This window comes from Myotis yumanensis, unplaced genomic scaffold, assembly GCF_028538775.1.
Source record: "Myotis yumanensis isolate MYYU_CA2020_CCGP unplaced genomic scaffold, mMyoYum1.0.hap1 SCAF_7, whole genome shotgun sequence".
NCBI classification, from domain to species: domain Eukaryota; kingdom Metazoa; phylum Chordata; class Mammalia; order Chiroptera; family Vespertilionidae; genus Myotis; species Myotis yumanensis.
This window is the reverse complement of record NW_027223758.1, coordinates 28,881,682-29,025,860: the sequence shown is the minus strand read 5'-3', so window position 1 is coordinate 29,025,860 and position 144,179 is coordinate 28,881,682. Positions and strand designations below refer to the sequence as shown.

Sequence of the window (144,179 nt, the reverse complement as noted above, 5' to 3'; positions counted from 1 at the left end):
TCGTATACAGAGTCCATTGTCAGAATAGAAGAATTTGCCTGCGGCTGTTCAGGTGTTTGGCCAGTAGGAGGCAATAACATGTAGATTAAGATACCCTGAGCTGTCTGGCAGCAAACAGTCATCCCTTTTCAGGTTTGGGGAAATGCCCTCAGCCATTCCCAACAGGTGACAACATATGTGACTCAGCCCTTGTTGAGTCCCCAAGTTCCATCAACTTTTGATGAAACTCTTAAAATTATGACATGCTAGAATTGGCTTCCGGCAGTACTCAATTACATTTATTTTTGTGTACATGGAGTCTTTTTCATAGCAGGTCCTCATAATATTTTTAACAATGAATAAAGTGATCTCAAAATCTCTGTCTTAAGCTCTTTCAGTACTAGGCTTATTGTTTTTTTTCTTGGAACCAGATTTAGGGTGAGAGAAACCAAAGTCCATGGGCATCCTTAAGTTTTGATTCCTATAGTTACCCTATCTACTCAATGATCTAATTATAGATGCCTACTCACTGACACTCCGCACCTTCCTATACCTCAACACATGGAACATCTCTCTTTCCATGCCTTTGCCAAGGCCCTTCCTTTTATCTGGAGTGCCCTTCAATCCCTTCCCAGCATAACTAAATTCTACGTGTCCTACAAGCATCTTCTTTCAAGCCATCCTGAAGGTGGTCTCTCTCTCCTCAGAATGTCAATGTTGCTGAATATAATTATAACTTCAGTGTGTGAATGTCTTGTCCATCCAATCAGATTGTAGCAGGCTCCATGAAGATGAAGAACATATCTGATCCTTCTTTGGAGCCTGCCTAGTGAGAATCACATACTCACATATGTGGAAATTATAAAATTCCCAGTTTCCAATGGACCTTCGTTGGCATATTTGGATAATCATAGGACGTCCAAGATAATTTTGCACAGATAATTTTTCAGATAAAAAGGAGTGATAAGCTGTATAAATCAGTGCAGTTGAACAAGTACCTCAAGGACATGGATAAGGTCCCCCAAAGAGTTGTCCAGCACCTTGACTGTCTGGGAGACTCAATGAGAACCCGGAGCTGTCCCTAGGCATGGTGCTGAAAGGTTAACTTTGAACTTGCACTAACAAGAGATTTTGGAAACAGAATCTGAACAATGAGTAAGAACCACTAAGTCCTGACAGCCCTGTTTCTTTCTTTTTTTAAAGTATATTTTTATTGATTTCAGAGAGGAAAGAAGAGGGAGAGAGATGAAAACATTAGTCATGAGAGAATCATTGATTGGCTGCCTCCTTCACGCCCCCTACTGGGGACCAAGCGCACAACCCAGACATGTGCCCTTGACCAGAATCGAACCTGGGACCCTTGAGTCTGATGGCCGGCGCTCTATCCACTGAGCCAAACCAGCTAGGGCCCCTGTTTCTTTTTTTTTTTTTTTTTTTTTTTTTAAATTAAATCTTTATTGTTCAGATTATTACATTTGTTCCTCTTTTTCCCCCCCATAACTCCCCTCCTTCCAGCTCCCACCCCACCCTCCACCCTCACTCCCCACCCACTGTGTTCATCCATAGGTGCATGATTTTTGTCCAGTCACTTCCCGCATCTCCCACACCCCTTTTTCCCCCAAGAATAGTCAGTCTATTCCCTTTCTATGTCCCTGATTCTATTATAATCACCAGTTCATTCTGTACATCAGGTTATTTATTCACTTGATTCTTAGATTCATTTGTTGATGCATGTTTGTTGTTCATAATTTGTATCTTTATCTTTTTCTTCTTCTTCCTCTTCTTAAAGGATACCTTTCAGCATTTCATATAATACTGGTTTGGCGGTGATGAACTCCTTTAGCTTTTCCTTATCTGTGAAGCTCTTTATCTGACCTTCAATTCTGAATGATAGCTTTGCTGGATAAAGTAATCTTGGTTGTAGGTTCTTGGTATTCAGCACTTTGAATATTTTTTGCCATTCCCTTCTGGCCTGCAAAGTTTCTGTTGAGAAATCAGCTGACAGTCGTATGGGTATTCCCTTGTAGGTAATTGAGCCTCTTTCTCTTGCTGCTTTTAAGATTTTCTCTTTGTCTTTTGCTCTTGGCATTTTAATGATGATGTGTCTTGGTGTGGTCCTCTTTGGATTCCTTTTGTTTGGGGTTCTCTGCGCTTCTTGGACCTGTAAGTCCATTTCTTTCACCAGGTGGGGGAAGTTTTCTGCCATTATTTCTTGAAATAGGTTTTCAATATCTTGCTGTCTCTCATCTTCTGGCACTCCAATGACTCTGATATTAGACCGCTTAAAGCTGTCCCAGAGGCTCCTTACACTATCTTCACACTTTCGGATTCTTTTTTCATTTTGCTTTTCCAATTGGGTGTTTTTTGTCGAATCTTTGGTTTGATTATTGTACTCCTCTGGTCTGCTATTGGGTATAATATTCTTTATTTCAGTCCGTGTATGCTTACTTTCTAATTTCTTTATCGTAGCATCGAGGGTCTCATTAGTTTTCGTGAGGCTCTGCACAAATTTATGGCAAGCCCTCAAAATTGCGATTCTTAGCTCCATATCCTCCATTTCTGTCATGTTTTTTTGTCTCCGCATCTTTTATGCTTTCTTGGTGCACCCCCTTGTGGTCTCTGTGCGCAGTCTTGTTCTAGCCAAGCCTTAATTGTTGTAGTTAACACTAGAGGGGTTTGACCACCAGGCCGGCTGGCTGTGGAAATCAGCTGTGTGGAAAACGTCTGCCTTCTGGGGAGGTGCTAATCCAGCCTTTGCCTGAGGCAATCGGCAAATGGCTGTGCGCAGGTTTTGGGCGGGGCGGGCTCAACAGGGCGGGCGGAGGGAGCAGTTATGGCCACGCTCAGTCCCGCTCCCAGAGGCTCTGCTTCTCAGAACCCCGGCAGCCGCTGCAAACCTCGGAGAGAAAGCTGCCCTCAGGTCCCAACTGATGCCGGATAATCCCGCTTCTCCCGTTTGAGTCTGGGTCCCTAGAGACTCGCCCGGATCTGGAGCCCAGAGTCTGAGACTCACTCCCGGCAGAAAACGACAACCGCGCCCTCAGCCACCAGCCCGCTTTGCGCGCGCACCTCGGTACCTTTGTATTTTCCACACTGCGCCGCCTCTGAGCCTCGATTTGCTGTTCTCTTTCCTTCTAGTTGTAGAGTCTCTCTTCAGCCAGCCTTCCTGTGGTTCTGGGTGATGTCCGTTCAGTCTTTTAGTTGTATTTTTGAAATGGTTGTTTGCGGCAGCGGTCTCCGGTGTTTACCTACGCCGCCATCTTGGTCTCTCTCCCCCTGTTTCTTAAATAGCTTTTAAAACCACCTTTCTCGCCAAACCTGTTTGGCTCAGTGGATAGAGTGTCGGCTTGCGGACTCAAGGGTCCCAGGTTCGATTCTGGTCAAGGGCATGTACCTTGGTTGCAGGCACATCCCCAGTAGGGAGTGTGCAGGAGGCAGCTGATCGATGTTTCTCTCTCATCAATGTTTCTAACTCTCTATCCCTCTCCCTTCCTCTCTGTAAAAAATCAATAAAATATATTAAAAACCAACAAACAAAAAAACCCACCTTTCTCTTTCCAGTTCCATCACCACTGCAATCATTTTCTAACTGGTTTCTCTCAAGTAACTTGCTACTGAGTGGCTGCCATTAACAGCTCCCATCCCCAATGCCTCTGTAATTTAATTCAAGGTCATTAGAGCGGGAGCAGGTGCAGCAAGGTACTCCAGAACTCTGACAGTTAAACAATAATCATCAACCCATAATGGATGAGAATGATATATATGAAAAGGTCTTTAAAGATAAAGTATTTTTCTAGGATCAGAAACAGCAAGAATAAACAAAACCTGTCTATATTAGCTAGACCAAACCCAGGCAGGTGAAGGTCATGTCCATGTTTAAAGAAAGTTTAGGAAGAAAACATGTTATTCACAAGGGGTAGGGAGGTACCATCTGCAGATGATAGGAAATTGAGTTTGTGACAAAGAACATTGCTCAGAATGCCTACTTGTCACAGATGCATCTCTGTGGGTAAATAGGATGTTCTGGTTATTTCCAGTTGGCTTCTCTACCCAGCTGTGGCCTTGGGAGGCTGGCCTGAATGGACCGGATCCATGGGTTCCCTTGCCCTCCGACTATACCTTGGGGTTAGATAATAGAGAATATAGTCAGGAGATCAGAGGGAGAGAGGAGAGTGAGGTTGGATTATTGATTCCTCCAGCTCCACCCCATGCTCACAGACCTGACGTAAGGCTACAGTTTCTGCACTGGCTCTGCCACTCCCCTCCCTCATTCCGTCTGGCCTGCAGGTAGCAGCCGTGGTACTGCTCTGTGCCCCAAGTTACCCAATTTGAGTGTGCCATCTGTTTCCTGCTGGGTCCCTGAACAGAGCCTGATGTCATTAAGCATTCCAATCACAACCCCCTCTCCCCAATCTCATCTTCACCAAAATTATTCTGTTTATAAATTGGCTTCACATGTGAATTCAACTATAAGGAGAGAATGTACTGGTCATGTTGAAGCATTCTGTTCCAACTGGCATTTATACTTCTTGTTGTTAATTAAGAAATTGGTATTCTGATTCTGTAACTTTTCATTAAATTAGTTTTGTTAGTGCGATTCAGCCTGCCTGGGATTAATCATTCTAAGGTGCTGCCAAAACCAAAGGTCTGGGCTCAGTCCACCCAGATGATAGTACCCACGGAAGCCTCTGGTGACCATCCACCTCCACCCCCACTCCCTTCCCCGCCCCCAAGCCACTGAGCACTTACAGCTCCTCAATCATGTCATGCTTCATGCCTCTGGGGTTTTCTCCAGGCTGTCCTCTCTTTCCCTGAAATTCACCATTTCATCTCCCACACCACTCCTACACATCCTCCAAAGCACTGTTCAGGCATCACTTCCTCTGTGGAGCCTTCTTCATCTTTTCTAGAAATAATCTGTTTAGCAGCTATTTACCGAGTTCCTTTGTACCGGGAACTCTGAGATGTCCTGGGGACATAGAAGTGACTCAGACAGTTTATACTTGTCAGTTTCATAGATGAGATGAAACGATGTAAAAAAAATCCTATCTAAATGACAGGTAAGACATCTGACAGCAACATGCATAGAATGCTGTGGAGACTTGAGGGGCGGGGGGCAATGGTGGGCAGGTATCAGGCGGAAAGGCTACCTGTAAGAGGTGGCATCTGGCTTTGTTCATGAGTGAATGGAACAGGAAAAGATCATAAGGAATACAAAGCCTTCAGGGATTTCAGAGCAAAGAGTCTGGGGTCTGTCAAGCTTATAACTGCTTTTTGAGTGGCCGCTTAAGTATAGATGCCACATCCAGGACATCAGCTCTCCCACTCCGATCTCAGTTGATTAGAGCAGCTCTGGGCACGAGACCAAAGGGTAACCATGCTACAGGCTGACCAGAGACATGGGAGAGGCCTGGCGTGAAAGCAGCTCTGTCATATAATGAGCCAGAGATGGCTTCTGTGTATTAACCCTCAGATTGTTTATGTCTTCACAGCAGGCTGAGATTCCTTAGCTCAAAAGCCCACAGGCACTAAACTCGAAATTTTACATATCCAATTATTTTTAAAATAGCCAAACAAGCAGATGTTTAGCTCTCCTGCTTTGCATACCCCGTGAAATCACAACCAGCAGCGGCTGGCCACTGATAAGACAGAGCCTTAGGCCTGTAAGACCCCAAGCTGCTCCTGCCCCTCAGAGCTCTCTGACTCAGAGACTCCCACTATGTGCTGAGTGACATCACCCAGACAAGTAAGGCCCCTCGACAATCCCCTCCCTCCCTTGAAACTTTCCTTACCCTCCTTTCTATTTAGATCAGTGGTTCTCAACCTTCTGGCCCTTTAAATACAGATCCTCAACCATAAAATTATTTTTGTTGCTACTTCATAACTGTAATGTTGCTACTGTTATGAATTGTAATGTAAATATCTGATATGCAGGATGGTCTTAGGCGACTCCTGTGAAAGGGTTGTTCGACCACCAAAGGGGTCGCGACCCACAGGTTGAGAACCGCTGATCTAGATGGTGGTCCCTGAGCCATAAGCCTCTGGAAGTCTCATGACATAAGGGACTTCTGCTCTTGTGCAAACATACCCATGACCTGCCAATAAAGCTCTACGTGTGTTACTGCCTCTTGTACTCATATCTTTTTCCTTTACCAGCCTCCAAATTTCTCAAACCCCCTGAAAGCCCACAGTAGATCCTGACTGGCTCAACTCATCAGAGCCTTTTTGGGGGGAATTTTAATCTGATGGGGAGAGGTAATGAGCAGTTGACAGCAGGGAGCAGAAGCAGAAAGTCATGCAGAGAAAAGGAGGCAGGAAGCAGGAGCCATGAGGCAGTAGGAACCATAAAGCAGAGGGAAGGGGCAGAGCATGTAGTGTCAGCAAAAGACAAAATGCAGACAGATTGGGATGGAATGATTGTAATGGTGAAACACCCAGGTAGAAAGCTATGGGTACGTATAGCCAGCTAGAGGGGAACAAAATAGTACAGGGGTATCCAAATGGCATTTCAGTCCCTGAACCACATTTTGGTCTCCACAAGGCCAGGCAGTGTCCCAGTTCCAGTCCTGCCACGGGGACATGCCATTCCATGTAAATTCCATTCTAATAGACAATAACACCTTTCCCAAGGCAAGCTAGTATGTCTTTATTCTTCATATCTAAAAAAGCCAGCTTCTACATAGACTATTGGAAGAACATGGACAAAGTCTGGAGTGGGGAACTGCATGATGTTTTGGGAAATCTCAAACAATTTGAAATTTCTAGATAAGACAGTGCAAATTGGAGAATTAATGGAAATGAGATTGGAGAGGTGAGTGAGTTCAGGTCATGGAGTCCTTGTGTGTGCTCTCTGAGGGTCCTTGGCATCTTCCTTCAAAGAGCCAGTGGACTTTTAAAGGCAGTAGTAATGGATCAGATTAGAGTTTTCATTGGGTCACTCTGGCAACAGTGTAGGAGGAGTTTGAGATAGGCAAAGCTGGAGGCAACTAATCATCTGGGCAGGAAATGACGAGAGAATGCATAGCAGGGATGGAGAGGAGGAACCATATTCAATAAATACTCAAGAGGTTAAAGCAGCTGAAACCGGTTTGGCTCAGTAGATAGAGTGTCGGCTTGCGGACTGAAAGGTCCCAGGTTCAATTCCGGTCAAGGGCATGTACCTCGGTTGCAGGCACATCCCCAGTAGGAGATGTGCAGGAGGCAGCTGATGGATGTTTCTCTCTCATCGATGTTTCTAACTCTCTATCTCTCTCCCTTCCTCTCTGTAAAAAATCAATAAAATATATTTTTTTTTTAAAAAAGAGGTTAAAGCAATAAGAGTTGGTGACCTATTAGGGTGAAAGAAAGATAAATCTGTGATGGATGATATCCATTTTTCAGATTTTGGTACTGGATGAATGGTATGCCATTGACTGAGATGGAAGAGCAAATTGGGGTGGGGAAGAGAGGAGGAAGAGGAAAAAGATGTGTTTGAGGATGTTCAGGTGTGCATAGGACATTCAGATGGAGGAACCTCAATGCATCCAGGCTTCAGGGCAAGTCCTAAGTCATATCTCAGCAGTACTACCATCACTCAGACTCATCCAGGTACTGTTTAGTCTGTTCCCTAATATGGACCAATCACCCAAACCTCCTCCCTCTCCCAAAGCCTTCCTCTGTCCTCTGGTATGCTGCCGGAAGCCAATTCCAGCATGTCATAATTGCAAGAGTTTCATCAAAAGGTTGATGGAACTTGGGGATTCAACAAGGGCTGAGTCACATATGTTATCGCCTGCTGGGAATGGCTGAGGGCATTTTCCAAAACCTGAAAGGCATGCATAAATTGATTGCTTGCTGCCAGACAGCTGGGCATCTTCATCTACATGTTATTGCCTCTTACTGGCCAAACACCTGAACAGCTGTAGGCAAATTCTTCCACTCACAATGGACTCTGTATATGAAACCTGACCCTTTGATGTGTATATCTCCCCCTTGCCTTAGGACAAATTGTGTTAATAAAAAGCAAGGGGTCCTGAGACAAGGAGATCTTAGTTTCTTTAGCTAGGCTCCTCTGACTCCCTATAATGCCTTTCAAAGTTATGTTTCATTTCTGGACTCTTTATTAAGTTACACACAGCCCTTCTCCAGATTGCTGAACCCGTCTAGATGCTGGAACAAGAACCCCGGCAGTATGTCAGCAAAGTTTTCTGTCATCAAGACCGTCTCAAACCATTACTTCTTTCTGGACTTAAATAGGCTCTCCCCCAAGGATTCTCTTTCCCTCTCCTCTCAAGTGGAGGCTGGGTTCTATTTCTTATTTTTCCCTCACACAGCACTAGTTCTTCAGGGCCAGGATGTGAAATTGTTGTTCTTCTCCATTCCCATTTCCACATACCAACAATTTATTCTGGAAAGTTCTTGTTTTTTTGAGGATCACTCATTTTTCTCTCACTTCTTCCTCATTGTTATAATTCACTCACATCCTTTCTACTTTCTCTCACTTGCCAAAGAAATTGAGTTTTGTTTTCATGGTCTCCCTTTATTATGGATGATTTCCACTCCCATATGAATCAATCATCTGCCACCCTGGATCCTCCTTTTCTTGACCTAATCACCCCAAAGACTTCTCCATTTCAACTTGAACATCCATTCCTAGGGTCAAACCCTGCATCATGACTTCTGGAATGACAACTTCAAACATTCTATTCTGTAACCACTGCCTTCTATCAAAGACTCCACTGAAACTATCTTTTGACCTTATTAAAAGCTTTCAACTTTTGGCCTTCACCTTTTATTACTATCCAGGGCTATTGCATAGGATGCTTGGTTAATTTGTGGGAAAAGCTAAAAGTGTTATGCCCAGATTTCAAGATTCCCAAGAAGCCACCAGGGAGCCATCCAATCCGATGCAAAAGCAAAGAGTCTTTTATTTTAAGCCCGGGCTTAGCTCCTCTACCTTCCTTACTGACGCAGCAGCAGGTGGCAAAGAGAAAGCAGTCTGCTCGAACCAGGGGTTTCATAGAGGGTTGGAGTAGGGGCGGGAGAGGGGGCTGTGCCCCCCGCCGATTGGCCAGGTGCGAGCTGGTGACCCATTACACAGGATGTGGTCATAGCGATGGCGTGCACTTCCCTTGATTACCATTGGTTAGTCCAGAGAAATGGTGGGTGTGGCTAGCAGAGGCTCCTTCCGAGGGGGAAGGAGCCTTCGCTGAGCACATGGTTCCATACAAAATGGAGGTCCCTTAATGGATGGGAAGCCAGCCACTCGGCTCCCATGCAAGGCCTGCCGCCGTGGGCGTCACCGGGAGGCGGGCTGCCCACCACCCCGCCTGGCCCTTGGGTCGCCCGCTGCTCGGCCCGAAAGTGACTCGGAGGCCGAGGAGGGCGGCCCGGGTCCTTCTGGGCGTCCGCGGGCCTGCGCCTATCTGGTCAGGCGCTGCCTCGGCCATGGCTGCCCGTCATCCTCCCTGCCGGATGCCTGCGGGGCCACGTGCCCCGCCGGCCCTTTCAAAAAGTATGGGGTTGTATTAATTTTAAAAAATGAATCCATATTCCAGAGTTCATCTTGGTTATTGGGAAAGGGAAGTGTGGGCACCGCAGGGAGATAGACATCACAAATAGGTGGTTTCCACCATAGCCATGGCAGGAAAGCAGAACAAATGGTGAAATCCCTCACCACTTGTTGTCAGCCTGCCTGCAATGTTTTTTGGCTCAATCACTTGGCACTTAACTATACACTCTTTAATTTTTTACATCTGTTTGTCTGGAGTCTGGTCATAGAAAGCCTCATAGGCTTATACTCTAAACAATGGATTCCGGATACAACCTCTTCCTGCAAGGTCTTGAGAGAATTATTTAACTGCACCTGAAAATATAAATAATAGTACTGACCTCGTCAAGTTGTTATAAAGATTAATGAGATAATAGATATAAAACATTTGGTAAACTTTAAAATGTTTTAAGAATGTATGGCTACTGTTTCCCAGTTATATTTGAGAATAGGAATTGTGTTTTGCTTATATGATTCATCAAGCATTGTGCTCAAATAATATTTGTTAAATGAATGAGTGACTGAATTAATGAATGGATGAGTGAGTGAATCAATAGATGTTTAAGAGCAAGCTGAGTCTCAAGCCTTTTGATTACAGTCCCACAAGGAGAATTGGCTGTCTTATCTGGTTAACACCATTAATACTATTCATTCATTCACTTATTTGACAAACACATTCACTGCGTATCACATGTCTGCTAGCATGTGTTCCTTGTTACTACCTCATTCATAACTGTGTTTGATTGAGGAAGTTCTTTTGAACTCCATCCTACAGATGTGGAATCTGAAGTACAGAGAAGTTAATAACTTGGCTCAAGGTCATATAAGTAAGGAGTGTTAGCACTTGATATACAGAAAGGGCTCCTAGACATATGCAGGAACCAACATTGAGGAGTGCCCTCCAGAGAGTATGAAAAGAGGGAACAACAGTTTCTAACAACAGTTTCTAAATGCACACATGCTGATCAAGTGAGGGCATAGAACAGTCAACTTATAGTCCATTAGGCTTGGAATCAGAATGACAGTTATCTTAGGTCATGTTTTTCAGGAAGCAGACACCAAGACAAGAATTTGTGTGCTGGAAGATTGACGCCTATCAAGGAGTGAAGAGGACAGGGTAGAGCAATTGGGTAGAAACACAGCTGTAATAAAGGCCTCAGCCAATCTCATGGCTGGCTCTGGAGCCAGAAGGCCCTTCAGTATGAGTTGAGATGCGGGGTAGGGCTTTTATACTTCTGCTTGGACCAGTCATTGGATGCTTGATGTCCCTAGGGAGGGAGTGTGACCTTGGGCAAAGCAGTTTCCCAGGGAGGGACCGAGCTGTGAGCCCTCAGCAGGTGACACTTCAGCAGCTTGGGGATTAAGTGCCTTGATTCTGTGGTGGATTCTGGGCAGTGAATCACAGCACCCACTGCAATATACAGATAGGGCTCCTGCATATGTCTAGATAGGGCCTTATTTGCCTATCGAGTGCTATCACTCCCTACTTATACGACCTTGGGCCAAGTTAAGAACCACAATGTTATTCACACTTCTAAAGCACAAGTGTATTAACCAGCCTGGGTTGAAGAATTTGGATAGAGATGGGAGCATGGAAAAAAGCAGAGCTCCAGGGACAAGGGCTGGCACTATCCATAGAAGACCTGTACCAGGCATTCCCAGGATTCTCTTCCAGAGACAGCTGCCAGGGCCCTCCCAGCTTTCCTGTTATCCAGACCAAGCTCCTTGCTCTAGGCCCAAGCTCCCCAGGAGGCATTTGGGCTTCCCATGTTGCTAGGCTGCAAAGACCAAGTGAATGTGGCGGTGTTCTGCCCTGAGAGGTCAGCTCCTCTGACTATGTAGGCATGATCCCATTCCTGAGTCTGAGACAATGAGAACAAATTTCTGAACTGGCAGCCGCATCAAGGAAATGACCCCCTTGTGGGGAGCTATGTGAGAGGTCAACACGCTTTTCCCGGGCCCTTAGCACAGACATGGTCACTCTTAAGTGACTCTGGACCCTGCAGAGCCTGGTGGCATTCTGGTGAAGCCAACCAGGCAGGTAACAGGGATTATAAGGAATTCATGGGAAAAAGGAGTCCAGATAAAGAGAGATACAGCTGAGCGGTGACCATGGACATCCACATGTGTGCCAGTGGTTGAGGTCAGCATGGAACCACTGAGTTTGTCAATGTGGGACTGAGCATTTAAAAAATGAAGGAGCTTGAGTCTTATTTATTTATTAATTATTTTTAAAAATTGATTTTACAGAGAGGAAGGGAGAGGGATAGAGAGTTAGAAACATTGATGAGAGAAACATCGATCAGCTGCCTCCTGCACAGCTCCTACTGGGGATGTGCCCGCAATCAAGGTACTTGCCCTTGACTGGAATCAAAACTGGGACCTTTCAGTCCACAGGCCGATGCTCTATCCACTGAGCCAAACCAGTTAGGGTGGAGCTTGAGTTTTAAATGGGCAGGACCAAATTACTTAAAGGATTAAGTAAGTTCACTTTGTCATAGGGACAATTTGGTGCAAAAACCCCAAACCTAGCCCAGCTCATTTAATTCCAGGGGTGTCCTTGCAAGGGACTGGGGCATCTCACAAAGTTCACAGCAAGAAAACAGTCCATGAGGACAGAGAAAGGGACATGAGATACCCTGACATGGGAGGAGGAAGGAGGCTCCATAAACACATCAAAGCCATTTCTTCTTCTTCTTTTTTTTTTTTAAATATATTTTATTGATTTTTCACAGAAAGGAAGGGAGAGGGATAGAGAGCCAGAAACATCGATGAGAGAGAAACACCGATCAGCTGCCTCCTGCACATCCCCCACTGGGGATGCGCCCGCAACCCAGGTACATGCCCCTCGACCGGAATCGAACCCGGGACCCTTCAGTCCGCAGGCCGACGCTCTATCCACCGAGCCAAACCGGTCCTGGCAAAGCCATTTCTTCTTAAGTGATTTGAGCTCAGTGCTTTTGCTAATACTTGTGGGAACGTGAAGAGGCAATAGAAATAACTCTTTGATAGTCAATGACTCCTTACTAAAGCTGAATCTTGTACACATTTTTGAAAGGATCTTGAACATTATTCAAAGACCTCTAGAGAGCAGATTAAGATATTAGGAAATGTAACAGAAAGCAGAAAAAAGTTTAACTGAAACATGCAAACTTCAGATGCATTAGTGTTATGGCAACCAGCCAGATTATCCCAATTACGTCCCTAATTGGGTCCATCAATAATTTATATCCCACCATTTGTGTCTGGGGCAAAGGATTTCTAACAGCAAATGCTTAAGTAGCTGTTAAAGTCTAATGATTTCCAACTCTGAGTTCATCCGAACTCCTGCAGCTATGATTCCAAGGCCCCTCTTGAAGTAATTTGGTGGGAATTAAGAATGGAGAGGAGCCGTTTTCAGTGTCTCATTGAAACAGATTGTTAGCGAAGAAATGAGCTCACCTCTCTTTGCTTTTAACTTTGCCGTTGGCTTCAATTAAGGTTGAAAACCAAATCCATGAAAATCAGAAATAAAACGGAAAGCAAGGCTTTGAGTCTCTCTGATTAGCACTCAGACTTCTGAAGCAGAAGGTAATATCCCCTTTCTGATAGTCTGCACTTGTTTCAGGTGTTTTTATGCAGCCTGGTGATTTTTCACAGCTTTTCTAGGTCTTTAAATTTTTTAGTTTGACTATATTAACATATGTATAGTACAGTGGATGAAGGGCACACTTCTTAAATACAGAGCTCAATAAATGATTTTGCAAATGGATTCACACATGTAATCACCATCCAGATTGAGAAATGGAACATCCCAGCTCCCCAAAGGCTCCCTTACTGCTTCCCAGGGTGCTTGGTGCCTCCGTGGAGTCAGTGGAGAATGAAACCCAGATGCCTGGATGTCATAGGATTCATGTGGAGTCCACTGCAAGGAGCCACTGAGGATCCTTCCTCCTTGAGATCAACAGCCCAGCAACTATGGGCAGACCGTTTTAGAATTCAGGTGCCCCACGGGGCATTTGATGGTGAGATGCGTGTTGGCCCAGCCATGGGGGAAAGGCCTTGTTTGCTTCCTGCCAAAAGCTATGGAGTCCCCTGTCCTGAGGCCCTGTCAAGGGAAGCCACAGCTCCTCTGTCCAGAAGCCTATTAAATGTCCTGTGATCCCGGAAGGCACTTGCATGACCACAAAGGAAAAGTGGCAGCCTAGATGTTTGGTTTGGCCAAGGGACACCTGGAGGCCTTCTGCCACTGGTCACTTCTAGGGAAGAACAAGGTTAGGGGTCCTACTTTGTCAAGACCTGTGATGCAAGATTTCAGTTCTATGAGTGAAGACCTGTGATGCAAGATTTCAGTTCTATGAATGAGTATTAGTGCAGGGTTGTGCCTGGCAGGGGGAACCTCCGTTTTCTCTTTTACACATGGCTTTTGACCCTCGGGGAAGGGGTGGCTAATAGCTCATATTTACTGTACATTTTTTAAGTGCCTGGCACTGTGATGAACACATCAATAATCTTATTACTCTATAACTGCATTTGACCAATATCTCCATTTTAGGAATAATGAAAGAGAGGGAAGACACAGCTACTAAAAAGGTTATTGGGGTTGTAAAGTCCGGGGTGCAAGCCGCTGTCACAAAGAACCAAGAGACGCTTTCTATGCAAACGCAAGGGGTTTATTTAGCTTCCAACATGTTGGGGCCCACAACAACTCACTCTGAACGCGGCAGAGCAGCGGCCGTGAGCCCCGACCAAGAGTTTAAACACAGGTTATATACCTTTCAGCAAACAGGGCAAGTAACCTGGGGTCATTCCATTGGAGATCTAGCGCCGTGTCAACATACCTATCTGCTTTTGGCGGGGAGGGAATGTAGTTTGGAATTTTTCACTAATGATCTGGCTTTCTAAGTGAGTTAATGCCTGTCTGGTTTCTTATCAGGCGTTTGCTTTTTAGTTCCCTCCCGGGCTGCAGCCATCTCCCGTAACCTCCCTGGCTGCAGCTATCCCCCATAAAAGTTGTTTGTTTCATCTGCCCCTTCTGACCTTTCCTAATTACCCTGGTGCCGTTTGCTCCGTCTGTCCCTTCTGACCCTCCTGATTATGTTGGCGCCTCTCAGGGTGATCACTTAGTAAGTTACATAACGTCTAATCACCGGGTTATTCACCTGAAACTAACACAATATTGTATGTCAACTGTAATAGAAAAATAAAAATTATTTAAAGTAAAAAAAAAAAGTGGCCTCAGACTCCAGAACTTGCAATCCGGCTCCAGGGCCCTGGCGTTTCCCCCGAATGGCCCACCGCTTCCCACAGGGTTCCCCGGGAGCACCATTCATCCTCAGCGCCTTCACTCCCACAGGGGCCCTGGCCCTGGGCAAGGAGAGGAAATCCAATTCACCCGACTTAGGAGTTAATGAAATTCCTGAACCTCGGCTGCAAACCAACACGTCGTAAATCAAACCTCTACTTCCCAGAGGCACAAAGCTTTATAAACGGGAGTTCTGTTTCTGGAAATCCATTGACTTCCTAAAAATATAAAAATTGATGATAAAAATAAAACTCAACACACACACACAACAAAGATTTATTTATTTTTTAAATATATTTTTATTGATTTCAGAGAGGAAGGGAAAGGGAGAGAGGGACAGAAACATCAATGATGAGAGAGAATCATTGATTGGCTGCCTCCTGCATGTCCCCTACTGGGAATTGAGCCTGCAACCTGGGCATGTGCCCTTGAGCGGAATCGAACCTGGGAGCCCTCAGTCCACAGGTCGACATTCTACCCTCTGAGCCAAACCAGCTAGGGCACGACAAAGATTTCTTAATTAGAATAAAGCAAATAATAGAAAACATGTTATAAACGTTAAATTGGGTGGCCTTTCCTGCAAGGGCTGGCTTAACTAGGGTAACTTAAACATGAGCTAAATGAGATTTAGAATAGAGATGTCTTCCACCTTTTCAAGTAGAATCTCCCTGTAGCAAAACTAGGCATTCTTTACTGTCCCAAGGACTTTTGAACTGAGCTCAAATCAAGGGCATCTTTCTTAAAACTTGCCAAGGCACCTGAATCTTTAGATAGTATTATTGCTGCTTTGGTCATCTCTTCTGCTTTGTTAGAAGTTGTTGGGTAACTGCCATGTGAGATTTCGCCATTACAGTGGCGGGGGCGGGGGTGGGGGCGGGGGGGGTGTTTTAGAATGAGAAAGGATATAATGATGGGAGTGCCAATTCCTGTGGTGGAGAGTCAGGGATCAGCCTGATGCTCACAAAGCCGCCAGGACAGCCCCTTCCCCTCTCCCCCCGCACCCCCCCACCCCCTCCCCAACCTGGTCTCTGTACCTCTGCCTGGCTGCCCGGGGGTCCAGGATCCTAGGCAATAGGGTTAGAGGTACAGTAAAAATACTTATAGGGTTAGGGGCAAGCGGGTGAGGGAAAGTGGAAGGAGTGGGTCCAGCCAATGGTTATCTTATTTTTACAGTCTGTCCAAGGCAGTCAGAGCTGAAAGACAAGTGCTTCAGAGGATTGACGGCAGCCCTGCTCATTTTATAAGTGTATGGAATCACTGTGGCTCTTGTTAGAGGGCTGATTCTGATTTGGCTGGTCTGAGGTGGGGCCTGAGACTCTGCATTTCTAATAGGCTCTCACCTGATCCAGTGCTGCGGGGCTGAGGCCTACACCTTGAGCAGCAAGATTCACAGATAGAACAATGGAGCAGTTGTTCATGTCTTGCCTTTACTTGGTGCAAAGGTGTCTCTGCCCCAGGCAATACTTCCCTGGGGTCCCCATCCAGAATCACTTAATCTCAGGTCATCGGTGCTTTTATTCTTGGTAGCTTTATATTTGGTCATAGTAATTAGCCCATTCAATATTTAAGCCTTCTCTGAGTCAAAATAAAATAAGGCTTTTTTAAGGGGCTCTGTTGAAATTCTTAGGCCTCCTCCTGCCGTATGCCCTTCTCCAGACTTGCCCCTCCCCCCCTTATCCCCAGAAATCTCACTCTGATCATTTTTATCCTCTGTTCTTTGACGAAAGGCCTGCCCCGTCTGATAAATCTGTGCTTCAATTTGCCTCTTCTCTGGTTGTTAATAAAAAGCTGATTCATGTTGGTGATTTTGTGTCATTTTGGGTGTATAGGAAATTTGAAATAAATGAATGAGGTACACAGCATATTTCAGATGAAATTCTGGGGTGGGAAAACCAGGCTTATACAAAGTAAATGAGGAAATATGATTCCGGCTGGACAAAGTACTAGAAGATTAATCACAAGCTGGCAGCTGGCTAAAATTCGACCCAGCGTTAACAAGCCAGATCTAAAATGCCCGCTGCTTTGGGAGATGCTCCTGTAATTTCTCATCACAGATGCCTGAGGGGACATCCAGGTGACACTGACCTTCTCCTCTGTGTCCCTAGCATAATTACAGGCCCACGTTGGACACTTGTGAGGGTTGGAGAAAGAATAAAAATAGAGGCCCTCAAACCATTAGTCTAAATATTTAAAATTATGAATCAAGCTAACATACTGTAAATAAAATGCTCTACCTTCTATGTATCTCTATAGTCACTGGAAAAGCCAAGTTTAATGTCAGAATTCTTGGATTCCTTGGATTTCTGAACCCAAACATGGTGGCGCCAAGGCAACTGACCCCTTGCTTGTAGCTCCCTCCTATTCCCTTTCTCTTCACTCTCAGCTGCATCCCACACAAAGGGGGACCTGCTCACATGTGTCTGGACATTCCCGCCTTTGGTCCAAGCTCCTTCCACACCCCTCCTAGCAGCAGCCCTTGGCTACTCCTCAAGCCCAGAGGAGTGTACACCTCGGGTGGGGTCTTCCCCTGGAAGGAGGCCCTCAGGACCCACTCAGCTCCCTGGGGGATCGGGTTATACTGGAAGGTGAAGGAGGAAGGAGTTGTCTTGTTCAGGGTCACTATGAAGGGACACATCTCCAAGGATTCGGGGCTGCGATGTGCTTCTCCTGGGACATCCACAGGCCCTGCTCTGTGCATTGGGTTCTGCTCTGTGAAGCAGGCCAGGCCCCATCTCTTGGGCAAATCCATACATAGATTTTCGTGTTTGCTCTGTTAAAATGGGCAATTAGCTCTTTAGAGAAATCACTGCTGCATTTCTGGCATGGATAACAGTGCAGGGCTGCGGGGCAGGAGCCTCCCCTGTAATTTGATTCATGTTCTGTTGGAGAGAAGCACAACCTTCTACAGTGGCTGATGGCTTAATTGCCACATGCATCTCGTGGGGAGCCCTTACTTGGCACCTCTAGGCTTGATTCCCTGGCCTTGGGAAGCAGCTGACACCTGCAGGGGCCAGAAGTGTTGGTGGCTGCCACCCAGCAGTGAAGGAGGAATTGGAAACATTCCTCTCTTGCTCCCATTTAAATCACCTCTTTGTTTTTAAGGACCAGGTGATTTGGTGATATTTTAGCCACCAGGGACTGCACCTTAATTGTTCATATATTGTATCCTTTGTACCAAGTGCAGTGTCTGGCACAGGCCAAGGGCTCAGCAATGTCTTTTTGGTAAAAACACACAGTTCTCCTGCTAGCTGATTTGGCTCAGTGGATAGAGCATTGGCCCGCTGACTGAAAGGTCCTGGCTTCAATTCTGGTCAAGGACATGTACCTTGGTTGCAGGCTTGATCCACAGCCCTGGTCGGGAGGCAACTAATTGATGTGTCTCTCTCACATTGATGTTTCTCTCTCTCTGTCTCTCCCTCTCCCTTCTACTGTCTCTGAAAATCAATGGAAAAATATCCTTGGGTGAGGATTAACAACAACAAAACAAACAAACAAACAAAAAAACAAAACACACGGCTCTGGGCTGGTTCTTTCAGAATGGCTTCATAATAGTCCTAGTCTCCACACTCTACACTTTTCCCTCTTGGTAGATTGCATTATTTGCCAACAAAGATTCCTCTTCCCCGCCCCTGTCTGAGGTGGAATGCATTTCTGCACCCCACGGATGTTGGGCTTGGCCTAGTGACTTGCTTTGGCTAATGGCCTGTGAACTGACGTGATGATGCAAGCAGAGGCTTTAGAAGTGATTATATGATCTCACTTATTACACTTTAAATGCAGTGATAAAAAAAGACAATGTTATGGTCTGTTAGTTTCCCTTTTTCATGGCCAAATAATTTTACAGAGATAGTGGAAATAGTGTCTGTTTATCGGCCATGTGTGCCGAGTGGAACATGCTATAAGAGCAATGCTTTGGAAATTGCCTGGTGAACCACTTGACCTTGATGCTATTAAGAAGATAGAACAGTGTGTGGTGAGGTGTATGGCTGGCGGCAGGAGGGGTTGGGAGGAAGCAGCATGATTGACATCATGAGCACTTTGAGGATGGGAAACAGATCATTTATCTGTACAAAGGGCTCTGTTTCAATCTACCCACGTGTGAAAGAAGAAACTTATTTCTCCTCATCTGGCCCATGTTTTCATGACCCATTTGGGGGCCCGTTTTTTTCACAGCCCATTTGGGTTCCCACTAAATTCCTCTGGCCACACTTATGCCATGGGCTTTTCAAGCTGGAAGGCTTTGAGAAAACACCACCCTTTCTAGACCAAAGGCTCCTGAAGGAACACATTTAACATTATTCCTCTTTGTTTCTCTAGCACCTGTATGGTTCAGTCTAAAAGAACATAGTCAAAGCAACCAAAAGCAATGTACAAATACTCAAGTTCATCCTAGGTACTTCTCACACACCAGAAAAGAAATCCAAGTCTTCAGCAATACTTTTTCCAACCCCTGTGTCCTTCTGCTGTCAGCTGCCCTCAGTACCCCATGGATGATGACTCCTCCTCTTTTCCATAGCTCTCCCCACAAAAGCTCATCCTCCCATCACCCCTATTAGTCACCTGTTTCTTCCTCTCCTTGCCCATTCCTCCCCAAGACAGTCTAGAAAACCCTTGAAAGATAGGGACCTACCTAGTGGACCACGACAGAATTCCATGGAGCAGACAAAAGCAAGGAGAAGCTGGGACACTCTCACATCATCACCTAAATTTGCCCAAATTAGGGCAGCTAAGACACAGTAGGAAGCTCAATAATTGTTAGTCGAATGAATGAATGATCCAATGAATCATGAATACTCCTAGTTCCAACATCTCCTTTTCAAATGAGGCCCAGAGAACTGAAGGGACTTGTCCAAAATCTCCCCAAGTTAGTGGCTGAGTTAGAGCAAGAACTCAATTTCCTGACATCGGCTCTTTCCACCATGGTTACTCTGAACTGTTATTAATGTTTCTTATAGATGGAGGTGAATGTACAATTTATCATCTGCACTTGGGCACTTTTAGAGGAAAAAGGGATATCTATATATATATAAAAGCCTAAGTGACTGTTATGACCAGTTGACTGAATGACCAGTCGACCAGGTTGCTATGATGCACACTGACCACCAGAGGACAGACACTCAATGCAGGAGCTGCCCCCTGGTTATCAGTGTGCTCCCACAGCCAACCTCCCACGGCTGGCCAACCTCCCGTGGTCCCTCCCCATGGCTGGCCCTGATCGACTCAGATCGGGACTGGGCAAGGTGGCCCCAATTGGCCCCGATCACTAGCCAGGCCGAGGGACCCCATCCGTGCACAAATTTGTGCACTGGGCCTCTAGTTGTTAATAATTATCCAACAATAATAGGTGAAAATTAGGGTGGTCCTGGGCAAACTGAGATGCATGGTCACCTCACCTGTAGGTCTTGGCTCATTGGATGACAATGACTTCGAAGACAGAACTCTTGTCCTGCACTTCTTCATGCTCCCCACAGCATGGAGGGCCGGTTTGTGGGCTCCACATTGCATTGCGCTGGAAAGAGTCCTGCACACAAAATGGTTGGAATTCCACTGTGGATCTTGGAGGGATGTTACAGAGCTCAGATGTGCAACATGTTTGCAATCAGAACATGTGTTTTTACTGAGTTTTACTCATATTGACACACTGCAAACATCAGGTCACAGGAGTAACAGGCTTTTGAAATTCTTCAACCCTTTAGCCTTAGACAGCACAGCATCTGAGGAAGAGAGAGGGAGAAGCAGAGAAGGGAGTGAGGGTGGGAGAAGGAGCTGGAGGGGAAAGCAGAAGGAGAGGGGTGAAAATAGAGAAAATGTAATAGGAAAATAAAGAGGGGAAAGAATGGAAGGAGAACAAGCAAAAGGGGAAGAATAAGTAGCAAGAGGGAATAGGAAGTCTTGAGTAAGAGAGAGAAAGAGAAGGGTAAAGAACAGGAGGGCCCCGTGGGAAGGCAGCAGGACAGAGTAAGCTGAGCTTCCCCCAACGAAGCTAGTGGGCGGGGGGGGGGGGGGGGGGGGGGGGGGGGGGGGGGAGGGCGGGTTTGGGGCCTGTTTATCAACAGGCTTTACACTCACTTCAGGTCAATCTGATAAATAAAAATCTGCACTTACAAATGAATTAGTTGCATCACCTGATGCTACAGAATGATGAGAGTAGTTGGCATCCCCTGTTTTTGCCTGCCCCTTGCCCATCCCCCTCCTCCATTAGCAGCACCCAGATTTTCCATGGGGAATGCGGGTTCCTCAGGCTCAGGATAGGTCCCAGGTGGCCACATGGCCCACGCCTTCCAAGTGGAATACTCTGGTCCCTGGTCTTTGTGAAAGGGTCAGGGCTTGTCCCCTCTCTTTTATCTTTCCCTCCTCCTCTCTTTTCTCTTCCCTTCCTTCCCTCTCTTTTCCCCTTCCTTCCTTCCTTCCTTCCTTCCTTCCTTCCTTCCTTCCTTCCTTCCTTCCCTCCCTCCCTTCTCAGTGTTGTACTATGTATCTTTGTCAAAATCTGTCCCTTGGGTCATTATTAGCACTTTAAAACATGAATCTTGCAAAGCACGATTAAGAGACAGAGGGGCGTCTCCATCAATGAGCTGGGTTGGAGATCAACCCTAGTGGTTGTCAAGGCTTTAGACAGATATTGGAGAGAATTCCGTCTTTCCAACTTCAAAACAACCCCTCAAACCTTCCCAAGAGGAGGAACTGAGGCCCTGCTTGTCCACTGCTCTTCATTTTGCACCCAGGAGGCCACAATCTCCACCAGCTTGTATAGTGTTTTATGGCCCTGCCTGGCCTCTTCTCACTTTCTGCTTGCTCCTAGGCCAAGCAGGCCCAGATTCCTCATCCTTCTCCATTTTGACCCTTCCTTCAGCTAGGGGTTGGTCCATAGGGAGCTGGGATGGAATGTCAGACTGCATGTAGCTTTCACTGAAACATGTTCAGGAAAAACTAGTTATATTGGTTTCCATCTGCTGCACCTGCAAGGGTCTAAGGTCAGACACTCATGCTGGGGCAGTGGTCCCTGAGGGTGGCAGTGGTGGTCCCAGTGGTGATGGGGCCCTGAAACTGACCATGAGGCCATGGCAAGCTTGGGGACTATGGCTCTTCTGAATTTTACAAATGAAACAATGCAGAGAAGGAGAAACTTAGAGCTGCAAAGGCCGTGATAGACCCTGTGATCTGGTTCTCTCCTTTGACCCTGTGGTTAAGGGAGTTTCCAGATCACGTAATCCCCTTAGCAGTGGAGAAAATGAGTGGATAAAAAAAAACACACAAAAAACAATTGGTGGCACATTTACACAATGAAATACTACTCAGCTGTAAAAAAGAAGGAACTCTTACCCTTTGCGACAGCTTGGATGGATGTGGAGATTATTATGCTGAGCAAAATAAGAGTCAAAGAAAGACAAACACCATATGATTTCACTTATATGTGGAATCTAATGAACTAAATAAACTGATGATGCCCAGCTGGCGTGACACAGTGGTTGAGGATCAACCTATGAACCAGGAAATCGAGGGTTTGATTCCCAGACAGGGCACATGCCAGGGCTGTGGGCCCCATCCCCAGTGTGGGGCGAGCAGGGGGTAGCCGATCAATGATTCTCTCTCATCATTGATGTTTCTATCTCTCTCTCCCTCTCCTTTCCTCTCTGAAATCAATAAAAAATATATTTTAAAAAATAATAAACTGATGAAGAAAATAGAACCAGATGCATGGATACATGGAACAGACTGACAGAGGTCAGACAGTAGGGGGTTGGGAGGAACTGGATAACAGAAAGTGAAGGGAATAGTCAAAGAACATAAGTACATAGCCCACGGACACAGACAGTGTGATGAAGGCCAGGAAAGGGGTGGCGGGGGCTTGGTGGAGGTGGACAAAAGGTGGGGGAAGAAGGGAACATCTGAAATAGTGTCAATAATAAAAAAAAATAACAGCAGGGTTTTTATTAAGCAAATTTCAGGGTGCCAAAGGGATATTGTACACTTTATTGCACTTTAAAAATAGGAACTGCAAGTATTAAAAGAGCAAAGTAGCACATTTAATAGTTACAGTTTGAGGCTTAAACATAAATTACTACATCTACATAATACATCATGTACTTATAAAAATAACTATTAGAGGAAAATTTATGGAAATATAAATGCTGAAGTATAATTAGTTTTATCTGCAACAGCTATCTGTTGTTTTTGTTTGTTAATCCTCACAGAGGATATTTTTCCCATTGATTATATATATATATATATATATATATATATATATATATATATATTGATTTCAGCAAGGAAGGGAGAGGGGAAGAGAGAAACAGAAACATCAATGATGAGAGAGAATCACTGATTGGCTGCTTCCTGCAGTTCCCACACTGGGGACTGAGCCCACAACCTGGGCATGTGCCCTGACCTGGAATCAAACCATGACCTTCTGATCCATAGGTCAATGCTCAACCACTGAACTATGCTGGCCCAGCCCTATTGATTTTTTTTTTAAAAATATATTTTATTGATTTTTTACAGAGAGGAAGGGAGAGAGATAGAGAGTTAGAAACATCGATGATCAGCTGCCTCCCGCACATCTCCCACTGGGGATGTGCCCGCAACCCAGGTACATGCCCTTGACCGGAATCGAACCTGGGACCTTTCAGTCCGCAGGCCGACGCTCTATCCACTGAGCCAAACCGGTTTTGGCAGCCCTATTGATTTTTAAAGAGAGAATGGAAGGGAGGAAGAAAGGGAGAGAGAGAGAGACAGACAAACATTGATGTGAATGAGATGTATTGATTGGTTGCCTCTGCCCATGCCTCAACCAGGGCCTAGGCTGGGGATCAAATCTGCAACCCAGGTACGTGCCCTTGACCAGGAATTGAACCCAAGACCCTTTCTTTGGTGCATGGGTCTATGCTCTAACCACTGAACACACTGGCCAGGGCACTACCTGTTCTTAATTATCTCTTAATCAACCTGGCTTTGCCTGAGTTCCCAGAGGAACAGGACATCATATTTATCTTAAATTCATTTAAATAAAAAACATTCAAGAACATATACCCAACACAAATGCTTTGGGGTTACTGAATAGCAAAAGCCATTTCAGAGCTGAATTCTATTTAGTGATCTTCTCCTTATTAAAAAAAAAGTTTTAAGAACCTGTTTCTAACATAATCAGAAAGTATTCCATGACTTTCTAAGACTCCAAGTTAGTTCTCAAATGCCCCTTTTGACTTCCTTAACTCTTCTTCACAAAGGAGAGAAAGGGTCGCAATGTAGCATGACCCCTCTGATAGGAGTAGGACCGTTTCCTTATTGACAGAAAGGTGTGGTCTCCTGCTTGCTCAGGAAACTCTCTCCAGTTGCATCTCTGGGAATCAGCCCACAATTAACCTGCAGCTTCCCATTTATTTCTGTACTCATGGCTTGACTTTGACACAGACTTCTTTTAAAGATTTCTGGAGTAAATCGTTCTAACCCTCATCTAGAATGGACTTTACATTTCTTTCCTTTACCAAAGAGGGAAGAAAAAAAATACAAGGATATTTGCAGGCCCAAAACAAAACCAAACCAAACAGGAGAGCTGTGAAAAGAAAGATGCTGTGAAAGTTGGCGATGCACTGAGCAGACGCGTGGAGGACAGAAGCTCTGACCACGCTGCTCCTCCAACACAGTGCTTTGCTGGTAAAATCTTCGAAAGCGCTTCCTGGAACAAAACTGTGTTAGGAATCTCGATTCTGTCCACAGACAAGACAGACACAAAGTCAGTTCCACCTCCGGGGCATTTCCTGAATATTTCTCTGCTGTTCTGTAACTGAATATATTAAGCATTCTCGATCTCAGCTTCTACACAGAAATTGGAGTTAAACCCAAAAGAAAAGCAATTCTCAGTTTGTTTGTGGGTCTGTTGGTTTTGCAGAATCTGAGGAGAAAAGGATAATTTGGTGGTAAATGAATACTCCCCCTTCCCACCTCCTGAAGAGAAAGTCCCAGGACACTCAGCCCCTCTGAGAGCCAGTCTCCCCACAGGGCATTGGGCACGTTTCCTCCTAGAAATACCCTGGATGCCCGCCTCACTCTGTCCCAGGCCCCAGGACTGTCCTCTTATCGCCCTATTTTTCTTCCCAATGAAGAGCCGCCCCCTCGTTATTTCTATTTTTTCTAGACAGATATGTGTGCTCTTGGCTAATCAACCATTCCATTATCAATGTAGTACTTTAATATAACATATGCTGTTGAATACACAAACCACCCTGCCCGAGGACATGTTACCATCTCTGAGGCTCAGAGTCTCCAGGACAACTCAGGTCACTCCAGTCCGGCAAGAACGGTCCTCAAATCAGTCTTCTGCCAACTTCATTATAGCCCAGAATAATTTTGACTGACTGTTTCATGACTTGGAAGAGCTCAGTTTTGAGACTGAGGCTGGGGACTTAACATCAGCAAATGCTCATACTGCTGTGGGGGAGCTGGGTCTCAGTGCTAGTCTCTTCCACAGTGTTCATCTCACAGTGGGAGGTATTACGGACTGAATGCTTGTCCCCCCCACCCCAAAAAAGTCATTCATTGAAGTTTATTTATTTAGTTAGTTGTTGTTAATCCTCACCCAAGTATATTTTTCCATTAATCTGTTAGAGAGAGTGGAAGAGAGAGGGAAAGACAGAGAGAAACATTGATGTGTCTTGGGGAGGAGCCTGCAACCAAGGTACATGCCCTTGACCGAAATGGAACTTGGGACACTTCTGTCCACAGGCACTCTATCTGCTGAGCCAAACCGGCTAGGGCCATCTGGTGAAATTTGATCCCCAATGTGATGATATTTAGAATTGGAGCCTTTAGGAAGTAATTGGATTAGTGCCCTTATAAAAGAAGACAACTCGATCATGCTAGCACCCTGGCCTCAAACTCCCAGCCTCCAGAACTGTGCAAAATACATTTCTGTTGTTTATAAGTCACCCAGTTAAAGGTATTTTGTCAGAGCAGCCTGAACGGATTAAGACAGGGATAAGGCTGAAACACTGCCGTTCTGAGAACTTAGGCCACTAGTGCCATGCAGGGTAGACCCCTTCTTCAAGGCAGCACTGTGAGCTGGACATCAGGCCCATTTTACAGATGGGAATTAGTGGCTCAGGGAACTTAAGGAAACAGCCAAGCTTCAGAGCCAGGGTTTGGATCCCACCTTCCCAAAGCCCACATTTCATCACTTTTTTTCATATTATTTCAGGGACCCGAAGAAAACAAGAAGCCCTGTGCAAAGCCACTGTCCCATTCCCTGAGCTGGCCCCTGACATTGCCCGTAGGCCAAAGGACCAAACTCTTAGCTTAAATAGAAGGTCCAAAGTTTGTCCCCATTCTCTGAGACATGCACAATGTACCTACCCTTCTGCCCAGAGCCCTTAACCCTCTCACCACTCAACTTGGGCAGCCACGACTTTGAGGGGGCAGCAGAGAAGCCTGTATATCTCTCACGTTTCTTTGGGTGGAAATGTACCATGAATTCCTACCATCCCACAATTATCTTATATCTGTGACTCTGACCTGAGACACCAATAGAAGCTATTGCCTGCCACACTGGCCCTTGGCTGGTACACCCAGAGTTGAACCATCTGCTGGGCAGTTTGCCCAAGCCATGTCTTGCTGTCGGCAGCACATATTTATCTACAATGGGCCCCTCTAATACAAAGAACGGCTTTGCTCGAGGCCAAGGAAACACAGAATAGGAATTCGGCTTGTGTCTCCTTCCCTGGTTTTCCAAGATGCCTTTACAGAATCCCCAACCTCCTGACACTTGCAGACTATCAAAGCCCTTTCCTTTCCCACAATTGTAGTTAAAAACATCGGACGAAGGTAGAGCAAGTTGGGAAACTTGAGGAAGTGTCCCTGAGAGCTGTGTGGGGAACAGGCCAAGGCCAGCCTCTGATCCTTTTCCCAGTCTCATGAGCAAGGCAGGACAGGGCTGTTATTCCCACTTGCTGGGACCAGGAGATGACACATCTTGCTGAAGGTAAAAGGAGCAAAGGCTTAGAATGAGCTTCCATGGGACTCTCGCTCTCCTCTCTTGCCACTCATCCTGCTGAGGATATGTACAATGAAACACTGGCGTGGGACAAAAATAGACCCTGTGCTAAGAGAATTACTGCTCTCACCTGGGTTGTCATGTTATGAATTGAAATGTTGGGTGCAGAGGCTTCAGGCAGTCTTCTCTCTGGGCCTTGCCAGGTACCCCTCCACATTCCTGCTTCAATCAGACCTCTCATCCTTACTGCACAACCCCAGTGGAACTATCCAGAGTGCTGAGCACAGCGCTTGGCACTCCTAGTGTGGAAGATGTCTTGGCGTCCTCATCCTCCATGGATGCACCTAACTTCTGTACTAGTGGCTTAGCGACCCACTGCCGACCATACACCTCATCTTCAACTGTCTGCCAAGAGGAATCTAAATAAGCATTCTCCCTCTAGACAAAGCGGAAAAGAGCAACAGCCAAATCCGGACTCAAAGAGGGGAGAGTAAAAGATAATGACCAGATATAACGACGTGGTAATGTTGGACCCAAGAAAATCCAGCACCAACCGTGCCCCCTCCTATGCCCAATGCTGAGGAATCAACACATGGAGCCCAGAGCTGGAGCCTAGAGATTCCTCCCCAATCACACCAGGAAGCCACAGGAGAAGGGCTTGTGTTTCTTCCATAATTGTATGATTTCAGGGGCAATTTATTGGGTGCTTTCATCTTCCGCAGGTCTTGCCATGCTCTAGTAAGCGTAGAAATTGTTGATGGTTTTACCTTGAAAAAGGTACATGAAATTTCTTTTTAATTAAGTTCTTAAGTTCCTTAAGCTAAATTGTTGATGAGACCATCTTGATCTGAAAGTCACATTCACACTGGAAAGGACCATTTGGTAGACTTTCTTTTTGGTCAAAGATGGTAGCAGCTTCTTTGAAATGTTATCACGTCTTCATCTGAATGGTGAGAAGTCCGTGTCCTTATGGGAAAAAAAAGCATTTTTCTCCAAATTCTTTTTATGAGAAGTTAGTGCCTTGGACATCATGTTCACTTCCATTGAAGAACATCTTTTGATAAGTAGGAATAGTTTGTCAAGCAAGAATCTGATGTTTTAAGTCCAATAACTTGTTCCAACAGTATGTCAAATTCTAGTATGGAGAGAATGTTTACAGATGTGGGAGTTTTTTTGCAAGTTTTATGAGTTTTTTAAAAATATATATATATATTTTTATTGATTTCAGAGAGGAAGGGAAAGGGAGAGAGAGAGAGAAACATCAATGATGAGAGAGAATCATTGATTGGCTGCACACCCCCTACTGGGGATCAAGCCTGCAACTCGGGCATGTGCCCTGACTGGGAATCAAACCATGACCTCCTGGTTCATAGTCCGATGCTCAACCACTGAGCAACACCAGCTGGGCAATACAAATATATATATATTTTAAAAAGATACCTTAAACATCAATTTCAAAACATCATCCCATTGGTTTCCTCGACTAAGCAGCATTTTTTTTTCTGAAAACACAGGAAATGTGAGGTTAAAGAAAGGTTTTCTTGAAAATAAAATCCTCCATTTCTAAAATGCAAACCAGGCAGGACAGATATGACTGACAGTTACCTGCATCGATTAAGGAGGCATTTCTGAGACAGTTTTCATGAAGTGGCAATTTTGCAGACACTGTGGAATTCAAAACCACTATGGCGAGTCAGACCCCGATGTGCCAAGCACATAAAACAGCACCTGGCAGCTCCTCCTTGCAGGCCTCCTGTGCCAGCATTTCACTTATAAGGAAAGTCTTCTTTCCAGCAATCTTCTGAAACACTTTAATTTGACACTATCTGAAAGTGATACTTAAGTTGTGGGAAATCACATTTAATTGCAGCAGTCTAGTTGCTATTATTTTACTGCTGCTCCGATTTCTCTCTAAGTTCTCACAGACCCCGGGGGAAAGAAAATATCTCTGAATGTGGTGTGCTCCCACGCTTAATGACTTTGTCCATCTAGGCCAATTAGTTGGACATACGCGAAAGCAGCAGTGGTCATATTATAAGGTCAAGGAAAACTAAACATCACAGCTCAGCACGAAGAGCTCAGTGTTTGATGCCCGTGTTTTTATCTCACTAGTTAGGATATAACTTCCTTAAGAGTCTAGATCAGTGATGGCGAACCTTTTGAGCTCGGCGTGTCAGCATTTTGAAAAACCCTAACTTAACTCTGGTGTCGTGTCACATATAGAAATTTTTCGATATTTGCAACTGCAGTGAAACAAAGACTTATATTTTTGATATTTATTTTATATATTTAAATGCCATTTAACAAAGAACAATCAACCAAAAAATGAGTTCGCGTGTCAGCTGACACGCGTGTCATAGGTTCGCCATCACTGCTCTAGATCTTGTGTGAGCCACTCTGTATCCGCAGCACCTGTTTCTCTACCTCAGTAATGTTTGAGTAATGAATTTATGGAGTGACCACGAGCCACGAGGCTCTGACCTGGGGTGAAGACACAGATAGAGAAGAAGTGAACCAGTGATCATAAGACAGGGTGGCCAGGCTGCTGAGCTTCTGTTCTGAGGAACTCTGTGCCGGGGACTGGGCTGGCCCTCAGCAGTCATGACCACTCTTCCCCACAGCAACTCCATGAGGCAGGGAGAGAGGAAGAGACTGAGGTGCAGAGGAGTTAGGGAATGTGCTCAGGTTTTCATAGCTGCTTGGCGGTCAAGTTGGGAATGAAAGCGAGGTCCCTTCACAAATACCGTATGATTTCACTTACATGTGGAATCTAAAGAACAGTATAAACAAACAAAATAGAAACAGGCTCATACACACAGAGAACAGACTGATGGTTGCCAGAGGGGAAGGGGACTTGGGGGAATGGGTGAGAGAGGTGAAGGGGGAAACAAAAAAGAGGTGAAGGGATTGAGAAATACAGATGGGTAGTTACAAAATGGTCATGGGAATATAAACTACAGACTAGGGCATATAGTCAATAATATTGTAATAACTGTGTATGATGCCAGGTGGTTACTAGAAATACCGGGGGGCACACTTTGTAAAGTATATGATTGACTAACCACTATGCTGTACACTTGAAACATAATAACATTGAAAATAAACTGCAGCCCTAGCTGGTTTGGCTCAGTGGATAGAGTGTTGGCCTCTGAACTGAAGGGTCCTGGGTTCGATTCTTGTCAAGGGCATATGCATGGGTTTCCAGCTCAATCCCCAGTAGGAGGTGTGCAGGAGGCAGCTGATTAATGATTGTCATTATTGATGTTTCTATCTCTCTTTCCCTCTCCCTTCCTCTCTGAAATCAATTAAAACACACACACACACACACACACACACACACACACACACATATTTAAAGAGGCATAAAAATAAACTGCAATAGAAAATTTTAAAAATTGGTCCAAAAAATAAAAATAAATAAAAAAGAAAGAAAGAAAGAAAGAAAGAAAGAAAGAAAGAAAGAAAGAAAGAAAGAAAAAAAGAAAGAAAGAAAGAAAGAAAGATCTCTCCAGACCATGATGGAGGTTGCGGTGCCATGGAGGTCAGAGAAGAAGGCAATGACAGTCACTGTGAATGTGGCAGAAGTAAGGCAGAGGAGGCACCCAGAAATGATGAGAAATAAAAAGGTTTTCTTTATAATGATTAAGGATGGAAGGAACCCTCAAAGCTATCTGGACCAACTTCAAAGGCACAGAGAAATAAGGTATTCTAGATGGTACTACTCAAAATACTCAAAACAGTATGCCGTGATGAATTGGCTGGGTCAGAAGAGGGACCTTTTGCGGGTCTGCCTAGATAAAGGAGTGGATGTTGGAATTTTGGTTGAGAAAGAACATAAGGGGATTCTAGAAATGATGTCATATTGAGGTTTTCCATTTGGGTGGGCCAATATTAGCTTGTTGGGAGAGAAATGCCAGATGGCCTGTTAACTTTAGGGCACCAATATCCCGAGTGTAAGGTAGAAATGGCATCTGACAACTTCCACCAGAGCAGAGGGATGTAGGGAAAGACCACACACAGCGTAGGTCAGCAGACCAGGGCTCACTTTCTAGTCCCTGGTTCTTAATTTCTTCATCTGTAAAAGGAGGGACTTGTCAAGATCTTGCTAATATCCTATAGTGGGTTTTAACTTTATTTTACATTACTTGATGCAAAAAAAATCACCATTACTTTTTTTCTAAACCTGTTCTAGCTTTTCCAAGTCTTCACCCTCCTGGATGGAGAATTTTTCTTCACTCGTGTTCTCTAGGAGGCCCTGGATCTCATGCAGTCTAGAACATTCAGGTATGTATGCCGTGGTCTTCTAAACATTTTGGTTTCTTTCATGGGTTCATGGTTTAGGCCACCTTTTCCATTCTCCAGCTGAACTTCGAGACAGCATTTTTGAGGTGTCTGAGGATATGAGCTCCCTGGATACCCCATTGAAAGTTCAGCCACCCTCTGAAAAACAGCAAGGAAAGGGGTTTGTTCTCTGCCATTCCCAGAGCTGTCCTCACCGTGGGAAGCAATGAAAGCCTGTTTCCCCCTTCATTAGATCCATTCCCACCCCTCCCACCTGTGGCTTCACTCTCCCCATCACACACTGAATCCATTACTACCATATGCTTAATTTTCCCAACACATAGGCCATGGATGAAGAATATCTTCTGGCCCTGGCTGGTTTGGCTCAGCGGTTAGAGTGTCGGCCTGCAGACTGAAGGGTTGCAGGCTTGATCCCTGGTCGGATACACAACCAATTGGTGTGTTTTCTCACATCGATGTTCTCTCTCTTGCCCCCCTTCTCTCCTTCCCTTCCACTCTCTCTCTCTCAAAAAAATCAATGGGAAAAAGTATCCTTGGGTGAAGATTAACAAACAAACAAACAAACAAACAAACAAAAAAAGAATGTCTTCTGGGTGCCTAAGAAATTCTGCTCTTTGGTTGTGTGCTGGACGTGGTACTTGTAAAATATTTGACAGAAATAAGTTGGGGCAAAGGCCTTTCTCTGAAGATTTTATTTGCCTTTGGAAAGGACTGTAGGAAACTAGCAATCCAAGATCACATTCATTCAAGTTCAGGTACTCTTTACAAAGTTAAATATTTTAACAATTGATATAGATGTACAGGTGTCTCCCAACTGAATATCAGTCTAAATACCGCCAATACTTAGGAAGGTTAAATTCTTATGAACATAGTTATGTAAGATATTGCCCCAGATTTTAAACAACAATCATTTATTGTCTCTCATGGTTCCAGTGAGTCAGGAACTCAGCAGCAGGTCCCCTGTGTGGCTCAAATTCAAGGTCTCTCAAGATGTTGCAAGTAAATGCCATCTGGGGCTGGAGGCCCCGCTGCCAAGACGGTTCACTTACACGGCTGGCAAGTTGGTGCTGGTTACTGGCAGGAGGCCTGGGTCCTTTTCCACGTGGTCTCTCTACAGAGCGACTTGTCTGTCCTCAGAGTGGTGGTTGGCTTCCTGGGGATGTAGAGGTCAAGGCAGAAACTGCAAAGCCTTTTGTAACCTAGCCGCGGAATTCACACACTGTCACTGTCACTTCCACCATATTGGCCACCCAGGGATTCGGTATCCAAGGGAACGGGGCAGAGCATGTATACCAGGAGGTGGGGTAAACGGTGGGCTATGATGGAGAATGACTGCACACGCAGAAATTAGGGCTCAAATCCAGGGCTGTGCCATGGGAAAGCCCTTGTACCTCACCGTGCTGCCCTTCCCAAGCAGCCTCTTTGAATTTGGGGTCCTTCTGAAAGAGTGTCACCGCCTTAAGCCTGCAGCAGCATGGTGTGGGTAAACTGATGATCGTCAGGATGTCCTGAGAGAGGCAGAGAAGCCTGGAGCACAGCATACGGTGAGAGAAATGGGACACTGAGCAGAGGAGAGGGCCAAGAACGAGAGTTGGGAGGGGCCAGATAACGGCCACTCACTGTATATTTTGCTTTTTGCTGGCCCTGGCGTCAACGATCAGAAGGTCTCTGTGCACCCTTTTAAACCATTAACAATCCTGCAAAGCGTCTTATCGGTAGGTTTGGGTTTTCTTAGGCAGTGCCAGGATTTTAGAACAGAAATGGACTTGTTCCTTCCCCAGAAAGTCTGCACCGACTGGGTTCACCGATTCTCAAGAAACTGTCCATGTCGAACCCCAGGGTCTGCCGAGCGGAGTCTCAGTAGGAAACTCTGCAGTGAGCGGCTCAGTGGTTTTTCTCCAGTTTATTTACTTAGTGCTTCTTTGGTGGTGTCTGTACTCATTATGTAAACCCTGAACATTGGAGCCCTGTGGCTTTCACAGGAAACACCATCGTTGACTCACTGTGGTGAGATATATAAATACTGCTCTTAATTCCAAGTATAGGGACCACTGGGATCATTTTTCTGAAGATGATTTTTACTATTTTAAAAGGTAGGCTTTGAGTTGGGACTTAGGAAAGGCAACGGTTTCCTTGGAGGTCTCAGCTCTCATCAGTAAGTTTTTCTTTACTTTTCTTTCCCCTTATACTGCTTTATTCATCCTCCCTGCGTTTCTTTTGTTGTTGATGATGCTAAAGTTACCAGTATATGAGACTTTTGGCAAGTAAATATTATTATTATTATTTTCAAGCATTTAGTTTAATGTGTGCTATAACTCAATAAAGCACATAGGACAAGCCCCCTCCCCTTTTTACAGATGTGAAAGCCAAAGCTCCAAGTATTTGAGGTGCTGTAGGGCTGGTTAGATCCAGAGCGAAGTCTGGCCTCCCACCTGGGCCTGGGAAACATAACGTATGTTATGAATACATGCCTTTGCCTATGGAAAGTTGCGGGGGGGGGGGGGGGGGGGCATTACCCCAGATTAAGATAGGCTCTGAGGGGCTGGTGGGCTCTCTGTTATTTTAGAAATTATTTTAAGTCATTTTTTTGGTGGTTTCCTTGGATTTATTTATTTATTTTAAATATATTTTTATTGTTGATAATATCACAGACTAAACTATTTTTTTCCTTTCAATTAAAGAAACGGGTCCAGCAAACAAATTAAGAACCTATTAGATTTATCAGAGCTGATGCTTTGCCATACGTGCCTGAAATTCATCCATCTGTCTCATGAAATAAAAGGTGACACAAACAGCTCATTCTCTTATCCCCTCCCCTCCTTTCCTTGTCTCCTCCCAAGGTGGCCTCCACCCTCCCCACCCCTCGCCACCCCTCACCAATGGTGCTGAATTCTGCTGTGCATCGCTCTCTCTCTCTCTCTCCACACACACACACACACACACACACACACACACACACACACGAATGAGTCCTACCTGCATCCTATACCATCATCCTTGTGGTTTAGAAGGACTGGCATGGATAGTTTCCTTCTGCCTAGACCCATTTAGGCTCCCTTCTGAATGACTGCAGGCCGCCTTTGCTTTTCTGAATGTCTCTCTCTCCTGGTTGTTTGTGGGAGTCTCAGGAAGACTGGGGAATGGCCAGAACATTGGCGGTTCCTCCTGCAGCAAGTGCTGCTTCCCCTTGACGACCGTGGTTCCCTAATTGAGGCAGAAGGCAGGGGACTGAGCTTCCACGTGGACTAAACTGCATGGCCATTAACAAGGAAGGTTAGAAGAGACGAGGACATCCCAGAACAGGCCGGAACTCGAGCCCAGCCGTTTCACAGACACCAGTGCCAGAGCAGAGAATGATTTTCTTAATGTCACACGTCCACAAGCTGGTAAAGCAGGGACCAGCTCAGGGCGCATGACGCCTTTGCACCAAGTCTCACTCCTCATCCAGCAAACAACGGGCCGTCGATTTGGTGATTTTCTCGCCTCCGCTTCCCCGGGGGAAGTGCCAGCAAACTGTAAACGCCCATGCCCTGACTGGCCAGCGGCTTGGGACTCACGTGCCCCTATCGGACAGCACTGATTGCGGCATTTGAGGGAGATTAAGTGAAAGGGGTGAAGAGCCTCCTCAGGATCCTTTTGCCCGGAGCGCCCTCTGGTGACTGAATGTGTGGCAACCCTTCTAATTCACCATCTGAAATGCAGAGCGCCCTTTTTACTGCTCCTCTGGGAACTTGCTCCTCCTCCCTAAGGTGCCCCGGTGTCCGGGTAACTGGCCCGCGGTCAGTATTTTGTGTGTGTGTTGTGACTGGAGCTGTGGGAACCCAGGAGGAGGCCTTGTTTGGACCCTTAAGGAATGGATGAGACAGGCAGGCAAGGTGACCAGACTCAGAGCCAGAGTGGCCAAGACTGGACGAAAGTGAGCCAAGGGCTGGGGGATGCAGAGGAGGAAAGGAAGTGTCGGCCACAGCGATCCAGGGGGTCTTCCTGGGGAAGCCTTGTCTGAGGTCTCAAGGAGAACAGGATTTCTGAAGGGACGTGGCCAACTCCTCCCTGTCTTCCCTTCTCTTGAGGCCTGGCTCTCCTTCCTCCCTCTTCAGTCACCACAGCCCCGGTCGCTCTCCAAAGCGGGATTTCCCCTAATGTCCACTTTCCGGGAGGGAGCTGGCCGGTCCTTGTGCCTCTTCCAATGGGAGAAGGCCAAAGCAGTGGTATTTGGGAAAGACTGTCACTAATCCCTCGTTCAATGGACTCACTAGCTCAGGAAACAGGTCACAGTCGTTAGCCACTGGCCTCTAGTTTCCAGCAGTCCTGAATCTCCTCTTGCCTCCAGATCTCTCCAGCCGGGTCCACTTGGGCAAATCACATCACCTCGCCTCTCTGGGGCTCAACTTCCTCATCTGCTAAGTGGGTACAGAAACACCTCACAGGGTGGTTGTAAAGATCCGGTGGGGCAATCCCTACTAACTCTTCACCCAGGGCCTCAGCAAGTCAGAGCCATTATTAAAAAATAAGTGTTCCCAAATTAATTGAAACAGCTTAAATCTATATGGACTAATTACTGAAATCCACAATGCCTGACCAAAACAAATTGGTTGCTCAATGTAAGAGTTAGAGTGCAATAGTATGTGTGTGTGTGTTGGGGGGGGGGGGAGTACAGTTCCCTAATTTTCAGCACATTAGGAAGAAAAGGTGTTTTAATCTGTTCAGGCTACTGTAAAACAAAACAAAACACAAAACCAAAGACTAGTTGGCTCAAACAACAGAAGTCTATTTCTGAAAGTTCAGGAGGCTGGAAAGTTCAAGATCAAGGTCAGGGAGGACTCAGTTTATGGTGCACACACTCTACTTGGCCTGTGGATGACCACTTTTCACTGTATCCTCATGTGAGGAAGATGGAGATAAAGCTGATGTCTCTTCTTAAAGGGAACCGATCCCGTTGTGAAGGCCCCACCCTCATGACCTCATCTGGGCTAATCCTCTTCCAAAGGCCCCAACTCCAAATACCATCATGTCGGGGGTAGGGCTTCAAAATATAAACTTTGAAGGACACAATTTATCCTAATCCTTGGCATTCCCTAAGGTGGCATTCTTCTAATACACCTTGGGCTTCTGGGACTAGTAGCAAAGTGAGATTGGTCTAGCTTTATTCTGACACATTCCGATCTTAAAGGGTCGTTTCGAAGAGGTGGCTCCTGACTTCTTGCTAGATAGCTACTGTGCGTCCTCTTTACGAGGTTGGACATATTTTCGGGCTCTGCAGTGTTAAGCCAGAAGGAGCCTTGAGTACAGATAGTGGCTGAGCCTGTGCACCTTGCCCCCAGGCATTCCCCATCCAGCCCTCCCTCTCTCCTGTCTGACATCCACCTGTCAGGCTCTCCTGGCTCCAAGGTCCTGTCTCTCTCACAAGCAGCTGGTGATTGGGCAGTTGGTCGCCAGTTGGTCAGGTGGGCCATGCTTCTCAGCCAATCAGAATCATCGGCAGTTGGTTCCTTGGAGACAGAATCCGTTAAACTGACAAAGCCTCCATCAGACGGCCCAGTGTCTCAGAGAGTCAGGACCATTTGTGGATCCCGGTCAGTCGGTCAGGAGGGCAGTTGCTGGAATGTTCCCAGTCAGGTAGGCGGCCAATGGTCAGCAGGCCAGGCCACACAGGGACAAGTGTGAGCCTGTGCTGGGCCCTGGAGAAGTGCAGACACCTGGTGGCTGGTGAGTGGGCAGAGGAGCTTGTGAGGATGGAGAGTCACCCTCCGCCTGGAACAGGGGACAGCACGCAACGGGCAGCCCCCTGAGTCAGGCGTCTTCCGGGGGCTGATGCCTCTTGGGAGCTGAGGGCAGGCCTCCTTCGGAGCCCACTGCTGACCTGGGAGGAGGAGCAGCAGCTCTGGGCACAGGGAAGAGGAGGGTGGGTCCTGGGGTCAGAGCTGTTGGGTGGAGAGGGGCTGCCTTTCCCCTGGGCAGTGAGAAGAGCACCCACATGGCTCACGTTGGAGATCATGGTCTGAACCTGGATTTAGGTTTGACCTCATTCCCACGGGGGTACAGATGGAGGGGCCATGGGAGCTGTGGCCCAGTAGGGAAGGACCCTGGTGCTGAGCTCCTTAGGACTCAAGTGCCCTCACCTGCTGACCTTCAGAGCCTGTCCTTGGAGGCTGTGCCACAGGGGCCTTCATACCAGTTCTGACGTGACGACAGAGCCACCCTCTGCAGGTGACATGCCTGCTTGTGCCTGTTTCCCTGCTTTTAATGCCAGGACCAGCCCTCCACGGGGGACCCTGTTGTGTTGTGTGCCAGCATCTCCCAATGGGAATAAGTCAGGATCGGGAGTGATTAGTGTAATAGGCTGAGAGCACTGCCTGGCCTCTAGGACCACCAGGCACAGTCAGAGGGTGGGAGGAATTGAGCAGCACAGGGGATCCCACCAGCAGGGCACACGTGCCCATCAGTGGTGACCAGGAGCCAGCCCGGGATGTGGAGACATTGGGCTCTGCCCTCTGTGCAGGGAGATCCCATTGGAAGTGTCTTTGGCAGAGTGGAGAGGGAAGGGACCACAGCCACAGCCAGGATGGCCAGGGGCCCCTCAGCCACTGGGCACGGTGGGAGCAGTGCTCAGGGCCACAACCTTATGGGGCCCATGAAAATAGTCTCCTGTGCTCATCAGAAGAATCACCAGGGCCCCTCAGGCCAAGGGGAGATTTGGAAAGTTTCCACAAACAGAGAAGAACAATCACAGGCAAAGCTGTACTGAGACGCCCACACTCAGACACAGCCGCACTCTCCTCCCTGCAGCCCAGAGGCGGCATGAGGTCCATTGCAGTGGCCGACAGCTGACATGCTCCCCAAGCACAGGGACCAGCATCCTCCTCAACACATCTCAGCTCAGCAAGGACAGGGTCCGAGGCCCAACCCCACCTGCTGCAGGGCCATGGCCACATGGAGAGCCACACACACACATCACTGGGCCTGTGGCTGAGCGGCTCAGGGGAGGTGACAGGAGTGAAGGATCTGGTCACCAGGCTCAACTCACTCAGAGGGGTGGCTAGGCTCCTCTGCACAGCCCACTCCCCCGAGGGTCTTCAGTGGACAGGTAAGGCCTGACTCTCTCACTTGAGCTCCCCATACTGCAGGCGGGTAGCCACTTCTGTGCTAGGCACCGATTTTCCCATATAAATACCTGATGTCTGCCAACCAGGCTGCCATCCAGGCTGCCATAGCATGCGCAGCCTCCCACCAGCACCCCTGGGCCAGACCCTGCCATGTAGATAACAGACTATGGTCACTTACTTTACTGCCTCCTAGGGCAGTGATGGCGAACCTTTTGAGCTCGGCATGTCAGCATTTTGAAAAACCCTAACTTAACTCTGGTGCCATGTCACACATAGAAATTTTTTGATATTTGCAACCATAGTAAAATAAAGATGTATATTTTTGATATTTATTTTATATATTTAAATGCCATTTAACAAAGAAAAATCAACCAAAAAAATGAATTCGCGTGTCACCTCTGACACAGTCATGGAAACAAAACTTCTATTAACCTGTTGGGTGTGATATTATTGTTTACTAGAAGCCCAGTGCATGACATTTGTGCACTGGGTGGTGGGGGGTGGTGGTAGTGGGGGGTGTTTCTCAGCCCAACCTGCGCCCTCTCACAGTCTGGGACCTCTCAGGGGATGTCTGCCTGTAGGCAGTCAGACATCCCCTGTGGGGTCCTTAGTGCTGCCTTGGAGGCGGGAGAGGCTCCCACCACTGCCACTGTGCTCACCAGCCATGAGCCCAGCTTCTGACTGAGTGGTGCTCCCCCTATGGGAGCGCACTGACCACCAGGGGACAGCTCCTGCATTGAGCATCTGCCCCCTGGTGGTCAGTGTGTGTCATAGTGACCAGTCATTCCCAGTCGTTCTGCTGTTAGGGTCAATTTGCATATTACCCTTTTATTATATAGGAGTGCTTGGCCAGCCTGGGTGAGGGGCTGGTGGTCAGTGCGTGTCATAGTGACCAGTCATTCTGCCATTCAGTTGATTTGAATATTAGGGTTATATTATATAGAAAGCCTCGTATGTTTGAAAAGCCCTATTCTAAGAAAAGAGCGAAGGAATTGCAAACATAAGCATTAGCAGGTAGTCCCCAGAGCTGAGCGAGTTCTTGCTGATTCTGCTGCAGCCAGTGCTGGGCTGGGCTGGGCTGGGCTGCAAGCATCAGGTGGTCAGACTCCCAGAAGGACTGTCAGGAAGCACCTGGACCCATGTGACTCTTCCCCGAGCCAGTGGCACTGGCCACTCTGCCAAGGGAGTGGGAGGAAACACAGGGCTGGCCCTGACACCTGCATCTCCCACCACCTGCACCTGGACAGATGTTAGCCTCTCATTTTGAACAGAAAATGAGCAATGCAGACAAAGGCCCAGAGAACCAACAGAGCCGATAGGGTTAAGGGAAGCCCTCAAACCTTTCACACACTCTTTTTGCCAATTAATAGGTGTTGATTGGTTTGGATGCTGATGGAGTTAAAGGTGGTGGAGGTATGGCTGGCTCCAGCCCTGAGGGAGGCCGTGGGTGCCCACACCACCTCCCACCTGGACCAGGTCAGGCCTTGGACACTCCAGGGAGATTCTGCCCCTTCCGGCTTCCCCTGGAAACTTCTGCCCAGCAGGGTGCTCTCTGCTGCCACCTGGTCTTTGCCCTCATTTCTGCCAAAAAAGGGCCTGGACTCAGAAGGGAATCTGGAATCTGCATGCAGCCCCTGCCGGTTAGGCTGGGTCCACTGTGAGCCCTCAGGCCTCGGCCTCTCCTCCTCCTCCCCCTGAGCAGGGAGGCCCAGGGGAGTGTGAGCTTGGCAGAGAGCAGAGCAAGAAGTCCAAAGAACCAGGACTGTGTCAGCTAATGCTCTTCAGATGCTGAGTTCAAAGGCCAGCTGGGCCGCCTGCTCGCTGAATGCTGTCGGGTGGAAGGTGATCACAATAATCGGAATCAGCATGTTCTCTCTCTCTCTCTCTCTCTCTCTCTCTCTCTCTCTCTCTCTCTCTCTTTCTCTCTCTCTCTCTGTGCTCCCAAGACAAACCCGACTTGGTGTAAGCCCCTAGCGGTGCAGTTCCTCAGAGTACATGATGGGATGGACGAAGGTACCCAGAACTCTTGCTGGATATATAAAAGGGCGAGGCGTGGGTGGGCCTGCCGGGCACCTGGACACCCTTGCACATATACACATAGGCCTCAGAGAGGCTTGAATCATAGGGAGCTGGACTCTTGGCAGAACCCGGTGATCCTCCTGCAACACGAGGATGGGAGCTGCGCTGGGGGCCTTTCCCCGCTCACCTTCCTGTGTTCCGGAGAGGCTGCCTCGGCCTCCAGGCTTCTGGTGAGGTGTGAGGCTTCCCCTGGAACCAGCTGCAGGGTATGGAACTGCTCAGCTGCAATCTAGAAGTGGCTGTCAGTTGGGGGCACCCCCAGCCTGTCAGTCACCTGGCCGCCCCTGTGTGTGTGTGTGTGTGTGTGTGTGTGTGTGTGTGTGTGTGACAAGGACTCGGAGAGCCAGCGCCATGGGCTATTCATTCTTCCTTTCACCGTCATGGACATAATAAACGGGTTGGTACTAAAAGTAGCTTTTGTATCTGGCAGCTCTCATTAGCCCAGTGCCCCAGCCCCACCCTGCCCACCGACTTGTCCGAGGGGATCTTGGGAGCCCTGGAGCCTGGCCCCAGAGACAGAGGAAAGGAAGTGGAAGTCCGTGTCAGAGGAGGATGTGAAGGGTCTGGGTGAAGGGGCCCGGAGGAAGAGGAGGAGGAGCCACAGCGCCCTCTCTCCGAGCCCACAGTCTCCCTTCCGGCTCAGGCCGTGGCAACCAAACCCTTCCCCTCTGCTCCCTCTGCCAGTCCCCGCTCCGCTAGGGGAGGGTCACAATGGGCCTGTGACAACCCTGCAGCCCAGCCCCCAGTCCTTTCCATGAAAGGCCCCTAGAGCTGTCCCTGCCCTGGTGACCCCCCCACCCAGCCGCAGCTCTTCATTCTAACGCTTATCTCCCTCTCACTCCATCCAACCTCCCTCTGTCCCGTGTCACTCAGGATGTGTTCCCTTTGAGCTCAGGAGAAAAATTGGGGGCTCAGAAAGGGTGACAGTCTCACTTCACACCACCAGGTCGAATCGAAGCCCGCAAGCCCTTGAGCCCTGAGCTCTGGGTCAGGTTGCCACCTGCGGGCGGGGAGAGGTGAGGAGCCTGCAGGGGCTCCCCCCACCCCCCACCCCCAAGTCCTGGGGGAGGAGTGGAGAGTTGCCCCGCCCCCTCAGCTGACCCGCCCCTTGAATATCTGACCGGCTGTTTATCGCTGATCGCTTGGGGTTTCCATGGTAATGGAAAACAAGGCTCTACTGCCGGATCCACCTCTGACAGGACGCCACAGGCTCCCAATTTGACTTGTCATGGAGAGTGATAACGCAGGTGTGATGAGCAGGGAGGCGGAGAAGTACCCCTGGAGGGAGGGAGCCCGGCCCAGGAGGGGAGAGGTGTGCATCTATGGTCCAGGACTCAGGGCTTGGGACCGCCGCGCCTGGGAGGAGAGGGGGTTGAGCGTTTGTTATTCAGCTCCCTGAGAAGCAGGTGCCAAGAACAGACTAAACATGCCAGGATTTTATTAGAGGAAATGCCGGTTTGAAAAGAACACGAGAGAGCTAGGAAAGGCTGGGAACGCCCTCAGACCTCCAGGCAGGCCTCCTCCTCAAGGGGGCGAGGAGGGGAGGATGGGTAGGAGCACCCTCATCTGTGGTTCAGTCTACGGAAGGTTCCAGAGCCCGCGGGGACTCTGAAACACAAATCATCAAGAAGTTTCCGATCTCCCAGCGAGCAGTCCGACTTGGATCTCACCACACTTGGTCACTGGAGGGGAGCTGTTGGCTTGGCCCAGGTGCCCACGTGGACACGAAACGCAGCAGCCGGCCTGGGTCAGTGCTGCTCTCAGAGGAGGAGGTGGGCCGCAGGGACTCGGGTGCAGAGGCTGGGATGGCAGAAGGAGTGGCTGAGAGAGCCCAGAGGTTCCTGTGCTCCAGTGTGCAAAGCTGGGGCCAGCCAGGGAACACCTGCTGGTGCTCTGGGAAGTTCTAGGGAGCGCGAGAATACTTTCTTGCTGGTGGGAGAGTTCTAGAATGGAGATAGGCAGGTGGGGCCGGAGCCTCCTCAGACCCAGGCATTGAGTCATAGTCAGGATAAAGGCTATTTCCTATTTATTTAAAAAATATTTTTATTGATGTTTAGAGAGGGAGAGAGGAACATGGATGTGAGAGGATAACATGGATCAGCCGCCTCTCGTGAGCCTCCCACCAAGGATCAAGCTAAAATCCGGGCATGTGCCCTGACTGGGAATCGAACTAGCAACCTTCTGTTGCAGGGGGCAATGCCCAACCAACGGAGCCACATGGGCCAGGGCTATTTATTATTTTAAAATCCAAGCTATACATTCACATTGAACCAATGAACCAACCACCAAATAACACAAAAAGCTCTATTTCAGAAAACAGCAACTCGGTCACTCCTTTCCTTGTTGCCTGGCAAATCTGAACACAATGCCAACTGCAAGAGAAAAATGGTACCTGGATGTCAGCTGGGTGATCAAAGTCCAAGCTGGAATGCCCTCTCTTTTCAATCAGGAAATGAATGGGAACTACTCCCAAAGAATCCTTTTTTTAAATAAGTTCTGACCATAACCACATTTTAAAAAATATATATATATTTTTTTATTGATTTCCGAGAGAAAGGGAGAGACAGAAACATCAATGATGAGAATCATTGATTGGCTGACTTCTGCACACCACCAACTGGGGATCAAGCTCACAACCAGAGCATGTGCCCTTGACGGGAATTGAACCTGGGACCCTTCAGTCCACAGGCCAACACTCTATCCACTGAGCCAAACCAGCTAGGGCCTAAAGCAGTGGTTCTCAACCTTCTGGCCCTTTAAATATAGTTCCTCATGTTGTGACCCAACCATAAAATTATTTTCGTTGCTACTTCATAACTGTAATGTTGCTACTGTTATGAATCGTAATGTAAATATCTGATATGCAGGCTGGTCTTAGGCCACCCCTGTGAAAGGGTTGTTCGACCGCCAAAGGGGTCGCGACCCACAGGTTGAGAACCGCTGGCCTAAAGCATCTTCTTTACCTACTGTCACACCAGTTCCATTCGTGCGCAGGCCCATGGATAAGAGATGGCATCACTTTCAGTGCTCAGAGAACCAGCACGGCCATGTGGGTGGAAGCAGGGTAAGGGCAGAAGGACTAGTGAGCAAAGGGAGACTGGGAATCGTCATCTTTTGGATTCAATTCCTCACTTCAACTTTTATTTGCCAACAGCAAGCATTTGAGAGCTGGTTTATACTGTAAAGGCAGGGGAGCCATAGATGGTGCTTGAGCTGGTGAGGGCCCAGGCAGACTGGAGGCCTGGAGGAAGGGGAGGTTGCACCAACTCTGAAGAGTGGGAGGTCGCTGAGGGCAGGACTCAGGGCTCACTCACTTCTAGAGTTTGGATGCTGCTCTGTAAATATCTGCTGACCTGTCTTGGGTAGAATAAATGGGAAAGGATAAGATGGGATAGACTGAACTCAAAATCTAAGGAAGAGGGTAGATACAGGAATGGAGAGGAGAGAGCTGGGAGATTCCAGAGGCAGAAATAGCACAAGTGAATCCAAGCCTCTTTCATTCTCTTCCCCCGAAACAGCTAGGCTGAGGGTGTGATGCTACCCCTTTTGTCACTGAGGATACCAGTGGAGGGATCTGTCTCACCTACTCCTCCATTCTTAAATAGTCCCCAGTTAAAACTGAAACGCCCAACCAAAGGGTCAGTGGGAGAGAGGCCAAAACTGTAGGGAATGAGCACAGAAGAGGCTCCAGGATGCAGAACTGCAAAAGGAGCTTGCAAAATGCATCTGTCCAAGAAGAGGGAGTTGCAAAGCCAAACCACACCCCTTCCTTGCAAGATGGCGCTGCGTGGGGTGCACAGGTCTGGTGGCCTCGTGTCCTCCTAAGGAAGAGGAAGGAGCCCAGTGAGGCTCCACAGGCTGGCCACATTGGCAGGACGCAATCTGTCTGATGGAGAAAAAGTAGAGGCCGCTTACTCTTGTGCCTGTCACTGTTGGCAAGGTCTGTCACTCTGGAATTGGGGGCATATATTGGCCTAGTAACTTTGGAAAAACAGTTTGACCTTACCCAGCAAGGTTAAACGTGGATCCCTCCTGTGAACCAGCAATTCTGCTCCTAGATATACAAAAGTGTTATTCTCAAGCTGCTAAAAACAATTGTCATAGAAATAAGTGGCATGTTGTGTTAAGATTTTATTTCTCATTAATGAAAATAGCAGCATAATTTCAAAATTAATTCAATGAGGACATGCGGCTTTTTATGTAATGTATGGAAAAATACTAAAATAAAATTGCTAAGTTCAATACAAAACGGATTACTATCCCATAGGACTTGGTGTTACCTTCTTTATAGAATACTCGAAAAAATCAACACACCTAACCAGTTTTCTACAAGTTAGCCTTTAACATTAGGGAGTTATAACTCCCAAACAGCGAGGCTGAAGGTGTGATGCTGCCCCCTTTTGTCACTGAGGATACCAGTGGAGGGATCTGTCTCACCTACTCCTCCATTTTCAGCAAAAGTAAGTCAACAAAATTTCATTCTAAGATAGTTGACCTTCAAGTAGACTTAATAAATGTCACACAACCATCTTTTCACTTTACTTCACATTTTTTAATAATTATGCTAAATAGGAGAAACCAAGATGGTGGCATAGGTTAACTCGGGAGTTTGCAGCCTCGAACAACCACTTCAAAAATACAACTAAAAGACAGAACGGACATCATCCAGAACCACAGGAAGGCTGGCTGAGTGGAAGTTCTACAACTAGGAGGAACCGAGAATCAGAGGAGGCGCAGTGCTGAAGTAAAATACTAAGGTGCGGAGTGCGCGCGGCGTGGGCTGGTGGCTGAGGGCGCGGTTGTCTGTTTCAATCTGGAGGGAGCCTCAGACTCTGAGCTCCAGATCTGGGCGAGTCTCTAGGGACCCAGACTCAAACGGGAGAAGCAGGACTGTCTGGCTACGGTCCCTCCGAGGTTTGCAGCGGTTGCTGGGACAGAGAGGCAGAGCCCCTGGGGACGGACTGAGAGCAGCCATAACTGCTCCCTCCACCCGCCCTGTTGATCCCGTGGGACCCGCCCCGCCCAAGCCCTGCACAGAGGCATTTGCCAGATGGCCTCAGGCAAAGGCTAGATTAGCACCTCCCTAGAGGACACAAGTTCTTCCACTGCAGACACAACTGATTATCACAGCCAGTTGGCCTGGAGGTCAAATCCCTCTAGTATTAACTACAACAATCAAGGCTTAACTACAACAAGACTGTGCACAAAGACCACGAGGGGGTGTACCAAGAAAGCGTAAAAAATGCGGAGACAAAGAAACAGGACAAAACTATCAAGGGAGGATATTGAGTTCAAAACCACACTTTTGAGGCCTCTCAAGAGGCTTCTAGAGTCTGTCGATAAACTTGATGAGATGTACAGGAAATCTAATGAGACCCTCGATGGTGTGATAAAGGACCATCTAGAAAGTAAGCATACACTGACTGAAATAAAGAATATTATACAGACTCCCAACAGCAGACCAGAGGAGCGCAAGAATCAAGTCAAAGATTTGAAATTCGAAGAAGCGAGAAACACCCAACCAGAAAAGCAAAATGAAAAAAGAACCCAAAAATACGAAGATAGTGTAAGGAGCCTCTGGGGCAGCTTCAAGCGCACTAATATCAGAATTATTGGGGTGCCAGAAGATGAGAGACACCAAGATATTGAAAACCTATTTGAAGAAATAATGGCAGAAAACTTCCCCCACCTGGTGAAAGAAATAGACTTACAGGTCCAGGAAGCACAGAGAACCCCAAACAAAAGGAATCCAAAGAGGACCACACCAAGACACATCATAATTAAAATGCCAAGAGCAAAAGACAAAGAGAGAATCTTAAAAGCAGCAAGAGAAAGAAACTCAGTTACCTACAAGGGAATACCCATACGACTGTCAGCTGATTTCTCAACAGAAACTTTGCAGGCCAGAAGGGAGTGGCAAGAAATATTCAAAGTGATGAATAGCAAGAACCTACAACCAAGATTACTTTATCCAGCAAAGCTATCATTCAGAATTGAAGGTCAGATAAAGAGCTTCACAGATAAGGAAAAGCTAAAGAAGTTCATCACCACCAAACCAGTATTATATGAAATGCTGAAAGGTATCCTTTAAGAAGAGGAAGAAGAAGAAAAAGGTAAAGATACAAATTATGAACAACAAATATGCATCTATCAACAAGTGAATCTAAGAATCAAGTGAATAAATAACCTGATGTTCAGAATGAACTGTTGATTATAATAGAATCAGGGACATAGAAAGGGAATGGACTGACTATTCTTGGGGGGAAAAGAGGTGTGGGAGATGCGGGAAGAGACCGGACAAAAATTGTGCACCTATGGATGAGGACTGTGGGTGGGGAGTGAGGGCGGAGGGTGGGGTGGGAGCTGGAAGGAGGGTAGTTATGGGGGGAAAAAAAGAGGAACAAATGTAATAATCTGAACAATAAAGATTTTAAAAAAATAATAATTATTATGCTAAATAGCTACATGATCTATAGCAATTCTTGCACACCTGTCCCCCCAGACACATTTCCAAGATTGTTCAAAACAGTATTATCTTCATTAGCAAAATTTAGAAACCACTCAAATGTTTATTAAGAAAGCAATAGCTCGACTGGTGTGGCTCAGAGGTTGAGCATTAACCCATGAACCAGGAGGTCAAGGTTCCTGGTCAGGGCACATGCCCAGGTTGCAGGCTCTATCTCCAGTAGGGAGTATGCAGGAGATGACCGATCAATAATTCTCTCTTATCATTGATGGTCCTATCTCTGTCTCTCTCCCTCTCTCTTCCTCTCTGAAATCAATAAAAATATATTAAAAAATAAAATAGAGAGCAATAGACAAATAGTCTTGACCAGGAAACACTATAGGAAAGTGAGTAAACTACAACTACATATGCCAACAATATGATTTTGACATTATTTGCCTTTTGGGTAGGCAATATGTCTTACTTTAGCCAATATAATTAGTGGATATGACCCAAACAAAAACTAAAATGAGCTTGCATGTTTTGTCTTGATCTCTTGTGCTTCTTTTGCCATCCAAAGAGCATGCCTCAAGGAGCCATAGGTCCAAACAGATCAGAGACATGTGGTCAGAGCCTAGATCCTGAATCCAATCCCAGCGAAGCGGCATTGGCCCGCAATCACACCACCATGCAATAAGTGCTTATTGTGACATCGCAATGAGATTTGGAATGGTTAGTTATGTTGCATTATTGAGCAATGGCTACATAAAAACAGACTAAAATCATTTATATAAAAGTTTTAGGACATGCAGATGCACATAATGAATTCTGTGAATTTATCCAAAAATTGTGGTAAAACTGTAAAGAAAAACAAGTGACTAATAAGCATAAAATTCAGGATAGTGGTTACTCTGGGTGTGTGGGAGACATGGTTGAAGGCACACAGCGACCTTAAGGATAATAGTGGTTTATGTCTCAAGCTGAGAGGCAGGCACACAGTTCATTTATTCGTACTCACTACCACTTACTATACATATTATGAAATCTCTTGTATACACTATATATTTTAGTTTCCTCCAGATAGGTAAAAATAATGACACACAAAATCTTGAATCACAAAAAAAATATATTAGAGCCTAGAATATAGCCCCCATGAAAATTTGTACAAAAACTTAGTACCAGTAAACTCATTTAAATAGGAGTTATCAAAAGATGATGATCACTCAATGTAATCAAAGATGGAACCAGAAAAGGGAGAACAGGAAACTCACCATCAAACATTTAAAAATGCTGCCACAAGACAAATGAAAAGTAGGACCAAACATTTCAGTCAACTTCGAGTTAATGAAGTAATCGCCTCTGCAAGCAAGAGGCAAATGTAGAGATACGAGAGACTACGGAAGAAATGTCAGGGGTAGAGGATGAGATGAAAAGAGAGCTGAAGGAGATGAAAAGCTCCAATTACTAACCATGCTTCGTTCTGAGAGCAGACAATGGGGGAGAAGGAGGAGGTTCTTTGGGTGCCACATAGAGCTGCTTGCCTCTTAAAAGCATGCAAATTTGTAGCTTGGATTTTGAGAAATGATCAAAAGCACCTTTTCCTACCCCCACCCCATGTCTGAGGCCCCTTGGCCCTATCCCTGCAGCAATGCTTGGGCCTCCAGTGCCCAGGAGACCCCCACGCTGATCCAGGTGTCTATTCTCAACAACTTTCCAGGACCCAGTCTTCCCTCCAGCCAGTCCCAGCTCTGCGTGCTGGGGCCACATGAGCATCAGGATTGTCTAACCTTGCCTGCACTTGTTGCTCAGCATAACTTTGATCCTCAGCCCCCCGCTCCCCTGGGCACTGCTGCTCTGCTCTCAACGGTTGAAGACCCTCAACTCAGAGCCCCCGGCCCATTGCGACTCCCATGCTGCCACTCCCAGGGTCTGGCCCCTCACCTCCAGGCTCCACTCCCTCTGATTCTGTTGGTCACATCTGGACATCCAACGTGAACGAGGATGAGAGGGGACGGGGCAGTCATGGGAGGTTTATTTACCATCACCATGAAAACCTCAGTTCCTCTACAATACGGGGAGGGGGCCTAGGAGGTGGCAGGTTCCCACAGCCCTCTGGGCGCCTCCTCATCCCAGCTCCTTGGGACTGTTGGGCATTAGGGAAGACAGCCCTATGTTACTGAGCCCTGGATTCAAGGGCTTACCATGCCGCCAGCTCCATGTGGCCTTGAGAAGACAGCCTTCTCTGAGCCCACTTTTTATTTTCACCTCTCGAGTGTGGACTCTTTTCTGGCTCCGTAAGGAATGGTGGGAAGGTAAAATGGAGAGAGGCAGCCCAGCTGAAGACAAGATGGTGGGATGGTTCCCCCTGCAGCAGGGATGCTGAGAGTAAGCAGACCCTGGGAGCTGTCTGTGGATGTCACAGAGGGAAGGAAGGGGAGCATAGGTCTCACTGAGATCCAATGGTCACTGAGAGGAGATCAGTCTTGTGCCAGGCCCTGGGGTAATCTTGGGCACAGAGAGACACTCTGAAGCTCCTGCACTTTTTCTGACGCATCTCATTCCAAATGCGAGTCCACTGGTGAGTCCCTCTGGAGTCACAGGGGCACTGGGAGACCTGGGTAGCCAGGGTGGGGGTGGCTGCTTCAAGAAGACAAGACGCCATGGGGGTGAGGCAGGCGGCAGGCAGAGTCTCAATGTAAAGCTCAACAATTCAGGTCTAAGCTCTCTTCAAAAAAGGGTCATGTCCCAGGGGCCACTTCTTCAACCTTGATGAAACCCACTTAGAGATACTTGGACACTCCCTAATCAGCAAGGCATTGAAAAGAATTGAAAAAGACAGCGAAATAAAGGAGGCTCATTACTCATGGAGAAATATGAGAGGACTTGAGAAAACGAGTCCTCAAACGGAAGTGCCTGGGCGCGTTTAGACTTGAACCCATTGGAGCTAAAAACTATCAAAGCTCACCATAAACGTGGTAGAACTACAGACGGAGAGGACAAGATTGGATTGATATTGGTGACACCCCCAGAGGTTCCCAGACCTGGCAAGTTTTGTTTCAAGTTTAAGGGAGCCTATAATCTTTTTTATTTTCTTCTGGCAAAGTCCGTAAAAAGACAATATCAGGGGGTCAACAGTGGATTTAGCAGCTCAAAACTGTCACCAAGGAATAAAGAGGAGCCAGCCAGCGTGGCTCAGTACTTGAGCGTCAACCTATGAACCAGGAGGTCATGGTTCGATTCCCGGTCAGGGCACATGCCCGGGTTGTAGGCTCCATCCCCAGTGTGGGGCATGCAGGAGGCAGCTGATCAATGATTCTCTATCTCATTGATGTTTCTCTCTCTCTCTTCCTCTCCCTTCCTCTCTAAAATAAATTTAAAAAAAAATTTTTTTAAAGAAACAAAGAGGGAAATATTGGAAATATCATCAGATTATGAAAAAAAGACAAACCAGCATGGCTCATCCAAAGAAGCAAATTCCAGAAAAGAGTGGGCGGAGGCGAGCTTCAGCTCTCCGGGGAGGTGAGCCCTGGAAAGGTAGTTACTCTGTAAAGCCCTGTGAGCAACCAGCAAAGGAGCCTCAGGGAAAGTAAGAATGGAAGAGAACCGAGTGAGTGGAAGGGAAGTCAGGGCCCAGCAAGAGAAACACTCCAGGCATTAAAACCTGTGATACTGTCTCCAGGATGATCTGGTCATGAAACCTTCCAGAGACAGGCCCTCAAACCCAAATTCGCTGTTTGGGCGGAGACCGACACCGGCCCGGGGCCCATCACCCCAGCCATGTTCCAGGCGCCAAGAACCTTCTCCCCTTTCAATGAGAGAGACTGGCTGACACTGAGTTTGGGCCTGAAGAGGGGCCTTCACCTCACTTCTAGGGGATATTGACTTGATTACATAAATGACACACATTCCCATACTTCTGTTTCCTGTCATTCAAATCGAACAGGCACACCAATACCCTCTCCTGGCGAGTCTCCCGTGGGAGCTGGACCCGCTGGCCATGTCTAAAGGACTCGGACTTGGCGAGTCTGGAGGGAGAGAGACACGCCCCGCAGGCTGGCTCCTGAGGAGAGCCCTGGGCCTTTACCTCATTTCACGCCAGAGGCTGAGCATGAGGTACGCATGCCGGAAGGGCAGCCTCTCAGAGGTCAGCCTCTCCAGGTCTCTCCCGACAGCTGGTTGTGAGCTGTGCACTAGGCCAGTTGAGACCCCCAACTTCTCAGCAGAGTTCATTCTCTTGTTGAGGACAACACAGGCACAGAGAGGTTAATAAACTTGCCCAAGAGCACACAGCAAGCAGGCGGCCCAGCTGGCCTTTGAACTCAGCATCTGAAGAGCATTAGCTGACACAGTCCTGGTTCTTTGGACTTCTTGCTCTGCTCTCTGCCAAGCTCACACTCCCCTGGGCCTCCCTGCTCAGGGGGAGGAGGAGGAGAGGCCAAGGCCTGAGGGCTCACAGTGGACCCAGCCTAACCGGCAGGGGCTGCATGCAGATTCCAGATTCCCTTCTGAGTCCAGGCCCTTTTTTGGCAGAAATGAGGGCAAAGACCAGGTGGCAGCAGAGAGCACCCTGCTGGGCAGAAGTTTCCAGGGAAAGTCAGAAGGGGCAGAATCTCCCCGGAGTGTCCAGGGCCTGACCTGGTCCAGGTGGGAAGTGGTGTGGGCACCCACGGCCTCCCGCACGGCTGGAGGCTGAACCTGAGGCCACAGAGGGGCCTGGTTCACTTCTGGGAGGAGGGAGCCAGCCATGCCTCCATCTCCTTTAGCTCCATCAGCTTCCAACCAATCAGCACCTGTTAACTGACAACGAGAGAGTGAAAGGTTTGAGGGCTTCCGTGACCCCTACTGACTCTGTTGGTTCTCTGGGCCCTTGTCTGCATTGCTCATTTTCTGTTCAAAATGAGAGGCTAACATCTGTCTAGATGTAGGTGGTGGGAGATGCAGGTGTTGGGAACAGCCCTGTGTTTCCTCCCTTGGCAGAGTGGCCAGTGCCACTGGCTCGGGCAGAGTCACATGGGTCCAGGTGCTTCCTGACAGTCCTTCTGGGAGTCTGACCACCTGATGCCTGCAGCCCAGCCCAGCCCAGCACCGGCTGCAGCAGAATCAGCAAGAACTCGCTCAGCTCTGGGGACTCCCTGCTCATGCTTACGTTTGCAATTCCTTCACTCTTTTCTTAGAATAGGGCTTTTCAAATATATGAGGGTTATAAAAAATATCAACCCAACAAGCTAGCAGAAGTTTCAATTTTTTCCTATGACTGCTGTCCTCTGAGAGGCAGTGAAGTACGGGACTGTATTCCTGTTATCTAAACTGGACGGGGAGCATGCAGGAGGCAACCAATCGGTGTGTGTCTCTCACATCGATATTTCTGTCTCTCCTTCTCCCACTCTAAAAACCAGTGGGAAAATATCCTCAAGTGAGCATTAACCAAAAAAAAAAGTAAAAAAGTAAGAAAGTTTAATAAACTGCAGGGTCCGACCCAGGTATGCTGGTGGGAGGCTGTGGCAGCCTGGATGGCAGCCTGCCTGGCAGACATCATGTATTTATATAAGAAAATTGGTGCCTAATGGAGTGGCTGCCTCTCCATACTATGGGGAGCCCAAGTGAGAGAGTCAGGCCTTACCTGTCCACTGAAGACCCTCGGGGCAGTGGGCTGTGTCAGGGAGCCCGGTGAACGCTCTTGAGTGAGTTGAGCCTGATGACCCGCTCCTTCACTCCTGTCACCTCCCCTGAGCCGCTCAGCCCCAGGCCGAGTGATGTGTGTGTGGCTCTCCGTGTGGCCATGGCCCTGCAGCAGGTGGGGTTGGGCCTCAGACCCTGTCCTTGCTGAGCTGAGATGTGTTGAGGAGGATGCTGGTCCCTGTGCTCGGGAGCATCGCAACTGTCGGCCACTGCAATGGACCTCACGCCGCCTCTGGGCTGCAGGGAGGAGAGTGCGGCTGTGTCTGAGTGTGGAGTCTCAGTGCGGCCCTCGTCTGTGTGATTGTCCTTCTGTGTTTGTGGGTCCTTGCTCAGCCAAACCTCCCCTTGACCTGAGGGCCCAGGTGACTCTTCTGATGAGCACAGGAGACTATTTTCATGGGCCCCATAAGGTTGTGGCCCTGAGCACTGCTCGCACCGTGCCTAGTGGCTGAGGGGCCCCTGGCCATCCTGGCTGTGGCTGTGGTCCTTTCCCTCTCCCTCTCCACTCTGCCAAAGACACTTCCAATGGGATCTCCCTGCACAGAGGGCAGAGCCCAATGTCTCCACATCCCGGGCTGGCTCCTGGTCACCACTGATGGGCACGTGTGCCCTGCTGGTGGGATCCCCTGTGCTGCTCAATTCCTCCCACCCTCTGACTGTGCCTGGTGGTCCTAGAGGCCAGGCAGTGCTCTCAGCCTATTACACTAATCACTCCTGATCCTGACTTATTCCCATTGGGAGATGCTGGCACACAACACAACAGGGTCCCCCGTGGAGGGCTGGTCCTGACATTAAATGCAGGGAAACAGGCACAAGCAGGCATGTCACCTGCAGAGGGTGGCTCTGTCGTTCGTCAGAACTGGGCCCATGGGTATGAAGGCCCCTGTGGCACAGCCTCCAAAGACAGGCTCCGAAGGTCAGCAGGTGAGGGCACTTGAGTCCTGAGGAGCTCAGCACCAGGGTCCCTCCCTACTGGGCCACAGCTCCCATGGCCCCTCCATCTGTACCCCCGTGGGAATGAGGTCAAACCTAAATCCAGGTTCAGACCATGATCTCCAATGTGGGCCATGTGGGTGCTCTTCTTACTGCCCAGGGGAAAGGCACCCCCTCTCCACCCAACAGCTCTGACCCCAGGACCCTCTCTCCTCATCCCTGTGCTCTGAGCTGCTGCTCCTCCTCCCAGGTCAGCAGTGGGCTCCGAAGGAGGCCTGCCCTCAGCTCCCAAGAGGCATCAGCCCCCGGAAGACGCCTGACTCAGGGGGCTGCCCGTTGCGTGCTGTCCCCTGTTCCAGGCAGAGGGTGACTCTCCATCCTCACAAGCTCCTCTGCCCACTCACCAGCCACCAGGTGTCTGCACTTCTCCAGGGCCCAGCACAGGCTCACACTTGTCCCTGTGTGGCCTGGCCTGCTGACCATTGGCCGCCTACCTGACTGGGAACATTCCAGCAACTGCCCTCCTGACTGACTGACCGGGATCCACAAATGGTCCTGACTCCCTGAGACACTGGACCGTCTGATGGAGGCTTTGTCGGTTTAACGGATTCTGTCTCCAAGGAACCAACTGCCGATGATTCTGATTGGCTGGGAAGCATGGCCACCTGACCAACTGGCGACCAACTACCCAATCACCAGGTGCTTGTGAGACAGACAGGACCTGGGAGCCAGGAGAGCCTGACAGGCGGATGTCAGACAGGAGAGGGGAGGCTGGATGGGGAATGCCTGGGGGCTCATCCATAGGCTCTTGGGTGCATTTTCTATCTTCTCCTTTTTTAAAAAAGGGCTTTGTTGAGATATAAATCTCATGGTGTACAATTCCCCCATTTACAATGCACACTGGCTTTTAGTATATCACAGAGTTGTGTGTCCATCACCACAATCTAATTTTCGAACACTTTTATGACCCCCCAAAAAATCTGTACCCACTAATAGTCATCTCCATTTACCCCAACCCCCCAGTACTAATTGACTTTGTTTTTTACAGATTTGTCAATTTGGACATTTCATTTAAATGGAGCTTATATCCTATAGCTATTTTGTGACTATCTTCTTTCAGATAGTGTGTTTTCAAAGTTGATATTTGTTGAGTGGTGTCTCAGAACTTTCATTTCTTTGTTGCTAAAAGACATCCCATTGCATACACAAACCACATGTGTTTATCCATTCATCAGTGGACAGACTCTTGGACTGATTCCAATATATGTCCCTATGGATAAATCTGCTATGAACATTTGTGTAAAGTTGGGGGTAGATATCTATAAAACACTAATATGCAAAGAGAGTGAACAGCAGAACAACCAAACAACTGGTCGCTATGATGTTCGCTGACTACCAGGGGGTGCACGCAGAACATGGCGGGCGTTGACAGTAGGTGGCAGAGTGCGGAACATGGTGGGCGTTGGCTGTGGCAGGATGGTGGAGCAGGTGAGTGGGGATGCCAGACCAAGGCGGCAGGGCACCGGTTGCTGTCATTGGGGCCAGCCTCTGGTGGTTACTGAAAATTCTTTGCTCCCATGCACCAGCAAATTCTTTGCTGCCACTTGTACCTGCTGCTGGCCCTGATCGCCCCTCAGGGCTTCTCCACCTCCGCCTACTCCTGAGGGGCGATTGGGGCAGCACCCGCTGACGGTGCTGGTCCTGCTCGTGCCCGCTGCTGGCGCTGGCCCCAATCGCTCTGCACTATCAGTAGGTGTGAGCAGGGCCAGCCCCGTTAGTGTGTGGGAGTGGTGGTGATGGGAGTGGGGCTGCTGGCAGATAGGAGACTGGGGGCCGCAACGAGAGGGGCCAGGCAGGGGCTTGGAGGATAGGCCGAGACCTCCCCCTGTGCCCACTGCAGCCTCGTGGCCCACAGTTCCTTTCAAGGTGCACGAATTTGTGCATTGGGCCCCGAGTGTATAATAATAAAAGTGTAATATGCTAATTAGACTGGACATCTTTCCGGATGACCTTCCAAAGGAAGCTGGGGTGGGGTGGAGGCTGAGGCAGAGGCGGCTGCCGCAGCGGGCAGGGGCCGAGGCAGAGGTGGCCACTGCAGCAGGTGGGAGCTGAGCCCTTTGCATGAATTTCATGCATCGGGCCTCTAATATGTTTACATTATTCTTGGATACCTAGGACTGGAATCTGGGTCAATTGGAACTCTACAGTCAACCTTGTGAGGAACTGACAACCTGTTTTTCAAGTGCATTATCACTCTCACCAGCAATATGTGACCATTCCATTTTTCCCCATGCGGACAGAAAGACCTATTACTGTCTTTCTTATTATTGCCATCCTAATGGGTGTGAATTGGTATCTCACTGTGGTTTTGATTTACATTTCACTAGTGACTAATGGTGTTGAGCATCTTTTCATGAACTATTGGCCATTTGTATATCATCCTTTGAGAAGTGTCTATTCAAATCCTTTGCACATATTGTTTTTGTTGTTATTATTGTTGAGTTTAAAAAATCCTTTATGTAATATGGATGAAAGTCTCTTATCAGATACATAATTTTCAAATATTTACATTCATTCTGTGAGCTGTCCTTCCACTTTCTTGGTGGTGTTTTTGAAGCACAAAAATTTAAATGCTGATGAATGCCAATTTGATTTTTCTTTAGTCACTTGTGTTTTTGGTGTTTTATCTAATAAAATACTGCTTAATCCAAGGTCACAAGGATTTACTCTTATGTCTTCTAAGAGTTTTATAGTTTGTTTCTTACATTGAAGTCTTTGATGCATTTTAAATCAATTCTTGTGATTTAAAATGGTGTGAGGTAGGGGTCCAACTTTATTATTTTACCTGTGGCTGTCTAGTTGTTCAGCATCACTTGTCGAAAAGACTGCCCTTTCCCTATTGAATTGTTTGGCATCTTTCTTAAAAACCTCACCATAAATTCAAGGGTGTTTTTCTTTCTGTGCCCTCAATTCTACTCCATCGATCTATGTGTCTATCCTCACTGCCAGTACCACACTGTTTTCATGAGTGCAGCTTTGGGATAGGTTTTGAGAGCAGGAACTTTATTCTTCTATACCAAGTCTGTTTGGCTGTTATGTGTTCCTTGCATTTTGGCATACATTTTAGGATCAGCTTGTCAACTTCTGTAAAGAAGCCAGCAGGAATTTTGAAAGGTATGGAGTTGAACCTGTAGATTGATGGGGGCTATGGTGTTAGGGTTCTCCAGAAAAACAGAATAGGAATGTACATATATGTATATAAAAAGATTTGTGATTTTAAAAAAATTGGCTCCCGTGATTATAGAGGCTCTTGAATCTGAAGTCTGCAGTCTGGGCCAGCAGGCTCAAGACCAGGAGAGCCCATCTTGTAGCTCTAGTTTGAAGACCAAGGAGAGCTGATGGACAGTTCCAGCCCAAGGTCGCTGGCTGCAGAGCCAGGAGGGCCGATGGTGCAGCTGAAGTCCGCAGGCTGCCTTTGCCCAGCCACCCCTCCAGGGCAGGCCCTGTGTTGGAGAGCACAGCTGTAAAGGAAAGTCTCACTTCCCTCCAGGTCTGAAACACCCAGGACAGTGGAGAATTCTCACTTCTGTTCAGGCCCGAGGCTCCTTCTTCTGAACTGATACACCTACCTGCACCACTGCCTGGGGCAGCAGGGCCCACACACCTGTGTGCAGGCAGGGAGGTGGGGCCCAGAGGCGTCTGTGCCCAGGAGTGTCTCTGGACACCCACATGCACAACGTAGCCAACCATGTCCCCAGTGACCCTGTTTATCACTGAGAACCTGCGGGGTCTGCACCCTGACGCGGAGCCTTAGGCTGCCTGCGCAGCCCCCCCCCCCCCCCCGTCTCAAAGCTCCACGGGCTTTACCTGGCACGCTGCCAGTGGTCGTTACTGTGCCAGGAGGGGACAGGTGCCAGCAACCTGCTACCAAGCAGGCCCTTGAAGTCACACATGCTCTCCCCCAGATTCTCTCACAAGGCCACAGGGTGGGGCCCCACATGGGACCCCTCCAATGCACCGGAAAGGGGGTCCTTTCCTCAGGTCTCCGGGCTGGAATTGAAGGTGAGAGCCCTGCTGTAACCACATGGTTGTCATCCTGGCTGCACACAAGGCCCTCGTGGGAGCGTGCCCAAAGGTACTGCCGCCAGGACCTCACTTCCCCTGTCCCTGAGACAACGGTTTTGTGGTGCTGAGTGAATATCAGGAGGCTTAAGTCCCGCCCCCCCCCCCCCCCCATCATTGCAAAGGCTGTTCTGGGGTGAGGTGCACCAAAGCTGGGTCCCCTGTCTGGGGACAGGACAGGCCCTACAGTGATTCACACTCCACAGCAGCGGAGACTAGGTGTCACCACACCCCTGAGTGGGCAAACCCCCTGCCACTCCCTGGGAGCAGCCCCCATGAGTGCTCCTAAGTGCTGCACCTAGCTCTGCTTCCAGGATCCTAAACAAAACATTGCAGGGGCGGGAAGGGGCGGGGAGGGGAAATACAGTGTGTGTGTGTGTGTGTGTGTGTGTGTGTGTGTGTGTGTGTAGGGGAACGAAACGTGTTAAGATGGAGCTGTGGGAATGTGGTGCCAGCGAGGGCCAGGGTGGTCACCCTGGGGACCACATGCAGAAGTTCAGGGTCAAATGAGAAAAGGAGGCTGGTAGCCATGGGAAGAAGGTTGGGATGGACGGGGGTTCTGAGAGCAGGTAGGATTGAGCCACAATTGTTCCGAATTTGTTGTTGTCATCTCAAGAAATGTGCCCATGAATGGAACAGGGAATGGAAAGTGGGTAGACCTCGGGGCAGGATTAACAACAACAACAACAAAGTGTGAACAGAGGGATAAAAACAGAAATGACCAAAAGCAGGGCCCTGGGTAGAGAGGAGTCCGTAAGGGGAGAACTTAACCGCGCGCGGGGGAGGGACACAGACTGTCCAGGCAGCTCTGCGGGCTCCTTCGGATGCCGGCCCTCTTCACAAGCGTTTGTGTAATTTGAAGCTTGTACACATCTTAATGTTTCTACCTTAATTCTGATTTATTTTATGTTTTTTAAAAAATATTTTTTATTGATTTTTTACAGAGAGGAAGGGAGAGGGATAGCGTTAGAAACATCAATCAGCTGCCTCCTGCACACCTCCCACTGGGGGTGTGCCCGCAACCCAGGTACATGCCCTTGACCGGAATTGAACATGGGACCCTTCAGTCCGCAGGCCGACGCTCTATCCACTGAGCTAAACTGGTCAGGGCTTATTTTATGTTTTTATTCATTCAATGATTTAACAAACATGTATTGAGTGCCTAAGTGCCTCACATGGTTCTGGACCCCCAGGCACAGGTTTGAAAAGGCAGATGAAATCCCTGCCCATGCAACTGGCACCGTGAGAGGGAGGGAAAACCGGCAATAAAGACAGAGTGACAGCAGGTGGCGCAAATTACTACAACTGAAAACATGTGGAAGGCAGGACGGAGACATTCTTGTGAACCGTGGGACATTACCTGTCACTGTCAGCTGGGTAAAAAGTGAAGGGTGAATGTTAATGCAAATTTTAATATATTTGCAAAGAAGTAAAATAGAAGGGACTCATGTACACTGAGATGGGTGCAACCACTTTTGGAAGAGTTTGGCCTTATCCAACGAAGAGGAATGTGCAACTCTGGCCCTGGCACTCCGCTACTAGAGGAAGCGTTGCAAGTGCCCCGGAAGATCTTGTTCATGGAAGCAAAACTACAACAGCCCAGCTGTACGTGGACAGAAGAATGAATAAATGAGCCATCATAGAGCCATCACAGTGGACTACTTCACGGTGGTAAAAATGTGCAAACCAGCACTCTACGCTCCAATAGGCAAGAAAGTGCAAACAAGGTTACAGAGCAGCAGGGGGAGCCCATGCAAACCTCTCCACTGTATCTGGACAAATACAAACCATTGTAATGAAACTACACACAAAGGCAATTGACTGAGAACCTAACATTCCAAAGGGTGGTTCCAGGATGTGGCTGGTGACGTGCAGCGGCCTGCAGACAGCACCACGGGGCGGTTCTGGAGCGGAATAGCTACCTCGGGAGAGATTCTGAGATGAGTTCTCTTTTTGCCTCACATACACAATTGATATGGTTTTTCATGTTGGCAACTGCAGTTCATTTTTTAAGATGGGGAAAACACCCAGACACAGAAACCTTGGCTCCCACGATAATTTATGAAAACCTGGGCCACAGGGCTCCATCCTCCTCCAGACGAACATGCCGCTAAAAACGGATTTGAGAAAAACTACCCCATTCAAAAGAAGGTAAGGAAGTGCTGGAGAAAGTACAAAAATGCTACAAAAAGAAGAACGGGAGAGGAACGCAAGGCTCACTGAGAACACTCACCAGAAAACCATTGCCTTAGAGCAGAGACAACAATGACCCAAATTGCTGCAACAAATGACAACAAATGAGATCTCACCGCTCCCAGAACAGAAGGGGGACAGCAGGACACCTTGAACTGCAGCTGGCATTGCAGGATGGGACGTGGGGAGAGGGAGGGACTATGAGAGAAGAGGGTTGCAGCTTAGCTCAAAGAGGAGAAAACGGTTTTCTGAGGGGGAAAGGCCAGGGGAGGAGGTTGCTGTTTCCTGAAATAAAACCCTTTAGAAGTTAGTTGTTCAGTCCATGTGAATGAACGAATTGAATTTTAAAAATAGATACAAATAGAAGGGAGCCTCTTTCCTGACCACCACCTGGTGCTGGCCCACTGAGGGTGCTCCTGCCAGTCTCAGGCCTCTGCTCACACAGCACCAGGCTGGGAGAGCCACCTTCTCCCGCAACACCCCTCCCCACCTTCTCCCCCAACACTCCTCCCCACCTTCTCCCCCCAACACTCCCCCCAGCTCCCTCCCCACCCCCACTCCAGGTCCTTCCTACCTGCCCCAATGCGTCTTCCTCAGATGGTCCTAGCGCTGGCCACCAGAAAAGAGCCAGGAGCCTCCCTCAGCCTCACCTGCTTCCCAATTTAAACTGCTGAGACCCTGATTTCCTGTGATCCCGGTTGCTGCAAGGTCCAGAGACCTCCCCTTTCATTTTCTGACTTCCCAAGGCCTGGCCACTCACCTGGGGGTTCTCTGCCCTGCACATCTGGGCTGTCAGCTTCGGTTGTGTTACTCTCTGAACGTCAGTTCTTTCTTTCTGGTGCAAAGTTGGGGCGTGTGATTGACTTCACTCTTGACAGACAGGGAAGGGACAGGGATAGCGAGAAGCAGGAGCTGGAAGGCGGGAAGGACGGTAACTGGATGAGTCCCTCTGAGGGTGGGCGTTGGGCTGGGACAGGTTTGAGAGGCAATTCCCAGAATCAAGTAACCACGGGAGGGGCAGTGATGTCATAAGGGCCCCATTGTGACACCCACCCACGCATCAGGAGGGAGCGAGGATTGGCCAGGAGGACTCGGAAGGGTATACAAGGCCCTTTGCCCAGCAATCTACTAGAAATCCTGCTCTGGGTAGAACTCATCAGGGTCAGCTAACAGCTGCAGGATGCAGCAGAAGCATGTTCCCCAAAGTACCACCAGATGGCAGCACGTGCGCACGGTATTTAAAGCTCCTTCACCAGGAGAGAACGTTGCCCTTAAATTGTCTTCCAGTAACGCCCCAGCATCATGGGAAATCCTACACTTAAAGGCTCATGATGAAGCATGTTTTTATGAGAATGTTTTGCAAACACATCTTGAAGTAGATACATGGACTCAAAAGATGACAACAACCGAGTAGTTAGAATTCTTCCTTTTGGTATTGCACCTGAAACCAGAAATCATGATTCTTTTTTTTAAAAAATATATTTTAAAAAATACTTAATTGATTTCAGAGAGGTATAGAAACATCAATGATGAGAGAGACTCATTGATCGGCTGTCTCCTGCATGCCCCCCACTGGGGATCGAGCCCGCAACCCGGGCATGTGCCCTAGCTGGGAATCGAACCGTGACCTCCTGGTTCATAGGTCAATGCTCTACTGAGTTTCTATAGCTCCTTTCTTTGCACGCTTTGGAAGCTCTTCCCATGCCCAGATCTCACGCTTTGTTTTTTGTTTTGTTTTTCCTCTTAATATGACTGCGTCAGAGCCACATAGGCAGAAACAGAGGGAAAGGGGGAGACAGGACATTCTGGAGGACAGGAGGCAGATCTGAAATGTTACAGTGAGTGCCTGGCTCTGGTCTAAGCTGGCTCTGGACAGAGCTGGGGTTAAGCTCTGTCCTGGGGAGAAGGGTAGTAGAACTGAATTGTGTCTGCCCGCCCAATCTATATTTTGAAGCCCTAACCCTCAACATGACATATTAGGAGGCGGAACCTTTGGGTAATTAGGTTTAGATGAGGTCATGAGGGTGAGCCTTGCAATGGGACTAGTCTAGTGGCCTTATAAGAAGAAGTAAAAAGTAAGATCGCTCTCCTTCTCCGTGCATGCAATGAGGAAAGGCCACGTGGGACACAGCAAGGAGACCCTGTGCAAGCCAGGAAGAACCTTCACCAGGAACCGATCAGGTGGCACCCTGATCCCAGACTTTCCAGCCTCAGCTCGGTGAGAAATCCGTTCCTGTCGTTTCAGCCAGCAGGTTGGTGGTGTTTCATACAGCAGCACAAGCAGATAAGACAAAGGGCACGGAAATCAAAAGCACAAAGCACTGTGCTAAGAGCTACAGGTGGGGCGCTGATGCCAGTGGGTTCTAGATAAACCCTGCTCTTGTGCAGGCTGCCCGGTGCCCTGGGGCCCGGAAGTAGCTGGCCTGGAGGGAGTTGGCCTGAAAGGGCAGGTCACATGGTTCATGGAAGGCTGCCCAGGAACTGGCAGGGATGGGCAGAGGGGGGAGCTTTGCGTGTGGGGCTTTGCTCATTCTTGGCACCATCTGGCCTGATTTCATCGGCACAGATGCAATCTGGTTTGACAAAGACGTTGGTTTGGCTTAAGGTGACTTGTCTGAGTGATGTTAGGGTGACAGTAACATGATGCTATTATCCAGGGAGCCCCCTGCTTTTCCCCCGGGCATGCAGGCCCCAGGTGTGACCCGGCACCAGGTAGGCAGTGGCTGGAGTTTGAGCAGCATTGGCCTTGTGTACCCCACGGGAGTCCTCTATGGCAGGGCATCACGAGGGGTCCTCGGGAGCGTCCCAAGTCTCAGCCTTAAGCACTTCCCTCCCGCAGGTCATACAACAATGATCTCTGACAACCAAGCAAGCACCCATCTAGTGCTAGGCTAGGTGCTGTGTACATTTCTATAGCCCGCACCATGCTCTGCCAGTTTGGGACTCGTACCCATTTGCCAGACAAGGAGACTGAGGCTCAGACCGATAGAGTCACAGAGGTGGAGACAGGATTCCAATGTATTTGGTGTTGTTGATGTTAACCTTCATGAGCAGGTAACCACATCCTCACTGCGGAGGCTCGAGTGCCCCGCACAGCACCATCAATGACTTGGCCAAACTCAGGGTATCTTGTGGATGTCACTGGATTATGTGAAGTCATGAGCAGTCCCTGCACCCCAGTAGTACCCCACAGGGAAACTGAGGACTCAGCGATAGATGCTGCAGTGTTGAGCCCTGCCCATACTGGACCTACTCCATCCAGGACACATGGCAGGACCACAGCAGAGGGCTTGCTGTTTCCACTATATTTATTTATTTATTTATCATTTATTTATTTATTTATTTATTTATTTATTTTTGCTTCCACATTTTTAACATCACAAGCTGCCGGCTTCCTTATTTCCGAGTGCCTCCCAATTTAAAAATAATTGCAAGAGGTACAAACATTTTGGAGACTTCTCCTGAACTCAAACCTTATCAATGTGCCAATAAAAGTGCTGGATCCTGCCCTACCTGGTTTAGCTCAGTGGATAGAGTGTTGGCCTGCGGACTGAAGGGTCCCAGGTTTGATTCCAGGCAAGGGCACATGCCCGGGTTGTGGGCTCAATCCCCAGTGGGGGATGTGCAGGAGGCAGCCAATCAATGATTCTCTCTCATCATTGATGTTTCTATCTCTCTCCCTTTCCCTTCCTCTCTGAAATCAATCAAAAAAAGTTTTTTTTTTAGAAAGTGCTGGATCCTGCTCCAAACAGTTTTATGACCCAAGAGATGCCTTTGGAGAGAAAGAGGGTGCTGGTTCTTGGAGTTCACCCTGCTCCACTGGGATTTTGAAAATTCCAGACAATTATACCCAGCTGCCAATGGGACTTTCCTGTTGGGTGTCCCTCACCACCTACAGACAGGCCCGGAGGGGGATCACTCTATCGCTCCCATCAGCGCTTGGCAGGTCATCCACCCAGTTGCCCGAGCCAGAGACGTAGAGTCCCAACCAGCATGTCCCGTTCCCTGATCCCTCACACCATGTACCACATCCACCTGCAGATCCCCTGCCCCCTCACTCCAGCCAGGCTGGTGTTGAGGGCGCCATTCCTTCTGAGTGTCCAGCAGCCTCTTCTCTGGACAGTGGGAGAAAGGTGCCTGCCTTGCTGGGTGGCTGTGAGGAGCAAAACAAACACAAAGCAGCAACTTCCTCTTTCCTCGATTAAATATCCACCCATTCAGTAAATACTGGATGTGTGCGTCAGCTTCAATGATTATTAATGTTCTGCCCTTGTTTCCTATTACCCCCTCCCCAACATTCACTTTTTAATTTTTTGCTGAATTATTTTAAAGCAAATCCATAGCATCACTTTACTGGTAATTACATCGTTATCTATTTCTAACAGGCAAGAACTTTTTATTTATTTATTTATTTTTATTTATTTTTTTTAAATTAAATCTTTATTGTTCAGATTACATTTGTTCCTCTTTTTTTCCCCCCCATAACTCCCCTCCTGCCAGTTCCCGCCCCACCCTCCGCCCTCACTCCCCACCCACTGTCCTCATCCATAGGTGCGCGATTTTTGTCCAGTCTCTTCCCGAATCTCCCATTCCCCTTTCCCCCGCAAGAATAGTCTGTCCATTCCCTTTCTATGTCCCTGATTCATTATAATCACCAGTTCATTCTGTACATCAGATTATTTATTCACTTGATTCTTAGATTCACTTGTTGATAGATGCATGTTTGTTGTTCACAATTTGTATCTTTACCCTTTTCTTCTTCCTCTTCTTAAAGGATACCTTTCAGCATTTCGTATAATACTGGTTTAGTGGTGATGAACTCCTTTAGCTTTTCCTTATCTGTGAAGCTCTTTATCTGACCTTCAATTCTGAATGATAGCTTTGCTGGATAAAGTACTCTTGGTTGTAGGTTCTTGGTATTCAGCACTTTGAATATTTCTTGCCATTCCCTTCTGGCCTGCAAAGTTTCTGTTGAGAAATCAGCTGACAGTCGTATGGGTATTCCCTTGTAGGTAATTGAGTCTCTTTCTCTTGCTGCTTTTAGGATTCTCTCTTTGTCTTTTGCTCTTGGCATTTTAATTATGATGTGTCTTGGTGTGGTCCTCTTTGGATTCCTTTTGTTTGGGGTTCTCTGCGCTTCTTGGACCTGTAAGTCCATTTCTTTCACCAGGTGGGGGAAGTTTTCTGCCATTATTTCTTCAAATAGGTTTTCAATATCTTGGTGTCTCTCATCTTCTGGCACCCCAATAATTCTGATATTAGTGCGCTTGAAGCTGTCCCAGAGGCTCCTTACACTATCTTCGTATTTTCGGATTCTTTTTTTATTTTGCTTTTCCGGTTGGGTGTTTTTTGCTTCTTTGCATTTCAAATCTTTGGCTTGATTCTTGCGCTCCTCTGGTCTGCCATTGGGTATAATATTCTTTATTTCAGTCCGTGTATGCTTAATTTCTAGTTTCTTTATCGTAGCATCGACGGTCTCATTAGTTTTTGTGAGGCTCTCCACAAGTTTCTTGCAAGCCCTCAAAATTGCGTTTTTTAGCTCTATATCCTCCATTTCTGTCATGTTTTTTTGTCTCCGCATCTTTTATGCTTTCTTGGTGCACCCCCTTGTGGTCTTTGTGCGCAGTCTTGTTCTAGTTAAGCCTTGATAGTTGTAGTTAATACTAGAGGGATTTGCCCACCAGGCTGACTGGCTGTGAGAATCAGCTGTGTGGAAAACTTCTGTCCTCTGGGGAGGTGCTAATCTAGCCTTTGCCTGAGGCCATCTGGCAAATGGCTCTGTGCAGGGCTTGGGCGGGGCGGGCTCAACAGGGCGGGCAGAGGGAGCAGTTATGACTGCTCTCAGTCCCGTTCCCAGAGGCTCTGCTTCTCAGAACCCCGGCAGCCGCTGCAAACCTTGGAGAGAAAACTCCCCTCAGATTCCAACCGATGCCGGACAATCCTGCTTCTCCCGTCTGAGTCTGAGTCCCTAGAGACTCGCCCGGATCTGGAGCCCAGAGTCTGAGACTCCCTCCCGACTGAAAACAACAACCGCGCCCTCAGCCACCAGCCCGCTTTGCGCGCGCACCTCGGTACCTTTGTATTTTCCACACTGCGTCTCCTCTGAGCTTCGGTTTGCTGTTCTCTTTCCTTCTAGTTGAAGAGTCTCTCCTCAGCCAGCTTTCCTGTGGTTCTGGGTGATGTCCGTTCCGTCTTTTAGTTGTATTTTTGAAGTGGTTGTTTGCGGCAGCAAACTCCGGTGTTTACCTATGCCGCCATCTTGGTTCTCCAGGCAAGAACTTTTTGAACACAGTCAGTCTCCATGTGGCTTTTGACTAAAAATCCCATTTCTCGGGACTGATTGTGGGTACCCTTCACACGTGCTCCACTGGCCTTTGGGGAGGGAATGGCACCTGTGGTGGGGCTTGTTTGCAAGGTCCCGCCCCCCTTCACCTTATAGCAGGCCAGGCTTCTGCTGCGCCCAGCACCTTGCTATCTACTCACCAGTCAGCAGCTATCTACTAAAGCCCCCACTTCCACCAAGTCCCTTGGACTGGATGGAGATGTGCAATCTGCCCACCTCTATTTCCCTAAGAGTTTATTATTATTTTTTAATCCTCACCTGAGAATATTTTTCCATTGACTTTTAGAGAGAGTGGAAGAGAGAGGCAAAGACAGAGAGAAATATCAGTGAGAGAGATACATCGATTGGTTGCTTCCTGCATGAGCCACGACCAGGGCCTGGGCTGGGGAGAAGCCTGCAACCGAGGTACATGCCCTTGACCAGAATCAAACGTGGGACCTTTTAGTCCGCAGGTCAACGCTCTATCCACTGAGCCAAACCAGCTAGGGAAAGAGTTATTTATTCTATAATTGGAAGGTTGTACCTCTTAATCCCCTTCACCTATTTCATCTGCTGAAAGTAAGTTAATGGATTGGAAGACTCAATCTAAGTACTTCATGTATGCTATGTATGCTATAACCAAGGCATTCCTAGGCGCTACCCACAGGGCCAGATTGGTGACCTCAGATCCAGGCTCCATGGTTGAGGACACACAGGGCCTTGGTCTCTTTAATATGCAACTCCCAAGAAAGTTTCTGACAGTTTAAGAACTAGAACCAGCCACGGGGGGGGGGGGGGGGGGGGGGGGGGGGAGGCCATTGGTTGTCACCCACTGGCTAACCCAAGGTAGATGATGCTGTCTCCTCTCCAATTATCAGCCACGTGGAGGGGTAACAAAGATCCCCAGTGCCAGGGAGAGATGGGAAGACAAGGAAGATAGTCATAGAGGATTTAGGGGTTTCATGTCATGAGGGAGGAAGAGGTGTGAGATGTTGGGGAGACAGTTACATGCTACAACTGTCAGGAAGCAGGCTCTGAGGTGGAAGTGGAGTCAAATCCCTTTTTGGTCAGCTGGTTTCTTCACTGTCTTTGGGGCTGGGTTCTGAAATAAATTTCCTGTGTGAGTGTTGGATCTGCTAACTTACTGGATCAAACAGCATGAACATGCCATCATGGGCACTCAAAAGACAAGGCAAGTGTGTGGGTATCCAGCCTTGAGACAAGCCTCTATGACAGTGGTTCTCAACCTGTGGGTCGCGACCCCTTTGGCGGTCAAACGACCCTTTCACAGGGGTCGCCTAAGACCATCCTGCATATCAGATATTTACATTACGATTCATAACAGTAGCAACATTACAGTGATGAAGTAGCAACGAAAATAATTTTATGGTTGGGTCACAACATGAGGAACTGTATTTAAAGGGCAAGAAGGTTGAGAACCACTGCTCTATGACATGCCATCAAAGCAAGGTATCATTGTCCTTTACATCCTGGACTCAGACACATAGGTAACAAGGCAATAACTGTCAGGTCAGTAAGAGACAGTTACTTTGGGAATTCAGGGGGAAGCAAGGGCACCACCCTGTAGGCCGGGGTAGTCACAAAAGGCTTCAGGTCATTGAGCTGGTCTTGTAGAAAGGAGAAGTATAATAATAGAAAACATGGGAGAATCGAAGATGGCGGCATAGGTAAAACACCAGAGACTGCCGCCGTGGACAACCACTTCAAAAATACAACTAAAAGTCGGAGCGGACATCAACCAGAACCACGGGAAGGCTGGCTGAGGAGAGTCTCTTCAACTAGAAGCAAGAACAACAGCATTCCGACGCTCAGCGGAGGCGCAGTGTGGAAAATTTAAAGGTACAGCGGTGCGGTGGTGAGGGTGCGCGCGCAAAGCGGGCTGGCGGCTGAGGGCGCGATTGTCGTTTTCAATTAGGAGCGAATCTCAGACTCTGGGCTACAGATCCGGGCGAGTCTCTAGGGACCCAGACTCAAACGGGAGAAGCGGGACTGTCTGGCTACGGCCCCTCCGAGGTTTGCAGCGATTGCTGGGACAGAGAGGCAGAGCCCCTGGGGACGAACTGAGAGCGGCCATAGCTGCTCCCTCCCCCCGCCCTGTTGAGCCCGCCCCGCCCAAACCCTGCGCACAACCATTTGCCGACCGCCTCGGGCAAGGGCTGGACTAGCACCTCCCCTGAGGACTGAAGTTTTCCCACAGCTGATTTCCACCACCAGTCGGCCTGATGGTCAAATCCCTCTAGTGTTAACTACAACAATTAAGGCTTCGCTAGAACAAGACTGCGCACAGAGACCACAAGGGGGTGCACCAAGAAAGCATAAAAGATGCGGAGACAAAAAAACATGACAGAAATGGAGGATATGGAGCTAAGAATCGCAATTTTGAGGGCTTGCCATAAATTTGTGCAGAGCCTCACGAAAACTAATGAGACCCTCGATGCTACGATAAAGAAATTAGAAAGTAAGCATACACGGACTGAAATAAAGAATATTATACCCAATAGCAGACCAGAGGAGTGCAAGAATCAAACCAAAGATTCGACAAAAAACACCCAATTGGAAAAGCATAATGAAAAAAGAATCCAAAAGTGTGAAGACAGCGTAAGGAGCCTCTGGGACAGCTTTAAGCGGACTAATATCAGAGTCATTGGAGTGCCAGAAGATGAGAGACAGCAAGATATTGAAAACCTATTTCAAGAAATAATGGCAGAAAACTTCCCCCACCTAGTGAAAGAAATGGACTTACAGGTCCAAGAAGCGCAGAGAACCCCAAACAAAAGGAATCCAAAGAGGACCACACCAAGACACATCATCATTAAAATGCCAAGAGCAAAAGACAAAGAGAAAATCTTAAAAGCAGCAAGAGAAAGAGGCTCAATTACCTACAAGGGAATACCCATACGACTGTCAGCTGATTTCTCAACAGAAACTTTGCAGGCCAGAAGGGAATGGCAAGAAATATTCAAAGTGCTGAATACCAAGAACCTACAACCAAGATTACTTTATCCAGCAAAGCTATCATTCAGAATTGAAGGTCAGATAAAGAGCTTCACAGATAAGGAAAAACTAAAGGAGTTCATCACCGCCAAACCAGTATTATATGAAATGCTGAAAGGTATCCTTTAAGAAGAGGAAGAAGAAAAAGGTAAAGATACAAATTATGAACAACAAATATGCATCTATCAACAAATGAATCTAAGAATCAAGTGAATAAATAACCTGATGTACAGAATGAACTGGTGACTATAATGAATCAGGGACATAGAAAGGGAATGGACTGACTATTCTTGGGGGGGAAAGGGGAATGGGAGATTCGGGAAGAGACTGGACAAAAATCATGCACCTATGGATGAACTCAGTGGGTGGGGAGTGAGGGTGGAGGGTGGGGTGGGAGCTGGAAGGAGGGGAGTTATGGGGGGAAAAAAGAGGAACAAATGTAATAATCTGAACAATAAAGATTTAAAACAAAACAAAAAAACAAAACAAAACAAAAATAATAGAAAACATGATAAAACCAAGACTGGGCTCCTATCAATAAATGTTTTTTGTTTGATACTAAATACATGTGTAAGGAAAATGCAAGCTGCTGAGCTGTGAGCATAGTATATAAAAATTATACTTGAAAACTTATGCTTGTAGATGCACACACTTGTAAGGGTCCATATTCTATCAGTCAAGTTTTCCTGAGTGTAAGCAACAGAACTGCCTCTAAGGAATTTACCAGAAGAATGTAGGGGATCTCACAGAACTGAGAGGAAGGCCAAAAAGAGCAAGGTCAGAAAGAGCAAGGAGCAGGAAGATCCGATGGGCTTCACTGCAGAACCCACTGAAGTTGCCCCGCAATGTAAACACCGAGTCTAAACTGTTCTATCCTCTGGTTGCTCTGACTAATATACAACGATCCATGAGCAAGTCCAGAGTCCAGTTGGTTTGGCTTTGTTCATGTGCCCACAACTATTGGCTGGGGGAAATGAGTATATTTTATTTTTCATTCCCCGAAGATTATACCCAGCAGGGGAGAGAGAAGTCCCAAAAAGGCAATGCCACTCCCAAAAGTAGGAGGTGGACTGCTGGGCAGCTCAAGAACCACAAATCTCCACTACACACACCACATTAATTCTGGTTTCCTCTGGAGAGAAGGCACCTAGAACACAGTCCTCTGGGATAGTGGGATTTTTAACACAGTACAATGATTTGGTAAGTTTATGCTAAAAAATAAATCTTTGTTTCAAACACACAGGAAAAATGAGCAGGCTACAAAAAGAGAGGCTACATATATACAACCACACACACACACACACACACACACACACACACACACACACACAATCTCCTTGAACCAGAAATCAAAATGTTGCCACCAGGTGACTCTGGTTTGGGGTGCAATATCCCCAGTGTCCTTATGGGCATTTATTACCAGTTGTAACCATATACCTGGATTTATATTGAGGTCCTGAAGCTCATAAGGGAAGCAACCACAAGACCATCAGAGAGGTTGGAAGAGTGAAGGAAAGCAAACCATAATTTTACAGAATACATGAGGAAACTCAATGTTAAAATAGCCAATAAAATCAACAAAAGCAGAACAGGAATTCATTCCAGAATAGCCTAAAAGGGTCAAATTATGTTGAGAATATTTAGAGATAAATGAAAGTTATACTTTCATTAAGAAAGAATTATAAATTATTTAATAAAAATGAATGAAATAAAACCAGATGCACACAATCAATTAGAAATCATGGAAACAAAAATATAGTTTAATATTTAAAATGCAATGAACAAAGGTAGATATAATAAAGAGTGAATGAGTGAAACGAAGACAATACTGAAAAAAATCACCCAAAATGCAACACACACTCCCCTCCACTTACATGACTAATAGACACTTCAAATATTTTTAGCCAAGGCACCCCATCTTCAAATCACATCTTTATTAGGATAAGCAAAACAGGTCACAACATAGCCATTCCAGTTGAAGTGGAAGTGGTAGGACTGACCTGTGTTATTAAATGAGCATTAGGGTATAACTTGGTAATTCCATTGTTCTCTCGGAAATTGCTACAGTGATGCATTTTTAAAAAACATATATTAGCCCGACTAAATAATGATCATGTTGAAGACAGAAGCTGCTTTATCCTCCCATCCAAGCCCTCAACAAGTATTTTACCTTGGTTATGGTTTAATGAATTATAATGTAAGAAAATTCAGTTCACTCACACTAGCTAGCAACTAAAAAATAAGGTTTATGTTTAAATTGTGAGGGCACTCTAAGGTCAACTCTATTATTCCATTGTCACAGAACTGGAACTGTATTTAACCATGAGTTAGATTCAACTCAAGAAGCAAGAAAAGGTGCAAAAGAATCCAGATTATGTAGAACTTTAAAAACTAAATTTAAGAGCAGTAATTAATGAAACAGTAAAAAAATTTGCTCAATACTACTAGAACCCAGTGTATATATATAAAATGAAAGTGTAATATGATAATTAGACCAGACAGCTGAACGACCTTCCAGACGTCCTTGTGGACGACCTTTTGGATGAGGTTGGGGCTGTGAGGGCCGAGCCCCCTGCACGAATTTCATGCATCGGGCCTCTAGTGTGTGTGTGTGTGTGTGTGTGTGTGTGTGTGTGTGTGTGTGTGTGTGTGTGTGTGTATTTGGCAATCTAATCAAGAATGCAGCCCCTCACCCAAAGAAAATATTAACAAAAAAGTGGTCACACTTACGGAAGATTTTATGCACACACTCTTTCTCTCACTAAATACAACACATAGCTTTATATATGTGTTTGTTTTTTTTAAGTCTAGGAAAACTGGATGATTTTCCCAAGGAAATATAAATTCAATGAAAAAGTAGGGAACATGAACAGACTATAACTAAGGAAGAAATTTTAAGTGTAGTAAAAAATACTTAAAAATATGCATATCGTTTTACAGGAGAGTTTATCAAATCTTCAATGAACAGATGATTCTCATGTTATATAAACTATACCACTAGATAGAAGAATAGAAAGCTACTTATTTTATAAGGCTATCAAAAGGGTCTCTAAAACTACATATAGCATAAAAAACTAGTTCATCTCATTTATGAGTATAGATAATAAATCCAAAACAAATTAGCACATCAGTGTTAGTCATTCACAAATAGGTTTTATATAAATTATTAAAGGGTAATTCAATATTAGAAAATGTTAGCTTCAGTCACTCCATTAAAATTAATAGATAAATGAAAAACTATGATTGTTTTCTAAATCTTTGAGAACTCATTGGATAAATTCAAAACCTATCCCTTGGGAGTAGGGGAGGAGGGGGAGGAAACCAAGAAAAGGGAATTTCCTTAACTTAATAAAGGCTATCTAGAAGAAACTTCAGCAGCCATCACACTTATTTCCCAAGACACTCAGGAAAGAAACAAGGATGCCTACAATTAGCTAATGAATAAGGCATTATTAAAAAATCAGAAAAATGCATTTTCAGATAAAATGACTAGCTGCCTAGAAAATCCCAGACTTAACTATTTTGACTAACTGAATTCAACAAAGTTGCTACAGTAAACTAAATAAAAATTAACTGCGCATTATTGGTGAAGAATGTACCTAAGGAAATATAATAGGATTTTTTAAAAAAGCAATTCATAGAAGCATTTTTCTTCAATAAAGGAATAAACTTTAAGTATACAATACCAAAATGAAAAAAGGACATAAAAATTCTGAATAAATGGAGACACATATTCTGATTTGGATAGAAAAACTTCATATTTTTCAAAGTATTAATCCTTCCCACACATTAATCTAGAAAATCAATCCAACACTGATCAAAATCCCAAGGGAACTTTTCTGGCCCTTGATGAGTCTTATATTAAAGTTTAATATACAAACAAAGTGGGTGGAAGACAATTTTTTGAATCAAAAGAACAAATGGGCAATTGACCTACCACATATCATAATATAACACTGCATTAATCTCAGGTTTTCAGGAAGAGAAAAATCGTGGGAGACTTGTCAGCACCACTTCCTGAGACGTAAAACACTGGAGATGGGGTGGAAGCAGAGACGGAGGAAGAGCTTAGCTGAGGTACAGTAAACGTGACGCCCATTAAGCCTCTCAGTGGAGACGGAGAGACAGCTGGATGTGTGAATCTGGAGCTTGGGAGAGGTCTGGCTAGAGATACTCTTGAAATCATGCGATGCCACGCAGCTTTTACTAGGCTTTTAGTTTTCTTCCTGTGAAATTATGTAGCTTGGCTTTGCAAGTAAGTTTCAATTCACCCATTCCACCCACACTTCAGTTTGGATCAGTTTAGTAGAGGATTAGATAATTTAACCTCTGTTCTTTTATTATTGCTGTACTATACTTTCTTCACTATTTTAAAATACTTTTTAACGTCATTTCCTCTTAAAATCATTAGTATACTTCTATCTCCTACAAGGATGCAAAGCCTCTGGCATTCAAATGTCCTCTCCATTGTTGGAATGGCGTCTTCATCTTCCCTGAATACACCATGAACACTACCCTGGCCTCTGAGGTCACAAAGGCTATAACCCAAATTGGCTTCGCAGCAATTCTGACCTCTTCTCCACTCAGTAAGAGCTTGAGGTTCATGAAGTCTGTTCCATCCCAGGATCTCTCCTCACCTCCAACACATTCATATGATCTTAATCGTATGCTCTCTTGCATTTTAAACATTCAAATCTATTTCTCAGACTATATAAACCCACTAAGAGATTCTACTTGAATTTCCACTCATGAATACAAAATTAATGCAGTATTTCTAATATAATTTGTTTTCTACACCAGAAGTACATGAACCAAACCTAAAATGCTAGAGTAAATAAGTTATATCCAAATTAAATGAACAGGACTCCACTGTCACTCTAGAGTACCAAACCAGTAATAACGTGATCGACAACATGCAGGTAAGTTGTGAAGAGAAAGCGCCAAGATAAGAGGGCAATGATGGCCCATCAGCACTCATAAGAGAGCCACCCCACTGGGCACATGAGTCCTATTCAAGGCAGCACTTTCCAGAAAGGGCAACCAGGCAACTGGAAAGGAAACCATACCTTATTTCCACAATTGTCCTCACTTATTTCCATACATGTCCTCATTCAGCATGAGGTAGAAAACTAGCTTTTAGTAAAGCAAATATGTGAGCTCAACCAACCAGGGCAGAATAAGAACTCCATGTGTCAACATGCAAATATACATGAACACACATGCACATGTGAGCACACACTCAACAATATGGCCAAGCATGCCATATAAAATTGAATGTATACTGTGAAGCGATCTGAATTAAGAAACTAGGGTTGTTGCCACCGCCATTTATTTATCTAGTTCATAACTAAGTATAGAACACTACAGTAGTGTTGGAAATGCAAAGAAATCCCTGCCCTTAAGGGGCTTACAATCTTATCAGGAAAATAACAGGCACATAAAAAGTTGGACTTTAGAAAGCATATGCTAACAGATGCCACAAGAACTCAGAAGGCAGCATAGTTTATGAAGACAGCATAGTCCCAAAACCCAGTTCTAGTCCCAACATGGTCAGTTAACTTCTCTGGGTTTGTTACCTCAGCTGCAAAATGAAGTAGAGTTTGAGGCTGTCTGCATTTGTTTGCATCATGATTCTGATTAAAAGCTGAGGAAAGTTCTATGGAGCAGGTGGCACCTGAGCTGGACACAGAAGGAAAACAGAAGGCATTTCAAACAAGGACAGGGGGCTGAGGTAGGCGTAAACATGGGATTTGGAGGGGAAGACAAGTGTCAGAAGAAGAAGGGAGTGAGGTAAAGGGTGGCCATGGTAGCTCTCAGGCACTACTGACATTCCTCACACTTACATCCGTCGGTTACAGTACATAATTCCAGAGAGTAGGAAATACCAAAGAATGGCGGCATTTTATCAGACATTTCAATTTCCAGAAAATATAAATTAATTTAACATTATACCTCTATGACATCAATAAACGGTTCCAATTGTCAAAATGTAATTCAAAGTTTACATTCTTAGTGAACATAACTAAATCTCTTAATTCAAGAGGACATTTGCTATGAATTATATTATCTCAATAATTCCAACATTTGTTTTCTATGTTCCATTTACTGTGGAAATAAAAGTGAGTAGGATAAGCTTCCTGCCCTGGAAGAGTCCGCATCCTGGTAGGTGTGGCAAACATCAACTGTGCCTACCCACAATGTCCTGTGATGCACATGATCAAGGTACGACCACACGGCTAGAGTCCAGGAGACAGATTCATCCCTTCTGAAGGAGCTTCGCAAAGGCTCAGGGCAGAGAGTTCGATGGCTCAAGGAGAAATGAATCTGGCAAGGAGAGGTGTTTGTGGGCAGCAGAGGGCACAAGGCTTCCGACAGGGAGCATGATGTGGCCAGGGCCTAGCACGGGTACAGTGTGTGGCTGGAGCAGAGTCCACAGGGCAAAACAAGTGATAAAGCCTGGACTTAGTCCGAGAATAAAGGGGAGACACTGCTTGCTATGCTTTAATCATCTACAGGAAAGTGAGCAGTGAGGCTATAAGCTCTTCTCAGCATATGATACTGTTCAGCCCTAGCTGGTTTGGCTCATCAGCCTGCAGGCTGAAGGGTCCTGGGCTTGATTCCAGTCAAGGGCACATGCGAGGGTTGCAGGCTCGATCCCCAGTAGGGGGAGTGCAGGAGGCAGCCGAAAAATGATTTTTCTCTCATCATTGATGTTTCTCTCTCTCCCTCTCCCTTCCTCTCTGAAATCAATAAAAATATATATTTTTAAAAAATTACACTGTTCAGGAAACCCCCTAACCCACATCTCCTCTCCTCCTTCCCCCATTTTTGCCTTTTATGATCTGCAAGTTTTCAAAGTGGAGCTGGAACGTGAAAGGCACAGGGGAGGAGCCAACGAACAGGATTAGAAATGCACACATTCGGCTAATCAAGTTACCACAAGGTAATGGTAATTGTATTGTACAAGTATGCAGATGAGGAAAACAAAAAAAAATTGTTTTTTTTTCAGGAGTTTTCTAAAGGCACCTAATACACACCAAAATGTTGGAGAATCTCACTCAATGTAGGGGGAAAATATTTAGAGTCCTGGCAGAAGACTCCATTTCCGAAACTATTTTCCATTAAATATCAGTGTTAACAAACACAATACCATACAATTTCAAAGCCTATCTTCGCACAATTAAGATCTGACCAAAATTGCATTGCTTGGCTTAAAAAATAAAAAGATACAATGTGTAATTCCAAGTCTTAGGTTTGCAGCTACTACCAAAATATGTCAATACATGAATAAACTGCCTAGTGAAGAATATGCAGTAAAAGGTAGACGGAAATAAGACATCTCTTTAGGGTAGACTCTAAATTCCAATTTCTCATAATATTATAGAACCAATTCTACAAAAGTAACACCTTCTTGCAATTTCAATTTATATTGAAGAAAATAATTCTGTGCGTTTTATTTAACATTCACTCTTAAATTACAGTTATGCCATAAACAATCAGCTTCTAATGAAAGAATCCTTAGCATAACTCTCAAAACATGCCTATACATTTAGTCGGATCTCCTACATTTCTAAATAAATTACATGCATGATATACATTAATCAATAAAGAATACCAATATGAGAATTCAGGACATTTATTTTTTTGCATGGAGATTTAACTACTGTACAACACACACAGCACACACACACACACAAAACAAACCCATAAAGCAAAAGTGTGTAATAGGTAGTGAGAGAGACCTAAAATAAGCATATTTTAAATGCCTGCAAACAGGCCTTTTTTTAGGCAACAAAGTATTTATTTTCAGTCCTTGACACCTTCTCACACTTACCTAGCACCACAGATGCAAGGACTTACGGTAAACGTGTACAATCTCATGCTTAAAACCTAAAGCATGCATTGAGTAGAATTTACACATAATGATCTACTCTACTAAGTATGCAATACATACTTCTTCTAACATTTTATACATTAAATTACCCTGCAGCATTTAAAAAATTTTAACATTTATGCAAAACAATTTGTGAAACAAGTTTTCAAGGATCACCTCTAGGCTGTTTACACAGGCATTGGTTTGGTTAAATGGAAAAATGGCAGCAGCCTCAAGGTTCATACTGAATGAAAATGGTAGATGTGCATGTCAGTCCATGTAAAAAATACATATATACACAGATGGCACAAAGATATGTGCAGTTGGAATCACCAGTGCAAATGCATGCATTTGAGGTACTTATTTTTCCCATGGTCAGGTATAATTATGCAGTCATGTTCCTCAAGTGCTAAATATTTCAGGCCTGATTGAATGAAAAACTGTAAGAAGAGTAAATGAGATATTTATACAGTTAATTTCAAAGTGCTATGCTTTTAATGGACATTTGTTTAACATTATCCACTTACATATAAAGTTTAAATTATTTACCAACCAATACATTTTCTCGTTGTAAAGAGGCTGACTGGTAATTATACCTGGCCAAGTGATTTAAATAGCATACTTGAAATTCTAGCAAGAACTGTAGTGAAACAGTAAAATACTTCATTATTGCTTCATTGGACTGAGAAACTAAAAGGCATAGATAAACAATGCTCATGAAAAGTGAATACCCAGAACAGCAGTGCATGCCCCCAGATGGCCTCTGCCCCATAAAAACTAAGCACTGTCCATGCTATCAATGCCGTTGGCATCCACATGGATACCAGGCTCCTCACACAAAGATGAGGAAGCAAAGTGGCTAACAGTGGGACACAAACAGCTCTTAAGCTCTGGCAATTCTTGCTTCAGGCGTTCCAACTGCTCCACTTGGAATATATTTGGCTGTTCAGGCATCCAATCATATATCCTATGATGAAACAAACACAAAACACATAAAATAGGGTAATTTGTGTTTACTTAAGACCAGTCTGACTTAACCTTTTTAGAAGAATTTGTTTACAGAATGCCTAGCACATCCATATTACAAGAATCTTTTTTTAAAAAAGATGTATAAGCACTAGTTTGACAGGGTGTCCCCAAAAATGTATATACACTTTAACAACTGATAGCTCAAATTTTAAAATGAAATGTATTTTAATAAACACTGCTTTTTGTAATTATTCAAAATATGTGTATACATTTTTTTGGGGACACCCAATACTTGAAAGTATTTCTCTTCTCCCCTGTCTTTCTGATAATCCAGAATAGCAGCATTTCCTCTGTGCCCTGGGCGCAAAAGAGCTGATTAGAAAGCAACTGAATCAGAAAATGAAATCTGTAGCTTACTGGTGATTCTTCAAGTATCTTCTCTCCAAGTCAATTAATTGGCAATGTCTTATTTTACAGACGGGAAGCTATTTAGAGGCAGAGCTGGAGTTAATACCCAATTCTGACTTCAAATCACGAAGACCAAGATGAGAACTTCTCACCCGGTTGAGAACCATGCTAAAACTATGCAATATTGGCAGATATACCCAGTCACCAGGCACAGAAAAGCCCCAGGTGATGGTGGCAGCACTGTCACTGCAGATCAGCAGATAACATGGCCATGCATGCCTAACTATGAAAGACAGGAAACTTGTAAGAGTCACCACAAGGCAATCTTTATGATATCACAGTGGGGAAAAATTTCATAAACAAGATAAAAATATGCATTGACCCTATTAAATATGTGACTATTATAAAACAAAGACTTTCTGTTCATTAAAGACATATAAGAGAATGAAAAGTGACATCTGGGTCAAGGAATCATCTAACTTGAACAGAATCATCTAACTTGACTTTTCCCCATACTCCCCCCCAGCCCATTAAAAAATAAAGCAAAGGGATTTAAAAAAAATTTCATGAGTATGGGAAAAACCAGAGACACAGTAACTAACTTTTGAGAGCTGAAAAATAGATGGATCATAAAGTATAGTAAAGTGTTTCACTTTAACAGGATAGAAAAGGCCAAATCACAAGCTAGTAATGGGAAAAATGCAAAGGTTGAGTTAAAAGCAGCACCAAATTTCCCCAGAACTGGGAGTGAAAGGGAAAAGGGCTGAAACAGGGAGAGTGGAGTGAAGACTTCAAGCAGCAGCAAGTTAAATCCCTCCTAACTCCCTGCCCCAAGACTGCCCCTCCCCCACACTAACTGAAGTTATTTCAAGCATTAGGCAGGAAATCTCTTGGAATAGGGGACTCGACCAGGTGAGGGTTTGGACATTTTACAAAACCTCCAGCAGCACCAAGGAATTAGAGATGTAAATTTCTAAATCTAGTAATATCAGAGGTCTGATCAAACAGGCCACCTAGATCACCCATAGTGAAATCCAAGTTAACACACTCCGGCTTCCAACAAGCTTTGTAGATTCCAATCTCTTAGGAGAAGCAGCCAAAGATTTCCAAACATCTGAGGAAAACTTCTAACAGGTGCGTAAAAGAGAAGAAAATTCCAAAAGAACAAACAAAAACTTCTGCTTTCAGAGAAATAGCACTTTCATAAAATGAAAACAGGATGTTACACATACAGAAAAAAGAGCATTAGGGAAAAAAGACAGTCCTTGGAAATGAAAAACACAACAGCAGATGTGAAAACCTCAATAGAATGGGTAAAAGGTAAGGGTGCAGAAATCTTTCCAAGTGGAGCAAAAAGACAAAGATTTTTTAAAAAGTCAGAAAAATGGAAGGGACAAAAATCTAAGAAGCAACTCCTGAATCTTTTCACATTTTCAACAGACTAACAGGGCTAAAAGTGCCCGGCACAATGGGTGAAACCAGACCCATAAGACCCATCTCTGTGAAGTTTTAGAACACTGGTGACAAAGACTCTCCAAGCTTCCCGACAGGAAACAAAGAAACCATATGTGCGGGAACAGGAATGAACATGGTTTCTTGATCCTCAACAGCAACACTGGACTTATGAAGGTAACAGAGAACTATTTCTAAAATTCTAAGGAAATGATTTCTAACATGGAGTTTTATGCCCAGCCACAATGCTTGCAGAAACATTTAATCTCTGTGTGCACTGGGTTGCTACGTAATATGCATATCTAATTGGGTTGGGATCAAAAAGGTTTGAAAGTCATTGCCCTAGAGAAATTTTACAAATATATTCTAGACCTGGTTAACAATATTTACAGCAAACGCTGTAATAGCAAAAACTTGGCAACCACCAAAATGTTCTCAAATAGTAGAATAAACTGTAGTAGACACATAAAACCATAAATGTTCTACAGCCATGAAGAAGGGCAGATTATAGCTGCATGCAACAAAATACAAATAAAGATTAAAGCCATGCAAAACCAAATGGTATATTGTTTAGCGATAGAATTAAAAGAAATGTTAACGAGAATAATAATTTGATAAGCAGTTATATGTGAGGGAGGAGATAAGGGAACAGAGTTAGAAAGAGGCTCATGGGGGACTTCATAATTTAATGATAATGTTCTTTAAAAGTGTTAGTGTATTTTTTAAATTATTTGAGCAGACACAGTAATTTTTTTATAAAAAGAGGGACATTGCCCAATTTACTCTACGAAGCAAGTATTATCTCCACACCAAAAATCAAACCATTCAAGAAAGGTAAATAAAGGCCATCTCCGTTATTATCATAAATACAAAAATTCCAAATATCAGAAAATCAAACGTACCGGTTTATATGATAATATATCATAAAACCATGATGAAATGGGAATCTACTGTGTTAATTCCTTTGTAAAAGAAGAGAACAAATTAGTTCCTGATTAACTAAAATACCCATCCTCATCATAATTCTCCCCAATGTAAAATGAATGAAAGACTATGAATCAACAATCATTCAAAACCTATATAATGTCAAAATTTGATAATGAAAAAATTATAGCATAAGCACATTAAGTACCAGAAGAAACAGCTTAAAAAAATTAGAGCATAGGAACTCAGCTAGAGACAATGAAAGGGACAGGAGTAGGGGATTGCCTCTTTTATTGACAGATTAATTGATTTGAGAGAGAGAGAAACATCAATTTATTGTACCACTTATTTATGCATTCAATGGCTGATTCTTGTATGTGTGCAGACCAGGGATCAAACCAGAAACCTTGGAGTATCAGATGATACTCTAACCGACTGAGCTACCCGGCCAGGACCTGCTGTTTTTTATTATAAATTCTAAGTCTTACAAAACTATTTACATTTCTAAACAATATATACATATATAATGTAATTTTAAGCCATATACACACACACACACACACACACACACACACACAGACACACAAATAGTTATGCATACATATGTACTGCTTTGAGTAAAATTTTAAAAAAACTTTCGAGGGTAAAAACCAATTCTAACACAACCCACCTCACCTGTCATCAGACTCTAGCAGGAGCCCAGTGCTGGGTGTCTCCTCAAAATCCTCCACACCTTCAACACAGTCCTGCCCTGATTCATGTTCTAGCCTCTGCCTAAAATGCATATCCTGTCAAAACAAATTTAACCACACCCCCAAGTCCATCTCAATGCTTCCTCTTTAAAATGATTCTTATTGACCTCGGGCCAGGAAGAACTCATTTTCTTTAGGGCTATTTATATTGCATAGCATCTTCCTGTTCTCAATTACATGTCAGTATTTGGCTCCAAACAAGTAAGGCCCTTGAGATGATGGGTCTGCCTAAAATGTGTATACCCTACAAAGTTATACATGGTATAACCTCACAATACATTTTCTTGCCCCAAAATAATTACAATCATTCCTTCTTCTTCCTCAAAGAAACAAAAAAATCTTCAAATTTTTGCTAAAGCAAACACTTCCTTCAAATTGTTGATTTAAAATTTTATTTTTCCTTTAATTAGTTGGATATATTTATTAAAAGGACCTATGAAATCTGTTGCTTAAAGCAAAATTAACCAAGTAGTTAAAAGAAAGGCAAACATTATCTGAGCTGCAATTTTAAAACCAGACTCATTCAGACACAATGGTAAAAAAAAAAAAAAAAAGTTTTATTAAGAAAGTGATATAACTTTATAGGACAAGCAGTAATATGAACTAAATCCAAGGAAGGTGTTTTTTTTTTTAAAGCAGGACTGGTAAGAAGTTCATCACTTACTCTTTGCATGATGCTGCGCAAGTATTAGCAAGCAGAGTAAATAACATCCTTTCCAACCCCATGTCTTTATATTAAGCAACCTTTTCATTTCTCAGATTAGCGACTCAAACTTACATCTAAACACTTGGGGAACTTACAAAAAAAGAAAATAAAAAGATTTGTTCAACAAATATTTGAAGTCCACTCTGTATCAGATATTGTTCTAACCTCTGAAGATGCAGCAATGAACAAAACAGGCAGAGTCTTGCCCTCATGCAGCTTATGTTTGTGTTGGGTGTACTGGGGTGGGGGAGGCCAGGCAGAAAATAAACAAGTAAAATATTATGTCAGATGGTGGTAAATGCTAGGGAGAAAAGTCAGTTGTTCACTGTGAATGGCAGTTGTTATCTGAATTAGGATATTCAGGGAAGACTTTACTGAGACATTGACATTGGCGGGGAGAGGTGGGTGGGGAGGAAAGGACCCGGAATTTTACTCTTAGGTTTTAAGCAGTAACATGATCTGACCGAGATTTTAACAGGCACCCTCTGGCTGTTGTGCTGAAGACAGACAGCAGGGGGGCAGGGATGGAGGCAATGGTCAGTGAGAAGGCTCTTTCAATAATGCACCTTGGAAATGAGGTAGCTTGCGAGTGACAACAGTAAACATGGTGAGTTGATAGATTCAGGATATATTTGAAGATAGAATCAACATGATTTTGTTTGACTGGATTTGGGATATGAGATAAAGAACAGAATCATGAAGTACTTTAAGGATTTGGCCTGAGAAACTGGAAAGACAGAGTTGTCATTTATATTGGAATCGGTTAAATCTATAGCTAGATAAAAAAAAGTACAAAGAGCCAACCAACACGGCTCAGTGACTGAGTGTTGACTTATGAACCAGGAGGTCACAGTTCCATTCCCGGTCAGGGCACATGTCCAGGTTGCAGGCTAGATCTCCAGTGGGGGGCATGCAGGAGGCAGCCGATCAATAATTCTTTCTCATCATTAATGTTTGTATCTCTTTCTCCCTCTCCCTTCCTCTCTCAAATCAATAAAAATATATTTATATATAAAAAAAAGTTTAGACAGAGGTCAAGGGAAAGATCTGCGTTGGAGATATAAAAATTTAGGAATATATAAAGGTATGAAAAGCCACAGAACTGGGTAAGATCATTAAGAAAGTTGGTGCAGACTGAAGTGTTCTGGGGCACACGTCACCTCACCCTCAAGGTAACTTAGAGCCCAGTCACCAGAAAAAGCTTCCCATGTGATTTCCAAAGTATGAAAAATTCCACTGACAAATGTTAAGATAAACCTCAGGCTGAGCTACTGAATTTTAACTTAACTAAGTTTAATAGTATGTATGTTATAAAATGAAAGCTACTTTTTTGCTAACAGTTCATGAAAGTTTTTCATGAAAAACAAATACCTATCATAAATTAGACCATTAACGCCAAATTCCTTCAATTTCTTCCTGTTTTCCGGGTCGTTGGTATCATCACCCCAGCAGAATATGACTAGTCCCTTAGCTTTTGCCTCTTCAATGTAGGATGGGTTTCTGAGCAGATCTTCAGTATGTGCATTTATCCCCTAATGGGAGAAAAATAAATTACTCATGAAAAAGTAACTTATTGACTGCAAATGCTAAATGGTCATATTCTAAATCAGTGCTCTCCAAAGTTGAGTGGGCAGGAAAAGACAATGTATAATTTTTCTTACACAACTTACATTATTAAGCCATTTTAGACAAATCATAAAATCCACTCAACCACAAAACTTACTTAATGTAGGCATTCAAGGAAATATATATATTTTTTTATTCAAGTAATTGCTTTGATTCTGAGATCTAAAATTCTCATTTTTAAGTAGAACTATCTGCTTGCTATAAATAGGTCAAAACTAACCAATTAGATGTGTAATGGAACATGAAACTTTATTTCTTCTCTAAAACGCATTTTTAAAAAATGAAAATTAAGAAATTCAAACATAACTTACCAGTAGATTTTCAAACTGTGCAAAACTCATTGCAATAGCAGTTGTCCGAGATCTGAGGTCCATGAGTTCAGGGTAAATATCAGACTTTCCTTGAGTCAAAAATAATATGGGATATTTGTTCTGCTTGTGCCGAACCCTAAAAGAGACAATTTAAAAAATGCTTTTCATTGGCAAGATAATTATAATATATTGTTTTGAAGCTTTAGAAAATATATAAAGATCCCCCCAAGCATAATCCCATTACTGAGATATAATCACCATTAACATGTGTGTATTGCCTTTCAGACAAAAAATTAAAAAAAATTTAATTTTTCTATACAAGAGCTAAAGTATTCTCAGAAATGGGCAACAAGAAAGCCTTTAAGGGCCCTGACTGGTTTGGCTCAGTGGATAGAGCACTGACCTGCAGACTGAAGGGTCCCAGGTTCAATTCCAGTCAAGGGCATGTACCTTGGTTGTGGGCACATCCCCAACAGGGGCTGTGCAGGAGGCAGCTGATCGATGTTTCTCTCATCGATGTTTCTAACTCTCTATCCCTCTCCCTTCCTCTCTGTAAAAAATCAATAAAATATATTTTAAAAAAAAAGAAAGCCTTTAAGGGCTTATAATTTGGTAAGGAAGATGTTACATGCAATACAGGGTATGATGCATTAGGACCCAGTGGGTATGGAGTTTACAGGAGTGAAGGGCATCCCAGCAGGTAGTCCTGAAGGGAAGTGAGAATATATATAACTTTTCTGAGAGGATAAATCAAGGGTAAAGTCTGGGCACTTCCCCACCTCCAACCATAATCTTTGTACACTAAGTCCTATCTACAGTAAGAGAGTATATGAGGGAAAAATGACTATTACTCACATTGTGCAAATATCTGCATCAAATGAAGAAAACACTATTCTTCTCTTTCCAGAATTTTCTAAGACAGTTTTTAAAATGATATCCAAAAACAGATTCATGTCAAAATATGTTGATAAGTTACCATCCCACATTCCATCCTATGTAGAAGAAGCAAATAGGGAAAACAAAAGCCATTAACTACTCTGGAATCACAGTGCTAGGAAAAAAAATCTTGAGAACACCTAGTCCAACTCTTAGTTTACAGATGAGAAAAGCAAAGACCTGGAAGATGAGATGACGTGCCCATGAACACATTGCTACTTAGTGACGGTGCAGCTATCATAATTCAGGTATAGAGACACTTATATGCAAAGCAATTATACCATTAATAGACTTTTGTTTTAATAAGATAAATAAAAACGAAAACTGGAAATTTGCAATCTACTGTGACTTTTTAAATAGTTTTATATATTCTTCATAAACTTTAGGACAAAAGGGCTCCACTTCATTTGCTAACTCACTGCAAACAACAACAAAACCTGGTAAATAAGAATTACTAGTTAAATTTCTCATTCTTTGGATCTTAGGCCTATCAAGTAACCTCATCTGATAAATTCAATAGCTGTTCTCCTCGACCAGAATAAAGGTTCCAGGAAGGCAAGGCTTTATTCTTTCACTACTTGATCCCAGCACTCAGAAAATACCTGGCCTTTAACTGCTTTTCAATATATAATTATTGAACAAAACAATGAATAAATCTGGGAATGATTTAAAACACATTTGTAAAAATTTATTTTCCTGGTTAATTATTACTAGCTACTAGCACTTAATAGAAAACTGCTTAGGACATTATTATGTGTTTAGATGGAGAAGATAAAATAAAAACTAATCAAAGTTATAGAGTTCTGACTGCCAAGTGTTCTTATTGTTCACCTATGAGCATATCCAGAAACCACCCATATAAACGTGCACATGAGACACATGAATATGGAAATTTCTACTATAATACATTCATTACTACTTTTAAGTAGCCACAAATTAGTATAAGTATATACAATATGCTTTATGTGCCTGGCCAGTGTGGTTTAGTGATTGAGCATCAACCCATGAATGAGATCATCATGGTTCAGTTCCCAGTCATGGCACAAGCTCCAGTAAGGGGTGTGCAGGAAGCAGCCAATCAGTGATTATCATCATTAATATTTCCATTTATCTCTCCCTTCCTCTCTCTGAAATCAATAAAAACATTTAAAAATAAATAAATAAAATATGCTTTATTAAAAAGGTGCTTACTGGAAGAAACCACAGTAAGTTTTCAGTTTCACTTACTCCATTAAAGCAAAAAGATAAGAGTGAATGTATTTAAAACACAGAGGAAAAGGGAAAGACGAGAATACACAAAGAATCACTTACCCTTTGTTGGCAGATCCACTTTATTTCTATGTTATACCCTACATCTTCTGGCAAAGACTCTAAAACCTAGAGTTTTGTTTGTTGGTGGTGAATTTTGTTTTATTTTTGGTGAAATGAATGGTAGAATAAGGGGGGGGGGGGGGGGGGGAGAGAAAACAAAATTATTAAAAAAAGCAATCTGTAAGAAAACATATCACTACTAAGAATAAAATGCTTTCAGCATTAAATCACTAGCTTTTCTTATACTCAAATGACAATCTCATTAATTAAATTAAGAGAGTCAAAAGAAATTAAACAGCAAAAGCAACAGTCCTAGGTACTATCTGCGAAAACTGATCACTACTACCACAAAGATGGATCCTTAACCTAAAATTCTTCTCACCGTTACTACTGGATATCCAAAGTGAACCGCAATAAACTTATGCGACCTCAAGGATTTAAGAAGACATTTGTTGTGTTTTCTGAATTTTATTCAAGTATATCAATATACTAATACTAAGTCATGGTTATATGAAAAACTATGTTTCCTAACTTTTTTGAAGGTGGTGATGCTTAATAATATCATGCTGATAAATCCCTGAAAAGATGTTATCTCCAAATGAAAGATTATGCCAAGGCTCATAAATAAGGTTATGAGTATATAAATGAACAAATAATATGGTGTCAACTTATTTAAACTAAGTTATCTAGACATTTTGCAATAACACCATTTTGGCATCATAAGTAGAAAATAAAATTGAAATTATAAAGCCAGGCTATACCACTACAAAGAGCTGACTTGATTAGTCTTCAAACATGAAGGCCGGGCAAATACAGAAACATGTACAAGGCAAAATGAATTTGAAACAGATTGTGTTTTTAATTTCAATTTATTTCAAAAGTTTAGAAACCATTTAACATAGATAATACGTATGATGTTTGATTTTATAACAGCAAGTAAAGCACACTAAAAAGACAATGTAATAGTAAGAACATAGCTTGGTAGCCTGGTGACCTGGGATCTAGCCCTGGGTCTATACCAGTGATGGCGAACCTATGACACGCATGTCAGAGGTGACACGCGAACTCATTTTTTTTTAGTTTTTCTTTGTTAAATGGCATTTAAATATATAAAATAAATATCAAAAACATAAATCTTTGTTTTACTATGGTTGCAAATATCAAAAAATTTCTATATGTGACACGGCACCAGAGTTAAGCTAGGGTTTTTCAAAATGCTGACATGCTGAGCTCAAAAGGTTCGCTATCACTGGTCTATACTAACCAGCTGAAAAGTACAGTACCTAAAACAGGTTGTACTCAATTTTGTGAGAGGCTTTTAACTTTTTCCCCTGATATCTTTAACAATATTTATTTAACATACCTGTCACTATTTTTTTTAATATATTTTTATTGATTTCAGAGAGAAAAGGAGAAGGAGAGATAGAAACATCAATGATGAGAGAGAATCATTGATTGGCTGCCTCCTGCACGCCCTCCACTGGGGATCGAGCCTGCAACCTGGGCATGTGCCCTTGACCAGAATCGACCCAGGACCCTTCAGTCCACAGGTTGACCCTCTATCCATTGAGCCAAACCAGCTAGGGCACCTGTCACCTTTTTACGAGACCAAAATTAAAAAATAAGAACAATAGTATATACTAGTATATTAATAATTCTGAGATTGTTAAACATCAAATTTGCAGAAAGATCCTTCTTTAGCCCTAGCTGGTTTGGCTCAGTGGATAGAGGGTGGGACTGCGGACTGAAAGGTCCCTCCCAGGTTCGATTCTGGTCAGGGGCACATGCCTGGGTTGTGGGCTCAATTCCCAGTTGGGAGCGTGCAGTAGGCAGCCAATCAATGATTCTCTCTCATCATTGATGTTTCTATCTCTCTTCCCCTCTCCCTTCCTCTCTGAAATCAATAAAAAATATATTGTTTTTTAAAAAGATCCTATTTTATACTGAGAAGACTGTATTTGGCCTTTTTGGGGCTTTGAAATTTCTCTGTGATTCAATTGTTGTGATGTCAAAGTGAGTGAATAAATGAGTGTGTGTGTTGAACTTATTTGACTAAGCAAATATTGTCAAACCTTTCACAAACAATTTTTTTAAAAACTTTTTTCCATTCTATGAAGTCACAAGTTTAGGAATCACGAGATTTCTAAGAACTAAATGATTTCGGAATTTTGGAATAGAAAGAATGACTTTACTTAGCTGGGCTTCAGAAATATATGAAAAATTATTCAAATCATGTTTTAAATGCACTAAGACAAAAATAATAAATGCACCAATAAGACTGTGTCCATTTGAGGATTTCTCTTTTAGCATCCTTTCTGTAGGGTGAATAATTGTGATAAATTGAAATGATCTATTTTTGCCTTAAGAAATCTCCTATAGGTGACATCACCAAGAAAAGATAGTGGAGAAGAGTAGAAGTTAGGAAATGGAGCCAGTAGAATAAAAAGCAGACTTAGCATAGCTAAGGAGAGGGTCTGGTGTCCATATAGGCTTGTCCGATACTGTCAGATAGATTCCTGTATAAATTGTCTAGTTTCAAAATATTCATGCTAGTTTTTCTTATACTTTTTCAGAGTAAATTCTTTAAATCTGTGTCTCATTTTATGTAATGAGCGTCCTTATTTTCCTTGGAGGATCTAATTTCTCTCCAAAATGTTAAGGAACAGTTAAATGCCTCTCTTATCATCACATCTCCCCCAACTCCTTTTTCCCTGCCCTCTCCTTCCTTTTTATATACAGAAATATGTGAATTTCCTATTCTTATCAAATTAACCAATTGAGGTGGGAATTTGTATTAAGCAGGTAAATTACTATCTTTTTTTAAAGTAGCATAGGTACACCACATAAGAATATATCTTCTCTATAAAGCATCAATGATGACAAGTTTATATTGATACTAGAGGCCTGATGCACAAAAATCGTGCAAGAGTAGGCCCTTGCAGCCCCAGCTGCCTTGCCGCGTCCCCCCCCCCCCCCCCCCCCCCCCCCCCCCGGCTGTTCCGGAAGGTCATCTGGAAGATTGGAAGATTGTTCTGGAAGGTCGTTCTGCCATCCAGTCTAATTAAGCATATTAGCTCTTTATTATATTGGATTGACTTTGATACAACCATATTAGTATTCATTTAAGAGAATAAAATTATTCAGATATAACAGAATTAACGAGATAGCCTTGCCCTAGTTTTCCTAAGGAACTTACCATCTTAAGAGAAGGAAATGGCTGATTATCAGATAAAGAATTTTCTTCTTCAACCACAGATTCTGAAAAATTTAAATTATAAAAACTCAGTAGATTAAAAAAAAATACCATTTTATCACTAAGATCTCTTTCTAAATTTGTAGGCAAAAAAAGACATGCTAAAGTAATTATGAAATCCTTTCATATGCAGTGTTTGAAGGCTCTTATATTTATTATTTTTAACCATTAAACCCCTGATTTTTTAAATAAGCATCTTTTTTGAAGACTAGTATGCAACATTTAACAGAAACACCATAGTTTGTGGTCCTAACAATGATTGTTTTCTCATAAAAGTTGTAATACTTCTTTTAAAAAAGGTAGTCACAAGAGTGTTTTGTTATTTCTTAATGGAATTAAGAGCTATGTCATCTTGCTAAGACTATCTGAAATATCAAAATCGTCTCAGAAGTTAGAAATTAAGAGAATCTATAGACACTAATGTCCTTTGGTTACCATTACATTTAATCCAAAATAGATTCCATCTTGAGTCACAGAAGAAGTTTTTCCAAGAACAAAAAAAATTAATATCAAGTTTTTCTTTAAAAAAAAAAGGCCGCTTGGTGTGGCTGAGTGGTTGAGTGTCAACCTATAAACCAAGAGGTCATGGTTTGAATCCTGGTGAGGGCATTTGCCCAGATTGCAGGCTCGATTCCCAATGTGGGGTGTTTAGGAGGCACCCAATCAATGATTCTCTCTCATCGTAAATGTTTCTATCTCTCTCCCTTCCTCTCTGAAATCACTGGCTCGAAATACATAAAAACATTTTCCTCACCCTACAGAGGTTTACATTCTAGTTGAAGAGACAGGGCGTATATAAAAATAAAGAGTAACAACAACAACAACAAAGGATACACTAATCCTCAAATGAATGGCATAAACTATTATGTCCCATGGGAAGAGAAAGTAAAGTGGAATTACAAAGGGATTTTGTAGGCAGAACAAGCTTTGAGGAACCTGAGGCAAGTAAACTGCCCAAGGTCACAATTGGTAAATATTAGGTAGAGCTGCCTTCATTTTCCTGGCTTCTATCCTTGCTATAGTCTTCTCATTTTGTAATGTGAAGAATGTTGGAAATACTAAAAGGTACAAAATGATAAAGACCTCTGATCATCTATACAATGACATATATGCACTTGAAGATTACTATATGTAAAGCTTTCATGTTTATAAAATTACTTCTGGATAGCCCCGTATTATATTCATTAAATGACCAACAGTGTGTCAAAATGGATAAGGAAATATTGTATACATGCTAACTATGAAGTGAAAACAGTGTTTCCATATTTGTACATACCTTTTAGATCTTTAGATTTTAGTGCAGTCACATGAGTAAGCTAGAAAACACACACAAAATGCAATCATTAGAAAAAGCCTTAGTTTATGAAGAACTTTAACTTGAAGAGCTAGTAAGTTAGAGAAAACTATAAAATGTAGAATTATAAGTTTAATAAGTATATATACATATACATACATATATATATGTATATATTTATTTTCATACATACACATAAGATCATAATCAAATACCCAAGTAGGGAAGAAGAATATAAAGATTCTTAAGTTAGGAAACTTATACTCAATCAACCATTAATTTAGGTATCCAATGGGAATAGAAAGGGGGATCATATAAGATTGCATGTAATAACAAAATATACAAAGATCTTAGCGACATAAGTATAAAGCCAACAATAGCATAAAAGGCCAATTGTAAAGTAGTGAGTTATATAAAGAAAGGCTAAAGTAGAACAGAGGCAACCTAAAATTATGGATGAGAAGGGCTGACAAAGACTTATAGTATAGCCCCGTGGTCAGCAAACTGCGGCTTGTGAGCCACATGTGGCTCTTTGGCCCCTTGAGTGTGGCTCTTCCTAAGCCTTAGGAGTACCCTAATTAAGTTAATAACAATGTACCTACCTATATAGTTTAAGTTTAAAAAATTTGGCTCTCAAGAGAAATTTCAATCGCTGTACTGTTGATATTTGGCTCTGTTGACTAATGAGTTTGCTGACCATTGACCTAGCCCCTTGATGTATGCAAAAACCAAGGGGGTTCATGAAAACAGAGAAGACAGATAGATCGGCACAAACCCATTCTTCCTAATAGAACAGAAAACCAAAGCATATACTCTATGCATGCTGACTATATTATCTCCATGTGCAGAGAACATTACCATATACAGACAGGTACAAATAGTCTTAAAATAAATTATTTACATTTTATGCTATTATTACTACCTTCAACAACTGGAGTTGGTCAAATGTTAATTCCTTTACTGGAATTTCAAATAATTCAACCGGATCAGCCTCAAATTTCTAAATAGATAAGAAAAAGAAATATAGGTCTCAAATTATTACTGAATGTTTACCCCAGACAGGACTAATATCTTAATTTACTGAATGACAAGAACAATTATTTGATAACTACAGTGAGCCCATGTAGAGGAGCCCTTCTTATCTAACACTACACCTCAGCTCTTAAATTCTGGCTTTTGGTTTTAATGTAAGTGGCAGTTCCTGGAAGAAAGAAAACAGCTGGGAGGAGGTTATGGCACTGGAGACACACTGAAAACAAAGCCAGAGGTTCAGTGATTACCTCTATTTCCTGTCATCCTGTATATATTTTATTCGCCATATATCTATGCCACATGACTAGGCAATCAACATGCAAGTACTATGTAAGAATTAATTTCTGTTAATAAGCTTTTAACCTTTTCTAAACCTTTTAAACTTAAGTTTGGTTAAGAATAGCCGCAGAAATCAATTGTTATTAAAAATGTTATCCTATCTAATAATAGACAAACATGGTAATTGACCATACCTTCGCTATGCCTCCCAATTGGCTAATGAGCGAGACATGCAAATTAACCGCCAACAAAGATGGCGGTTAATTTGCATAGGTAGGTGCAAAGTGGCGGAGCAAAGACTGAAGGCGGCTCCGGCTGGAGCCAAGGCTTGGGTCCCGGGTGCCGGAGGAAAACCGGTGCCGGCAGCCAGGGGAAGGGAAGGCCTATTGCACGAATCTTTTCGTGCAACAGGCCTCTAGTTAACTATAAGTGTAATACTTAACAGAAACTCTATTATAAATGCTTTCCCCTTGAGCAAATCTGTTTTATTAGATTTTAATATCATATCAAATGGCACACTGTTTAGGCACCTTTATCTTAATAAAAGTTAATGTACCACCGATAAATCATCAATCCAACAAATACAGGGCTGGACAAAAGGTTTACAGTTGTAATAGAAATAAATAATAATACATAGTAAAATAATAAACTCTGTTTTGTGTACTCAAACTCACAACTATAAAACTACGTTTGCACTCCCCTATACATTAAAATTTATTACTTTTATACTCATTTATATACATATGGTATGAGTTTGTATATGCATACAGTTTTTCTGTGAGAACACATAAGAAATTATTAAGAGTAAGGGAATGTGGCCAAGGGAAAGGCAAATTTATATTCATAATCTTATGAACTATTGCTTTTATTGAAAAATACCAGCTTAAAAATTAAAACTAAAAATATACACAATTCATTACTCTCATTCCCCAATTAACTCATCCAGATTCAAATTAAGAGCAAAACAATGAAACTAGATTCATTAAGCGCTGTCTTGGTTAGTAGATCCTTTACCACTTCCTCCATTCCTTCTTGTTTCACTTTGCATTAGTTTCCTCAGAACAAAAACAACCTGCTCCATTTCTATTACGTTATCCTACTTCTGTCATCTAACAGGTGCATTTCCTTCCCTCCCTCTCCTAATATGTTTCACAGAAACAGAAAGGTCCTTTTCTATACATCATAGTAATCCCAACCCAAGTGACTGATTAGAATCCACTAGCAGGCAGAGCCAGGTGCCTTGTCATCTACTTACATAACATGCAGGGTCTGGTGCAGTGTTTTATATGTAAGCAAACTAGCCTTAACTTCAAACCAACTCAGTGGAAAATAATACTTAAAACCATTAAAAAAAAAAAGTTTTAAAGAAAATGCTAAATAAACCCCAGTAGTATAAGTCCCTAAGAAATCACTTGGTTAATTTGTATACTGAAGTTTAGGCAGTTGTGATATATATATTATCACAATTCTGTTTGCACAACAATTATAATTTTTAAGAAATTATATGCATTTTCAAATCTTTATCATGTCCTCCTCTCCACTCTCAAAAGTCTCAGGCTTACCTTATCTTTGGCCCACATAACTGTACCTCTTGCCTCTATTCTCTGTCCTCTTTACATTCCCCCTTATATCAGATATCAAATTATTAATCTGGAAGTTTAGTTCTGAACATTTCCCTTCTTGGCTCAAAACCCCTTCACAGAGGCCTCCACTATCTGGCTCCAAAGCACTTCTAATTGTAGTTTTCATTGTGGTCCTTCCCATTTCAGCCAAATCATACTAGCCTATTAATTTGAGAAAGACCTTGAAGAAAAAGAAGGGAGCCTGGAAAACAAACACGCCGGTAGCTTCCTCTCCTGCCTCAATATAGAGACAATGGCAGACTGATAAAGAAACCACCTAAAATGTTCTTTTGTTAGATAACTAGAGGCCCGGTACATGAATTTGTGCACAGGTGGGGTCCAGCCGACCTGCCCCAATGGGGGCCGATCAGGCTGGGCCGGTAAGGGAGGGGTTGCAGGAAGTTGGCTGTTGGCCTGGGGGAAGAAGGGGCCCTTGAGGGAAATTGGCCAGGGGGAGGGGCTGCAGGAGGTTGGGGGAGGGCAATTGGGGCCCTAATCAGGCCGTAGTGCACATCATAGCAACTGGTAATTCCGGCGTTCTGATTGCTTGGCTTTTATATATATATATATATAGATATAGATATAGATATAGATATAGATATAGATATAGATATAGATATAGATATAGATATAAAAAAGCCAATTCAGCAATATAAAGAACCTACTCTTGGAGATTAATATTCCTGTCTCTCAATGTTGTAGGAGCTTGAGAGAGACAGGGATTGGCAGTAACTCACCAAGGAAATTAATTGTCCAACTCTATTTAATAAATACTTATCTATATATCTTATAAATGAAAGAATTTCAACATACCTTTTTCATAGTCAAACAACAGGTGAGGTCATGATACACCACAGGCACAAAATCTTTTGAAAGATGTACATCAAATTCCACAAAGGCTGCACCCTGACAGAAATAAAGGAATCAAGTATTTTAAAAAATATTATCTAGCTCACAATACATATAAAACTATAAGGACATAAAAAATCTATTGTTCGCTATAAAATCATAGACTTGTACAAAAATAAACAAACAACAAAAAACTTTCACATAAATTTAATGCTACACTTTAAGCTTTATCCTAAAAAGTAATTTCTTCTCTTAAAACCATTGTAAGTATTTTCCTTTTTCAATAGCACAGCAATTTTTTCCTGGAATCAAAATAGGAAAGGAAAGGTCTTAATGAAATCCTCTCTCAAAAAGCAGACCCCTGCAAGTTCTCTAACAGGGATCTTCATGTGTGTGTGCCCTGAACAGGGATCGAAACCACAACCTTGGCTTATTGGGAAGAAGCTCTAACCAACTGAGCTACCCGGCCAGGGCTAATTCCATTGTTTTCATCTCAGTCTGCACCATAAATCTAAATACAAATGTCTACAGATGCTTCACTGTAGAAACATGTTCAGAAGAAGCATAAATACTCCCCCTTTTATAGCTATTAATGCAGACTGGAGATTTCCCAGACCCACATTTATCTACTTTTCTACCTTTGAACCACAACAGTTCAAAGTTGTTTGAAGAAAGAGAGGTTCACTTACATGACTAGCAGCATTTCTTAAAGAAGCAATAGTATTTTCTTGAACTTTAGCAAGCCTAAAAGAGAATACATAGAAATATAGTTATCATACATTATAGAGAAGATTAAGAAAACAAATATAATAAAGAAGCCAGCTATATATTAAACAATGGAAACAGTACTTATTCTCTACTTTGTGATTAATTTTGCCATCCCCAAAATAAGACTGTGATCATCACTTGGTTGGTGTGTACATTTATTCCATAAATTATAAGTGTTTACAAGCATATATCCTATGTCAACCCAACCTTCCCAAGTGAGGTGACCAATTAAGGAAAAGAACCCTTGCAATGGCATGAAGTAGTAGAGACACAGAAACTTGCTCCTTGTGATAAAGCCTCAGATGACTTAATACTGGCAGACGGGGGCAATGGGAAAAGGCTGACACACAACAGGGTGGAAGTATGGAAAGTATATTGAGAACAGGTGAGGAAACAGACCAAGAGAGGGCAACATGCCAAAAGTCAGGACCACAATACAGACACACTGATGTCATCTGGCTGACTCATTCGGCATTAAGCTTTTCCCCTAGCTTTCTAGTTTGTTTGTTTGTTAATTTAATAAAGTGTAGTTGGTATACAATATTACATTAGTTTCAGATATACAACAGTGATTATATTTATGTCTTGTGATATGATCACAATTAGTTATTATGATATTATTGACTCTTATTCCCTGTCCTGTACACATCCCCCAGGCTTATTCATTTTATAACTGGAAGTTTGTACCTGTTATCACCCTTCACTTTTTTCATCCTTTCCCTCACTCTCCTCCCCTGTGGGGGCTGGCTTTCTTACCATCGATCATCAATTCAGTAACATATTAAAAAAACACTTAACCAGAATCTTAGAAGAGAGTTAGTCTCTAGTTAATCTGAACTGGGAATCACAATCACAAATTAAATTTAAATTCCAGGGTAAAAATAAAAGAATCATTTGACCTTTGGTCAGTCGAATTAATTTAACATTATCAAATTTGAGCTACCAAATGCTAACACTGCTCAAATATGCAACCTACTTAGCAGTTGTTGTAGAATTCCCCGCACCTCGATGTCCAACATCCAATGGTGTTCTTGGCTTCCAATACTTGGAAAATGAAGATTTCATGTCACAACTGTATCCCGGTAATGGCTTAATAATTATATAGTCAACTTTTGTAGGGAAAAAAAGGGGGGAGGGACAAAAATAAAGACAAAAAGGCCATGATGAGCTCAATTACATTTAAATACCACTCAAACTAGCTTTATCAATCTCTATCAAATAGGAAAGAAATCAACAAGTCAAAACTGATTCAAAGTAAAGCTTCCAGAAAATTCAATAGATATATCCTGTTGTTATATTAATGTTCTAAGACAAATCATTAATTTAACCTTTAACATTTTCAAAAGCCCAATTTGAAACTAATAAAAATTTTAACTTAACCTCTGCTACTTTGTAAAGGGCCACCCTGCTTCTTCTGGCTTACCTCTTACTTTGCCTATTGTTTGTCTGGAATTTCTGCTCATGATAGGAAGCGTGAGGACTCCAGCACTTTTCCCACTCTCATCAATGGTAGATGATAAGAGACATGCTGTACCCACATGTCCAGGAAGAGTGTCACCCTGAACTACATGTTCACCGAGATCTTCCTGAAAAAATGAGGTTTAAAATAATCTGAATTCTTATACTTTAATATTTTCCATTTAAAGATCAAAACACTCTATGGAGGATCAATAGTATGATCAAATTTATATCCATGTAATTCTTAGAGCATTTTTTGGTAGTAAACAATACATTTTTTTTGGTATATAATATTTTAAGACTTTATGAAAGTGGTTCTCAACCTTCCTAATGCCGCGACCCTTTAATACAGTTCCTCATGTTGTGGTGACCCCCAACCATAAAATTATTTTCGTTGCTACTTCATAACTGTAATTTTGCTACTGTTATGAATCATAATGTAAATATCTGATAATGCAGGATATATTTTCATTGTTTGAGACCCACAGGTTGAAAACCGCATAAAGTTTATGCGTTACTTTATTAATCATTAACTCTGCTAATTTGCACTTCTGATCCTCTAATATGTATTAGGTGAATTTGAAGCACTAATTAAAGTTACTAAGTAGCACTAGCTGGTTTTGCTCAGTGGATAGAGCCTCGCACTGTGGACCAAAGAGTCCCAGGTTCAATTCCAGTCAAGGGCACATACCTCCTTTGCAGGCTCTTACCCAGCCTGGGCCCTGGTCAGGGCACATGCAGGAGGCAACCAATCGATGTGTTTCTCTCACATCGATATTTCTCTTTCTTTCCCTCTTTCTTCCACTCTCTCTAAAAATCAATGGAAAAATATCCTGGGTGAGTATTATTTTTATATTCAAAGACTAAGGTATACTGCCCTAGCCGATTTGGCTCAGTGGATAGAGCGTTGGCCTGAGGACTAAAGGGTCCCGGGTTAAATTCCAGTCAAGGACATATGCCTGGATTGCGTACTCAATCCCTAGTAGGGGCGTGCAGGAGGCAGCCAATCAATGATTCTCTTTCATCATTGATGATTCTATCTCTCCCTCTCTAAAATCAATAAAATATATCCTATATAATAAAGAGCTAATATGCTAATTAGACCGGACAGCTTCCAGATCGACTGTCCGAATGACTGTCCAGATGACCTTCCAGATAAAGCCGGGGCTATGAGAGCTGAGACATCCTGGGTTAGGAGTTGTGGTTAGGGGCGATCAGACAAGTGGTTAGGGGTGATCAGGCAGGCAGGCAGAGGGGTTAGGGGCGATCAGGCAGGCAGACGAGTGGTTAGGAGTCAGCACTCCCAGACTGTGGGAGGGATGTCCAACTGCCAATTTAGGCCTGATCCCACAGGAATCCCACAGGGCCTAAACCGGCAGTCAGACATCCCCTGAGGGGTCCCAGATTGTGAGAGAGCTCAGGCCGGGCCGAGGGACCCTCCTCCCCTCCCCACCCCCTGCATGAATTTCTTGCACTTGGCTTCTAGTCCTATATAATAAAAGGGTAATATGCAAATAGACCAAATGGCAGAACAACCAAACAACCCATCAAAGTGTAATATGCTAATGATACGCTAAGGCTGCTCAACTGCTCACTATGACATGCACTGACCATCAGGGGGCAGACAGTCAACTGGTCGACCCATTGCTATGATGTGCAATGACCACCAGGAGGCAGACGTTCCAACTGGTAGGTTAGCTTGCTGCTGAGGTCTGGATGATTGGTATTGAGTGAGATGGGCCGGACATGTCCTGGAGCCCTTCCACAGTCCCTCCCCGGCCCGACTGTGGACCGGTGGGGTCCCTCAGCCTGGCCTGCACTCTCTCACAATCCAGGACCCCTTGGGGGATGTCGGAGAGCTGGTCTCAGCCTGATCCCGCAGTCCACTCCCCTTGGGAGGGTGCCAGACGCAGGGCTCACGGCTGACAAGCACTGCTGCAGCAGCGCAAGCCTCTCCCAATGGGGACTGATTGGGCATGAGCCCGAGGCAGGCACAGCAGGGCCAGGATGAGTGGGAGTGGCAGGTAGGGATTTGGCCCAATCCCTGCAGGCCACCCAGAGGGATCCTACCCGTGCACAAATTCATGCCCCGGGCCTCTAGTATTATATACACAAGACTAAGGTATACCTGTAGTGAGCTTTTAATGTATATTATATTCTATAAAAACACATCCACACAGATGACATAGAGGGATGGTAACTCTCCAGGAAATTGGACACTCTGAGATTACATTGAGTATTTTTTTTAGCAGCCTAGTTAACACTTGGAGTGCGGGAAACGAGTTAAGTCGGCTCGCGTGAATTGCGCGTACTCCTCGGGAGCCGTCTTAACTCGGTTCATATAGATTTGCGGTGGAGTGCGGGAAACGTGTAAACTCAGGCCGATTGTAACTGCGTATTACCAAATATTTGTTTGTTTGCCGTTCACAAAGATACCTACCTGCGTATGCAAACCGTTTCATACCCATTGGGGTAATAGGTATCATAAAAATCCCTGATTTTGCGCGGGAAACCTAAATAATTGCCCGCGCCATCTTATATTTTGGCGGGAAATTCACCCGACACCGTAGTGTTAATAAATAAAATATTATTTCCAAAACTGCTAACCAAATGAAAGGGATTAGACTGTTCAAGAGATTACTGAAAGGTAGATCCTGCCCAGCGGGTGTAGCTCAGTGGTTGACTGTCGACCCATGAACCAAGAGGACCCCAGTTCATTTCCTGGTCAGGGCACAAGCCCAGGTTTCTGGCTCGATCCCCACTGGGGGGGATACAGGAGGCAGCCAATCATGATCCTATCTTATCATTGATGTTTCTCTCTCTCTCTCTCTCTCTCTCTCTCCCTCCCTCCCTCCCCTTTCCTTTCTGAAATCAATAAAAATACATTTTTTTAAAAATAAGAAAACATTCAACCAAAACTTTATATTTTTATAATAAAATCCTACAGGTCATATTACTTAGGTAAGACCTAACTATAGTTTTCTTTTTTAAAAAATAAAAGTATTTTTAGTTATTTTTGGGGGGAAATACTGTAAATTCCATCTAATGCAAAGTAGCTAAAAAGCCACTCACAAAAGCTATGTCTAAAGGAATCATCAAATTAAACAATTCAAAGATTATAATTTTAATTACACACAACAAATGTTACTCACTGGGTTTAAATCCATTCTGAATTGTGCCATTTTCAAGAAACCATGGCTACTTGCTACTGCTAAGCAAGGCACATACCCTACTCTCAAAGATTTAAATTTTAGAAAAATAAAAATGGGAGTGAAAGTGCCAAAAAAAAAAAAAAAGAAAGTAGGGAAAGTGATACACATAACTACTGAGCCAGGCCCAATAGAGCAAGGACCTCAAGGGAGGGCTCGGTATTATTTGTGGAGAGCCGTAGCCGATTTGGCTCAGTGGATAGAGGGTTGGCCTGAGGACTGGGTTAAATTCCAGTCAAGGGCACAAGCCTGCCTCTGTAGTTTCCCAGTTCCCTCAGCCCTCCAGGGCCAGCCCGAGGTGCAGGCAAGCTTCAGATGTCGGCTGCCCAGCCGCCCAGGGCCGCCCAAGGCTCAGGTAACCAGAGCCAGCTGAGACTTGTGCTGCCAGCAGTGGCAGCAGCAGAGGTATGATGGGGCGTTGCCTTCCCCTGATTGCTGGGTCACCTCCTGCCCCTGAGGGCTCCTGGACTGTGAGAAGGGGCAGATCAGGCTGAGGGACCCCCCGCTCCAGTGAATAAATTTTCATGCACCAGGCCTCTAGTTCTTATAATAAAATGCCTCAATAAACCATAGACTTTGGTCACAAAAAGGGCTCAATCATGCTAGTTTCATCAGGTTGCCCAACAACAGTTATATTTAGAACAGACACAGACATCAAGACATCTGATCTTTATTTGAAACCAATTTTGCTGAAGTTCTCAATTATATTCTTAATTAGAGGCACGACGCATAAATCTGCACGGCTGGGGTCCCTCAGCCTAGCCGGTGATAGGGGCTGATTGGGGCCGTCTAGCCCAGTCCCGATCGGAGCAGATTGGGGCCAGCTGGCCGGCCAGGGGGAGGGACTGGCCTGCATTGAGCTTCTGCACCCTGGTGGTCAGTGTACATTATGCGACTGGTCGACTGTTCAGTTGACCAGTTGTAACAGTCGCTTATGCTTTCATATATATAGATATATATATAGGTAGTACTTGTGTCTGTCAACTCTTTAAGTTTTTTAAGCCTGCTAAAATATACAGAAGATTAAACATCTAAAATGCTGTACAAATCATGGGTTTATATAAATCAGACTACAATAAAAATGAAAACATACACAAAAGTTCATGCCTACATTCCTTCTCAACCCCCTCAAGTTAAAGAATTACTCACCTCAAAAAAATCAAATATTAGTTCCAAATTATCTGGTTCCATTGTCTGTATGCTATACTCTGTCCAACGATCAGGCTGTAAGCCATACCCACAATCCGGCTGTGAATGCTTGCACTTGAACTCAGTGTCGCTTATCAAGGATATCTCCAGGGTATTAGACATTTTGTGAAGAACAGGGGGAGACACCCTATCATCATCATCTTCCTCCAGACCCTCTAGTGTCAGCTTCACTCTAAACAAAAGGAAAAAATAATGAATTTCAAAAAGTGGAACTAAAGGAAAACTCATAAAAATGTTATCTAAATGCTAAAATTTAGAAGTGCTCCCTGAACATGCAAAATCTTCAAATAATAAAATACAAGGTGGAGCAAAAGTAGGTTTACAATTGTGAGTACATGAAACAGAGTTTTTTTTACTATTATTTATATTTTCCATACAGCAACTGTAAACCTACATATGCCCTACACTGTGTATTATATAAAGACTACACACACTATAGGTTAAGGCAGTGATGGTGAACCTTTTGAGCTTGGCGTGTCAGCATTTTGAAAAACCCTAACTTAACTCTGGTGCCGTGTCACATATAGAAATTTTTTGATATTTGCAACCATAGTAAAACAAAGATTTATATTTTTGATATTTATTTTATATATTTAAATGCCATTTAACAGAAAAATCAACCAAAAAAATGAGTTCGCGTGTCACCTCTGACACACGTGTCATAGGTTCGCTATCACTGAATAAAATACTGATGTTTTAGCCCTAGTTGGTTTGGCTCAGTGGATAGAGCCTTGGCCTATGGACTGGAGGGTTCTGGGTACTATTCCAGTCAAGGGCACATGTCCCAATTTTGGGCTCAATCCCCAATAGCGGGGTGTGCAGGAGGCAGCCAATCAATGATTCTCATCATTGATGTTTCTATTTCTCTCTCCCTCTTTTTTCCTCTCTGAAATAAATAAAAATATATTTTAAAAAGTACTGATGTTTTAATCTACATATATTTCTATAAAGTATTAAAATGAGACAAATGCTCATTAAGCCTAAGGCCATTTCCATTAATTCTTTGGTTTTTAAAAAAACGAATCTAAAAAGGTATTTACTATTACCCTCCATCTATACCTGGCCATTTCAATTTCTTTTGAGGTGTCTCACAAATGCCTATGCATAAAACAAGCACAAAATTGAACCATATTCTGCTAGTCTGCATTAAAAGACTGTTAAGAGTTAGAGATTATAAACTATTTTCCCTTTTCTTCTATCTCACCACAGTTGAGTCGGGGGTACTTTGTGAAAAGTATATTACTAAAGAAAAACACTGTATTAAGTACATATATTTCTCTGTATGTATCTTTTGTGTGTGTCTGTACTTTTTTAAACAAAACAAACATATAAACTAAGAGTCTAAAACTCTTATAGGCCTCGCAGCAATGAAAACAAAGACCAATTACCCAAGCCATAGGGCTAACAGAGACTAATCTACTCCCAATAAAAGGCAATTACTTGCACGGAGCACTTGTAATGCCCAAAAGTACTCAATTCTAGAATATACAAGAATGTACCAACTGAAATGCACTTAAACAATTTTAATATTATTAATGTAGGAAGTAATGTTAATATATACAGCAGCGATTTTCAACATTTTATACCACAGCACACATAAACTAATTAATAAAATTATGCAGCACACCAAAATATTAAATTGTTTGCCAGTCTGACCAACAATTTCATTCATTCACACTGGATGGCTATTGTTGTGTTGGCTATTGCCATTTTTTTAATTTGACAATATAAGGGAAAGGAGGTGAGTGCCCCTGACTAAATAGTCAGGTATTACATGTTTTTAAAATTCTGCAGCACTCTGGTTGAAAAGCGCTGGTAAGAGTAATAAAGAGCTAAGCTCCAAAAACTTTTCATTCTAGATTTAAATGGGATCTGATTGATAAAAATAATGGAACTGTATTAGTGGGACCTGCTTTCTCTGCATGACCTCCTGTCTCCAACCACTGCTGAGCCTTATCACATAGCCACATAATTCTGAAGTCTTCCTGAGGGAGCATCCATATAGATTATTCAACTGGTAATACTGTACTAATCAAAAGTAGCACTTCAATACTAAAAAAAAAACCCATCATCTCTTCTCATAAACCAAAGGTCTTAGGAATAATTCTGGACAACCGATTCTATTGGTGAACCTGAAAGAAGAAACATCCTCTACCAGAGCATATGAAAAGAGACCACAAATGGACAGTAATGAACAGGCAAGAAAGGCATGGAGATAAAAAGGCTATTCTGTCATCAGCAATGTGTATCTACCCTCCTCCCTCGCCCCCAGAAAAAGAAAGAAAAGTCATGTTTAAAGGGATCTATGAAATAATTTGTTAAAGGGGTTCTTCAAATAGCTATATAAATGTTATAGTCTATCATAAAGAGACATTGCTTTCCACTTACTGCTGGAGTCAACTGAAAGAGAAACTTGTGCTTAAAATCTGATAATAAAATAAAATAGCATGTTTAGTGTTTTAGTTAAAATGTATAAGCTGTTGCTAAGTTTTTAAAGTCCTTATAACCTTGCAGATAAAATTATTTCCTATACCATGAAGGTTTAATCTAACACTAATACAAACTTGGGGGGACGGAAAATGGTCAGAACACCAGTTTCTAGCTATGCATGATTATTTCAACAGGAATCAGCCCAGCTGGCCGTAAGTGTTGACCTATGAACCAGGTGGTCATAGTTTAATTCCCAGCCAAGGCATATGCCCAGGTTGCAGGCCCAATCCCTGGTGTGGGATGTGCAGGAGGCAGTCAATCAATGATTCTCTCTCATCACTGATGTTTCTTTCTCTCCCTCTCACCTTCCTCTCTGAATTCAATAAAAATGTATTTTAAAAAATATAAATTAGTTGTTAATTTGTAGAGCCCAACTAAGTATGATTATATGAAATATTCCAACTTAAGCCTAAGCAACACTATAATATATACAAACACTCAAAATAATTTCTAGAAACAATAAGGGGTAATGGGGTGAGGGGGAGACATATGTAATACTTTTAACAATAAAGATTTATTAAAAAAAAAACATAAAAAAAACTTCAAGAGAACCAAACACTTTGGAGACTGAAGAAAACATAATTTTGAAAAATATGTATAGAAAATAAAAGTTAACTTTTCATAGAAAAATAAAAAAGAATGGTATAGGACTCAGTATATATTTGCAAGGCAATCAGAACCCCAACCATTAATATCTATGAATTTCTTAGTAAGTCTTATTAAGCCCAACCAACCAAGGTTTTTACTGCTTTCTTTATTTCAAGGTCTTATGCTAATGAGACATTTTATAGTTATTACACAATTTGCTTCCTTTAACATTTAAATAAGATATTAAATTTATAGCCCTAGCCAACTTGGCTCAGTGGATAGGGCGTCGGCGTGCAGACTGAGGGGTCCCAGGTTCGGTTCTGGCCAAGGGCACATGCCTGGATTGCGGGCTCGATCCCCAGTGTGGGGTGTGCAGGAGGCAGCCAATCAGTGATTCTCTCTCATCAGTGATGTTTCTATCTCTCTCTCTCCTTCTCCCTTCCTCTCTGAAATCAATAAAGAAATATATATTTTTTTAAAAAGATATTAAATTATATGACTAACTGGTTAGAGAATCTTTGCAGTCAAATGGATCTTGCAGATCAACCATGTGGTCCCATAACCTCCATTTTTTCTGAAGCAAAGCAGAAGCCTAGAAATGCACAGAAACAAGGTACACCCAAAATCCTTTACTCACTTTCAGAAGAGCCAATGCAAATAACTATGAAGTATTACATACCCTTTCCCTTACGTATTGTATGATTGGGGAAAGTTTTATAATATTTAAGCAGTTATGGTAAAACATTTATGGATTTTGAAACTGCAGTATTATTATGAATTATATCCAAATGACAGAGCTGCCTGGGACACTAAGAAGCCAGCTCACTCAAAGGCATATATGATGACATTACAGAAAAATAAAGTTACTCACTAAGTATAAAGTTTTTGTGTAAAGTTTTCACACAAAACTTGGCATCTATTTTTTAAATTAATATGTGATTAAAAAGAAACTAATATGGAACTGCTATGATAACTTCTACCTTTCTTCGAGGAAAGGTTTTCATTTGTAAGCTACAGGAAAGTTTAGGGCACTGAAGGATATTTCCAACAATCATTTTTCTGTTTACCTTCATTTAGCACAAAATCATTTCTCTTATATCAATTTAAAACAAGAAATTTATTGCTACACTAATAAATTTTAAATGGTATAAACCATACAGAAATATAAGTTTGGAAATCATTTATTTACATAAAAACACAGTGTTCTAGTTTCAAATTTAGAGATTAAGAATAACATAAGTACATGTAATTGCAGCAATCTGAGACAGGGAAGCAGTTCACTCTCATAAGACCCTGTAGTTCTTAGAAAATGTAACATTAAAAGTGTGCTCTTTTTTAGTTTATACACTTAAAATCTAAAACCAGAAAGCTACAGCATTAGTGAAAATAAATGGCCTAAGTAACAAATACACATGGTCATACCTAAATCTAGATTTTTTAAATTTCTTCTTGGTTATAGAGACAGGAGGCTTTTCAGAATAATGCAAACGTAATCTTATTTCAGTCTGACACGTCAGCCATCCCGAATCCAAATTCTCAACACCATCTGGCAAGTAAATACAAAGAAGAGTAATTATTATACATATTTTTAAACAATCCAGTAAGTATAATATACACTGACAATTCTAGTTCACATTCAGATTTTAATACATTCAGGTTATGTCACTGGTCCTTCTCTCCAAAGCAAATATATATGCAGTCTTAAATTTATCATTGAAAAAGAACTTTTATATGAAGAGGGGGAAAAAGTTAAATGAATGTTAACAATAGCCATAGTTTAACTTAAGTAAATAAAAATATTCTAATTAAATCCATTATCGAAATAATACACATTCATTTCAGAAAGAATCCGTGTTTCAAGATGACGTCTAACCTACATTTGTTCCATTGGGAATTACTATTACACTTCCAAATACTTCACATGAGGTTATTTATTCAGCTGAAACTAATTATACGACTAGTGCTAGGGACTGAAATATGAGGTGGTAAAAATAAAACTGTGAGTCAATTCTGTATTCTCACATTTATACATTCTTCCGTAAATTTCACAACTGTGATAATACTGTATTAGCACTGTTTAACTTGAAGTTTCCTACTAACATAGGTAACACATTTTTCAAAGTACTACTGAACTATCAACTGTTTTGGACCTAAGTTTTTCAATAGGACTTAAAATATATATCAAGAAACATTTATCTTTAGAAATGTAACTTTAAAAATGTTTAGTAATTAGCAAATCTATACTAATAAAAGGGTAATATGCTAATTAGACCGTGAGACCTTCTGGACGTCCTTCCAGACAAAGCCATGGCGGCGGGCCAAGGCAGGGGCGGCTGGGGCGATCAGGCCAGGAGGGGAGGGCAGTTGGGGGTGATCAGGCTGCCAGGGGGAGGGGGCAGTTGGGGGTGAGCAGGCCAGCAGGCAGAGTGGTTAGGGGCGATCAAGCAGGCAGGCAGGTGAGCGGTTAGGAGCAGTGGTCCTGGATTGCGAGGGAATTGTCTGAGTGCCGGTTTAGACCCTGTGGGGTCCCAGACTGGAGAGGGTGCAGGCTGGGCTGAGGGACACCACCACCCACCCACCCCCCCCCCCCCCCCGTGCACGAATTTTGTGCACCAGGCCACTAGTTTTAAAAATAAAAAGAGACCACAGGAGTGGGTGGGGAGAGGTCAATGAGGGGAAAAGGAGACATATATAATACTTTCAACAATAAAGAATTTAATTAAAAGAAGAAATATTTGGGTAGAAATAAAAAATAAAAAGAAACCATTATTTTTTAATTTTAAACTATTTCCAGGAATAGACAAAGTTGGAGAAATGACTTTGCATCCTAAAAGCTAATAGTCCACTGTACACAATAAGCATCTGTAGATGCAAGTAGCAGACCTTCCTCACACACTACACACGTCTATGAAAAAAAAAATGTTTTCCTTAAGTGGCAGTCCTGACCAACTTTAAAATCATTTTTCATGAGAATTTTCAGCTGAAAATATTCAAGAACACCCAAATTGTAATATATGTATTTTTATAATATTCATTGCAAATTGATTTTTTAAAATTAAATTCAAAATATTGTGGCACGTGGGGATGGTTTCCGTTTTGGATGCGTGGCTGTTAACTGGCTTAAGCTGAATTTAGAACAATAAAAATTTCCATGCAGTTATAACCATTTGTAGTAATTAACACACAACAACTGAAAAAAAACTATCCTATCTAATAATAGACAAACATGGTAATTGACCGTACCTTCGCTACACCTCCCATGGCTAATCAGCATGATATGCAAATTAACTGCCAACAAAGATGGCGGCTAATTTGCATACTACAGGCAGGACAGCGCAGCTGCCAGCATGAGAGCTGCCATCCAGGCCCCTGTGTGCGACCCCAGAAGCTGCCTGCCTGCCGCCCAGAAGCTGGTGATGGGGGGGGGGGATGGGGGTTCCCTGCCCAGGCCTGATGCCTGGGCCAGCAGCATCAGGCCTGGGTGGGGGGTGGAGCCGGTGATCAGGGGGAGATGGGGGTCCCCTGCCCAGGCCTGAAGCCTGGGCCAGAGGCGTCAGGCCTGGGCGGGGGGTGGAGCTGTCAATCAGAGGGGTCTGGGGATCCCCTGCCCAGGCCTGACGCCTCAGCGAGAGGCGTCAGGCCTGGGCGGGGGGCCGAGCTGGCGATCGGAGGGTGATGGGGGTCGACGCCTCTGGCTGAGGCATCAGGCCTGGGCGAGGGCGGAGCCGGTCATCGGGGGGAGATGGGGATCCCCTGCCCAGGCCTGCAGCCTGGGCCAGAGGCGTCAGGCCTGGGCGGGGGGGGCCAAGCTGGCGATTGGTGTGAACTCCAGAGGAAACACCTTTTCTGACCGCTCATTGGCTAAGCTCCCTGTATGCCACTGGTAATATTCTTAGTAACGTGGGTAATAAGAATCCAAAAAGGTGATCTAGGGTTTTTCACCACACTCCTGGCGAAAAAAACGAAGGTCCGCTGCTGGAGGGCTAAGAAATGTCATATCCTGCCCTAACCGGTTTGGCTCAGTGGATAATGCCTTGGCCTGCAGATGACAGGGTCTGGATTCAATTCTGACCAAGGGCATGTACCTAGGTTGCAGGCTTCTCCCTGGCCAGGGCCCAGGTCAGCGCTCATGCAGGAGGCAATCAATCAAAGTGTTCCTCTCACTTTGATGTTTCTCTCTGTCTTTCCCTTTCTCTTCCACATTCTCTAAAAATCAATGGAAACATATCCTCAGGTGAGGATAAAAAATAATAATAAAGAAATTATTATTATATGAAAGACACATCTTGAATATGCCTAAAGAAAGTTGTCATTTTTTTATGGTGAAGGGACTGGAGTCCGCGTTGATGAAAAAACCTTGCTGGCTGTGGTGACTGGCAGTGGCTGCAGCAGCAGGGTGATGGGGCTGGTGCCTTCCCCTTATCAGCCTGGTCACCTCCCACAAAGGGAGACCAGACTGTGGCTTAGGCCCTATCCCCAAGGGGAGCAGGGAGCAGGCCTAAGCCGTCACTAGGACATCCCCTGAGGGCTCCCAGTATGTGAGAGGGGGCAGGCTGGGCTGAGGGATACCCCCGCCCAGTGCACGAATTTCGTGCACCGGGCCCCTAGTTCCTATATAAAGAAAGCTCTTGCCTTAGCCGGTTTGGCTCAGTGGATAGAGTGTCAGCCCGTGGACTGAAAGGTCCCAGGTTAGACTGCAATCAAGGGCACATGCCCGGTTGTGGGCTCCATCCTCAGTGGGGGGGGGGGGGGGGGCGGTGTGTGTGCAGGAGGGAGCCGATCAATGATTCTCTCTCATCATTGATGTTTCTATCTCTCTCTCCCTCGCCCTTCCTCTCTGAAATCAATAAAAATATATTAAAATATATATATTTAAAAAAGCTCTCCAAAACACGTGACATAAATACCATCTTTTCTAAATAAAGAGGACAAGACTATAAAACACTAAAGCTATTCAAGTATTTTAGACTACCTGATGATATAACACAAATAGCCTCAAATAAAATCCAAATTCCTATCCAAACACTGCCAAAGCATGTACATTTCTAAAGTGTATAAACACATGTCCCTGTTAAACCACAACCAAAACATTCAAACCTGTTCCTTCCTGTTCTGAATAGGAAAGCAACTGGTTATCAGCAATTTATCTCTGGTTCAGTCAACAAAAGCACACATTCTGCCCACTCCTTTACACAGTAAAGTATTTAAAAATGAAAACGCAATCAACTGCATTTAAGGAAAAATAATAAAATAAAAATGCAATTTAGCATAATGCTGACACATTGTAAAAATTCAAGTCCCTGAAAACTTGAATTCTCAAAGCGTTTACTGAAGCAAAAGTATACAAATGAATAACATTTTCAACATATTCAGAGGTAAAAGGATTTCTAATGTGCTAATTACATGTTAAAGACTAAGTCAGAATTACTAGAATATTCTGCTTAATCTGGATTTTACCATAAATGCACATATAAACATACATAATGCACAAATTAGCATAAGAGTAACATTTCATATCTTAAATGTTTAGAACTGCTAATATCATTTTCAAACATAATACAGCAGGTCCTGGGGTTATGTCGGAGATCTGTTCCTACGGCCCGTAAGTCGGAACTCACCTACATAGTCACCTACGTCCTTACATGGAGCACATACACAGCAGTAATGAAGTGAAACAGTAAAAAAATTTAAAAGAAAGATAACAATTCCTGACCTTTACTTGTGGCAAATAAATAATAAAAAACATAAAGCGCTTATGTACATGCGTCAAAATGGAACTTTTTTTTTAATAAATAAATGGGAGATGGTGATGTAACCATGAAACGACATACATGGAGTCCGAAGTAACCCAAGGACTGTCTGTAGTGTTAAAAAGTGATGTTATTACTAACCCATATAACTGAAATCACCTGTCAAAAAACTTAAAGCATAAGAATTATACAGGGGCCCAGCCACTGGGCTCAGTAGTTGAGCATGAATCTATGAACTAGGAGTTCATGGTTTGATTCCCAGTCAAGGCATTTAATTACCGGTTTCACTTGATCCCCAAGGAGGGGGGGGGGGGGGGTCGTCTCACATCATCAGGTTCCACACCAGCTGCCGCCCTGTCCAGCTGCCTCTGCCTGGAGGCCCTTAGGCGGGCAGAAAGCTTCTGAAAGACTGCCAACAGGAGAATGCAGCCGAAGACCATGTACTAGCTGAAGACCATGTACCAGGCGTAGGCAGCGAGCAGGGAGCCCACAGTGACGTGCAGGAAGCGCAGCCCCTCTGATTCCAGAGCCCGACGCAATGACACCGCTCCCTGACTTGCTCTATGGTGGCCACAGTGCTGCCAGATCACGCCATGTCAGCTTCGGCTTCCGGCTTCTGGCTTCCTGCCCCTACCCCTACCTAATTAATTTCCTTTCAATGTGCACGAATCTGTGCACGGGGACACTAGTTAATAAATCCTATAGAATGAAGAGCTAATATGCAAATGGTCACCACGCCCTCACGCCATCACAGCTCAGACACTTAACTCTGGGGAGAAAGGAATGGGGACCAGCAAGGCACGAATGAGCTCGCGAGAGAGGAATGGGGACCAGCCAGGCACAAATGAGCTTGTGAGAGAGGAATGGGGACCACCCAGGCTGTGGCCTGGGAGAGGGATAAGCCACCCCCTTCGTGGTTCCAGGCACCTGCAGCTGCAGCCCGGGCGAAGCCGCCTGCCCACAGTCCCCTGTGGCTGGGGCCCGCCCGGGCAAAGCTGGCCGGGTCCCGGGTGCCTGTGACCAGCCGGAGGAGGGAATCCTGGGTCCCGGGTGCAGGGCGAGGCAGAGGTGGTTAGGGGTGATCAGGCCAGCAGGGGAGCAGTTAGGGGCGATCAGGCAGGCAGGCAGAGGTGGTTAGGGGCGATCAGGCAGGCAGGGAGAGGGGTTAGGGGCAATCAGGCAGGCAAGCAGGCGAGCAGTTAGGCGCCAGTGGTCCTGGATTGCGAGAGGCAGTCGGACATCCCCCAAGGGACCCCCCTCCCATGCATGAATTTTGTGCACCGGGCCTCTAGTAATAATTTAAGAATAAACTCTGTGTTTTGCGTACTCACAACTGTAAACCTTTTGCCCCACCTGTAGTGGAAACTATTATTTAAGAGAATGGCATTTGTTTCTTAGATTTAGCCTCTATTTCCAATATCATACTCTGTCATATTTCCCTATATCTGTTTCTAATGAATGTTATATAACATCTCAACCATATCAGTAACAATTTTTAAAGCTCAGTCTCACTTACTGTGGATTCCAAATTGTCCATCGTCAATAATAATTTCACTTTCTAGAATTGAAGGAAAATAGAAAACCTAGTTAAAATTCACAATGTATATGGACAATTGAGAGATTACCCACCTTAAGCATTTTTAAAAATATGAAATCTAAAATTTTAAAGCAGCCCAAAGTGAATAAGCATATTTATTGTAGCCCTCAATAAAGAATTCCCTTTTAAGAAGGCTATCAAACAATCAGTTCTTACATACTCAGTGATTATTCAGATGTTACAAGGAAGAGAAAGAGGACTCCTCAGATGGTGCTCTAGAGGCACTGGGACAAACTTCACCCACAATTTGTGAGCCTGACAGATTGCTGGACAACAGTATCTCCTGGTTCATTTTTCAAACCAAAGGTCTTGGCACAATTAAAATGCTTATTCTTATGTAATGCATTTTCTGAACTAATCTAAAATGTAATTCTCCTCAAATCTCCACTATTCTCAATAGCCAACTAAAAGCTTTATAAACAGCGTAAACTTACCTGTATACTCAGAGCTGTGAGGAACTATCAAAAGAGTAAGTTCTAGCACATGCCCTTCTAACAGAAATTTAACCTAAATAGATAAGCTACCCACCTTCTGAATAACATACTAATTCTCTGCTCTTTCCTTTCCTGTTTACTTTACACATAGGTCTGAAATATTTGTCAAAATTAATGTGATAGTTCCCAAGGAAGATTCTCTGACAGATTTCATGGAGCTCTTAAGTTTAGAGCGTCTATTTTTCAGATATAAATTTCTTTTTAAAAGATCAGAAACATAATCATCCCACTTCTCACAATAATAAAATATATTTAACTGCAAGATGCTTCAAAAGGCAAATTATTTTAAACTACTCATACCTAATAATTTCCAACTTCAGTATAGAACTATTATAATTCTGAAATATGCTATCAGAAAAATCCTAAATACAATATCAAAAATGTATTAAAACATATAAAAAGAAAATTCAATAAAGAGGATGGAATGAGATAGCTGTTTAAACAAAACCTGTCTACTATAGGGTAAAGCAGAATCTCTCACTACTTTCTAACCTGGTAACTAGAAAGCCAATTATTATCTTTACATTCTAATTTTCCTTAGACACTGAAAGATGCATTTCTCAGCAATGAGTCAATTTAAAGATGAATCGATAATTTAATGTATGTGAAATAAACTTCAAGTTTTAATCTTAGTATGGAAAAGGAAATTAAAAAAATACTTGTATGAAGAGAAATGCCTTTTTAGGCATAATAAGAAAACGGAATGTTTTTTATAAATTGATCTGAATATCAATTTTAACATAGACAGCAAGGTACTTAAGTAAATAAGGAGGAAAATATGTCTGCTACAACCAAGAAATTTGAATTTATTCATACAAATTTATTCAAGTATTTACTATTTAAAAATAAAAAACCAGAATAAATAGAATAACTTGCTCTATTCTCACTAAAGTTAAAAATGTAAGAACCTTTGTTTTTGCCCTGGCTGGGTAGCTCAGTTGGTTAGAGCATCATCTTGATATCCCAAGATTTCGGGTTTGATCCCTAATCAGGGCAGGTACAAGAATCAACCAATGAATGCATAAATAAGTGGAACAATAAATCAATTTCTCTCTTTCCTTCTCTCTCTCCTTTCCTCTTTCTCTAAAAGAAAAAGAAATTCTCTAAATTATCTGAGCAAGTAATCAATAAAGCCATGGATGCTCAGCAAAGAAGAATGTTACTTTGTAAACTTTGTCACTACTCCAAATAAAAAGTCTACAATAAATTAATCTAACCCTTCAAAATAAAAATAATTAAGCATTTCTAATAGTTTATAGAGAAAGGCAATTAAGAACTATTTAGTTTTGAAAGTAAGATTCATGGTATGCTAAGTGAAAATTGACCTTAAACTTTAGAATAAAAATTTATTAAATCCCACTAAGCCATTGTGCAGCATATTAGTAACTTATGCATATGCCTCAAACAGATGCAGTTAATGCCCATACCTAAAGGGGTTATTGATCGTGGTTGTAGATGAGTCTCCCACTTGTGAACTATGACTTGACATGGACCACCGATAGTCTGCAATTTAAAAGTTAAATGTCTGCAATAATTTCTTATATCTTATATTCTACCCATGACTCCATTAGATGTTTGTGGCCTAAATTAATACTACATATGAAACCAAAAGATTCATCCTGTTAATTATCAATATTATACGCCCCTAATCAGGAATGTACTAGGTCACAAATCATGATGAGTGCTGGAAGAAAATGGGGATGAGAGAGTAAACAAAGAAAAATGGGATGAACTCGTACATAAAACTCATTCTTAAATCTGCCTACAATACTCGATTTTTTCCAAAGAAATTTTAATTTTTAACTGATATTCTGTTCTAAGTTAAAGTTAACCATAAATATAGTTTATGTTTGGTATATCAGCCAGTCAATGGGGTGTGTTACTGGGTAAAGCATCTCATCTTAAGTAACTCTTAAGGTGTTTGGATAAAGCCTAAACTCTATGACCATAGGAATAGTAGAAACAAGTACTTCAAGACCAACTATCACAAGTTACTCAAGAAATGTGAGGACATAATACAGTTCTTTACTATATACATTTAAGAATAGTAAGTAGATAACAGGAAGAACATCAGATTTCTCCTATCACAGTAACCAATGTTTCTAAAGAGCACAGGAAACCCTAAAAGAAAGGAGACACACACGGGTAAATTTGAAGAACAAATTTGATAAAAGTGAAACTAACATCCAGTTTTACTTTTTTATGCCTTTGAGTTTCTAAATTCATAGTGTGATAACTCCTAATATTGTTCCCTATTATCAAGTTCTTTTACTAAGAAAATAAAACTTTATGTCAATAACATCTACACAATTTTTAAAACAAGAATGAACCTACCAACAAAGATTTCCGACATATAAGAGACTGAAGTATTAAATGCTTCCTAATTATCCTTTAATTACTTTTTAAATGACTAATTAAACTTATGTGTCAAAATGAAACCATTAAATACATATTTTAAAAGCAAATTTTGACTGTAACCTTCATGTCTTCTGAAAAAATGTAGTAAAATACAGGAATGCAAAAAGGAAAAAAAAAGTCACCCATTATCACACCACTTAGGGTTAATTATTATCAACATTTTCATACATAATCCTCAAGCCCTTTTCTAGGCATATCTAAACATACTATTAAAAAGCCTAAAACATGTAAGCTTCTCTCTATATATTATACATCTTTAGACGGCATTAAATACTCTCCTATAACACGTTATAGGATTTCAATATTGATATTTTTTAAAAAGTCGCCAAGTGATAACAAATAAGTAACAGATTAGGCACATTAGGTAATTAAACACAAGAGATAATTCTGCCACTTAAAATAACCAGAGAGCCTGGCTGGTATGGCTCAGTAGTTGAGCATCGACCTATGAACCAGGAAGTCACTGTTTGATTCCCAGTCAGGGCACATGCCCAGGATGCAAACTCGATTCCCAGTAGGTGGTGTGCAGGAGGCAGTCAATCAATGATTCTCTCTCATCTTTGATGTTTTGCTCTCCCTCTCCGAAATCAATAAAAATGTATTTTTGCCCTAGCCTGTTTGGCTCAGTGGATAGAGCATCGGCCTGCAGACTGAAGATTCCCAGGTTTGATTCTGGTCAAGGGCACATGCCAGGGTTGCAGGTTCAATCCCCAGTTGGGGGCATGCAGGAAGCAGCCAACCAATGATCATCTCCTCTCATCATTGATGTTTCTATCTCTCCCTCTCCCTTCCTCTCTGAAATCAATAAAAATATTTTTAAATAATAAAAAAAATAAAATAAACAATAAAAAATATTTTAAAAAAATAAAGTTTAAAAATCTTTTTTAAACTTGCAAACTTTTGGAATGTGAAAACTAAAATAGCACTAGATCCTCATTCAAATCACTTATCCTAGGATAATACGAAAAATGCTCATGTTCTCTTGACAAATACCTTCTTGTTATAAAGTTTACTTATGAATTGGTAGACTGGGTAGATGTTTTTAAAAAGGTAAATGTGAAAACTGCTCATCTTAAAGTACGAATTTAACTTCCTTAAAAACTAAAAGGAGATGTATTTAATCCTACATTTCCTAGATTTTTTTTTAAACATCAAACTTTCTAATCTTCATGAGATGCAAATTGCGTACATTAAAAATAGGAATCATGTTTCTTAGCAATAATAAGCAGCCAGAGAAAACTAACCTATTCTTCCCATGTTTCCAACATACGCTACCCAAAGGGGAAAAAAATCTTCTTCACTAAAAGAGGGTATGGGTTTACATTCTTATAGAAGTTACTAATCAAAGGTAACTTAAAGGGTGCCATGTATATATTAAGTCTCAGCAAGGATTAAAAAGTGGGTAGAGGAGCCCTAGCTGGTTTGGCTCAGTGGAGAGCATTGGCCTGAGGACTGAAAGGTCCTGGGTTCGATTCTGGTCAAGGGCACATGCCCAGGTTGCAGGCTCAAACCCGTTTGGGGCATGCAGGATGCAGCTGATCAATGATTCTCTCTCATCATTGATGTTTCTATCTCTCTCTCCCTTTCCCTTCCTCTCTGAAATCCAGAGAAATAAAAATAAAGTGGGTAGAGGGAAAAAAAGACGTTTTTATTTTAATTGATTTGTCAGGGGAACTTTACCATGCACATAAGAATAGCCCTGTTGATTAAGTATTTGATAGGGTATATGTTTTAGTAGTAATTTTAATTAACTACATCCTCATATGTTTTAGTTACAGCATACAACAATTTGGGCTTGAACAGAATGGAGTATTTGAGTAATCCAAAGGGCCAATTCAACAGATGACTTACAATTGTGTCTACTAGCATTCACACTACAAATCTGTGTTGTTTGGCACACAAAGTGTTACAATATTGGAAAAAAAAAACACACCCAAGTTTTAAAATACCATGAATTTCCAAAATTGTTATAACTAATTTATTAAACTTTAGAAGGTCATCTTAAATTTTAGCTTACTGAAGTTCTTTTAAATTTTTTTTAAAAAACCTGAGCATTGACATATTAAAAATCTCAATAGTGACTCCAAAACATGCAATCCTTTTTAAGGCTCTATTCCATGAAAAACAATCAAGATCTTAGGAAAAAAAGAACAGCTCTCCCTTCCTCTCTGAAATCAATAAAAATATAATAAATAAAAGAAAAGAACAGCTCCATTCTGTAAAAGGCTGTTACAATTTTAAGCATTTTGGAGTTAAGTGGAAGGTGTATCTTTGGAGAAAAAAAGGATCAGTCCAGGACAGTATTCCATTAGCAGTGCTGGTGGAGTTATTTTACAATTTAGTATATATTAAATCAGATGATTGCTAGAATGTTTTCAAGCATGCATACTAACAACGACAACAAAAAAACACACAAACCAATAAAACAAAACAACAAAAAAGACACCCTAAAACTATGTTTCCACATACACACAAAAGACTTACTGATTGCTTCTCAAACAATTATTGACATCACTAAGCTACAACAAGCACTGAGAGAAATTTAAAATATTATCCAATATGTAGACTGAAATTTTTGTTTTAACAAACCACCAAACAAATTATCAAATACTCATGTAATAGCACTGCTTCTAACTATCATGAAAAATGTAAATGTGCACTTTTAATATTTACTAATTGTTTTCTTCCACTATTTTGGGGAAAATGTACATGTAAAAGGATCTCTGAAGAATTTTTATCTATGCTGTCTGAGGCCAGACCATAGTTACTTAAGCATCACTATTTTTAATAAGACCATTAAGGAAAATGGTCACCTAGGAAGGAGTACAGCAAAGGTAGGTGGATAGATATCTCTATACGATAGTTCAAATACGAAGTTAATAGCTGAGGGTATTTAGTATTTAGAATTTCATTATATTTAATAAACCACTGACAATAAATAAATTGAAATTAAAACAACACCATCTATTTACAATCGCATCAAAAAATAAAATAAAAATATTTAGGAATATATTTAATTCAAATGTGTAAGATATATACACTTAAAACTACAAAACAGCCCAGCCAGTGTAGCTCTGGTTGAGCACTGACCCATGCCAGGGGTTGACCCATGCCCAGGGCTGCAGGCTCGATCCCCTATAGGGGGTGTGAGGGAGGCAGCCGATCATTGATGTTTTTCTAGTTCTCTATCCTTCTCCCTTCCTCTCTCTAAAAAAATAAAAATAAATAAAAAATCAATAAAAACAGCCCTGATCGGTTTGACTCAGTGGATAGAGTATCAGCCTGCGGACTGAAGGGTCCCAGGTTCGATTCTGGTCAAGGCCACATGCCCAGGTTGTGGGCTCGATCCCCAGTGGGGGGCGTACAGGAGGCAGCCGATCAATGATTCTCTCTCATCATTGATGTTTCTCTCTCCCTCTGGATGACTGTTAAATCAAGAAAAATATATATATTTTTTAAATCAATAAAAATATATTTAATAATAAAAAAAGAAACCATTGTAAAAAGATGCCAAAATAACCCTGGGCTATTCTAAATGAAAATCAAGAGAAATTAAGAATAAAATAAAAGTTTACAATGAATCTAATTATAAGTTAATGTTAACACCTATAAAAATTGGAAACAGAATGTTACTGCAAAATAAAGAGCTACGTACACTGAGATGAAGGAAGCAGTTCAAAGACAATATAATTAAAAATTGGCTAACACTTCTGTATAAGGTAACTACCCTAATTCTAGCCACATGAAAGAAGGGGTGGACATGGGTTAAAGAAATGTTTAAATTGCATGTTAACTCAAAAATTACTTTGGTGAGAATGTGAAAATAATGGACTATGCAGGCTCATACCAATGCTTTCATTCCAGGAATATCTACTACCTTTGATTTCTATGTTTATATAACTTAGTATTTTGATTTGTCACCAATAAAATTATCTTAAAATTCAACATATTAACCTTATTCTAATTCTACAAAATATAAGAGAACACGTACCTATGAAAAATTAAGAGAAAAAGGACTGCCAGACTCAACTTCTAAACTAAAAGGAATATGCCAGAAGGAGCAAAATATAAGAGAATATGAATGGTAAAATTTTACATTATTTACAATAAAAGAGTAGCAATGGACCTAAGAAATTTATAGTTCAAACCCTTCATTTAAAAGATGAGGAAGCTAAAGTCTAAAGGTCAAGTGACAAGATCACAAGGTTTTTAGCTTAGGCTCTACAACTGCTTTAGATCACCTTCTAAAACTTTGACCAGTAAAATTAATCTTATTACCCATTTCAGCTTTTTAATGCTTTCATAATTACTTTGGTTTCCTATTATTCTTTATATTTATAACATATATATTCCAATAATTTACATCATTGTATGATTTTAAGATTCCTTGCACATTAGTTTTATCATTTGACAATACACAACTGAGACAGTTTCATAATTACTTTTACTAAAAAGTAAGTTTCATTTAAAAAGCGCCACCAACTTACAAAAAAAGTGTCCCTTTAAGTTTGCATGTGCGGGGGAAAAACCCTCTAGCCATATGCATGGGATTTTATGTAGGTATTTACTCTATTCCATGAAAAACATACTTACCATGGCAGCCCCTGCATCACACGGTACATGTGTACACGATACAGAGCACCTACTTAAAGAAACACACTCACCAACACATACTGTAAACTTTTGCAAGTATTACAAGGGGAAAAACTTGTTTCTTACTGTAAGCAGACTTCTTGCCAATTTTTTTCAAAGGCATTTTGGACTGATTTGCTGCTTTTGGTTACATTTTCAATGAAGAGGGGAGATACTGTAGATTGGCTTATTTTAACCTGTGTTGACAACAGTCTTACTTTAGAAAACTATGCCCAAAAGATTCATTATGATTTTTCTGGTCCAAATGCCCCTTTAAGTAAAATTTAGTTTATTTCACATGTTACAAATTTCACATACCAGGATCCACAAATAAGCTTTCAACGTCATGAGTGCTGTGGATCTATGTGTCTATGCATAATTCTTCAATATGTACTGAACAATTATGCCATGATGCATAATCCCTATACTAAGAAATGTTCTTTTTTTAAGTCATAAAGTGAGACTATTGTCAAGATAAGCCAACAAAATGATTAACCATAATGTAATTTAAGTTTAATTACTGAGTATTTACAATATATTCTCGGAATAAACGTAATAGGTGCAAAAGACAGCAGAAGTGGGTTTGTCAGTTTTCTTTTTTTATAATGGTGGCTAAGAGAATGAGGTAACAGTGGCTGCTTGCATTTTTCTTATGTTACAAGTATTCAATGACCCTAAAGGGGAAGAAATTTTCTTAAAAGTTCTAATCCATTTTTTGTGTCCTAGGCTCCTGCCTAAGCCCTTGTTCACATGCAGCCCAAGTGTGCTCAAAGGTAAAACTCTGAAGGAAAAGAATCCTTTCAGCAAATGAGTATCTTTTAAAAAGAGGAAAGGAATCAACTTTTTTTTTCTAAATACAAAAACACTCCCAAAATAATAAATCATTTTGAGCAAGCAGATTTAGATTCAATAGACTCCAAAGGCATTCAGGAAAGATCCTGGTCTGTCAAAACCATTGTTGAAAAAATCTAAGAGAAATTACTTCAGTTTTTAAAGAAGTTAAACAATGCAGCCACTAAGAGACAGCTGCTATGAAATAAGTTTTAAAAATAATTATTCACTAAAAGCTGGCTATATACTCCTCTAAATGTACTTATACCACTTCACGATTAAAAAACAAAACAAAAAGAAAAACCTTGTAACTGGTTACTAATTAGTTTACAAAAGTTACAGAAAATGCATACCTACCTATCAAGAATATTTAATTATCATTAAAACCTATATCATGATAACAATACTGCAACATACTTACTATTAGTCTTTTAAAAATTCCATTACAGACATCAGCTGTCTCTGAAGTGGCTACTTCCTTGCTTTTTGTACTAAAATGTTATTAATCTAGAGTTCTATTTTCTTTATTTGATCAATACAAACTCGTTTTACTTTTAATGTTTCCAAACTTAAATTAGTTGCTTTTCAAAGAAGTCTGCTAAAGAAACTGGAAACTAGGTGAAGAAAACATACCTTTGGTTCTAAAAAGCACCCTTTGAAGTAGCGATACTGAACTGATTCTCCTCTACTGAGTACAATGGTTGCTTTCCAAAACATGCTGTGAGGGGGAAAAAAAAATTAAAACAGCTACATCAATACCAAACTAAAATGCATAAAGATTTCATAATTCATAAAACCCCTCAAATAAAGTCTGTGACCCAAACCACTTATTTATTCCTGCACAAAATTTACTCCAGGCCTAATCTGTACCAAGCATTGGAAACACATTGATGAATGAGGCAGAGAGAGCCCCATCTTCAAGAGGATTGCTTTCTTGTGTGGGTAAACAACCAGGCAACATACACTCTAAGAGCTATTTGAACTTTCTGATGTGACAAGAAGTGCTGGAAGAGGCTTTTGGATGGGAGGTCTCAATGAGGAAGAACTGTCTTAGCTGAGACCTAAATGATGGGAAGAAACCAGCCATACAAAGAGCCAGGAGAAGTATTAAACAGAAAAAGCAAGTAGTGCAGAGGTGGAAACTAGAGTCAGGCTTTCCTAGCTAGAGATGTTACATAGCTGCTAAGAGACTTTAGGGCCAAGGCCAGCAACTCATGTTCCCAAGTGTCCCTTGTTCTAACTGTCCTGCCCAGACTCTGGCTATTCTCCTAGCCAAGCAATCAGTATTTGTATCTTACTTGTTTCAACCCAATGTCCTCCTTTGAACTATGCTATTCTAAAATTCACTACAATTCATGATTAGAAGTGATTAGCTTCAAACCACAGACCAGCGGTATCCAAAGTGTGGCTCCAAGGATGGTCAGTATCACCTAGGACAGTGATGGCGAACCTATGACACACTTGTCAGAGGTGACATGCAAACTCATTTTTTGGTTGATTTTTCTTTGTTAATGGCATTTAAATATATAAAATAAATATCAAAAATATGTCTTTGTTTTACTATGGTTGCAAATATCAAAAAATTTCTATATGTGACACCGCACCAGAGTTAAGTTAGGGTTTTTCAAAATGCTGACACGCCGAGCTCAAAAGGTTCGCCATCACTGACCTAGGAGCTTATTAGAAATGCAAATTCTAAAAAAAAAGAAAAGAAAAGAAATGCAAATTCTCAGGCCACACCTAAACCTGTTAAATTAAAAAGTCGGGGGGGGGGGGGGGGGGGGCAAGAATCTATCATTTAACTGGTAACTCTGATGACAAACACTTAAGTTTGAGAGCCACTGTGATAGACCATTACCCAAACATTAATTCCACCTGAACAGTTCAGTGAATAAACGGCAGTTCCAAATGTTCTTCCATGACACCAGATGGCTAGCACTGCTCCCCACCTGGCTGCCAAGACAGGCTTTAGGCATTATCCTCACTCTGACTCAATTGTAGTTCCTAAGAAATATCCACAGCCAGCTGTCACCCATAGTCTTAGCTTCAGCTATCAGAAAAATATGGTAGTTAAAAAATACACATACCCTGACTTTTTCCTGGGAGACTCTGCTTTCATAGGTCTGGGGTAGAGCCTGATCATATGTAATTTGGTAAAATTTCATAGGGCACTGGATATATGACTGGTTGAGAATCATGGCTCTAAAGCAAGGAGAGCAAATGCTTGGCATATGTACCCCTATTACTTTTCCCTGATAGGCTCAGAATCATTTTCAACACAGGACTCCAAGCAAACTCTACCAACTATAAGGTGAAGTTTATTTCCCATCTCTGCTACCAAAAAAAAAAAAAAAAAAAAAAAAAATAAGGGGGGGGGGGGTGGCGGCAAATTCCCAGTACTATTTCATCCATAAAACAGTAAGCTAGAGTGTATAAAACTAGCCCCAGATGTGCACACTATAACTGGTGGGAAGCTTTGAAAAATATACTGGGGCCCCTCTCTAATACATTATTTCTCAATCCAGGAAAAGGGCCTAGGAATATATATATATCTTTTTAAAGAACAGTTTATTGATTTTTAGAGAGAGAGGAAGATGTGAGAGTAAAAACATCGATTGGCTACCTCCTGCATGCCCCCTACCAGGGATAGAAGCTCAAGACCCAGACATGTGCCCTAAGCAGGAATCAATCTAGCAACCTTTTGGTGCACAGGACGATAGCCAACCAACAAAGCCACACTGGTCACAATTAGGCAGGTGTATAATTTAAAAGCCCTCAGAAGTTATTTTAATGTGTACCTCTGGTTAACAACCACTAAATAAAGAAAAGAGATGGAAAGCAAAGCAATTAGTCTTTTTCACTCTAGTTCTCCAAGCAAATGTAGCAAAGTTAAAAATGAAATGGCACTGCTCAGTGAGGGCAAGAATGAACATAACCTAATGAAATTAAAAATAAACCAGGCAAGTGAGAAGGTTTAGTGCACCTGCATGATTTTGAATTGCCCTCAAGTCCTTCCCCAAAATCTATAAGGAGAGCAAGTAAAACCAAAGTGACTCACATTTTCTGCATTGTTAAGAAACAATACCAAGACCTTCAAATTAACTGTAAGTAGAAAAAAAACCCAACAAAGCTCTTGTCACCACAAGCCTGTAGGTATGAAGAGGCTTAAGAGACGGTGAAAAAGGGGTACAGAACACTTTGATGCGAAGGCCACCTATTCTCTATTATCTTCTTGTATAATTTTGTATTATCTACTTCCTTTCTGCTTGTGAAGCTCTGTTTATCTGCCATATATGAATCAATATATATCAGTGTATGCCAACAATGTGAAAAATAGCTGGTCTCGTAAGTTAAGTTGTTAGGTGTTACCTCATGTTATTCACATCACTTTGATGAGGCTGAATGAAATGGACTTAAGATAGGTGACAGGGAAGCTCAAAAGTTCTGAGCAGAGGGGTATTTTAGGAACAGTTCAGAAAAATACAGGTTTCACTTCATAGAACTGGCTGATCTGAAAAGTCAAGGGGAAAATAGCCACTTGAAAGGACTCAACATCCCATTCCTCTGTGATTCCAATATCATTTCTCAACGGAACTTTACTTGTGGCTGAGAAAATGTGCACACTAATGACAAATAGTGACAAGGATGTTCTATATATTTTTTATGTTTTTCTTTTTCTTTGATTACATTAGGGTATTGTTTTATTTTCCTTTGCTTTGCCATCAGTGCTTCTCAAGCCATCTGCTTCGAAGGACCAGTTTTTGTTTGCTCGTTTGTTTTACCCAATCTGTCCTGCAACAGTACCCATTCAACAAGGTGTGCCCATAGTGACATGCATGGATGCCCTAGCATGTCAAACTGCCATAAACATTTCCAAATGCTTGTTCTCAATGTGTATATTTCTCACATCATGCCCTGATTTTTTTTTTAAGGTTTTTGCCTAACACTGGTCCACAGGCCACACTTTTAGTAGTGCTGCTCCATAGGAAAACAGAATTTGAGCTTCATAAACACCAAATTTAGTATTTCTCCCTAGGGGTATTGCATGTATTTATATACTATTTAGAATCTCATCTCTCCTTACCACCTCACCCCCACACACACATACAACCCATAACATTTCCAGATATTCCCAAGTAGAGAAACACCACCTTTGTTGACTTTCACTGATTCTATCCTAACCCCTTTACTGTGTAAATGAGGTAACCGAGGTCTAGAGATATTAGATGTGCCCAAGACCACAGTTAACTGCAGAACTGAAACCGACACCCAGATCTACCTTTCCCAGCCCAGTGCACCAATATACCCATGCTAAGTTTAGTGCTGTATTTAATGTTCATAGTGAACTCATTTCATTACCTTAGCTTAACTATCTAAACAAGTATGTGCTCCATTCTGTTACTTTTAGTTAATACTATACACATCTGAAAAAAAGTTACTTTAGAGCAAAAATTAAATCTTTTATCAAGAATATGTACTGAGAAACCAAAAGATACTGCCTAAAAGTTAAAAAAAAAAAGAAATAGCAATATAAGTCTATTATTTAGAAACTAGAGGCCCGTTGCACGAAGAGATTCGTGCAATAGGCCTTCCCTTCCCCTGGCTGCCGGCACCGGTTTTCCTCCGGCACCCGGGACCCAGGCCTTCGCTGCTCCAGCCGAAGCCTTCTGTCTCACTCTGCTGCTTCGTGCCTATGTATGCAAATTAACCACCATCTTTGTTGGATTAATTTGCATACTCTCCTGATTGGCTGGTGAGTGTAGCGGAGGGATGGTCAATTTACATGTTTGTCTATTATTAGGTAAGATGTGGGGGTACCAGAAAAACCAACTAAGAGTTGAAAATGGTTATCTGAGAGGTAGAAATTGAGGAACATGAACTTTTTCCTCACAGCAAACTTTGTAAAGCTATTTCACTCTTTATCATCTACATACATGTGATAACTTTGATAAAAATTAAAATTAAAAGAAGAAAAACATATCAAGCCATCTTAGACAGCCCCCAATTTATAATCTGAACATTGCAATTATTCTGTAACCTGACATTTCGATGCTTACCTTTCATCTGTCTCATTCTCTGGAAGGAGAGCCACAGCATTTTGAGGATTCCAGTTTCCCAAAGCATCACAGCTTCCACATATAGCAAAAACTTCTCCTAAAGAAACAGAACACCAGTTACAGTGGCATAAATAGAAAAGTTCCCACTTTTAGTTTTATAGATCAGTCAGTTGTATTAGTTTAACCGGATGCAGAGTACCCTTTAGCAAAGATGGAGGACCCCCACTGGAAACGTGGGTTTAGATTCAGGTATTACACAAGCATTGCATTATTAACTTGACCCACCTTTACATACCCAAAACCAGAGAAAAAGAGGGATGTGGAGGAATGAACTTTCCTTCATTTGTTCAACTATTTATTGAGCCAATAAAAAGCACCAAGATGACTGACTAATCAAACCATAGTTCCTGCCCTCTAGGGAGCTTCTAATTTAAAGGGGCAATCGCTAAATGCATACAAGTATTCTAAAGAAATAATAATTTATATTTCCTGAAATTCAAACAGTAGCTATTAGCAAGTTAAAGATCAAGAAAATTATCAGTGGGACAGAAGCAATGTAACAACAATAAATATCCTAAAAAAAAAAAAAAAAAAAAGACATTGAAAAATCTAGTACACCTTATAAAAATAATGACTGTCATCAGAACACTTCTCATCAATAGACAAACCAACATATAGTTATCTATATTTGCTAAATTTCATTTATTTAGCAAAAGTCTAAACCTTCTGCAAGGCGGGTGTGGCTCAGTGGTTGTGCATCGACCTATGAACCAGGAGGTCACAGTTTGATTCCTGGTCAAGGCACATGCCCAGATTTCGGGTTCAGTCCCCAGTAGGGGGCATGCAGGAGGCAGCTGATCAATGATTCTCTCATCACTGATGTATCTCTCTCTCTCCCTCTCCCTCTCCCTTTCTCTCTGAAATCAATAAAAAAACATATTTTTTAAAAAGTCTACCACCTTCCTGGATATAAACACACGGAAGTCTTTGACTTATATCAACACTTTCTGAATTAATATAATTAAAATTCATAAAGAAAAATATAATGAACTGAACCCAAATGATAAAGGTCAAGACAAATTCCTCCACATTCTGATAGTAGCTCGGTTTCTAGCTTTAGGCACTACTCTGGAAAAACTAGAATTACAGTTGGTTTAGCCACCTGCATGAGCATTTTGTAAGCTTGGGCTATAAAACCTAACTAAAATTATAGGTATGAGAGTCATTCAGGAGTTTTCAGAGTTCTAAATACACGCGTAAAGCACAGGGTGATTGAGTACAGAGATTTCATGTCAAAATATTTTAAATACTTATATCCTTTAAAGTAACCATATTTCTTATAATAAACTTAGGTTATTATACCTTCCCTGATTTTTCTTTTTTAAAGGATAAATAGGGACCTTAATCTAGTTGAAAGTATGGGAGATTACAGTAAAGAGAGTTAAGTGGGGCAGAACACAGATCTAGAGGAAATAATTTGAGAAAGTCCCAATGGTTCTAGAAAAGAAATGCAACAGATTTGAGGAACTGCCTAGTATAGCCAGAGTATATTAAACAAGGAGGTATATAACCCAGGTACGATACTGTTTTGACATGCTATCTTACATAAAAATTATTTCACACTGCTTAAGTAGACAGCAAAAAAAAACACAATAAAGCTAAAAATAAAAATTTATAAATTGGGAACAAAGTTATCTTAACCAAGTGTTTTTCTAATTTCTTGCACTAGCAAAATTTCCCTTATTTTTATGCTATTTAAAAATCATAGCCCAATTATCTTTGTCATATGCAAAATTAAATAAAATCACAGCTTTCTTGGAAAATATTAGTTTTTTTGTTTGTTTTTCCCTGCGTTTACTATGCTCCAAGCACATTTCTGGTATCAGACAAGCCATAAAGATATTTTCATCTAACAACACCTCCATATTTAAGATTAACCAGATAAGAAAAATGCTCATTTACAATACCTGGAAACAGAGTTCCTCTTATTTCAAAGGTAACCTGAGAAGGTGTCATTCTGATGGATTTATTTGAGGATGTCGTGCTAAGAAGAAAAAGAGAAGATGTCATTTATAGTATATGAAAATATTAGCTCTAGACAGCTATACAAAAACAAAAATGCTGTCCATTATCACTTTTGAACAAACTTGTCAGCTTCTTGGTCCAATAAAATTTATGATGTGAATATAAAGGAATGTTTTGGCCATTTAAGCTAAAAAAATTTTTGTTAAGGTATTAAAGTTGATTATGTTTTTCTATTTTGTTAGTATACATGCTTTATAATCTTCAATATAAATACTTTTAGGATGGCAAAAAAAAAAAAAAGAAGAATCTTAACTTGTGAGCAAAAGACTCCACAGACCTTATATAAAGACTGAATTACTTAGGAAGTACCTAGCAAGTTTTAGGGACTTAATGTTACAGACCTGTTCCATAAGAATATATGGACCATAAAAATTGCAAAACAAATGTGACCTTTCCCCACCCCCCCCCCCCCCTTTTTTTTAAAGGATGCAGATTCTCTTGTCACATACTTTCTCTTCTGATAAGCAGCTGTTCTAAACTCAACCTATCTTTCCTGGACAGGCCCACGTTATGGTGAAAGGAAAAAAATGATAGAGAAAAATAGAGGCTCAAGAGAAGATTTGTACCTTAACAGAAAGATTTTTAACTTCAGTAACAGGAAAACAACCAAAAAACAAAATATCACCCACTGAAACAAACTAGTCATGTTCTGCAACAAGTTTGAGAATGTGCTTCTTAGTAACTAATGACAAACAACCAAACACCTTCCGCTACAAGTCACTCTTCAGATTTTCTTTATTATCCTTAGGACCATCAAGTCCAGTTCTGCAGACTTAAATTTAGAGTATCACCTTTGCAATTTATTACCAAACCCTGTATTTGATTATATATATATAATATACATATGCCTTTCTTTCTAAAGTTTGAACTTCATTCATAACCCTAATTCTCCTACCAGTATTTTGGCTTCTAAATCTCCATATTCTTGGAATCACTTTGATTATTTACAGAAATCTAAACCCCTAAGCCTTTAATGTCTTTAATCACTTATCCACATTTTTTCTCTCTGAATTTTCACTTCTTTGCTATTTCCCCCAGCCAAATCAATCTGTTTACCATCCTCTAATTTAAGTACCTAAGGGACGATAGGAAATAGGTTTCTTTTTAAATATATAATGTCAATTCTCAAGAAGGTTATAGAATTTAAATATAGAAAGAACATGCCTTGGCTGGGTGGCTCAGTTGGTTGGAGTGTTGTCCCACACACCACAAGACTGCAGGTTTGATTCCCAGTCAGGGCATATACCTAAGTCCTAAAGAACCTTTCATAGTGATTCATTCTTCTATTTCTCCTTTGTTCTCCCTTGGCTCCCTGTGAACACAAGTACTACTCTGCAATGGTCATTTAATAAATATCTGCTACTACACTTCTAAGACAAGGCAGATAGATTTATAGTAGTGATTCTTACTGGAGGCATTTTTTAAAAAAATTTTATGAAGTGAATATACAGCTTATTTTTAAATTTTTCAATTATAGCCAACATTCATTATTATATTCATTTTAGGTGCACAGTCTAGAGGTTAAACATTAATACAATTTATGAAGTAATCCCCCTGATAAATCTAGTACCTGCCTGTCACCATATATAGTTAACACAATATTATTGACTACATTCCCTATGCTGCCCCTGTGACTGTTTTGTGACTACCAATTTGTACTTCTTCATCCCTTCACTTTTTTCATCACCCCCCAATTCCCCTCTCACCTGGCAACTATCAGTCTGTTCTCACTTGGAGGCAATTTTGCCTTCCAAATGTCGAGAGACATTTATGGTTGCCACAATCAATCTGGGGAGATGTTCCTGGCATCTAGTGGGTAGAGGCCAGGAGAGCTGCTAAACACCATAGAATGCACACAGAACAGCTCTCCACACATAACTGTCCAACTCCAAATATCAACAGGGCTGAGATTGAGAAACCTGATCTCTAATTAATTTGTATCCACAGGGGGCAGCTATGGGGATCAAGAGTGAAGGCTCACCCTGGCTGTATGGCTTAAGTTTGTTTAAGCAATGTCCTAAAGCACCAGGGTTGCAGGTTCGATCTCCAGTCAGGGCACATATAAGAATCAACCAATGAATGCTATATAAATAAATGGAATAACAAATGCATCTCTCTCTCTTAAAAAAATCAATAAATAAATTTTCAAAAAAAATTTTTTAAAGAGTCCAGGCTCAATGTTAGCTATAAACTATGTATCATCCCATTTACATCAATCAGAAAATGTAAATGTTGAATATATATACACAGGACCATCAGTCAATGTGGCTTCATGTTATACTTGGATAAAGACTTCCCTATTTAGCTGCTTGACCACTTCAGCTAGAAAACCCAAGACTCTGCACTGGAGAAAAATCTGTCCTTCCTCAAAATAGTTTCTAAGATATCTAATCTACTTCCTTTTTTGTTGTTGTTGATAATCTTCACCTGAGGATATTCCCAGTAATTTCTTTTTTTTTTAGAGAGAGAGGGTGGGAGAGAGAGGGAAAGACAGAGAGAAACACATCAATTGTTTGCCTCCTGCATGTTCCGGGGACCAGGACACTAATCTACTAGTACTTTCTAAGAGTAAACATGATCTATTTAAAGCACATACATCCAGTTCTAACACTACTGAAAAATATCCTCAATCTAAAAATACCTTGATTGTTAACCACTCCAAATAGCCTATTATTATCCAAAAATCTTAATAGTTCTCCTAGCTGGTTTGACTCAGTGGATAGAGTATCAGCCTGCAGACTGAAGGGCCCCTGGTTCAATTCGGATCAAGAGCAAATGCTAGGGTGTGGGCTCAATCCCCAGTAGGGGGCGTGCAGGAGGCAGCCAATCAATGGTTCTCTCATCATTGATGTTACTATCTTTCTCTTCCTCTCCTTTCCTCTCTGAAATCAAGAAAATATATTAAAAAACATATATATGTTAAAAAGTTCTCTTTTAACATGACATCTGATATGAATCTGAGTATATAACACTGAGTACAAATATTTCCTTTTCTAATTAATAAAATGGCTTATTGAAGCACTGCAATCTTCCATTTAAATTTATATCAAAAAGAAACCTAAAGGCTAGCATAAAAGCTCAAATTTTATGTTTCTGAATTAATTTTGAGACATAGCAAAAGCTCCATTATCCAGCAAAATTGCTGAATAACCAACCTCGATCTCAACCAATAACATACTTTCACCCAGTGTTTACTACCACAGTTCTCAACTAAAGAGAGTCTTGTCCACATAATTACAATACATAGTTATTCAAAATTGATCAACTAATAGGTGAATACTATTTTAACCAATTTTAGGGAAATCAGATGTAATTATTCCCATGCATTAAATTTAACAACTGATAAAAAATCATCTCTAAATTTCTACTGCATTAAATGAGAAAATTATCTAAATTTAATTTAATAAAAGGGAAATCAATTGGTCATTAAAATTGAGTCTTTTATTCTTAAGGTTGTTTGTAAGAGTGGCTATAGTAACTTGGCTGGACACAGCCGCAGTAAATGTACTATACAAAGCTAAAAAAGCACAAAGATAACCCCACAAAACTTCCCCAAACGTCAACAAAGCATCATCTTCCGCTTATATTGCCAAAAGTAGTATAATTTTGTTTAATTTCCACCCCATATCCCCCAGTTTAATACCATACCAATAAAAGCCGAGAGAGCTGCTGCGACAGCAGTTTACTTGATCGTGGACAGAAGCCAAAATTCTGGTGCAGGATTGAAACACCCAAGCACCAGCTATCACAAAAACAGTGGTGACTAAGTAAAATACTGTTCTGTGGTGAAAACACAAAATTTACACACCCAATAACACTTCCTCTTCGTTAAAAACAAAACAAAAAGAAACAAAAAACCTTGAACAGAGGAGGTCTTCCAAATATACATAAAATAAGATGAAAAACGCTACATACATGAGCTGACTGTGTATCTAATTTTATATATCATTTAATCAACTCACCTACCACTCTTTTATAGACTGCTTCCTGACAAAGGTTTTTGGTTTTTTAATATAACCTCCTTTTCGTGCTTTTAGATAAATATTAAACAGCATTCTTATATGAGATTTTGAGAAGCATTTAACACTACTTTAATATTTTTTAAAGACTCAAGCAACTAGCAAAATATGACATTGCAACTTATATTTTAAAATATTTGAGTTTACACTACCTAGCAAAATAAATTTTACTCTCTTCTTTTAGTCAAAGAAACTATTCCAATATGTGACCTTACTAGTTTACCAGCTTAAGGGACAAAAAGGGGATTTAAGCAAACCAAGGTATGAGAACATTTTAACTTAGAGCTAAATTAAAGACATATTTTTAGCTAAAACATGTTTCTCTCGCCAAAAAGAACATCTCTCACTGTTTTCCTTTCCCCCAATTTGTTTTTCAAAGAAAAAGCGGTTTCCGATTCTCTTTGCTCTTTCCTAGACACCAACAGCTTTGAGTATCATAACTGACTGTAAGAAAGGACTATAGGAAATGCCTACATTTTCCTGAGTTAATTTCTTTGTTTGGTGGAGGACCATTATGATCCCACTACTCTGACCACAGTATACTTTGAGCCAATGTTTTAGTAAAATGTATGCAGACATGAAGAAATTTTTATTAAGAAAGGATTTCTGGATTTCATTAAGCCAAGTTAATGCCTTAATCACTTTCTAAACAATGCAGTAAAGTCTTTCGAAACGTTTTCCTTTTCATATATACTTCATATATTTTTCTTGGTTAAGTTAAACACAGAGATTTGATTCATCAATCTACTTTTTGTACATAAAGTTTTACTCACTTTGCCACTGTGAGATTTATTTTGTGGTCATTCTTTCTTTCTTTTTTTAAAAATGTATTTTATTGATTTTTTTTTTTTACAGAGAGGAAGGGAGGGAGATAGAGTTAGAAACATCGATGAGAGAGAAACATCGATCAGCTGCCTCCTGCACACCCCCTACTGGGGATGTGCCCACAGCCAAGGTACATGCCCTTGACCCGAATCGAACCCGGGACCCTTCAGTCCGCAGGCTGACGCTCTATCCACCGAGCCAAACCGGGTAGGGCAATGTGGTCATTATTTCTTTAAGTCCAACTTTTCTAAGTCTTATTTTGTCTAGAATACTGGCTCGCCCTAGTTCTTTTTAAAATTAATTTAAAAAACATTTTTTGAGAGAGAGAGGGAAACGAACATCAGCTTGTTGTCGCACTTATTTATGCCTTTCTTGGTTGCTTCTTTGAATGTGTCCTGACTGGGGGATCAAACCCGCAACCTTAGCACGTGTGACCAACTGAGCCACCCGGCCAGGGCCTCTCCAAACCAAAAAACAGGTAGGACCTTGTGCCGTTCTACCTGTTTATATTGCGTGACCTGTAGCCAGCACATTAGGAGTTTGGAAAAAGTACTGATAGCTGGTATTTACTTTTTAGCTAAGTCACAACTGTCAGAAATGTAGCAAAATGGAGAAACATGCAGGGGAGGAGTGGAGGGCAGGAGCCGGGGAGAAAAAGGGGGACGGTGAAAGACGAGGATCAAGAAGACATCATAAAAAAAAAAAAAAAAAAAAAGGAAGAAAAAACAGCAACACAAAAACATCCTCAGGTCCAAACATCCTGCCTGAGGCCATCAGCTCCCCTCTGCCGGTGCCACATTGGACTCCGCAGCTGCCACAAGGTGACAGAATTCTCTACAAATCAGGGCCGCATTGAGGGCAGACCTCCTCCGGAGCAGGGCCGCGGGGGGCCGGGGGGCTGGCGAGGCACCCCGTGGAGGGAGGCTTTCTCCCCCATCTCATCGGGCAAACGAGAGCGCGTCGGGGAGGGAGAGCTGCCGTCTTCACACTGTGCCGAGGGCACCGCAGTCTGTCTATTCCTGGAACCTTTTCCTGGGAGAGCACGGCACTTGGGATTCTTGGAGTAACTGGATTATCCAAGCATGGCCTGGACCTCGTGCTTAGGGCAACGGCAGAAAATAAGCGGTTGTCAAAACACCGCGACTCAGGGGTCGATGAAGAGCGTGGCGGGGGGCGGGGGGCCGGGACCCGCGGTGGGTGCGAGTCCCGCCGCTGCATTTGTGTGTCCTCGCTCCGGAACTCGGTCCTCCGTGTACTCCCGGGGTCCTAGGCTCTCTGCATGCCGGCAGATCGAAAACACTTCACAATGTTTTCCCCGAGAGGAACTAAGCGCTAGCCAGCCAGCCCAGCGGAAACGTGGCAGCAAACAATAAAAGTCGAATAAAGATGCTACCCGCCGACTTACCCAAAGGAACGTCCAGGCCGGTGTTTCCCCGGCAGGCAGTGCCCGGCCCGGGCTGGGGGGGACCCAGCGCACCCCCTCGGACCCGCCGCCGGTCCCGGCACCCCCACCCCGCCCCGCCGGGTCCCCCGAGCCCGGCCGCCCTGACAGCTCGGCTGCCACGTGAGTGGCCGCCCAGGCCCCCGCACCCAGCTCCCGGCCCACCCGGCTGCCCGTCTCACCTACCGGGTCCGCGTCCTCGGGTCCCCGCCGCGCTCGAGAGCGAGTGCCGCTGGCCGAGCTGCGGGGCTCCGGGCGTCTGCGCCTCGCCAGCGCTCCCCAAGGTGGCCCGCGGCGTCGCCCGGCTGCAGAAAGCGGCTGCGCTCAAACCGGTTTCAGCTGCTCCAGACCAAACCGCCAGGCCACCCCGCGGGGCGGAGCCGGACGGGCGGGAGGGCGGGGCCTTGCGTCACGCCCGGCGCCCTCCCGGCCAATCGGCGGCCGCGCGCGGGGGGAGGGAGGGCGGGCCCTGGGTTCCTGGAAATTGAGTGGCGTCAGCGGCTGGGGCCGCCGGGCAACCCCCGGGCTCCCGCGGTCGGCGTTTTGTGCGGACCCGGAGCCGCAAGGCGCAGCGACACTGAGACGTAGCGCTGTGTCACAGACGGGCTCCCAGGTTCCTGAGCCTATTTAAGTGTGGAGGCTGGAGATGTAAATCTGAATGGCGTCCCCCCCCCCCCCCCCCCCCCCCCGTTCGAAGGTGAAGAAAATTAGCAGGCCAGATGTTTTCTGGGAATTTTCTCTTGCAAAACAAGCACATTTGGACCACATTTTAAAGTTGAAAGCGAGAATTAGGTGACTTATGGCGGTTGAGAATTGCTATCTTTGGCAATGCAAAGTACGGTGTAAAGCCAGCGGCATCACTTGGGAGCGGTCAAAACTGCAGTCTCAGGACCATCACAGACCTGCCCAATCAAATCTGCATAACAAGACCCCCAGGTTATTTTATGCAAATTGAACTTTGAAGGAACTTTTCTGAAAGCTAGAAGGATCCTCTGCCAAAGATGTAGTCGTTTACTTATTTTAAAAAAATAATAATCGGCCCCACCAAAACACAACAAAACAAACAAACAAAAAACAGGAGTTTTTTTTTCTCTCCTTTGATAATCTCAGGACAATTGATCAGCATTTGCTAGGTACCTAACTTAAACTGTTACCTTTCCAGCATCAAATTTAATTTCTGGCTAACCATTAACATGAAAGTTATGTTATCAGATTCCTTAAAATTAGTGAAATACTGAAAATGAAAAAGAACCACTTTTGTAGGGAATATTGAAGGACGCATAAGAGAGATAGCTTGAGTTGTAAATTGGTTGGAATGAGCCTACTGAGGTGTTTGGTTTAGATGAGCTTTAGTTTTAGACAGCTTCTAGTAACCAGAGGTTCTCAACCTGTGGGTCGAGACCTCTATGGGGGTTGAACGACCCTTTCACAGGGGTCGCCTAAGACCATCGGAAAACACGTATATAGTTACATATTGTTTTTGTGATTAATCACTATGCTTTAATTATATTCAATTTGTAACAATGAAATTGGGGGTCACCACAACATGAGGAACTGTATTAAAGGGTTGTGGCGTTAGGAAGGTTGAGAACCACTGTATCCAGTTCATGACCACATTTGATATCTGAGCTTGAATTAGATCCCTGGACATTTCTGACGATGTCATCCATTCAGTTAATAAATAATTATTAATTGCTGTCTTTGCTATAGGCATATGATGCAATGGTTTGTGTGTGTTTAATATATAATACATTTTTGAACCCTGGACCCTTCAGTCTACAGGCCGGCATTCTATCCACTGAGCCAAACCAGCTAGGGCTTGTGTGTGTTTTTAATCCTCACCTGAGGATATTTTTCCATTGATTTTTAGAGAGAAGAAAAGACAGAGAAACACATTGTGTTGCCTCCTGCAGAGAGAGAGAAAGACAGAGAAACACATTGATTGTGTTGCCTCCTGCACTCAGCCCTAACCAGGGACCGAACCTAGGAGAAGATTGCAACCTCAGTTCTATGAAGGAACAACCAATTTCATCAACTCTAAGAAGTTTATCATGAGACAATACTAAAATTTTTTAAAAAGTGCTGTGTTATGCCCAGATTTCAGGATCCCCAAAAAACCACATCAGGGAGCCAGCCATGTCTGATGCAAAAGCATAAGAGTCTTTATTCGAGCTAGCTCGGCTCCCCCACCTTGCTGACACAGCAGCAGTAAGCAGAGAGAGAGATAACTCTGTGTGGAGAAGGGTTTTATAGTGGGGGTTGGAGTAAGGGGAGGAGAAAGGACTGTGCTCTGCCGATTGGCCAGGAGCAAGTCGGTGTCTTGTTCCTGGGTGTGGCTAGCAGAGGCTTAGACTTCCGGGAAGAAGCTCCTTGCCAAGCACGTGGCCAAGGTAAGATGGAGCACTTACCCTGGGGCAAGGTGGAGGGCGTAGCCCTTACCCTGGGGCAAGGTGGAGGGCCTAGCCCTCGCCCTTTCAGCTGCCCTTTAAACTATGCCATAATACTTTCTTATAACTTAGAATGTTTCTCTTTACTTACTAAAAGTATTCTTTTACACCTATAAGGCATAAATTTTGTTATACATGCATACAAAAGAAAATACCAGTGAAATAATTAATTTGTTAGGTAGTCCTCAAACTTCTTCACATTGATAGTTCAACCCTGGATAATATTGCAATGTTCTTGTTTTTCTAAACAATATTATCCAATAACATTAATGATGTAGCATATTTTAAGTGCTCAAGTAATATCCCTGGGATTTTCTCCAAGCCACTGATTCCCATTTGCCGGAGTCCATTCATTGTCTTCACTAGCTGAGTTTAGACAGAGACCCCCCAAAAGCTAGTAACCTTTGAAGTCCTAGCAAAGGTCAGAACTGCACCACTCAGTTAATCTAGGAACCACCCAGTTAATTTAGGTAATAACAGCTGAAGCATCCCCACCTTAGTTCCCTTAATTCCTTAGATACTTGTGTAGATCCTTGTTGATTATTGTTGATCAGATATTCTGCCTATTTCTGGAAATTGTCTACCAATGAGCTAATCCATGTGTCATTCAAACCTCCTTACCCTAGGGCTACCCCAGACAAACATCCTTGCCCTAGGGCTACCCCAGATCAAATAAAAGCTTGGAGCGGCCTGAGCATCTGAGGAAGTCCTTTGGGACTTGCCCGCCTGGTCCCCCAATATTGCAAAATTATCTTGTGTCTTTTTCTCTCATTTGTTGTGCGGCTCCACTTTCAGATACAGAACCCTACTCCACGCAGAACGTGGAGGGAGTGTTACTCGACACCAATTGGGCAAGTTTTCATGACATTACTATTTTTGATCTCAAGAGAAGGTATCAGTGAAGGTCTATAGACAATAGCCAGTACTCCTCCTCCATCTTCAAATGCTCCTCAAATGGTTTGTACACTGAGACACCCAGGGATTATAGTTCTTAGTCATGCCAGCAGGAAAAACAGCCACATTCAAGTAAGCCCAGGGAATGACCAGTATATCAGGACCACTGCCTGGCCACCAGTGATTTCACAGGTTAAAATTATAAAAGGAAGACCTTAGAATGGGTGAAATAAGGTAATACCCATCTTAACTGAATTGTGACAAACTAATTGCATAGACAGATAATCAACCTACTGTCATTTATCTTTTAGATTTCTTATCTATTTAGTTAGTTAGTTATTTAATCCTTACCCAAGGATATTTTTTTCATTGATCTTTAGAAAGTGGAAGGGAGGAGAAGAGATAGAGAGAGAAACATCAATGTAGGAGAGACACATCGATTTGTTGCCTCCCACACCTACCCTGACCAGGGCCAGGGATTGAGCCTACAACTGAAGTACATGCCTTTGATGGGAATGGAACCTGGGACCCTTCATTCTGTAGGTCTACACTCTATCCACTGAGCCAAACCAGCTAGAGCCCATCAGATTTCTTTACCCATTTTTAAAATTTTTTACTGATTGATTGATTTTAGAGAGGAAGAGAGAGATTTGTTGTTCCATTTATTTATGCATTCATTGATTGATTCTTGTATGTGCGCTGATAGGGGGTCAAACCCACAACCTTGGTGTATCAGTAAGACAGGCCAGTGAGCCAGGACAAGCCAAATAGAAAAACTGAGACAGATAGTTAAACAGCAGTTTGCAGCCATCTAGTAAATCCTATTTTCCCTAAACCTGGAACACTTAAGAGTAAATAGTTTACACTTCTCCTCCCCAACAGAGGGTAAATAGTTTAAATCACCCTACTTCGGGAGATAGCAGAAATCCAATTAGTGTCATTTACCAACCATGACCAAGGACAGATGAAGTTAAGGGAATAAATCTCATTTTGGTAAATCAACATAAAGCTGATGACTATTCTATTGATCCTCCTCTAAGAGATCCCTAAATCCTCAGCCTTTAAAACCCCTCAAAACAAAGGTCCAGAAAGTAAAGGGTTGGGAGACCAAGATGGCGGCGTAGGTAAACACCGGAGACCGCTGCCGCAAACAACCATTTCAAAAATACAACTAAAAGACTGAACGGACATCACCCAGAACCACAGGAAGGCTGGCTGAAGAGAGACTCTACAACTAGAAGGAAAGAGAACAGCAAATCGAGGCTCAGAGGCGGCGCAGTGTGGAAAATACAAAGGTACCGAGGTGCGCGCGCAAAGCGGGCTGGTGGCTGAGGGCGCGGTTGTTGTTTTCAGTCGGGAGGGAGTCTCAGACTCTGGGCTCCAGATCCGGGCGAGTCTCTAGGGACCCAGACTCAAACGGGAGAAGCAGGATTATCCGGCAGCAGTTGGGACCTGAGGGCAGCTTTCTCTCCGAGGTTTGCAGTGGCTGCCGGGGTTCTGAGAAGCAGAGCCTCTGGGAACGGGACTGAGCGTGGCCATAACTGCTCCCTCCGCCCGCCTCGTTGATCCCGCCCCGCCCAAAACCTGCGCACAGCCATTTGCCGATTGCCTCAGGCAAAGGCTGGATTAGCACCTCCCCAGAAGGCAGACGTTTTCCATACAGCTGATTTCCACAGCCAGCCCGCCTGGTGGTCAAACCCCTCTAGTGTTAACTACAACAATTAAGGCTTGGCTAGAACAAGACTGCGCACAGAGACCACAAGGGGGTGCACCAAGAAAGCATAAAAGATGCGGAGACAAAAAAACATGACAGAAATGGAGGATATGGAGCTAAGCATCGCAATTTTGAGGGCTTGCCATAAATTTGTGCAGAGCCTCACGAAAACTAATGAGACCCTCGATGCTACGATAAAGAAATTAGAAAGTAAGCATACACGGACTGAAATAAAGAATATTATACCCAATAGCAGACCAGAGGAGTACAATAATCAAACCAAAGATTCGACAAAAAACACCCAATTGGAAAAGCAAAATGAAAAAAGAATCCGAAAGTGTGAAGATAGTGTAAGGAGCCTCTGGGACAGCTTTAAGCGGTCTAATATCAGAGTCATTGGAGTGCCAGAAGATGAGAGACAGCAAGATATTGAAAACCTATTTCAAGAAACTTCCCCCACCTGGTGAAAGAAATGGACTTACAGGTCCAAGAAGCGCAGAGAACCCCAAACAAAAGGAATCCAAAGAGGACCACACCAAGACACATCATCATTAAAATGCCAAGAGCAAAAGACAAAGAGAAAATCTTAAAAGCAGCAAGAGAAAGAGGCTCAATTACCTACAAGGGAATACCCATACGACTGTCAGCTGATTTCTCAACAGAAACTTTGCAGGCCAGAAGGGAATGGCAAGAAATATTCAAAGTGCTGAATACCAAGAACCTACAACCAAGATTACTTTATCCAGCAAAGCTATCATTCAGAATTGAAGGTCAGATAAAGAGCTTCACAGATAAGGAAAAGCTAAAGGAGTTCATCACCGCCAAACCAGTATTATATGAAATGCTGAAAGGTATCCTTTAAGAAGAGGAAGAAGAAGAAAAAGGTAAAGATACAAATTATGAACAACAAACATGCATCTATCAACAAATGAATCTAAGAATCAAGTGAATAAATAACCTGATGTACAGAATGAACTGGTGATTATAATAGAATCAGGGACATAGAAAGGGAATAGACTGACTATTCTTGGGGGAAAAAGGGGTGTGGGAGATGCGGGAAGTGACTGGACAAAAATCATGCACCTATGGATGAACACAGTGGGTGGGGAGTGAGGGTGGAGGGTGGGGTGGGAGCTGGAAGGAGGGGAGTTATGGGGGGAAAAAAGAGGAACAAATGTAATAATCTGAACAATAAAGATTTAATTTAAAAAAAAAAAAACAAAAAAAACAAAAAAAAACAAAGGTCCAATGCATGCTCTCCCTTCCAGCCGTCTGTGCCTTCCCTCCCCGGGTCTACCCCTCATAGGCATGCATCTCCTAAACTCTAAGGTCCCCTCCCCTCAAGGCTTGCAACCAGAGCAGCAATGGGCAGTTGACAGTTCATTCCAGGCAAACCCCCTGAACCTGTCCCCAAGGCCCTCTTTTCTCTGACTCCTTGGGGAAAAGGGCCTAAGCTCATTTCCCCAGCCCTTCCTGTTTCACTGTCCCCAGCTTTAATAAACGTCCTCTAAAACTCACCTGGACTCGTGTTGTGAAATTTTTCCTGCACTAAGAGCCCCCACACCAGCGGCCAGCCCTAGACAGGCTGCTCAGGGCCAGGTCCCCTTTGCAGTAACATAGAGACAATGCTCTAACCAACTGAGTTATCTGGTGAGGCCCTCCTTTCCCAAGTTTTAAATATACATAATTAAAAAGGGAGAGCTTCGTCGAAACCGGTTTGGCTCAGTGGATAGAGCGTCGGCCTGCGGACTGAAGGGTCCCGGGTTCGATTCCGGTCAAGGGCATGTACCTGGGTTTCGGGCACATCCCCAGTGGGGGATGTGCAGGAGGCAGCTGATCGATGTGATGTTTCTAACTCTCTATCCCTCTCCCTTCCTCTCTGTAAAAAATCAATAAAATATATTTTAAAAAAAGGGAGAGCTTCAAAAAATTATATTTAATGGAGGAATAATCTAGAAAGATTTGCCAGTTACTATATAGTCTCCTCCACAAAAAGGGATGGTAGAATAACCATTTTTTTAATAACTGATTGGGAAAATCGTCCATTTAATTTTAAGGTAAGTAACTTTTCATCTCTAAAGAAGTCATTTGTGGATCACCAGCCCCCTACCAGTGTTAATTCAAATGTTCATGTTTTGTTAATGTAGCATTCTACAGAAACATCCTGATTAGTGAGTGCTGTTTGTAAGTTACTATTATAGCAGTGAAACTGGAGACCATTGAGCAGTCTCTAAAGAAAAATCGGCACCTGTGACATAATTTTGAGAGGATTAACTTGAAATGCAGGTAGATAGGGCAGGGCAAAACAAAGGCAAGTGGAACATAGGCAGGGGAAGACATGGCAGTTTGAGCAAGCCTAATCAGAGAAACCAACCAAGCAGAAATAATAAAATGTTTCTGAACTCAAAGAGGGAGGCATGGGAAAACAAGGGGTGTGTGTGGGAGAGGTGGGGGGAGGCTGCAGCAACAAGGGCAATAGGCAACAAAGTGTACAAATGCATAGAAACAGAAAGTTCAGCATAGGAACAGGGAGAGACCACACAGAAACAGAGAAGATGCCTGTTGTCTTAGGAGAAAAGAGGTAGGGAGAGATCAAGAATAAAAAAATATTATCTGACTAACTTGGAGAGATTAAAAATGGCGGCAGAGTATAAGGATGCTGCACCAACCTGCTCCCAGGAACAAGCTGGAATTACAACTGAAATTCGGAAAAGCTTCCTGAATAGTCAATGGAAAACTCACAGGAGAGAACTCTGATACCCAAGGACCAAAGGTGGAGGCCGCATAGAGACTGGTAGGAAGGGTGGTGTTGCAAAAGGGCTGGCCAGGTGCCCACAGACAGGAACTGAAGTCCCAGAGAGATATCTCAGTTGTGGGGGAGGGGGGGTGCCACTGAGAGCTACTAGGGTCTGATCCCAAAGCTGGGCTCCCCAGCAGAGAGCACCAAATTGAGGAGGGTACCCACGTAATATCTAGTTGTGAAAAGCAGTGGGGTGCTGTCTACCAGGGAGTGGCAGCTGAAAGTTTGAGCACCCTTTTAAAGGGACAATGCACAAAAATTCCCTGTGGAGCCACCCACCTTGTGCTCTGGCAGAGGGAGGGTGAAGTGGACTAGAGCTGTGAGAGCAGAACCCAGGACTGGGGACTTTAGGGATGGAGCTCAGAAGGCAGACACCCCAAGTTTCCTGGGTTGAGTCATTCCCTCACACAGTGGAGGACATCTTTCTCACATAGACATCTGCCTTGCCTGGGGGAAATACAGTTGACACACCCTATTGGAAAACACCTTTCCCTGAGGCCACTTAAGAGATTAAAAGTAACAATTAGCCTCCAGGAAGAAGCAACTGCCCCACCCTGTTGAAAAAATTCTCACCACACCTGAGGACAATTACCTGGGAGCAATTCAAGTCAGAATCCTACTAGTCTGTAGACAGAGGTGGTCTCTGGAGGCTTTGAGTCTCTGCCTGATCCAATTAGTCAGAAATAGCCTTCAACACTGTTCTGCACTAGAGATTGAGAGGTATAGAGGATCTACTTTAAAACATAGTCACAAACCTAAACAGACAACCAAAATGAGAAAATAAAGAACCCCTAAATGAAAGAACCAGCGAATTCTCCAGAAGAAGAGAGAAATGAAGCAGAGATAAGAAATTTATCTGAAAGAGTTCAGAGTAATGAAGTTAAAGATGTTCAACAATATGAAAAAAGATATAGTAATTGTGACAAAAGAACAGTCTGAGATAAAGAATGACATAACACAAATAAAGAACACATTGGAAGGAATACACGCAGATGAGAGGAAGCTGAGGATCAAATCAGTGAATTAGAAGACAGAGTTGAAAATATCACTCAATTAGAGAACCAAAAAGAAAAAACAATTAAAAAACAGGAGGACAGCTTAAGGGAGATGTGGGGCAATGTGAAATGCAAGAATATTAGAATAGTAGGTGTGCCAGAAGAGGCAGAAAGGAAGAAAGGAATAGAGAAGGTGTTTGAAGAAATAATGGTAGAAAACTTACCTAACCTGGTAAAGGAAAAAGTCACACAAGTTCAGGATGCACAGAGAACCCCAAACAAGAAGAGCCCAAACAGACCCACACCTAGACACATCATAATTAAAATGCCAAAAATTAAAGACAAAAAGGGAATTTCAAAGGCAGCAAGAGAAAAGAAAACTGTTGCCTACAAAGCAGTTCCCATAAGGCTGACACCTGATTTCTCATCAGAAACTCTACAGGCCAGAAGGGAATGGCATGAAGTACTCAAGGTAATGGAAAGCAAGGAACTGAGAAAAAGATTACTATATCCAGCAAGGCTATCATTCAAAATATGGTCAAATAAAGAGCTTCCCAGACAAAAAACAAACAAACAAAAAAAAGCTAAAGGAGTTCATCACCACCAAGCCAGCATTACAAGAAATGCTAAAGGGATTGCTGTAAGGGATTGCTGAGATGTAGAACCAGAGAGAAACCCAGCCATACAGAATTAAAATGGCTAAAAATAAGTACCTCTCAATAATAACCCTAAATGTAAATGGATTAAATGCTCCAATCAAAAGGTGTAGGGTAGCTAAATGGATACAAAAACATGACCCAACTATATGCTGTCTACAAGAGACCCACCTCAAAACAAAAGACACACACAGGATGAAAGTGAAGGGATGGAAAAAAATCTTCCATGCAAATGAAAAAGAAAAATAAAAGCTGGAGTAACAATACTCATATCCAACAAAATAGACTTTAAAAGTATTATGCTAAGTGAAATAACTCAGTCAGAGAAAGATAAATATCATATGATCTCACTCATTGGTGGAATATAATGAACAACATAAACTGATGAACAAAAATAGAGCCAGATGGGAAAAAATATATACTAGAATATAATAGAAGTAATCTTGTTATGCAGATTTTTAATATTTCCTACAACTTTTGTGATATTATACTATGTTAGTACAGTTTTGGTAATATAAATATACTTAAAATCCTTCTATTCTTGAAATATTAATGTTTATTGCATGTAACATATTTAAAATCATTTTTCTTGAAATATTAAGGTTTGTTGCATGTAACATTATTATATTTAAAATCATTTTTCTTGAAATAAAAAAAAAAAAACTGAAAGAACAACAACAACAAAAAGAAACAGGGAAAGTTCAGGTCTGTTGCTGGGCAAGAACAACTGAGGGAATCAATCGGGTGATGCCATGGATAGATACAGAAACAGGCTTGTAGCAAATATAAACTCCTGGACTACAAGGCTTTAAAGGGCAGCCCATTATTGGGCCCCCCTCCCCGTGAGGGGAGTCCGAATCTGCTTGTAATAATTTTCCCACACTTTTACTTACATCTTCTGGTTCACGGAGCTCATTCTTCGGTGTCGTGAGACACTACTCTGGGAAAAACCCTCAGCTCACCATTCCGGTTATCAATTTGGCGTAATGGCAAATCTGAAGAGTGTCTGACCTATGGACTCTTTAGGAGTCCAGAGGGTGTAAAATTAAGAAACAAAAGTTATATTAGAAAACACTGCCCTTACTGGTGTTGCTCAGTGGTTAGAGCATTGGCCTGAGCACCAAAGGGTCTTGGGTTTGATTCCTGGTCAAGGGTGTGTACCTGGGTTGCAGTTTCCATTCCCAGCCCTGGTTGGGGCATGTGGGGGCGGCAACCAATCCATGTGTCTCTCTCA

At 42.9% G+C, this 144,179-nt stretch overlaps 1 protein-coding gene across 3 annotated transcripts; it reads right to left on the bottom strand.

Moving 5' to 3' along the window:
• Positions 1–76,591: 76,591 nt before the first annotated feature.
• GPCPD1 (glycerophosphocholine phosphodiesterase 1) lies at positions 76,592–133,791 on the bottom strand. Of its 3 annotated transcripts, XR_011472113.1 has the most exons (21): positions 133,626–133,791; positions 127,037–127,113; positions 125,070–125,166; positions 120,646–120,730; positions 113,559–113,634; positions 111,557–111,598; positions 105,713–105,836; positions 101,153–101,384; positions 96,760–96,922; positions 96,313–96,445; positions 95,258–95,312; positions 94,533–94,625; positions 91,709–91,786; positions 90,769–90,808; positions 89,436–89,497; positions 86,240–86,305; positions 84,848–84,984; positions 83,993–84,128; positions 83,427–83,587; positions 80,576–80,635; positions 77,724–77,811 (listed from the first exon to the last, which is right to left on the bottom strand). XR_011472113.1 is itself a non-coding variant. In XM_070419949.1 (20 exons), exons 2-20 carry the CDS (start codon positions 127,083–127,085, stop codon positions 77,622–77,624), a joined length of 2,019 nt encoding a protein of 672 aa, XP_070276050.1. In that variant the 5' UTR covers positions 127,086–127,113; positions 133,622–133,791; the 3' UTR covers positions 76,592–77,621. The 3 variants fall into 3 exon arrangements, 2 of the variants coding, with proteins under 2 accessions (XP_070276050.1, XP_070276049.1); XM_070419949.1 differs by lacking the exon at positions 80,576–80,635 and having other exon boundaries at positions 76,592–77,811; positions 133,622–133,791; XM_070419948.1 differs by lacking the exon at positions 80,576–80,635 and having other exon boundaries at positions 76,592–77,811.
• Between the last annotated feature and the right edge of the window lie 10,388 nt (positions 133,792–144,179).

Coding starts and splice junctions, on each gene's coding strand:
- GPCPD1 (XM_070419949.1), bottom strand. CDS start 127,085: ATGACACCTTCTCAGGTTACCTTTGAAATAAGAGGAACTCTGTTTCCA. Junction 120,731..125,069: donor GAGAATGAGACAGATGAAAG/GTAAGCATCGAA, acceptor TCCCCCTCACAG/CATGTTTTGGAAAGCAACCA. Junction 96,923..101,152: donor TAATATTTGATTTTTTTGAG/GTGAGTAATTCT, acceptor TCATTTTTTCAG/GAAGATCTCGGTGAACATGT.